The sequence below is a fragment of the Helicoverpa armigera genome, chromosome 23 (genome assembly GCF_030705265.1).
Source record: "Helicoverpa armigera isolate CAAS_96S chromosome 23, ASM3070526v1, whole genome shotgun sequence".
NCBI lineage: Eukaryota > Metazoa > Arthropoda > Insecta > Lepidoptera > Noctuidae > Helicoverpa > Helicoverpa armigera.
In genome coordinates, this window is record NC_087142.1 from 4,027,938 (window position 1) to 4,149,833 (window position 121,896).

Sequence of the window (121,896 nt, forward strand, 5' to 3'; positions counted from 1 at the left end):
TGAAATTAAGCTTCCACTACTTTTGTCACTTGCCTTAAGCAAAAATAAATAAAAAACTGTTGTTAACACAGTTATTTTTTTAAAAGCGCATCTTATAAAAAAGGCTGGTTTTTGATCAATCAAGCTACGGTCATTGACCCGTATTAAAGAAAAGCCCTACCTCAAAAACTTTGGAAGGGAACTTTCGATATTCAAAATGTTATACTTGGATTCATTCATTAATCAAGGCAAAAGAAAACAATAAACAAAGTTGTAAACAAAATATTTATTTACTTCTGTGTAAAATTATTCAACAATATGGCTTGGTATAAAATTAGAATTTCATTAGTATGTACATAACAATTAACTGCTAATAAATGTTGAGGAGGTATAAATCTTTGGTAAAGAGCAGTGCAGGCTCTATGGTTTTACGGATTTACCTTGCAAAGAGGTTTTGTTTGTACAGAACCCAAAGAAATATTTTATTCTTAGCAATCTTTTCAATCTGTGTTAAGGAATGTTTCATGAGAATATTGGCAATTTACTTAACATCAAAAGACATTTTATCGTCCCAAATTATGACGGAAAACTAACAACAAAAACAATGAATAAGAGAGTTTGTTACTTATGACATTAAAGTTTTTAACACACCCATTCATGATGAGATTTCTTCAATATCAAACGTTATTTAATATTTACAAGAAAAATTAGTCTTATCTCTGTGAGATATGTAGTTGTTTGTTCTCTTATTTTAATTGATAACATTTGGCACTAATATTTATTTCTAAGATAACTAGTCTTTAATGATTATATCATTTTTACTCAATTTAATTAAGAATTAGATTCAACAGATCCATTTTTTTTTTTAATTTATAAAATACACCTATAAAAATTGCAAGTTACTATAGACTATTGATATGCATTTTCTTTTCAACTATAAAAGCTGCCTGTTGCTATTAACATAACGCCCACACTACAATTCATATTTCTATACATTTATCTATTTATCACACAAAATCTCACTAAGAGGTAGGTAGCCATAACTACTAAGATCATCGACCATAGCTTTAACAATGCCTTTGTATCTGTCCACAGCCTTTTCCCTCTCCTCTAGAGTATTCCAAACCACTTTACTTCTTACATGACCTTCCTCTTGCAAGCCATTGGACAACCATAACGCAGTATTCGCAGTCACCAGACAGGCTGGTGAAACTATCTTCAAATCATTCTCGAACATTTGCCGAGAATATACCTTCTCGGACTCCGAGTCAAATGCTTTTAAAGTCTCGTCAAAAGTTTTGCGGTATGTATCGAGTAACTGGTGAAAGTGTTGGTTTCTTAGTTCAGTATTTGTACTGCTGATAATGAGGTACATTGTGTCGAATGCTGGACTACATATCCTAGTTGTTTGGTAGTCTATCATGCAAGCCGATGTTGGTTTATTGTCCTGTAAAAATAAAAGTTATTTAGACAAATATCACAAAAAAGTCTTGTTAGCATAGGATTAATCTTCCTCTGCCAAAGTAATATAATACTGTCTGTATATAACCAAATAATACCTCATATTTATAAAGAATATTTTCTTTCCATATATCCCCATGGCAAATGCATGTTTTTTTAATAGAATTTACTGCAGCGTTAAACAGCTCAGCACAATTCTGTCTCAACTTGTGCAAAAGAGGTGTATATGTAGTACCTTCAAACTTTTTTAATGCTTTATCTAATCTATCTCTCATTATATCCATGTATCTTTTGTTTGTTACTTCCATTAATGGAACACAGGTCCTTGATATTTCTTCATATAGCTGTGGATTTTGGTTTTGAAGTATAAATGACAATGCATGTAATTTTGCAAGGGATTTCAAGGAAACCAGAGTATGGTCCAAATCTAGGAACATTTCATGAGTGTACGGCTTGTAACCGTCCCCACACATGTCTTGTAGGGCTATAACCTCCTTGCAATAGTCTTTTTGAAAGTAATAACACTTCGGTATGACATACTGAGCGTCCAAAGACAAGTGTTCTTGCATTTCTTGGTACTTTTTCAGTACAACGGAGTACACGAAGACTTCTCTAGCGAACATAACAGTTACCGCACCACTGACACGATACTGCTCGTTGGTCGGAGCCAATTTCAAAACTAGTTCAAATTTAACTTCCTTTCCATTTCGTGTGCCCGACAAAACAACTGGTATTAAGATTCCGAAGTAGTTTTGCGCGATACTTGTAAACTTTAATTGATTGTAACTCCAATCAGTGATGAGGTTCGCAACCGCGATCTTGCCTAAAACTGCACACAAATATTCTTCGGAAATGCCTGACATATTGGTGTCCTGCTGTTGTAAAACTGATAATTAAATTAAGTTTGAAATAGTAAAGTCAAAGCGTGGTACAAAGAAACAAAGTAAATAGACTGTCGTCGGATCAAAACAAACACTTGTCAATGTCACCTTTCTTTGTCAATGTCACTGTCGAATAGAGGTAGTCAATAAATTAAAACAGAGAAGAGAGAGAAGTTAATTAGTGAATACATATTTATTGCCTTGCCTTGGTAAAACTAAAACCACATGAGTAGATCAATCTATGTACTTTGTAAGGGGGATACATTTTATTTAGGTTCCCGTTAAAAATCTGAGATACTGCTACGACGTAACGGCCACTGCCTAGTGCTATTTAAAAAAATCAGAAATATTTGTACATATCTAACACTAAAGCTAACACTATGTTAGTATGAGCAAAACTATTAGAATTTCAAACAAATTACCATTCTTATGAAAATATGCCAAGCCGTTGAAATATTAATTATTACGTTGGATTAGCTAAGTGAAAAGGGTCAACTGCTGAAAGATTTAAATTAATGCAAAGCGAAAATGAATAAGGGAGACTTAATTTTAACCGATTTTCCGCCTACTTTTGGAATTAAGTAGTTAACTTTAACCATGACAAGAGGGTTTCCACTCCGATTTTCTGCGTACTCTCCCAATGTAGGTATAAATGTTTCGTTGTTAACTATAGTCTGTTTTTTAATCTCGTAGACTAAATTGACACTTGCAAAATGTCAAACTTTCTAATAATTTTGCTAGCTCTGTGGTGCAGTGTTGTACTTACGATACCGGTTCGTTGAATCGTAACTTTTTATCTATAATAGACGAATTTAATATTCATTCAAAGTTTTATATTTAAAATTCACGTACATACACATGGCTGTACGACGTGCTACAAACTGCCAGGGATATCTGACCACGCAAAGCCATGCGTAATCATCAAGGATAAGCCCATTATTTCAGGATGACTTATTGTAAAAAGTTACGATTCAACGAACCGCTATAGTAAGTACAACACTGCACCACAGAGCTAGCAAAATTATTAGAAAGTTTGACATTTTGCAAGTGTCAATTTAGTCTACGAGATTAAAAAACAGACTTATAAGCGACCGCAACCACACCACGACATTAAAATTCGATCATATTTTCGATATGTCCCAACGTTGGCCCCACTGGTGGATTGTGACACATTTTTTTGTATAATTCTTACTGTAATGAATGAGTAACCTATCTAACCACTAACTAAGAACCTCCTTTCTTTTTTAAGTCGGTTAAAAACCGGTCGCAGTAAAATAATGGACTAAACTACAAGCATTATTACACTAATGCAACTAGCAATTATAGATGTGGAGTGGACTAAGATAAGCTTTGCAGAAACACGTGGGACTCCAGTTTTATGGCGAGCGCTAGGTATTACACGCACGAAGACAATTGCTTCTATAATGGAGTTACCTCCGTATAATCTAGCTAATACTTTAGGTATTACAAGCTTTAATTATCTAGATAGCTAGAAGTTCTTAATCATTTATTTAGAATAGAAACTTAGAGAATACTAGCCGTTTTCCCGCGGTTTCACCCACGTCCTCGGGAAAACTTCTGCCCGTATCCCAATAAAATTATAGCCTATGGTACTACTATCTGTTCAGTAGTTTCGGAGCCAAACAAATATTTTCTCCTTATTATATTAGTGTAGATAACTAGATAAATTCCAGTTGGATTTAACTAACGATATAAAACCGTGCATAAATAAAATACAGGAGAATAGATTCGATTTTGATTCACAGCCCAGTTATTGGAACGTTGCCCGGTTAATAACCTTATTTTTGGATAACATTTTAAAATTTGGTGAACTACATGGTAAAACCAATTGTTACAGCCTTTTTATCGTCCCACTGCTGGGCACAGGCCTCCTCTCACACGGAGAAGGATCGAGCGTTAATCACCACGCTTGCTCAATGCGGGTTGGTGATTTCAGACTATATAGTCCAGGTTTCCTCAAGATGTTTTCCTTCACCTTTTTATCAGCCATTGGTGTCCAAGTTATAACTTAACTAAAACTATATAATTTCTACTTGTAATGGTTTATTTTACACAATGTGTTTCTGGAATATAATTAATACCGCTTGTGTAGTCTTACCAACACCTTCAAGCACTTTATGAAAACTACTCTTGATGCTGCACAACACAGGATCCTGAAACAAATTCAAAACAACCGCATTTACAGCCAACTGAGAGCCACAAGATTAATGACCTGATTAAACGCCCCTAAATTACGAGACAGCAAACAATCGCATTATTAGGATGCATTCACAGGATGCATGGCTATTGTTACCGCAACTACAAAATGTTTCAATGTGTTAAACATAATAAGAAATGGTTGAGTTGTCAGGCGATTGGACGGAGGAAGTTTGCTGATTCAAGACTTGATTAACTACAGGAAAAGGGTACAAAGCCTAAAGATAAATAAACTTACGCAAATATAATTTTATTATTAAAATTCCTAATACAAAACCAAAGTCTTAATTACATAAAAATAAGAAATTTACCAACTAAAAATAAAAGACGCTGCTTAATTGTAACCCCCACCGCAGCTTGCTAAAATCGGGGCCTGCTTATGCATCCATTAATGTTATCAAATCTATTAAAAAACGCAAACATAGTAAAAGGGACCACAGACTATTATGGGATCTTCGGTCTTACGACATGAAGGTTTTTATCTGATCAATAAGTATTGATCAGATAAATTGACGCCTATTGTCGAGACTGGTGGGCTCGGTCGAAAGATCGAGAAGTGTGGGCTTGTCGGAGTGAAGCATGACGGGGGATAGGTCTCCCGCCTCTTGGCTTGCCTTCACCGGCCGGTCAGAGTGGAGTCGCTAGAGCAAGGTTAGTCCTGCTCGGAGGGTAGGTGCCTCGTGGTAAGTGGCGAGTGGGCCGGTGATGCTGGACCCACAGGGAGCGCGTGATCTGCGTTTAAAGTCCGCCGAGGTATCCTCACCCTTCTCAGCCGCTCATGTCCCTGTTGCCCTCTTGTTGCTATTCAGTGACTAATTCCCGGGGGCCCAGTAAGTGAGTTGGCGAGTCTCCACCTGCCATTTTTACGTGTGCAAACATTGTTATCGGCAGGTGCCATAGTTCCCATAGTCTTCCCATTCCTAGTCCACTAACATCCCATCACAATAGCCCAAGTAGTTTTCCTCCATAGTTAGCAATAGTTTAGCACAGAACCGGGGATTGTCCTTGGGTACACTTCTTTAGTGTATACAGGGATAATCGTCGGTTTTGTGTCACCATTTCATTAAAGTTGTCTCAAAAGGGCTTCAGCGTGTTGGCTTCGGCCCCACGTTCGCCTCCCAAAAATCCGGGACTCTATAGTCCCGAGGTCTGGTAGAGACATACAAAATAATAATAATAATAAGCCCCGCAGGGCATCTGAGGCGGATGACGGGGAGTAGCGACCCCGCGGGGCTATATATCCGAGTGCTCCAGGGAGAGTATACTGTCCCCCATCTCCGGCTTGCCGGAGTGAAGCATGACGGGGGATAGGTCTCCCGCCTCTTGGCTTGCCTTCATCGGCCGGTCAGAGTGGAGTCGCTAGAGCAAGGTTAGTCCTGCTCGGAGGGTAGGTGCCTCGAGGTAAGTGGCGAGTGGGCCGGTGATGCTGGACCCACAGGGAGCGCGTGATCTGCGTTTAAAGTCCGCCGAGGTATCCTCACCCTTCTCAGCCGCTCATGTCCCTGTTGCCCTCTTGTTGCTTTTCAGTGACTGATTCCCGGGGGCCCGGTAAGTGAGTTGGCGAGTCTCCACCTGCCATTTTAACATGTATTTAATACATTGTCATCGGCAGGTGCCATAGTTCCCGTAGTTTCCCCATTCCTAGTCCATTAGCATCCCATCACAATAGCCCAAGTAGTTTTCATCCATAGTTAGCAATAGTTTAGCACAGAACCGGGGATTGTCCTTGGGTTCATTTCTATAGTGTATACAGGGATAATCGTCGGTTTTGTGTCACCATTTCATTAAAGTTGTCTCAAAAGGGCTTCAGCGTGTTGGCTTCGGCCCCACGTTCGCCTCCCAAAAATCCGGGACTCTGTAGTCCCGAGGTCAGAAAGAGACATATAAATAATAATAATAAGTATTTAATCCGTGGTGTGAGATCGTTGGGTAAGCCCGTTTCCAATACTCAATTTTCTAAAGACTCGAGTATTTTTGGACCTTTTTTAAATGTAATGAAGCTGTTCGTTCCAGAAATGTGTGAATTTATAAAAGAAAAGAGGTGATTTGTTCGAGTAAACTAGAAACATGAATGAACTGAAGACCATACATATCCAACTAGACCAGGAGCCAGAAACTCCATCTACGATCAACAATAAATATATTAGTTCTAAAAACTTGACTCCAACAAACTTTCCGAAACTACTGAACACTAAGAAGCAAAAGATAGTTGAGACGGCAAGCTCTACAACAAACACTGCTCAACGCAACGAGAAGAATATTGTCGCAACCAACACTCCAGTCTGTTCAGACAATAACGACTATCCAAATGGGAAAATTCACGTACTTGGTACTCAACAGATTATAGGGCTAACAAAACGGTTACATGAATTGAGACAGAATAGCTCATATAAAAAATATTCCGTAGAAGGAATGACGAAATATTATGCAACAAGTAAACAATTATTAAACAGCGAATTTCAGTCCAAACCATGTGATAAAATTATTATTTGTGTAGGAGAAAATGATTGTAACCCTACGACTATGCTAAGCGAACTTTACATGTTTATAAATAAATATAATAACTGTCCAATTATCGTCCTAAGTGTAATCGAGAATAAGTACCTGAATGAAAAAATCCTTAACAATAACTTAGAACTAATATGTAATAATAATAAAAATTGTTACTTCTTAAGAACCCATAGCAATACTTGTCACAAACTGAATGTTCTTATTGACTCTATTGATTACAACGATAAATACTTAAATTTTAACAAATTAACACTGTCGAGATACACCGATTTGCCATCATATTATACTAAAAACTTGGGCAATAAGCCAGCTTACAGACCGCTAAAATTACGTAGCCCCAATCAAATAACAAATAATTGTTTTCGCTACTAACAGTCGTAAACCACTGAACGAAGTAGAAATATCTTCCGACGAATCGTTAAATGAAACAAATAATAATAATGAATTGACTCATGAGGCTAGTAGTACCTTAAATATTCTTCATCAAAACATCGCGGGCTTTAGAAGTAAAAAAGAAATTTTAGAAACTACGATCGACACTTTTCTGAATGATAAAAAAACTGTAGACGTATTATGCTTAACGGAAACTTTCATTAAATCTGGTGAAGAGAGTAGTGTACTATTAAATAATTATAAACTAGCGGATTGGTATTCTAGGAAAAATAAAAAAAGGGGCGGAGTCTGCATATTTTGCCTTGAACATATTGAATATAAAATACTTACGAACTTGAAGAAATATGCGTCTGAAAACGAATTTGAATGTTGTGGCATTGAGCTCACACAATATAATACCATAATAATAACTCTTTACCGCACACCAAATTCAAATCCCTTCGTTTTCCTAAGAAATCTTGAAGTAATGTTGTGTAATCTCCGTAACAAATTAAAAAAAAAGATGGTCATATTGGGTGATTTAAACATAAATATCTTAAGCAATAAATCCGATAGAAACAATAAGTGTAAAGAAGAACTATTTAGAACGGTGAACCAATTTGGTTTAGAACTACACATAAAACAACCAACAAGACGAAATTCATGCTTAGACCAAATAATGAGTAATTGTAAAAACTCAACATGTGAGGTCATATCACTAGGACTATCGGACCATGAAACCGCACAGATGATATCCATTCCAATAGAAAATAAAATCCTACCCATACGGCACCGCACCATTTACAAACACGATTTTAGCACAGAGAACAAAGAAAAATTTTATTCCTATTTATCAAGTCTCTCGTGGTCAGAAATATATAACGATCAGGAGGCAAACAGTGCGTTTAATAAGTTTCATGAAACGTTTGTATTGTTCTTCAATCTATGTTTTCCTAAAATTAAAATTAAAGTTAATCTAGTTAAAAAATATACAAAATGGATATCTAAGGGACTCAAAAAGTCAACGAAAACAAAAAGAGATCTACGTTTTAAATACTACTCTAAACCTAATACAGAAAACAAGATAAAATATACAAACTACAATAAACTACTTAGAAAATGTTTACAAAAAGCACAAAAACTACATTACACGAAATACATAAATAAGGCTAAAAATAAATGTAAAGCGTCATGGGAATTAATAAGATATAATACTAACAATAATAATAAACAAATTAATGTATCGAAGATTACAGAAATTGAAACAGAAAATGGACTCCTAAAAAACCCTAATGACATTGCAAACTACATCAATAACTATTTTATAAAAATTACAAATAATGACTTTGACACTATTAAAAATAATTATGACATAAATTCAGTTAATTCCAGTATTTTTTTAATGTCTACCGACTACATTGAGATTCAAAAAGTAGTAAAATTACTGAAAGACACTAATTCCACAGGCTATGACCAAATACCCACAAAAATCATAAAATTTATAAGCCCTGTTATTACCCCAATTCTTATTCATCTAATAAACCTATCATTATTCACGGGAGTTTTTCCTGATAAATTAAAAACATCAGTAATAAAACCAATTTATAAAAAGGGAAACAAAAAACTTATTGACAATTATCGACCAATTGCTTTACTACCTATACTTGCAAAAATTTATGAAAAAATAATGCATTCAAGACTTACCAGTTTCATCGATAAATTTCAAATTCTAAGAAAAGAACAAAACGGCTTTCAAAAAAATAAATCGACAACCATAGCGGCATTTACTTTGATAAACATAGTTTGTAAAAATATTGACCAAAAAATCCCAACAACTGTTATATTTTTTGACATGTCCAAGGCCTTTGATTTTGTTTCCCATGACCTACTTCTGAAGAAATGTGAAAAATATGGAATACGGGGTAAAGCGAATGCATGGATAAAAAGTTATCTTACAAACCGATCACAATTTGTAGAAATTACTGCAGATAAAACTGAACAAAACGAAATGGTATATAAATCTGACTTAGGTCACAGTTGCACAGGCGTTCCCCAGGGCAGTATATTAGGTCCTCTACTATTCCTATTATACATTAATGACCTAATTGAAGTCACGAATTACCCTAGCATACTTTTCGCAGACGATGTGTCAGTCATAATATCAAAAACCAACGATGATTACAATCTAGAAATAAATAACACAGTCAACAAAATCATAAATTGGATGGAGAATAATAACTTAAAACCTAATATAACAAAAACTAAATACATTCAATTTTGTAACAAAAACTGGAATAATATCAATTTAAAAATAATTCACAAAGATAAACAACTAGAACAAACTAATAAAACAACTTTTCTTGGCATAGTAATAGATGAAAAGTGTTCCTGGATTGATCACGTAAATAAGGTATGCGAAAAACTTGCTAAGTTTGCTTATGCTCTCTGGCGATTATCCAACTTAACAAGTAAACAAGCCACATTACAGGCTTATCATGCATATATTGGCTCAGTGCTACGCTATGGTATATTGGTATGGGGCAACTCGGTGCATATCGAAAACGTACTAATTGCTCAGAAACGATGTATACGGGCCATTTGTAATGTAGACCCACTTACATCATGCAGACCATTATTTAAGCAACTTAAGATATTAACAGTAATTTGTATTTACATTGAAGAAATTTGTAAATTTACTAAGACACATGCGGAACTATTTGAAAAAGTGGGTGATAACTGTAATTTTAAAACAAGATTTCCAACTAAATTAAGTCTTCCAAAAATGAGAACTGAGCTATATAAACGAAGTTGTTTTCCCATGTGTATTCAAATATATAATAAACTTCCTGTCCAAATTCGTGAGCTACCAACTACCCGCTTCAAAAGGGCACTACGTAGATGGCTAATTGATAATCCTTTTTACTCAATAAAAGAATTTTTACAATACAAATTTCCAAAATATAAATAGGTACCTAACCTTTATCACTTGCATGTTTATGTGTGTGTATAAACTAATTTGCATGTCATTATATTGTGACTGAATACCGAACACACTGAAATTTTGTAACACCTTATGAACCTACTGTATTCATGTGCAAATAAATACTTTGACTTTGACTTTGACTTTGAGTCGTATATCTTTTGGGGAACCTTTAGCTTTCTTTATTGGACTCATTTGTATCGACTGTTGGGCTCTTACAAATGCGTAGTAACTGCCTACTGTATTGATTAGAATAATTTAGGATTTAGTTAGGAAAGTTTCTTTTGGAAGTAGGTATGTAGCTAGAATGTGAATAAAACATGATGTCTACGTTCTGATTGCCTAGATAAGAATATTTCTGTCTTTCGAAACTGTCGCAGATTACTAAATTTCTATATTTTTAATGAGTTGCAGATACAGGTACATACCTATAAAAACATAGTATAAGGGATTAGTGACATAGTACTTGCAACAATTTAACATTAAAATTATTCTCCTCATTTAAATATCTTAAAGGACTGGGACCGACCGTTTTAAATCCGGAAGCATAGAATCAGTTTTCTCGGAAATCACGAATCCCGTCGCACGATTGCTTCTCTCAGTAGCTAGAGAGGTGTAATAAGGTAAAATAGTTTCTATAAACACACAATTAAGGTGCAAAGTGCGTTTGCAATTTGACGCTGACACCCGACACGTTGGTGTTGACCGGTGTAACAAAATTTGTGTGGACTTTTTCAAGAATCTTTAGCTTAGCCATCGGTAATTTTTAAACAGAACTGTTTTCTTTATCTGATCTTTTCAGTTACAGATAACCTGAGTATGGTTTTACATGCGGTAAGTTTTTAACATGACCTTTTTTGAGGTGGGAATCACCAGATGGTCGGGACCAGAAATCACCAGTCGTCCTTCTTGTCCCCGTTCCCTTTGTGTACACAGGTGACTCTTTCGATCAACCCCGCAGCCCAGGCAGGAGGCTCTAATTACCAACCTCTTAATAATCTATGTACTTAAATAGAGCTATTAAAAGTAAATACGTGAGTAATTTAACAACTTTTCTAACTTATTTCGTAGATATTTAACATATAAACGCTGAAGCGATAGCTACCCAAGAACAACAATTTAAGAGTAGGTACATAGGTAGGTAGTATCATGAGAACGCTTCGTGTCTCAGGTGAAGGATGGAATAAGTATTCCCGCTCAACATTAAGCTTCCATTATGACAAAGTAAATATTTAAGAAATCTTAAACATTCCGTTTAAGAATGATGCGAAAACGTCTGCAAGAGATATTTCCCTCCGCCCGCTTGTGCGAACAACTTTCTATTTATTTTCCTACATTTCAGAACAGGAAATTAGAGTCAAGAATTAATCATTAAAAGATATTACTAACTTAATAGATTTAGGGGAACTGAGATCACTAAATCACTAATTCCTTTCCTTAACTGAACTAAAATCGGCTGGAAAATTATTATGATTTGTAGTCTTCGAAAGTGAGTTTTGCTTCGCTCTGTTGAACTTTCAAGAGTTCCAAGAACAGATGTCAGAAGTTTATGATTGTTTGCGGCTCGGCGGCATCGTGAACCGAACTTGTGTACATCTGACACGCGATCCCGGCACGTGATCAGGTCTTGTAACTGGAATACTGTTTGCTAGGCAATCATGCACGTGGCAATAACCTGAAATGTGAAAAGAACATAGTTGGGTACAGCGACTTATGTAGCACTTACCTTGCCTAAGCTACGATCAGGGCGGTAAAAAAAGCAGTGCATATTAGTTATTTCCCATCTACTGTAATTCCAATCAACTCAACACCTTATATGTACAACTTAAAACTAATACATTGCATCAAAAAATTGCTCCTCATCGCTGTCACCGGGTAATGTACCCAGAAGGCTGGCAGCATTGCCACGTTGGATGGCAATGCTCAACCTCTGTGCGAAATAAAAGCCAGCCCTTGGGTCACGAGAAGTGTCAACAAGGCGTTTAGAAATTTCCTTCGCAAGCGCGTGAGCACTCGGACCCCACGGCCCGAGAGTTTCAACCCCAAACGGCTCAAACATGTAATTCCCGATAAGGCTACTATATTTGCGCCGTTTGAGGTCCTCTGCTTGTGAAGCGGCGGAGCCAACACAACACGCAGTTCTAGGAAGATGGGATGGCGCAAGAGTGTCGACGCAGGTCGCGTCCCACACTAATGTCCTACCCATCTTCCACGGAAATAGCGACATGCCGTCTGGTCTCTTGCCATCGTCGCGTGCCAAACCATTTGGTTCAAGTACGGCTGGCACGCCGACGGCAACAAGAGCCCGACGGATCACGTCGTTGATATTCGCATGTCGTGGTATGCGGCCCGCACTCCGACTGCACGACAGGCCGTGGTGACCGAGGCTGTTGACAGCTTCCCCGCAGTGGCAGCGGTGAGGAGTGCAGCACGAAGCACCCAGACGCAGGCAGACAGCGAGTCTGAAAGTGGTGTCGTCAAACATGGTGCCTATGTTTGCCGACGGAAATGCGTGAAGCCAAAGACCTGACTCCCATTCACCCACAGCCAGTAGGCGTGCTCGCTCCGCAGAAGTAATTGACGTATCAATGAGATTTTTCCGTATTACTCTGCAGAGCGGCTCATCCCACTGTCTCTGGGAGGATGGGTTGGCGGGTAGATCGGTATTCGGGCATGTGACTTTCCAGGCATTAATAGCCTCCGCCAGGCATGGCACCTCAAAATTGATCAGTGTAATAGGTAGAATTTTCCTGATCAATTTGTCAGTGCCATGGACGGAGGAAATAAATGCCGGTAAACTAATACTGGAAATTTTGCGGACACCAAGCCCTCCCATACGGATGGGAAGTGTAGCTTGAGACCAAGCTTTGTCGTCCAAGGCCACATTTAAAATTGATGAAAGTGTATGTCGAATTATTTTATCAATTTGATCCAAGGTTGATGTGCTTCCATAAATGAGAAGCACGCAAGATGTAGGTTAATTTGGGGCCAAAGCAGCAGTATCGTAGGATGGTGATGGCTGAATGTATATTAATTTTGAATAACCTTTCCGAAATATCATTGAAATTTTGAATTTTGTTCTCAATAAAATCCGAAAATGACTCTTCTAGTACTGGTGACCCCAGGAGGCAAAGAGAACTTTGTCTATTATTTTTATGCCATCGGCTACTGCGTTAAATTTTGGAGTGTCGTCTGTCTGTCGGTTGTGTCAGATATAAAGAGTTCGCATTTGGAAATGTTTAGGTCAAGGCCAATGTTATGGAGTTTGTCTCTTAGGAAAATGAAATCATTAAGTACGGTATCTCTGTTGCCTCCCAGGGTCCCATCGTCGAGATACCAGACGTTAAATTCAGAATTTAGTTGCCGAATTATTGGGTTAATTGCCAAACTAAAGATCACAGGCCCGAGGGGATCACCTTGTTGACAGCCAACAGCGGATTCTAATAGGTTGTCCCGATAAAGTAATTTGGTTGGATGTCTATAGCACTGCCAGAGGAAACTAAAAATTTGGGGTATTTCTTTTTTGGCTTCTGCCAGCAAGGTGTCCCTGTTCACCGAGTTGAATGCGTTCTTAATGTCAACCTTCAAGATGACATCTCCGTTCCCATAATTTAGGTAGGTCGACAGGGCGTGTACGGCAGCCTCGCAGCCCCCTTTCGAGCCATAACCTAGCTGCAGGGCTGAAATTTTTCCGAAACGTCCTCACTATAAAATTTACAGCAGATTTTGGCTGCCATACGACGATAAGTGGTCCCCACGGCAATTGGACGAATACCGCCATCCTTCTTGCGCAAAGCACAGAGGTTTGCTCCATACAAAACGTCTATGACGGTTTCGTCCACCTTGCCGGAGAGCATAAGGTTGGTCAGAGCCGTAAGCTCCTTCAAGAGCGACTCACCTGCTTCCCCGGCGCTTGGGCAGGTGAGATCCTTCAGGTGTTGCGGACTCAAGCCATCGAGGCCGCCTGCGGAGCCGCTCCTGAAGGAGCCTATGGCTGTGACCAGGTGTCGACCTGAAATTGTGAGGGTATGTGCGTCTGAATCAGGAGGGTCGGGAAAAGAGAGGCCATCTGCTGGGGCTGGGTGTTTACTCTCCAGAGCGGAGAGCGTGTCTGGAGAACACGGAGCCACCACATCACTGCTAAAGAGAATTCTAGCAGCCCCCCGAATGTCACCCTCGCCTAGCTTTGATTCCACTAGGCGGGGTATATTAGAAATTCTTTGGGTCGGTAATTTGGTATCGAAATCTTCATGGCCTAAACTTACGCAGTTGTCTTTAATTTGTTTTGTCAAGGACTTTTTGTTTGCCAAATTTTTCTGAACGTGTAAAACTCTATATGGGAAGGTGAGCAATTGCTCCCAAGCACGTTGCGAGTTCTCCCGTGCAGCCAGGCGAACACAACCTGCCAAGTGTTGAGCAACCAGGGGCCTGGCTCCACGGGGAACTCGCTTTAATACCGGAGTTGAGTTTTTTAATTTAGATAATTTTTGCCAGAAAGGATCGGTGGTTGGTGTCGGGTTTGTAGCGGTCGCATTAGCAGAGCCTGCACATTGGGATTTGTGGATCTTCCCAATGTGCACGCTCAAGCCTCGCTTACCTCTGAAGAAACGAGCTTGGGGGCACAGGGGGCATCTCTCTAGGGCATCCAGTGATCCAGAAGATTGACATGCACTATAATCCATATCATTCCCGCTGCGCATCCGTGTGCTGCGGCTCGTTTTATTTACACTTATAGACTAAAAACACTAAAAACACTAATATTACAAGAAAAATAAAACCAAAAACAGCCAAAAAACACACAAAAAAGTCAAATTGACGGCGTCGCTTTGGCGCTGTCAGGGGCCGCGCCGCCGCACCGCGTACCGGCAGCGGCATCTCGGCACAGGCCTCGCCGGCCAGTAAACAGCAGCTTGGCTCGCCGTGGAGTTTATAAAATATTTTACATAAATATTGTTAACTTGATGCGAAATTCTTTCCGTTGTGACAAAAACCTGTTATTTGTGATAATTTTATTTTAAATCTGGAGGCGATTTTCCAGCGATTTTCCAGCAGATAGCCAATTATTGTTATGATTTAAACAGGAAAGTGCTGTAGATGCTAGGAAATCTCGGTGCAGGCAAGTTTATTTAATAAATATTAAATAAATAAATTTATTTTGACAAACAGATTCAAATGTCCATCTCTGAGTCAAGTTCTTTTATTAAAATCGTTTTAGTTTATTTTTAATTTTTAAAATTAATGTAAATATTATGTAAATAAAAAAATATATGATTAACATTTTAGTTAACCATAAAAGAATAGATGGTATTATAACATAGAAACTCAACACCTTGTATACTTAATATTAAGTAGGTACCTATCCACTAGGAAACAATCAAAGAGACACTTCATCCATCAATCTCTGAAAGCGTTCAGCTTAAAATTCCAATCGCTGCATTTGCGCCATTGCACTAATCTGAAAGATTTATTACTCGTCAATCTAGTTCTTTTGTGCACACAATAAAGTAGAACGACCAGAGACTACCGAGCCACAGATTAGCAAAACTACTTACGATTGCTTGGCTTAACGTTAAACCGCAAACGGATTTACCCCGCGAATATACCTACATTCTATTCTTAAAAACCACAGCGACGTTCCGAATTGCACAATGCAGCTTTTAACTCTTCCCCAAAATAAATTAAGATCTTATAAACGTAATTTATTTGCGAAACTTTGATAATAAATCAGCAGTTAGCCCGAAAGTGGTCAGGTTAGTTTATATGTTCCTAATTTAAATGTCCATTTATTTCTGGACCCGACTTAATTCTGCTGTTTAATCCACTATTATTTCAACTGGGGATATACTTACCTCTATAACTATTTGTCTAGTTTAGGTTCTAGCCGTGTATCCTAATTTTACCTAGAAATCCTGCTTGAATAATACTTTTATATGCTTCCGCCAGATTTTAAGCTATCTTTTAACCTAATCTTTTCTTCTAACATTTGAAGAAAAATTCTTTACTCGCTCACATAAAACTAGCAAATGCGTTAAATAATACAAGTTTATCTCTAGATTCAGCAGTTCAGCGTCTAAACGTACAAAACTGGTAAGTAAATTCTTTCAAAACAAAACCCCAATTTAGGCTCACCATCCAAGGTCGTTTACAGAAAGTGATAGTTTGGCAACATTCTTGGCAAACACCATGGGATGGCAAATGTTGTCACGTCGCCATCCCCGCTGGGTCGGTGACGAAGGCCGTGTAAGATCGAGCGCAGAACCGCGCACTGAATATTAACGAACCTCCTTGCTAGGTCTGGTCACCCCGGTGGGCTTAATCTAATAGTACCTCAACTGGCTGGATATAAAATCAACAGCGAGTATGACAAAATCTGATTCGAAATTTGATTATGGAATGTGAAGCTTTTGTGTACATAAGGAAGAACTGCAGAAATAACATTTATTATTTGTATTTTATTGGCTCACCAAGAAATGTTTTTATTTTACAAATATAAAACTTAAGAAATAGTTAATATCGTGGAATGGCTAATTAATTTGCAATCCACTTTCAAAAACATATTTAGGTATATTCTAGGTGACTCTCACGGAAAATATGAAAAAGAAAATAAATGATTGAAATTTTCACAATCTGTGGAGCACAAGCCTTAGGGATTTGCCGGTAGTTTTTAGAATGGATTTCACAATAGCCTACATTCCGAACAATACGTAGGACCGAGCCAACGGAAATGAATGAAAACCATCTTTTAATAAAATAGTACATCGCAGAAAAATATTCCATTCGAGGACAGTAAGAAATATTCAAACCGGAGAAGTTTCATATATCATAATTTTCATCTTGCTTTATATTTTTTGAATAATCACTTTCCTCAGCACATTTAAATTACTACAACTTTCCACGCCAATTACGAGAAGCCTTTTATGTAAAAACTTTCATAATAAATAGCTTTTAACTTTTTATAATAATTTTTCGCGACGTTAAAATACTTAATAAGAAAGTGCTTCGGTGAAAACCCTTTTTGTAGCCAAACTCTTTACTGATTTTTTATTTTTAAAGTGAGCATAATGGTTTTATTAAATAGTTTATGGTATGCGTGGCATGAAAGAGGATTTATATCAAAAGTGCATATAAATAAGGTTGAGTGAACATTGTGTGCGCGGCAAGGAAGCAGGAGTGGGCTAATGCGGGCTGCTCTGGAGCCGTCACATTTATGAATATTTATAAATCCTCGACTCCACAAATGAAATTTTCAGAGTATTTTTCTCTTTCTATATAATATCAAGAACTTGGGAGACAGTTCTGCGGATGTGGTCTGACAATGAGAGCTTTGTGTTTCTCTTCTAAATAAAATATTATTTTCACTTCGCACCCGTGCAAGATTTAATTGTCCTGAAAACAATACACCAAAGATCCCCTATTATACTATATGTGCCCTATTATATTACGTATTTTTATGGCTATAATAGAATCGTTCACTTACAATTTGCCTGCTGAAAATCTTAAACAAGTAGTACTTATTATGGAACTGAAGTAAGTACCTACCTAGGTGCCTACTCTATAATACAAGCAACTACGAATTTCCATTATGATTAACTGTGCCACCTCCATCAGATTTAATACTTACTACTTCCTCAAGTATTTAAAATTGCTAGACCTTTTTTCTCTCTTTCCGTTTCCAATGTCTGTTCCTCTGACCCATCAAAGATTTTTAATAAAACACCCCATATTTTCTAAACAAGAAAAACAAAACAAAAATGATACGTAATGTTCCCATCGTTATCCCTAAACGAACAATTCACACTGAGGGTGTAAATTGTTTCCCGGACGCCGCGCCGCCGGCCCCAGATTGAAAAGTAAACCGATTCGGCCCACGTCGCGCGTCGTCCCAGTTTATTTGGCGTAAGTGGCTCAGTACGAAGCACCCGGCCATTTGTTTTTATTACAATACACCGTTTCTGAAATCCCTCTATACGTCCTTGTTAAAGCTGAAAGTTTCCGAGGCTACATTAAAAGCTTTGCCACTTTAATTCAACTGGTTACGTGTTCGGTACCTGTGTTGGCTGTAAGATTATCTTTGTTCCTGAGTTTCATTTGAGCTCGTAATTAGTGGACTTTGTTGGTAATGCTTATTTCATTTAACATTTTGTACGTTATTTGCATGTAAATACTTTTTAGAAGGGTTTAAAGTGAAATGATTTTTATTAAATGATGTCTTACTGTACTTATTCAATTCCATCAGCCAGTCAATAAATTGAAGCTTCAATGCAATACGACCAGTAAGTTATAAATAGCTTTCTTTCAGATTGGACGTTTCCGCGACATTAAGAACTTTTTTTAGGTAACTTATATTTCTTCTCAGTGGCCCGAATACTGTTACTTCAAACCCCTGAATTATCACATTCCGCAGTTAGCGCAATATGCATTGACTAGCAATAGTCACGTGCAACAGTCGATAATAAAGTATAGTGATGTGCTCGGTGCTCGTAACATCGACTCGCAATGATCCGTCGTTAGACACGTCTGCGAACTGTACTGTCGGCACTGCATTACCTAATCGTGTTTGTTTATGTATGTAATATTACATTATACTGGGTATTATTACATAAGCTAGTGATAATTGCGGAATATTTATTGGCCTATCAGCGAAGGCCTATTGCACACTGTTTACTTGCTCAAGACGCAAGGCAATTAAACGCGAAATAACCTTATATACATTTTGTTTTGTTTGAAAATGAAAGTTAAAATATCATGTACATTATTGATGGATTTTTTACTTCTTCTCTTCTGCTCTTGAAAAGGACAGAATAAAATCAGAACTCTTTTTTTTATTACTTATATAAATACTACTATGAGTTTCACAATACGTAGTTGTGCTCTCCGGTGTGAACTTACCTCTACTCTCTCCTTATCCACTCAATAATGCATATTTTCATGCATCCATGCTTCCTAAGTACACACTTGACCTTTTATAGATTGCTGGTTGAACATCATTGATATAGACGGGAATATACACGTCTAAAGGATAAGTACATGCAATGTTATTATAAGACTTGGAACAAAGCCTTACATAATCGAGAGTGTGAGCGCTTTGAGCTCATTGAGCCAATTTTCCGACCGAACGAATATTATCAGTTCAAGACAAACGTCTACTGTATAATGAAAACAGAAGAATAACAATCAACAAGGTAATAAGTATAACAGAATCTTGGCAAGCTCAATCAATGCGTTAACAAAGTCGAAAGTCAACAAAGAACTTGTTTCTCTCAACTTACTCTCAGTTGTAATGTCGTTGGAAACTTTTAACAGGTTTTGACAACCCTAATGAAATGTCGACAATGATGTTGTTGCACAGCCCTATTAATTTTTTTGTACTTTTTTAATAACATGCGGACGTAGGGCCGTCTACGCGCTACGACTTATCTACGCGTAGGCATTGCGTAGCTGCGTAGTACATGCTACGAATGCTACGACGAACATACACAGGTGTGATTATTTCATCGATAAGTTTAGCGTTCACCTCTACTTATTACGTAAAGTAATTGAACCAGAACATTCGAAGACAAGGCTCGCCAATTAGACGACAAAATTTACCTACTAGAAACTTCTTGCTAGCGCTTCGTCGCGACATTTTCAACTTATTCAAAATTATCGAAATTCATCGCTTTGCCACTGAAAAAATATTTTATTTTAGCTAAGTTTCTACCTATATAGTAAGTTATATATAAGTAGTCTTGTACGTATAGGTATTTACACTACCTTATACCTACATAGCATGTTTACAGCTGGTAAAGTCTAGGAATTAATCATACATTTCTTTCCGAGGAGTTTCGTAAAAACTATCAGTAGGTACCTACTAGCTGTTAGTATGCCAATGGAATATGTAACCAAGCAATCATCAAAAGTTTTCAAAAATAACATAAGTGTAGGTACTCTATAATATTAATAATATGTATGTTTGATGTTTATTAATCACGCGAGAGAGGGCCGGCAGCGGATATTGTCAGTTCCGAGTGTGACGACCGGAGACGTCGAGATATATTGTATGTCATATATATGCATAGTCTATACTAATATTATAAAGAGGAAAACTTTGTTTGTTTGTTTGGTTGTAATGAATAGGCTCAAAAACTACTGGACAGTTTTTAAAAATTCTTTCACCATTCGAAAGCTACATTATCCACGAGTAACATAGGCTATATTTTATCCCGGTACGGGCAGTAGTTAGCACGGGACGCGGGTGAAACCGCGGGAAAACGGCTAGTTATTCATAAAATAACTCGTTGTGAATTAATTAAACTACATAGTTATTCAATTATTTTTTTAGTTCTCGTGTTAACAACGATGTTGTATGGTCAGGAATAAAATAGTTTATGTGCACTGGGTATAAAATAACGACACTTACCTACATCTATAGTTTTGATGGCAATATATAATAGCAATATATGTACTTACTTATACCTAAATACACTTTGATGTGTAAAATGTGTGACTTCATTTTATTCATTTTCATACAGATTGTACCTGTTGAAAATAACGGTTATAATTCTGACATAGACATAGTTACACACAAATATTGAAATTCAATAGTGGTGAACTGTCGTGTTCTACATATTTGTGATATAAGCATATTTACTGCTATTTTGAGATAATGCAAAAAATATGGGACAAATATGGCCAATTTGAAAATAATTGGTGGCGATTTAAATAAGATTCGCTCATTTGCATTCTCACCGGTGACATTCAGTATTCAGAGTCTCTGTATAAAAGGATTACCGTGTTCACCACCGCTGAATTAAATGCTTCAAATTTATCTCTATAGTTAATTAATACTTTTATACCAATATAATAAAGAAGAAAAACTTTTTGTTTGTTTGTTTGGATCCGAAACTACTGAACCGATTTGAAAAAAAACCATTTTCATCCCACCATCTCGGAAAGAGTAGTTTTACCCTTTGATATCTGAGCGCAAAAGCCGTTTTTATCATCTAGAGCGGCAAAGTGATTTGAATTTAGAACATCGTGTGCAATACTCCATTTGTGACAATCTTGATAAGACTTTTCAAACAAATACATATTAAACAAATAAAATACTGCTTAAAATAATTATTCAATTAATTAAGTAATTTTTATTATTGTTTTTACATAGATTTTTAACCTCGTTTCATTTTTAAACTGTGTCTTCAAATAATAGTTATTTGTTATACAAGAGTGCAAAGTTGCTTTTTAACCGCGGGATCAATTTTGATGACCGAGCAAGCGAAGGATTCTAAAATTGAAACACGAGCGTAGCGAGTGTTTCAATAATTAGAATCCTGAGCGATAGCGAGGGAATCAAAAGAGCACAAGGTGAAAAATCTTCGCACTCGAGTGCAACACGTAACTTTTCATCCCACCTCATCGAGGAAATTACTAAATGCAAAAAAACAATATGGCGCGCACATATGCGTAGGTATCAAATTAAAAAGAAGTAACTATTAAAGTTAATTTATTTGAAAACTCAGTTTAAAAATGAAACGAGGTTAAAAATCTATGTAAAAACAATAATAAAAATTACTCAATTAATTGAATAATTATTTTAAGCAGTATTTTATTTGTTTTATATGTATTTGTTTGAAAAGTCTTATCAAGATTGTCACAAATGGAGTATTGCACACGATGTTCGAAATTCAAATCACTTTGCCGCTCTAGAGGATAAAAACGGCTTTTGCGCTCAGATATCAAAGGGTAAAACTACTCTTTCCGAGATGGTGGGATGAAAATGAACTTTAATAGGTACTTCTTTTTAATTTGATACTCATATGTGCGCGCCATTTTGTTTTTTTTGCATTTAGTAATTTCCTAGATGAAGTTGGATGAAATTAAAAAAATTTATTGTCTTGCGGTCGATTTTAAATCTCATTACATTTTTTAACCGAGTTTTTGCATAAATAAATTTTAATAGGTACATCTTTTTAATTTGCCATGTGCGACGTGCGTGCCATTTTCTTTTTTTGAGTTTAGAAATTTCCTCGATGAGGTGGGATGAAAAGTTACGTGTTGCACTCGAGTGCAAAGATTTTTCACCTTGTGCTCTTTTGATTCCCTCGCTATCGCTCAGGGTTCTAATTATTGAAACACTCGCTACGCTCGTGTTTCAATTTTAGAATCCTTCGCTTGCTCGGTCATCAAAATTGAGCCCGCGGTTAAAAAGCAACTTTGCACTCTTGTATAACAAATAACTATTATTCATTTTATCCCAGCACGAGAAGAAGTTCCCTCGCGTGAAACTGTGGGAAAATAGCTAGTGTGATAATAATATATTCCGTAACAAATGTACAATTTGATATTGACATTCGTTTTGTTTCAATTTCAATTATTCTCAATGTAAAACCTTGACCATATCAAACATGGTCTATTTGCCTACCTTGACATAGTTAGGGGCCTAATCGTAATTTCAATGACACGACAATTTTAATATTAAACATCAATAGGACCTAAAACTTGACTATTTAGAATTTTCCCGATATTAGTCTCCCTGCTGGGCACAGGCCTCCTCTCACACAGCGAAGAATTGAGCATTAATCACCACGCTTGCTGAAAGTGAGCTGGTGATTTCAGACTTTACAGTCTGGGTTTCCTCGAGATGTTTTCCCTCACCTTCCAATCAGTCATTTGTGTATAAAATATACTTAGAAAGTACATACAAACTATACAAAGTTGCATTTATACTTGCCTCACCTTGTATCGAACACACACTCTCATACTTGGGTGGTGCTTTACTCACTAGGCCACAGCGATTTCACTAGACTCCTTATATCTTTTCAGATATTTTTCCCAACACTTTAGTCCTCATAATAAATGCCAAACGAAGACAAAATACTCTCATTCCCTAGCAACAGCCAACATATTTCAGCAATGATTTATCTCCTCCTATCTTATCTATCCACGTAGATACGTTCAAACACTCGTATATATCAATACCAGTTAATTCATATCGAAGATACGGCGGTCCGGGCCGATAAACCTCGAAGGGCCTGATCCGTCCCTCATCGAGTTACACTGGCGAGCAAAAACTCCGACCTCCTTGCGATGGGAAATTTATCCCATGGGACAGATGCGATAAATACGATTTGTTACATTAAACGTCTTGAAACAAGCCGCCGCGTTATCGATGCCGATATATTTATGGGAATGCCGAATTGGAATCTGTTTGTTGGGTTTTGAGTGCTTCTCTTTTTGAGAGATTTAAAAAATGGAAGTTTCTCAATTCTTTTTTAAAATCCGACTTTTAATAGCTTTCATTGCATTTCTAGTAATGTCTAATTATATCTTAGGTGAGGACTAAAACCAATTTAATAATTTTACAAAATAGCATTTTTCTATTTGAAACTATTGCGACGTGGTCTATTTGCGCTTTATTCATTCTAATACCAACCCCTTTACACAACGTCGAGAAGGAGAAGGGACCTGTTTTAATAATAAGCCAGAAAAAAACAAGCCAGCGAATGATAAAGTTGTATCACAAAAAGCTCCACGTCATTCATAGCGGTTGTTATAAAGTTCGCGATACTACACTTTGTTCGAACTTTCGGGAACAGAGATTGGGAGCTGACGTCTCTTCGTCAAACTTTTAAATAATGTCCTAACTAACACGAATAATTCAGTTGTTATTAACCATTATTTATTTTATGACGTGCCATGAGTTGGCAGTTTGGTAACGTTCCATTTATTTGGGGACAAAACATTACGAAACATTTTACTGAAATGTACAAACAAAATAAATGTATTTATAGACTTACCTACGTAACTCACACCAAAAAAACAATATCTCTTAGGGTTAACCCTAACTTTTCAAAAGAAAAAATAGTTTAACGGAAGCCCAACCCTAAAACAAAACAACTTTATGAATTTGTAACAAAGGATAGGCGAGTCATTGTTTTCATATAACGCCAGCAAATATCTGAAGATATAAATCATACGGCGGGTTATTATCAATGAGCGGGATCAACCTGAGAGCGAGTGTGACTGACGGAGACCACTCGAAGCTTCGAGACTCGCTGAGATTTCAATATGCCAGCCTTCGTCGCCTCCTCTTTTTACGACCAAAGAAATTTGCGCTCCTTTTCCCTACGTGGTGCAAAAAACCCGTGATATAGGTGAAAACTTTCATAATATCCCTCCGTGTGATTGCAGGCTTCCTTTCAATATTTTTTCGTGGGACAAATCTGTGTATAAAAGGTATTGAAGGGATTTGTCTGATGCAAATCGAAAAGTTACGCAAAAAGTTTAATAAGATTAAGCTCTTTTACTTTATTAAAACTTACATATATCAAAATGTTTTGTAAGACAAAATCAAGTGTAATTTACAAAATTACATGGATGATCCCTTACATGGGTACATGAATCCCTTCTGCGGTGACTGTCGTAATTTCTCAATCCCGCCTTATTTCATGTAATCCAAGATAAACCTACCCAATAAACATAGAGGCCCGTTCGTAGGAGGCATTCTCGAGATATAGGTCCGGTCCTTAGAGAGCAATCATGAAGAAAGGTTGGCCGCGGGGGTTTCTTAAGCCGCTCACAATCAAATTTAGCTGCATCGCGGCGGGGTTAATCGCGGATTAGGTAAATTGCCCCGGATACACTGATGGGAAAATCTCCCTTCATTTTCCAAGGTTGATACATAATCTAATAAACATCTTTAGCACATCGCAACAAGGACAGTTAATATTTGCACAGCTACAGTTACAGCTTACAGCTGATATATTTATATACATACATATTAAATACAGAACAGTTATACATACCATTCAGTCGAGAAAGTGTAAGCAACTGAAAACGCTCAAACAATTTAGCAAAGTAAACGTTTGTTCTACGTACCTTCATACATCGCGGATGTTTGACTGCCCGTATTAAGAATTTACTCATATTAGTTCATACTTAATTCATGCAAGGTCGAATGGTCAAGTTCAATTGTTTGAAATTGACGTCTCATAGGAAACTAATGACCCAGTAACGGGCGCGAGCCCCGTGCAGGCTGTGCCTTCGAGACGTAACAGATGATGTGTTGTCAAACTGAGTGTAACCCACTGAAGGTCTCGCTCAAGGTGAACCAAGGAATAAAATTTTAATGTAAGGTCTACTCAATGCTGACGTAGCCACAATCAACTTGTCAACCTTTGAAATATGACAATGTGCCCCCGCCCTTGGCTCGTTAAGCTTCCTCTTCAAGTGAAAGCTCCATTCAGTCAGTGTACCACATCAACATTCTGAGAGCGGTCGTAAACTGAATAGATACGCCGCAATAATGTCGTTTCATACCAGTAACAGTTTATTTCCTATGACTGTGCCCATACCGAATGGGTTTCCTGTTCAGATAAATAGCAAACCGAAAAATAAAATTATTTTTTTGGATGTCACTCCTGTTTCGACGCCTATAAAGCCACATTCGCCAAATGTGGTGGCTCCCATGAGAAACAATCTAGTGGCGCCGCACATTTCTAATGATATTATCTATGAGAACATCAAACCAGTCTTTACGTTGCTCAGGATAATGGGAGTCCTGCCGATAACAAGACCGTCTGCGTGTGTGAACCAGTTCCAAATTGCGTCGTCATCAATGCTGTACGCTATCCTCGTATTCCTTTCCCTGGTCAGTTATGTGCTGTACTTGTCTCTGCACAAAGTCCAGATCCTGCGGACAGCGGAGGGCAAGTTTGAAGAAGCTGTCATTGAGTATCTCTTTACTGTGTACCTGTTCCCGATGATCGCCGTCCCCTTACTGTGGTACGAGACGAGAAAGATTGCCAATGTTCTCAATGGATGGGTGGATTTTGAGGTAAAGCTTAATTTTCTTCATCTCTCACTAATTTAAATTACTTACATTTAAAGCTCAGTACTTTATCTTAATACATTTTGCACATTCATCAACCCTAACCTTATTTCCAATTTCCAACATAGATGGTCTACAAGCAACTATCAGGCCGAACGCTTCCCGTAAAACTATACAAGAAAGCACTAGCCATGGCGGTCATAATACCCATCCTATCAACGACGACGGTGATCGTGACGCACGTGACGATGGTACACTTCAAGCCCATGCAGCTTGTACCATACGTGTTTTTGGAGATTCTGACGTACATGCTTGGAGGATACTGGTACCTACTCTGTGAAACTTTGAGCATCTGCGCTAATATCTTGGCTGAGGATTTCCAAAACGTAAGTTGATGCTAAGAGTCTGATCCCATTTATCGCGAAAATAATTTGATGTACCTAGAACCGATCCTTGTAAGATGATAATGATATATGTAGAGCTTGAGCAGTTTGTTTTCTAAATCGGTGGGTCACGTCCAAAAATGTTCGTGTGTTAACCAGTTCCACTAATTTTAGGTACACAAGTACATAATTAACTTTTTCCTATTTTCCCTCAGGCCCTGCGTCACATCGGCCCAGCAGGCAAGGTGGCTGAATACCGCGCTCTGTGGCTCCGCCTGAGCAAGCTCTCCCGCGACACTGGAATCGCCAATTGCTATACATTTACCTTTGTCAACCTTTACCTCTTCTTGATAATCACCCTCTCTATCTATGGCCTGCTGAGTCAGATTTCTGAAGGTTTCGGTATCAAGGACATTGGTCTTGCATTGACTGCTTTCTGCAGTATTTCTTTGCTGTTCTTCATTTGTGATGAAGCTCATTATGCGTCACATAATGTAAGTAGAAGACGGCCTAGGTTCACCGACAACATAAACGTCTATTTTTCTTTAAACAACTGTTTACTATTTTCACGTTCTAAATTGTTGTTTTAAGACAAACGGACGTTTATTTTGCCGGTGAAATTAGGCCAAACCAAATTATCTACAATCACTCTTGAAATCTTCTAAAATTAATTTATATTACTCCGAAATAACCCAGACAGCGACAGTTGTCCATTAAACACTATTACTTAACAAGGTGCCTCAACATTTTCGTTCACCTACAGGTACGAACGAATTTCCAAAAGAAGCTGCTAATGGTGGAGCTATCTTGGATGAACACTGACGCACAGACTGAAGTCAACATGTTCCTCAGAGCCACTGAAATGAACCCCTCGCAAATCAGCCTCGGCGGGTTCTTTAACGTGAACAGGACGCTTTTTAAATCAGTAAGTGATATTATTTCTTGGGTAAATGTAATATGCAGGTAGGCATGTAGGAATCCGTACTAGATATCTTTGTGTATATGGCTATGATACTTAGATAACCAATCCCTGTTAATGAAGATAAATGAATGGAACTACATTTGCGGTTTTGCTACGTTTTGTATTGACGCAGGTCAAGCCACACTTGAAGGGCTTCCTCAATAGATATGCCTCAATGAGGTAAATATTTTAATCAACCGTTTAACTCTATCATGGGCCTCATTTCGCAGCGGGTATACAATTTCTGGATTAATCAAACAATTTTACAAAATTACATGCCCAGCCCACTAACTTTCAGTTAAGTTAAAGAAATAACACCGTTCCTTTCACCCACAGTTACTGGCAACCATGGTGACCTATCTAGTAGTGCTGCTGCAATTCCAAATCAGTATCCCCGACGAGTCGCAGAACCGTGATGAGGAAGAAGAAGTGCCATACAACATTACCAGTGCCACCACAGAAGCCATGACTACCAGTACGACGACCATTATGACTACCGTGCTGACAACGCTCGCCAAGAAGAAAAAGAAGAATTAAAAGCTTTATAATATGATGAAACAGTTAATTTGCTTTATTATTTATTTGATTCTCCAGTGTGGGGTCAGTTAATTCCATTAGTTGTATTGTAATTTTATGTTTTAGAAATAAAATATTTTTGACATTAAATATTGTGGCGCATATTTTTTGTTTGCCTGACGGGGGAAAATCCTCATGGTCTATCCATTGAGGCCACCTAAATAGAGATTAACCACCCTGCGACGCCCACTTCGTCTGCTATAAGTAAAGGTGTTGAGTTGAGGTGCGAAGTACATTTTATAAACTGTGGAAATTCATAGGTTTATTCATCATTCATATTCTATACCTTAACAGTATAGAATAGGTACCAAACATAATACTTTTGTGATATACACGATTAGTACGTAGTATTTTGAACGCACTGTATTTATGACTTTAGTCTCTGACAACACCAACGAAATGGTGTGACGTTTCTATTTTTAATCTGTCCAAATCGTAAGCATTATGTATTGAAAGAATTTTCCGGACTTTTTTGCTGTTTCTCGAAGTTATTCGTTTTCCTGCCGAGTCAAAAGATATTTAAAACTTATACCTGTGAGTGAAATCTTGGATAATAACTCAAAATGGTTGATTACAGCAAGTGGAAGGACATAGAAGTAAGTACTTTTTCTATTCCATTCGAATTAAGCTTTACCGTTGTTTATACACCTACGTTACGTTACATTGACAATCCATTTTAGATATCCGATGATGAGGATGAGACCCACCCTAACATCGACACTCCGTCACTGTTCCGCTGGCGGCACCAGGCGCGTGTCGAGCGCATGGAGGAGCGCCGCAAAGAGAGAGAGGAACACATTCAAAAGAAGACTGAAAACTTGAGATTGATAAACGAAACTAAGAAAAAGATCTCCGAAGCGAGCCCTAACAGTCCGGACCTTGAATCTTTGAAGAAAGCGCTGGCTGACCTCGAAAAAGAAGAGAAATTATTGAAACAGAAAGATGATGATCTCAAGAAAAAGGAGCGGCAAACGCCTTGGAATGTGGACACTATCAGCGAACCAGGATTCACAAAAACCGTCATTAACACGAAACCCGCGAGACCTAAGGATGAGAACTTGACTGAGGAGGAGAAGGAAGCTAAGATGAAGAAGTTTATCAAGGAAAATGAGAAGCTTTTGAAGCAGTTTGGTATGCTGCGGCGTTACGACGACTCCAGGCAATTTTTACAGGAGCACAGCCAACTTGTGAGCGAGGAAACTGCTAACTATCTCGTCATTTGGTGCATCAACTTGGAAATGGAAGAGGTCAGCAGCAACTCACATCATTTTCAATATTTTCTGTTGTACTTAACATGATGTGGTAGTTATCATATTAACTTTACTTGTTTGATCATTTTCAGAAACATGACTTGATGGCTCATGTGGCGCATCAAACCATTTGCATGCAGTACATACTGGAGTTGTCCAAACAGCTGGATGTCGACCCCAGAGCTTGTGTCGGCTCATTCTTCTCAAAGTAAACAACTTCACTTTCATACATTGTATTTAAAAATACAATAACAACTTTCTAATGTGCTTTGTACATAGAGCAACTATAATTAACTAGCAACTTCTTGAAAGGCCAGTTAAAGTACTAGTAAACTTGACTGAGTGCACAAACAAAGCATAACCAGTTGCCCCATGTGTAAATCGACTAATATTATATTTGCTTCATAGGATCCAGATCGCAGAAAAGACATACAAAGACTCATTTGATGATGAACTGGAGCAGTTCAAGGCTAGGATCAAGAAGCGAGCTGCGGAGAAGATAGCTGAAGCCATCAGAGAGCAGGAGGAAGAGGAACGGAAGGCCAGGCTGGGACCCGGTGGACTGGATCCCGTTGAAGTGTATGAGGAGTTACCTGATGTAAGAAAACTTATTTTACAACATACTTACTGCAAACTTGCTCCCAAAATTCTATATGTCAGTTCTTTTCGAGATTTAATTTATTTTTTTTCATCATGTAATTCCATTTTTTATTTTTTCCTCATAATTGATTATAGAAGTGCTGTGCACGCCTATAAGTGACGAATTCACCGCAACGCCATTCAATATAACTTAATACCTAATGTAATGTGTTAGTGAATAAGTCGTTGGTGTGTCAATAAATAAATAAATAAATAAAATAAACTTTTTTTACTAGAGAATTTTTTTTTGTATGGAGCTAATGTCGAAATTCTACCTCTAGTTAGCGAATCAACACATATATAGAACTTTGAGAAGGACCATTAGTCATGTATAGATACCATGTACAAAGCATTGGAGTAAACAAAATTGATTGATTATTTGCATGACATTACAGGAACTGAAGAAATGCTTTGATGCCCAAGACGTGCCATTGCTGCAAGCAACAATTGCCAAGATGCCAGAACAAGAAGCCATATACTACATGAAGAGGTGTGTGGACGCAGGCCTGTGGGTTCCTGGCAAGAACAGTGATGATGAACCAACCATGAAGGAGAATGCTGCTGGATCCTCTCAGACTGCCAGTGAAACCACTGTCCCTTCAGTCAGCACCGATGATGTTGACTGAGACACAATCAATGCATGCTAGTATTTAGGCATAAGTCTGCATAACATCATTGGAAAGCTAGAACATCAAGTTTGGCATATTTCTTTATGACGTTCAATACACGGACATAAGTTAAATTAAGGTTATGTTTTAATATTAATCTAGTATTAATTTTGTATCCTCAAATTATATGTGAGTTCTAATGAATGAGAATGCACTCAGTTGTGTTAATAACTAAAAGAATGAAATGTTTTGTTACGTATCAGTGTCCACTGAACATAGATTTAACATCTACTTGTCCCGCAATAAACTCATTAAGTGCTGTTAAATTTTCACTTGGAGTACAAAATTTTCTAAATGGAAAATTTTCCCCATATGAGATTTTACAATAAATGTTATATATCGTCAAATTTTGTTTAATTTACTTATTTATTCCCATTAAGTCACGTTTTTGCCACACTCATCATAATTCCCTAGGAGAAAATTCCAATAAATTACAACAGCAGATATAGATAAACAAAAGGTAAACAGAAATTAAAGGGGAAATCAGCCCTTTTTTTATGTGACGCTGAGTGTGTGAAAAACTTATTGATGCTAAGTGATTGTAGATCACCCACTACCTTATCTACAAAGTGCAGTCTAGTGTACTTCACTATAAACGAAAACGTTGACGCTACGGTTACGTGACGATCGGCACGATTTGTCTCCCACGTGCAAAGAATACCCACGTGTGCCGTTGTCAGCTGATGCATCAAGATACAAATATATATTATGGACCCACAGTTTGTTTGATTTGAAGCTTTGATTTTGGACAATTGCACTGATAGCTTGTTAGCTCTCAAAGGGAATTAAAATTCGGGTAACTTGGTCGGCCATAAGATAACAAGGGTAAATTGTTACGAATAAGAACGATTTTTGAGATGGCCCATGGAGTACCTAGGTTAATAATTTCTTTTCGTCAATGGCCCTACTGTCGCAGTATGTAATGTAATATTTCGCAGCAAAAGTTACGTAGTTGTGAAGATTCAAACAATGGTGCTTTCTAAAGAAATGAAAGAGTATATCTTTTTTTAAACTTGTACTTTTTATATAACAAAACTACAATAGGTGTATGAGAGAGGACGCGGCGGGGACGCTACGTGAGCACGTGAGCGGGCAGTTGCGGTCGACCCTCCAGCTTGCTGTAGTCCAAGTGGAATTCCTTCGCCACCTGACATCAAATAACAATAAATTGTACAACATGACTGGATACACGCCATATTTAAGCCTTTTCACACTCGGGGAGTTTTTCCGAACGATACCACTCTGTTTGGAGGGGCGGTGTCGCGGTTTCTGAGGTCATTCCGCTCGGAATATCAACCAGTGTGAAAAGGCTGTTAGGCTCATAAACTTAAGGTAACAATATTTCAACTACACAAATTACGACGCCACGGGAGACAAAATTGTCCTTGGCACATTAAACTATTTAAAACATAACCCTTCTTGGCAGTCGATTTAAAACTGGTATATCATCCTTTTATTATGTAAATTGTAAATTACTGCCAAGAAGAGAGCTCTCAAGGACTTATTTATATCCATGGCTTCTTACATTAAACAACATAAAACATTCCTCATGCATAAATATAGAGTAAATCTATAAAGGACAATAGTACCTTACGCCAGTTGTGCGCATCAAAGAAGTAATAGGTGCCGCGCTCGTACGTAGACGTCTTCTCCACCATCGGCATGCCGGGCGCCTGCGAGATCCACACCTTCTCCTCCATGTGATACCGCCATTCGCGGTTGTAGCTGAAACAAATATCATCATCCCGTCAGCATATCAAAATAAATCATACATGTATGTCGAGGGCAAAATTGCCGCCGAAATTACACTGATTGTTTATAGAAAACCATTTCATTCAGCACATACTGTTAAGACCCTAACCAGCGCGCCTAAAACGTAGCGTTAGTAAATCGTTGTATTAAATTGTCTATGCCCAGGAAGGGGCATATATCGTAATAGGTTAATGTAGTATGTTTGTCACTGGCCAGTATACTGTATAGCAATACTTTGGCACCCATATTCAAACTGAATTTTGGAGATTGTCGATGAGTGGCTACTTCTGTTGCGCCGGCGACGCTGCTACCCGTCACCGGCCAGGAGGTTAAGGCTGGCCAGTCGGATGCTCATCACTCCATCTGTAGATCGTCAAAGCGTTGTTGAACAAACATTCAAAACGTTGACATTTACAGGTGTGTAATGTACGCGCCACTTTTATACTTTATTATATTCTGTTACAGACAATGAATGACAGAATTTCCTAATAACTTGATATTATCATCGATATTTTGTAATAACCCCTAAGATAAATATCATGTCCTATCACAATGGATCAATGTTTTAGATAACCAGCTTACAAGCAGTTGTAAAGTTACTTATAATAAAATATGGTTTGACTCACAGTTCGGCTGCAGCTGCTATTTGCAGCACGTCACCCACGAAACAATAGAACAAATAAAATAAGAGGTCTTCCTTATATCGATTCAGTCGTAGAGGCGCCAACTTTTCTCTAATTGAACCATTGATTAGATATTCGGGAGGCACATGGTAGTCCATATCTTGTGGTCTGAAACAAACATCAGAAAACATTAAATTGGCGTGGTCAGAAATCATTTCTGTAGGCTATGTTTATGTAGCAAATATGATACATCCATCTACATGAGTCATGCAGTTGAGTTACAAAGGGGTGAATTTTAAATGACATGATTGAATATTGAGTTGACGTACCTGCACGGCGTGTCCGCCCAAGGGCCAGCAAAGGTGAGATAAAGGTTGTCTGGTGAATTTAGATTCAATCCGAGCGCAGTGAGATCCTGCCCTAACGCCAGCGACACTAAACTGGGGTCCGATTCCGCTGCGCGAATAAACGTCAACAGTCCCACGATACCAAACTGGTTCGGTATCATCGTCTCTGGTATATTCGTTACTTTACCTAAAACATTACAACTTATTAGACAAATGCTAGTACGAAAATACAATTTCTAATGGCATATTGTCTGGACTACATATTAAAACAGCTTTCAACAACAAAACTATGCATTTTAATATATTTCCAGCTCTTATTTAGTATACACACCATAGAATTCCGTATGTGCTCCTTGACTGATAACTTTAGGGACAAAAAAATTACATGTCAGGTGCAAAATTCATTTTAATTTACTAAGTATCTAACTTAAAACTCCACAGATATAGATTGTTAAATCAGAGCATGCATGAATTGATGCAAATGATAAGCACAGCTTGTTTTGTTTATAAATTAGAAATGCATTAGAATCTTCCTTCATAACATGCCTCAATTATTAGAAAAATGCATTTCTGTGTTATTTTAATCAGGACTAAGTAAGTTTTAAGAATTATGACCAAAACAAATCTTAAATCACATTTTAGTGACCAAAATATCATTGCAAGGCAATACAAACGTCATAAAAATGATAAGAGTTTGATATATACCATCGGGTGAGGTTTGTATGCCCTTCCTAGGCTTGTCGTTGGTGTGGTTGCTGAAGTCGGGCGGCGGCGGCAGCGGGCCGGGCGGCGGCAGCGGCGCCGTGCCGCCCGCGCTCGACGTGCCCGGCAGCGCCGGGAAGTCCTCTGAAGACATCGTGAACTCTGACTGCTCAGATGTAGGCTGCTTCACCATACCCACTGACAGACAACCAACAATATTATATTAAAACTACACTAGATTTGTAATATATTGGAAGTGTTACTAAATAATAAGTATTTCTACATCAGAGTTAAGTAACCATTATTATGACTTGTAAGGAGGAAACACGTTTTAGTCAGTCAGATTTGAAAAATTATTCGTTTGTTGGGAAACAACACTATTCCTGAGTAACATTGGCAAGATTATATGCGAGGACCTGAAGAAGGAAGTTCCTCCAGGACGCGTGTGAACCGCGTGAGACAGATAGTTATCGATATGTATTGTGTAGGATAGTAATTCAGAATAAAAACAATTTGATATAAAAAAATCTAATTGGAATCTTTGCAAAACCTAAATTCAGTAGTCAGTGTTCATCAATTCCCAGTATTTTTAATTTGAAATAGCGTGACACATCACCACTAATTTGTTACATAAATATAGTGAATCATTTGTAGAATGTTGGATAGTTTCTGTACATTCTTATATTACTAGTTGTTTTTCACTGAATCATCAATTTGTCTATATCTTGAGGAAAAAAGCTCCTGCAAAATAGATTTCAATCTATGATTTTATCTTAGACCATATCAAATTCGGTGGACGACTTGTTTACCATTTAATAGAGCAACAGATGGATACTTTTGGAAGAGTTAATTTTGTATTGACTTGACTTACCAGCGATAAATTTTTGACATTGGCCCCATACAACTAATGTCAAATTCCTATCTATGGTAAGCAAATATAGATAGATAGAATATATTTAACGGGGGTTAGTGTAGTTGTAATGCAAGTTACCGTAAGGTTTAGAGCCGGGCGGCGGTGGCGCGGCGGCTGGCGCCTGGTCGCCCGCCCCCCGCGCGGTCAGCGAGGGGAACTCGCTGAGGTCCAGTAGAGGTGGCGTCGACGTGTCTCCGCCCTCTCCGAACACCGAGTGGTAGTTGCTGCTTGTGTTGAATCGGGACAAGTTGCCCATACTCGACTGCACACACAAACATACATTGGTCAATGCAGGAATATGCAATTGGGAATATTGGCATCCTTTTTTGTATACAATGCAGGGCAGAGTTAGCATGGTATTTACTTTAATAGTATGTCTAAATAAATAATTTCAAAATTCAGTTTTCACACAGTAATTTCCCAATTCACACATAACAATAAAGAAGTGAAACTTGAAAGTAAGTAGAATACCTACCAATAACACAAATCCATTACAGATTTATTTGATAACCAAAGTAAGATTCAGTTTAAGAAATAGTTTCCACAATAGAGTGCCAGTGAAAGCCTGTACATAACTTCACCAAACAATTTAAACTCACTGTTTATTTGAACAATAATCAAATGAGAAAAGTCACACAGATGAACACCAGTCTCAGAGAGACAAGACATTTATTCTGGCTGATGTAGGTACAGTTATAGTTACTTATATTTACTTTATGAATACCCTCTCACTAAAAATATCATACCATTGTCATGCAAAGTAGATTCTCACCATGGAATTTGAGTTAGGCTGCGATAACGCGTTTGGTATGGGTACCCTGCGGTCGGCAAAAGCCCGCTGGCCGAATAGTGTTGATCGCGATGCCATAGAGGGCGGAGCGCCCCCGGGCATGGCGGTGGAGTTCCGGCCGGGCGACAGTGCGCCTCCGAACGTGGGCGTCACATGGCCCGACACGCCGCCCACCAGCCCCGAGCTCACGCGACCGCCCACTCCGCCGCTCGCTAGGCTTCTAGGTGCTTGTTGGAAATTCAAGTTTGCCATAACCTGCAAAAGTTTACCAACAGCTTTATTTTAAATCTCACATGCCTACTACAGGAGTTTGTATTCATGAGACCATGTGTCACAACTCTTAAACTAGGGCACTAACTTACGCTACAGAGTGACCAACTTCCAAAATGTCCCGCAATAGATTTGTTTGACAGATATATCAAGAACTCAAAAGCTGACTAGTGACTAGTGTAGTAATTTACTGTGTGATTTGTACATGCTTCCTATTAAACGAAGCATAATCCTAAAGTAGCTATAATGCTATGGAAAACTAACTATTGTTTACTAACTGCCGCTCAAACCAATTACATCCATAGAAGCAATTAATTCCCAGATACTGTTTTTTAATTAGATGGAATGTTATTTTTTACAATAAATAATGTGTTTACAGCATTAATTACTCTTTAATTGGAATACTTTTATTATCAGGCAGTGATTGTGTCAATTGTCTTAAAATTAGAAAGTCTGACTCTGCAAATAAAACAAGCCACAAGTTATAAATATATTCAGTTGAATACTAACATTTCACACAAAGAGCTAAAGAAAGTCTTTTTCAAAAGTCTTCCAACTTGATATTTCAAGACCAACTTTCCAATATCTTGACTGGACATGAGTATTGCATTCAGCTATGAAAGGCATTTACTTGTACTAAGTAAACCCTAAATAAGAAACGTAATTTAATATTTATGGCCAATTGGTCAACAGATTTCACAGGTTGAGGTAGAATATGGTAGGTCAGTAAACTACTCACAAAATACTGTTACAAGCAACATTCCCAACATAAAAGCACATAAATAGAACCTCTAATTGTTCAATAACTTCAGGAACTGCATGAAACTGTAGATTTCAGTGGTTTCAGTAAACGAAACGGTACCTTACGGTAAAACTTTGTTGACTTGAACAACTATCAGTTCAGCTTATGAAGTAGGTATTTATGAAACGAGACCAAATGAATTTCATACATACGCATTGAGGTGTTCAATGCAGAGATAGGAATACGAGATAACGTTGGCTAATAACAACAAATGAAGTAGGTATTATACATATATCAGTATTTTACTATGGTTGGTTATTCGTCCCCTGTCAAACAATGGCGACCCCTGTTTTTGGTACACTCGATTCTTCAAAAATTACAAATTTTTACCTAATGTGTCGACGTCAGTCCTTGTTCCACTATTTCAGTACCAGAATAAATGGTTCATAATCGAGTATTCTCTGCAGGAACAAATAAATCCACTCCAATGAAATAAACAAAAGTTTGTTGACTGTCCAATTTAGACGACGATTTATATGCATTCAAAAATTTTAAGACGAACTAAAGAGATGCTCAAGACCGTCTTTGCATGAAACACTGCTATAAAACGCTGAAAACTTTATACATCTTTACGTCACTTATAAATATTTTAACAATTTCACTCAGTTTTGTCGAACGCCACATTACCCTAAACAACTGGCGGCCATATTGTTGAAAGCGGACGGAAAACTGTAACAATTTTCGCTCTAGTAACTTATTAATCAACTGTATAGGCCGTGTTGAAAAAAGCAAATCAAGATAACTTGTCAATTTTTATTTTTATTTTTCATATTATTTAGAAAAGTCGACATATCTGTAATTTAAAAAATCAAACATATTTTGATTAAATAGTTTTTAGTTTGACTCCTGCAGCCAACACTCAATTTAATTACCACACCTAATAAAAAACGTGATTTCGGGGAAAATAATAGAAAAAGATTTCCATCTTAGTCTATGCCTTTCAAATAATAAATCTTTTGTCCACGTAAGCAAACTTTTGTTTCAATATAAGATGCTACAAAATTAAATCGATATTTCCCCCGAATGAAAATATGTTATATTCTGAAAATTCGTCAACTGAACCAACTCGTCAAAAAAGAATATAGTGTTAACAACAAAATAAATACAGACTCCCACTTTTTTGATTACGCTGTATTTTTTAGAATGTTGTCATTTAAAACAACTGTGATTCTTCTTTCTAACTTTGAATGAAATATTTTATTTTCATTACGTGCTCATATCTGCATTGCTATGCTTACTATATAAATTGGATTTCAAATATATTTTTGAATAAACGGATTGAAATACTAAATATATTTGTTGCGATTTTTTTGCTTTAAAATGGTATAGTTATAAAAATACGTCATTTTTATTTTATTATAATAATACATTAACATAGCACCTATTCATCTTACCCACTCTAGGGAATTTGAATGTAAATAATTGAAATATTCGCAGAAATATATTGATGAGAAAAAACCCCTTGGCCACTATGATTTAATAACATATTTTGCTTCAAGGTTTAATCGTTAAGGTTTTAATCATAATGATTTTCTGAAAGAGGATATGCAAAAGAAGGTAAGGAAAGAAGCGGAAAATATATTGCGCCGATTCCAAATAACTTAAAAACAAGGCAGTAAGAAGAAGTAACATGAAGTTTAAAGTAATTTAAAGTTCTTTGTAAAATTCTGATTGGAATCGAATAAGTATAGTGTAACAATTTCCTAATGCTGAGGTGTCTATGGTTTAGGGGTAAAGTTAACTTTACTTTGCAACACCGGGATCATATGATTGTTCAATGAAGAAGCACGTCTGATAGGCGTCGACTTACTTCTTTGAGCCAGTTTTTAGTTTTCTGGCTCTTTATCGGTTGTTTTTCGTGTTAGTGGTGCATAATATTACCCTACAGCCATGGCGCTCAGCGATGCAGATGTTCAAAAGCAGGTTTGTGAATGAAATTCAACTGCAACGTAAATCTGTCGACATGGATTTGTCCGAATAATTGATCCGAAATGAGGCACTTGCCGAATCTGTTACGGATAGCCTCTGCGGTCAAAATGGATCTTAGATGCATTTTTCTGTTAAATAATAGTTTATTTGAATGTAATATGGTATATTTGTTGTTAGATCAAGCACATGATGGCCTTCATTGAACAAGAGGCCAATGAAAAGGCTGAAGAAATCGATGCTAAGGCTGAGGAGGAGTTCAACATCGAGAAGGGCCGTCTGGTACAGCAGCAGCGGCTGAAGATCATGGAATACTATGAGAAGAAGGAGAAGCAGGTTGAACTCCAGAAAAAGATGTAGGTCCCTTTATGTATTACAGCACAAGTGGCTGACATGGTGCCAGAACACATAAGATGTGCTTTACAGGCAGTATTGATTATGATGTGCATAAGTTTGACCTACTCTAGATATAAATGATTACTCTGACAAAAGTGAGAAAGTCTTCCCATAACTAAAAACATACTTATTCATTTAAGTATCCTCACACCTGTAATTCATTGTAATACTTGTCATACCTACCCTGCACTGTTACTTAGCACCTAATTAGGTTCTATGTAAGAGAATATGGCCTTGAGTTAACTTGCCTTCATTGATCCCATTAACATTACATAAACTGGGACTTCCTTAAACATTTTGACAAGAATTAACTACTGATGGCAGATTTTTTTCTGTACAATGTAACCAAAATCAATTTTATTGCTCATAAAATGAAAATGCAGCACTTCTGTCTTTTCTCATTTGATTTTCAATACCTACTTCAAGTAAATATCATGTGATCAGTTAAGTGTAAGTTTGTGAACCAGTGTTACAAGCTTTGAATAATGCTTCTTCGCATTTGATTTATAAATCAAAGCAAGAATAATCTTAAATCTTTTGATAATGGACATGTTTTCATTCAAATAAAATGTTATAGTAAAACTACTACAGTCTACAGTCACATGACCATACCATAAACAATTATATTGATCATGTTATAGTTTTAAATGTTGAATGAGACCTAACCTGTGATGTGTTCTGTTTACTAATGTTAATTTATGATACATACATCATAGAATTAACTTTTTATTTCAATAATTTAATAAAAATTGAATTAAATTTTTCAACATTTGTCTGACAACAGAATGGACTGATAAAAATGATTGCAGAAGTTATCACAGTCAGATAAGCCTAATATAATGCCAGGGGAAACATATAGCATATAGTTCCTTATAAAGTTATTTTTAGAATGCAATTTTGTTTTCATAAAAAAAATATGACTGAGTATGGTATAATAAGACCAAGATAAAACTTTACACCATAACAATTCAAAGAGAATCACTACTAATTTTTTTTTATTTCTAGGGCTATTTAATCTAAATTAGATCCCTAATTTTGAAGCAAAATACTACACTTTGTGGCAATTTACGATACAAATCTGTTGAAAAGTTAATTTATTTACAACCCCTAACATACACAACAAGCAACATATTTCAGTATATGAATTTGTTGACAGTCAATCATCGAACATGCTGAACCAGGCCCGTCTTAAGGTGCTCAAAGTACGTGAGGACCACGTACGCAACCTGCTGGACGAGGCCCGCAAGCGCCTGGCTGAGGTGCCCAACGACCAGAAGATGTACAGCGAGTTGTTGACCACACTCATTGTACAGGCTCTCTTCCAGGTACGTACTTTTATATCTTTGGTAATGCCCTTCACTCATTTTTTCTTCAACTCAAACAAACAACTCGATGTTGGTAATAAGCAATTTATGTGTTATGCTTACGTTCTACATAACCGGTCAATACTGAAGTAATAATGTCCCAGGTAAGTTTGCAGTGTCCCTGTGAAAATTCTTCTTATTTTTTTCATAAAACCTTATCTTTTTGTAAGAAAAGTACTAAATTGATCTATCGTTAAGTTTTTTAGACCTTTTTTTTATATGACTTTTTCTAAGTTTAACAAACTAAGGTTAACTTGCAACGTCTATGACAAAAACAAAGTCTTTAGTCAGTATTCTTCTTTTTTGCAAGTATAAAACCTCTTTATAATATTCCAGATCATGGAGGCATCAGTGACCCTTCGTGTCCGACAAGCAGACAAGGCCCTAGTAGACTCCGTGCTTGGCAAGTGCCAGGCGGACTACAAAGCCAAGATCATGAAGGATACCGTACTCAAGATTGACACTGACAACTGGCTGTCACCTGACACCTGCGGCGGAATCGAGCTCGTCGCCATGAAGGGTCGCATCAAGGTAATGTGACATTTATTTCTATTGCTTTAAAGTTCAACTTTTATAAATACTTCAAATGAAATTTTATCAAAATCGGTAAAGTTGTACTAGACAAGGTTGAGAGGCATTCAATCTTTGCCCTTATAAAAAAACTGTGTAGTTAAGTAAATAAAGACTGAAGAGGTATAGTTATCGGTACGGATATTGAGCTCTCGGCGGAAGAGTGGGGATCGCTTTGCGCACTGTACTCATAAGGCAATAAACCAATAAATCGCTTCTGCGCAGGTGAAGGTCAGGGCTCAATATCCCTGCCGATGATTATAATCTAAATATGAAAACTACCATACCCTGTGTTGATTCCTGTTTCGTAAGTAACGTGTGGAACCATGGTTCACCATAACTATTTTTCGTGATGCCTCTTGTAGGCGATTCTTCTTATTTGAGCAGTATTATAGTGTAACGGTCACGGCCGATAAGTGACATTGTCGCCACCGTCGAAGTGAGACTGTCGTGTTTCGCAATATGTGTCGTGCCGTGTCGCAGTAACGTGTTGGTCTGTGCAGATCTGCAACACGCTGGAGTCGCGCCTGGAGCTAATAGCCCAGCAGCTGTTGCCGGAGATCCGTACCGCCCTCTTCGGCCGCAACCCTAACCGCAAATTCACCGACTAAACACTTAGCGGTGAACCATATTCACACCTGTTATTACTAACAATTTATTTAAAGTTCATTATTTGTAGAACTAAAATAATATTATAAATAAGTGTTTTCCTTTGCCTAATTAATTATATCGTAATAATGCGTACAATTTTATCGCTGTTTAGAATGTAATCTGATGAATGGTCCCGTTAAGTCGCCAGAAAATGTACAACTGATAAATGTGTGATCATGTAAGTTTCTGATTTCTGGGAATCGTATCACCAGATAGCTTGTAATCTACACTGTGCATTAGTTTCGCCTGCTTCAATAATAACAACATCTTACTGAGCATAAAATATTTTACAAACAACAATTCATTCATATAGCATAATGTTATATGTATTTTAGAGGAAGTAGTTTATAGGATTTGGAGACGGTTTAATTAAGATGTTACCATTTATTAAGTCACGCAAGTAACCACTACATAAAGTTGATACTGAGACGGACTCCACTTCAACTTGTCCCTGCAGTATTACTATAGCACATATACACACGCAACGGTAGATCGGCGTTATTTCTATGTGAGATATATAATGTATTTTAATAATCTTCCCTCTATGTATTATGAACGTTGTTATTGGATGTTGTGGATAAATATTTTCGTGTATACCATTCATGTTATCAGTTAGGAATAATTGAAGGCTGTAAGGTTGCGGCGCGGCGGCAGCATCCCACGCTATGTCCACTCAAATCAAGGCAACGATTTGACTGCGCGCAGGGTGGAGCCGCGCCGGAGCCTTGCAGCCGCGCAATACATTCCTACTTTATGTTTATCCTGGCAATCTAACATTCTGGCTTGCTTTTGACAGTTAACACGGAGCACCATAGCTCTTGTTACGTACTAAGTATATATTATTCCCATATAGCACTGTTAAAATCCTTATGTAAATATATAGATGTGTTGAAAATAGTCTTTCATTTTGAGTAGTTTAAGCACCTCAAGTAGATAATTAATAAACCATCTCGAGTAATCAGTATTTATTTGGTGTCACATGTAGATGATTCCATAAACTACACAACAATATAAAAACTTATAGAAAACAAGATATATTTATATGATTGGACAATAATAACGACAACAATTTGTAATTTAAATATATCAAATTCCAATTACTATATTTTTTTATGAAACACCCTGACTAACGTCAAACACTAGCTAATCTTATACGTAAGTATGAAGTTTTCTTAGACATTCATTTAGTACCAAGAGGACATAAATATATAGTCTGTGACGACATCGACTAGTGTATTATATACAATTACCTAATCACAACTATTATGTATGGAGTTCAGCAGTAAATATAGGCATGTATTCCGTAAGGCCTTACCCTGTTAGAAACAAAATAAGTATTTGGCAAACATAAGCCCAAAATAACTTAGGCCAAAAATGTTCAGTCATTCATTAGGCTGTGTGTGCACTAAGATAGGAAGGGCAATAACTTGCCCTTAAAAATTTAACCGTCTTACCACAAAAACTTTTTAACGTCAGTTTAAGACTTGTCTAAAAAAATGACAAATTATGACGTTGACATATGGTTCATTTTGGAGCCACATTTTTTTTAGACAAGTGTAAAACAGTGTTTAAAGTTTTTGTAGTAAGGCCATAATAGTGTACTACCACGTAAGATTTATATTTATTTCTTAACTAAATACCTAAGTTGAGCTTAGTAAATTCTTCATATATCATAAGCTAAGTTCACAGCAACGATTCAAATTCTAACTACTTTGAGGACGAACAACACCAACTTATGCCTCGTTCACACAGTGCGAGTTCGAAGACTTTAGCAGTCTATTTTCATGGTTGTAGTTACATCAGGCATTCTGCCAGCCAGTGATATTTTCGCCCGCACTTTGTGAACAGGCTTTTAATAACTGTAGTGATTTTAAACGACAAGATGTGAAACATCAGGCGTGTAGGCTGGTAGATATCTAGGCACACGCGGCTCGTCTCGGCGTCGGGCGCCTCTCTCCACGGCCAGGCTGATACTGCCGGCCTCCTTCACGCCGTTTGACTTCGCCCTGCGTTGAGACGGCAGGATCGCAGCCCGAAGTGTCTTCCGTTTCTGAAAATTTCAAACGTTCATAGAACTGTCCTTGTACACCAAGAAGGAGTGAACAAATAGAGTGATAATGCAAAATTGATGGCAAATTAGTCTTCCTATATGTAAAACGCGCCTTATCAAAATAAATTCGACTTTGAACAGAGCAAGTAAAGCGCGTTGCAGTGAACTTCATTCAGGCGTTTATCTTTCCATTTGTTAACTCTTCTGTAGTGTACAGCCACGAATAAAACATGAATAACACAATGACATCTACTTACAACAGCAATAGACTATTACCGTGTCCAGCGAGTTGGTGTAAAGCTCCACAAAGCAGCGGGGACTTATTGTGATCAAAATTAACAATGTACATGAACATGAAAAGTGTTTATTTTAAATAAGTTCAATATTGGTCGCTAACAATATTTTGATGTCTACATCGGGGATGGCGAACCTAAGTAAGCAAACTAGACTAGGTATACCTAATCGTTTTGTTGACGCTAAGCGTGTTTTACAAAAGATATGTTACTAATTTTGGTATAAAATTTCTAATGTGACTCGTTAAAATTGGGATTGACTAAAAATATTTGAGTAGCAATGGTTCGCAATCCCTGAGCTACATACAGTGCATATCAGTCGTCGGTGGGGCACACATATCTATATTTTACTCTCTAACTGGTGTTTGACGTTATTGTAGTGGTCCACATCCATGGCCTTCGCCTTGACTCTGTTTACCTCGACAGCTCCGCGCCACCGGTCGGCGGCGTGGCGCGCGATTTCCATCCTCTTCTGTTTCCTGATCTGGTGACGTTTGTACACCACCTCAATCACTATGAGTACTATGCCCCCTATAATGCCCGCTAACACAAGTATGAACACCCCCGCCATGTTCTTCAAGCCTAAAGTGTTCGGCGTCTTTTCGTTCTCTTCGCAATTTAGCATGTTGTTTCGAAGGATCCATAGGTTGTCCAGAGATTCCATTATTCCGCCTGAAAGTTATAATTGTAGTTATTTCCCAGTCAACTTTGCACATATTTCTAGTTGTTTGTTTATTTATGCGCTACATACTTTCGTGGAAGTCCAATATAGCGAGTGTAACAAGGTCCGCCCAAGGAGACCCTTTCTGCAATCCCACGCCATAGCCTGACCGACCAAAGAGTTCTCCGGCCGTTACTAGCTCACAGTCCTGAGCCGCTTCGAATTCCAAACGAGATGAATCCCAAATAAATGCCATTAGTTTACTGTAACCACGGACCAGGATAAGAACATTGTAAATAAGAAGAAAATAGAAGTCTACTTCAATCTCCTAAACTACTTAAAAAATGATTCTTTTGGTGTTATAATTGAACTACTAAAACAAAGAAAATTCGTGGAAATCCTAAATGTCTATAGCTACGTAAATCTGCAACCTACCCATTCTTTACATCCTCGATAGCTTGCTCAGCGTTATCGTAATTATTCGCTTCCATCGTTCGATACATATTCGACAATTCAACTTGCCGTCTAAAATACATATCAACAGCCGACCCCTTTACCGTGGCACACGTCAGATTCTCCATGGTATTGCGAAGCTAAAGATAATAAAAAATGAAGCATTAGCTACTGTCTAAACTAAGTCTCTATGCTTCTACATTAGCCCGAAAATATTAATCAGTGAAGTTGTACCTCCCCTTCAAACTGCACCATCGAACAGTCCTAGGGAAATATTGCTATTATCAATTAATCTTCGTATTATGGTCTGATTGATGGATAGGTACTTGTTTGAGGAATGATTTATAGATATTGTATTCATCCCCTGGTGACTTTTTTTGTGTCACATTCGATGACTTGGGCAATCAAAACCTCACTGCATCTACATAAACAAATAGCTGATGAAATATTTGCTAATGACAATGATGTTCACCTACCCTTGCGTCGTTGATCCCGGTGAGTTTCGTCTTGGGACGTTCGAGTACGAGGAAGGCAGCCAAGTTAGCAGTGTAGGAAGCTACGATGATCATTGCAAAACCTGCCCAAACCATGCCGAGAACTCTCGCTGAGAAACTACGAGGGGTGCCTGAAACAATAGAAATACGATCGTGAAGCAAGTCCCCATCTGTGGTAATATGCACTTAAATACATATGTATGTACGGGTGTACATATGAATTCAGATTGGACCTTACCTTCGCCAATACCGCTGTTCAGAAGCACCCCCCAAGCGAACCAAATGGCACTCGAAAGATTCAAGGCGTCTTCTTCCGTTCCATCAATATTGGCCAGTTTGAACCTTCCAAATGGTGAGAACCTGTCCAGTAAGTACAGAACAAGCGCCACCACATGGACTGACACCATCACCAGAATCCATAGCGTGTTGGAAAATGGTTGCAAGAAGGATACCAACGTTGATGAACGTGATGGCTGAAACAATCCTTTTATAAGAAGTAACTCTTAGTATTAAGACATTAGTAGACCGAAGCCTCCTATATGTAGATACCTAATCGGAGGGAGGTGACCTTCCAAGATACATCAATCGAGAACCGTTTGGAAATAATGACTTAGGTAAACGATTTTATTGCAACTTACTGCAATGCAATCACATTAATTTAAACAGGTTTATATAGATGGAATGAGAAAATACATAGGTAGTACCTACCTAAGTAATGGTTTCTACATGCAAAGTTACATAGCCATAGTGCTTGAATTTGAGTGCCTGTTACCTACTAGTGTAAGGGGTTTTCTTTACGTACCTTTTTCTCTAAAATTGTAATACCTTGATATTTGAACGGTTTACTGAATTCAATAAACTCTGCCCTTTCCGGGTTGATAGTAAGTGGAGCCACAATCATGTCTGCTCGCTCATAAACCAATTCACCTGAGAATTTATATGCGCATTAAACTATTTCCTTATTGTTGGTTGTACCTATTCAAATTTATTTTCATAGATATGTAGGGAATTCTCACCTATGAGCCCTGTCCATTCCTTCTTGGCTCCAGGTTGGGAGAAGTTGCGTATAATGTAGTTTCCAAATTGACCATCAGGTGAAAGAGCCAGGGAATAAGTAAAGTTTATCGCCTTTGACAAATGTTTTAGGAGGTCCATGCAAAAACCCTTGCAGCAATAAAGTTGATCTAAAACATAATCTTATAGTAGTGGGTGCCCGCTTACGGTTGAGCTAATTAGGTAACCATTGCAGTGGTATGGTTTTGATCGAAATTTTGGATGAATTCCTAAGACTTGGCTAGGAGCTGACTCGTCTTCCGAAATCTGGATATAATTTCATTGCAACATCATTACCTAATCACAGTTAATTTTGTTTTGTATTTTTACCTGTATCTTCACTGGCATTGTAATGGGGGCAAGGAATCTCTTCTGGTGTACACTCACTGCCATCGTCAATACGTCGAGTGTACACAAATGGCTTCTCCTCAATCGTCAATACCTGAAGTTAGAACAAACATCACCTTGTGTCATTTTAGAAATAGCTATTAGTTTTATATATTAGACTTCTAATCACCTTTAGATGGGTTGGTATCATAAAACCTTCCGGTTTCGAAGTACTTCTTCCCATCCATATAATCTCTTGCTCTTTTAGTTCCAAACGCATCTTCTGAGTTTCCTGAAAATTATCATAACTAATTATTCTGCTTCGAACTGATCTACATTTTTTCAATCTTCTACTACAAATACAGAACATTCCTTACCTTCGAATAAAAGTATTTACCAACAGCCACATGCTCTCCTTGAGCCCTAACATTGACCATGTCATATTCTGCATGCACTCGATCTCCATGGTCGTCAAAAGCCACATGGCCAGTAGCACCATTTTCTAACCGTTGCTTCCTCACGTAGTCGAAGAGAAGTCGTCCAGTTGTCCAGATAGACCCTGAGTTATCGCAGTCTGAAGGTGGAGCATGAATTTCTTCTGATGTGTTCATGTCACGAATAGCTGAAGCTAGGACGTAGCTACAAAACAAGAGGCCAATAATTTTCGAACCCTTTGCTTTAGAACATTATCTCTTAAAAAAGATACTCACATAGAGTCCTGGATATGGGCATGTTCATTCGTAGCGTTTACTAGTCGAAGGCCCAGTAAACCCTCAGGTGCATTAGCAGCATCCAAAGCTTGTTCCGTTACCATCCACACGTATCCTACCGTGGTCATATTGAGGAATGTTGCGTCACGGAATATTATCTCTGCATCCGTTTTGCTGCAAAACATTTGATTTTAGGGTGGGATGTTTGAACGTACAACTGAGCTTAAATTAACGCAGCGAATCATAAAAGGATCGTACCTGGCATACATTAGAAATACCCTAGCCTGAGCTCCTTTCACATCCATCAGTCGATCGCTGAATGAATCTAGTCCTGGTTCAAACTCAATCACCTGTTCTACTACTACTTTACGGTCTACATCTTCATCCACACTTTGGGAAGTCGTCTGGAACCTGCAAACATCATAATTGTGTTTTATTCAATTCTTCAGTGACCAAGAACTTTACATTGCTAGCCTGGGCCACTTTACCAAGTCCCTGCAAATGTTTATTAATAGGTAGGTATTCTACTTACCGTCCCAAAATGGCCCTTCCATCAGTATCAGAACTATGAATGAATATGACCTTCATGTAATTAAAGTGCTTCAATACATCAACCCACACATCAGCTTGGTGTGAATATGGCGGGACTGTTCGAAGGAACGACACGTGTATGTTCTTGTCAGAGAACGCTGAGTCTCGGGACGATATGCCAATGACTGGGATGTGGTAGAAACCGCTGGTGTAGGAGACAGCTGCTGGAGAAAGATCTCCAGTTAAAGGATGGGATACCACCACTGCGTAAACCTGGAAGAGTTTTATATTGTTAGTATATTGGGAGCCATTGATAGATATTTGTCCCTATCTATAGAATACTTACCCGATGAGCAATGAGATCCTTACAAACATTCAAAGCCGTTTTAATAGGATTAGGGTCCATTAGCATCGAATAATCATGGTAAGTAACTCCTCTTGGCACATATTGATCTTTGAAGTTTAGATTCTGCAGTACAAAACAAGTCATTAAATATTGCTATCGAAGCTCTGATAGTAAACAGGCTCATGGTGAGTAATTGGTTGACATGAAACGGAAATGCAAATTAACTTTAACTGCGTCAAATTAAAACGTTTACAATGGACAGTAGCTCATGCTAAATAATGCTTTTCGTTGCCTGGTCTTCATTCCTGCTAGTAGGTAGGTACATACCGATATAGTGTCCTTGAAGAATGCAATAGACTCGTTGCTGGAGAGAACTCCTCCAACATTGTAGTAAGTGGGATTGGAAAACCGACGTCGGTCGATGTCGGCGGTCACCAACTGTCCGCCGCAGTAGAGGACCGCGAGGAAGACGTGGTAGGACCACATCTTGGCGCTTTGGTAAAAGAAGGAATATTGACAACTTTTATGGCTATAATTTCAATATTAATGCAAAAGTATGACTTCTTGGGGCAGGTACCTAAGTTTATAAAACATCGTGTATTTTACCGAAACTTTTTGCTTAGAACATCTCTGTTCCCGAATCAATGTCAATAGGTACGGGACACATCGACGAAGTGTGCAACGATAATATCGTAATTATGCAAAATAAGGGGTTGTTGTTAAATTATTATAGGTATAAAAACGTCTAAATTTTGCCATTGTATTCATCATCTAATTAAAGAATTCCGAAGATTTCATAAGGACTAAACAATAAGCGCGCCTGCGCGTTTACGTCCTCAACACCCATGAAAAATTTGGAGTGCTTTACTAAAAGTTAGCGCATGCTCAAAAGCATTTTGGAGCATCTAATCGCCTTGTTGTCTAGGTCACGATTTATATGATCACCTTATTGCTCGTTTCGCGATGCACACTGATGCGCTCTACCAGTTGTACGATAAAAAAATAGCCAATGTTAGATAGCTATTCAGTTAGCATAGCGTGGTTTTGTAGGTGTGTATTTATTTGTTTTGTTATCTTGATATCTACAAACTTTGCATCACATAACGCAACGTTAATTAAAGTCATACAACTCATTACGAGTCACAAGCAAACTCTACCAACTAGCAATGGATTATTAAATGACAGCTCCAGTAATCACGTAAACGCTCAACTTTAGATTGCGTGTGAATATTTCAGTTACATCCCTTTTCAGGCACCCATTTCTAATTTACTGTCCTAAGGACGCACACACAGGTTAGGTATATTATTCTTACCTTTTGTTTAGGCTTCCATTAGATTCATTTTGGATGTTAGAGGTTTATAATCACTAAGTTACAATACATTTGATTTCGACAACAGATGCGGGATGCTGTGAAGGCACGATGTATGGAGTTTCATCTCCAGTGAGCAGCGCGCAGGCGTCCACCAAATCAATACTTACGAACAAAAACTCTGGAACAGGCTAGACGTATCTGAAATATCCTGTTTTACTAACATTCTTTTGTTTTTGGGCAATTAAATGGTCAATTAGACCAGTCATTAGAACGGTAAAACTTATCGCAGATTCCTTCAAAAATCAATGTTCATGATGTAGGTCAGTGATCACATTTTTAACTCTATCAGCGTTCAGTTACATGAATAGCTGTAATGTAGGTATGTCACGTAAAAGATAGATAAGAAGAAATAATTTGGGTTTGTGATAACGAAATATACCTGCTTTCGCAATCAGTTTGAAACAACAATTTCAAAATCAAAAACGTTTATTAATTCGCTTAGGTATACATAGTACAACTCATAAAGGAACTCTCAACTATTGTAAAATTATCTACGAAGCGTTAACGCGTCTGCATTTGCTTAATCTATTAACATAAGTAGTCAAATTGATTGTAAAAAATCTTAACATAAATTTTCCTTTGCTGGTGTCTATATCTGTAGCTTCTATGCCCAGCCCCAAGCAGCAGGGACCCAGGCTGATGGGGCCCAGGGCTTGGCAGGCCATTCAGGAGTCTGGGGGCGAAGGGCCGCTGCTGCGGCTGTGGCGGCGTGTTGAGCAGCCCCCGCGGCACCGGCAGCGCCGGAGCTCTGGATAACTGACAGCTTTAATGCTTCTATGTCTGGAAAAGAAGGAATTGTAACTATGTATTATATAAGCTAACTATTAATTGATATAATGCATGGGTGGGTGAGATTACAGTTCGAATGAGGGAATAGGTAACGGTTAACTTTTTTTTAAATAAAAAGAAACCCTTGCTAAGAAACTTCAATTTCCTGCTGTAAAAGAAGTAAAGGGTTTGTTTGGTCGGTAGAACTTTAAAGCCCAAGGCGTTCTATAATAGCCATCGATTTTACGAAAGAACTCAAGTTCACCAATTTTATGAGTGTGAAGAATGTTCAGCAAATTTTAGGCATACCAGCATTCTGCAGCCTAGTAGCCTGGTTATGCGCAGCGCGTTGTATGGCCTTAGCAGCCGCAGCCTCACGGGCGGCAGCGATCTTCTGCGCGGCGGCGGCGCGGGCCTTCGCTCCAGCTAACTGCGCTTGCGCCAGCACTGCGGCTTGCGCGGCTTCTAGAGCGTGCGCGCGAGCGTTCCTTGCTGCTTCCTCACTGAAACACATACTTACCTAGTTAGACAGTAGGTAGTATTTAACTAATTGAAATGTTACCTAGAGCCTAACTTGATAATCACTTAAGATGTTGTTAGAAAACCTTCATCAGAAAACACTCCAAGAAATTGGAATCTATGCCACATCGAAGTTGAATCGTTAGGTAATGGGTTTACGGTGGAAGTTTTTTACCTTCATTACTCTGAAAGAAGGTGTATTCGTAGTCGAAGGTCGGTAGACTGGTGGGCAGACCTTTTTAGGTGTTTTCCATGAAATATTGCTCTATCGCCTCGCCAAGTAACACCATTACACCAAGTGATTTTGGTTACTTTTCACTGAAAGACTTAGGTATCTTTACCAACCTCTTATGAGCTGCGCGAGCGGCCGCAGCTTCCTTAGCGCTGGCAACACTTTGCTGTTCAAGCGCAGCATGCTTGGCTGCAGCCACTTCATGCTGGGCAGCCATGACTGCTGTTGCAGCGGCCTTCGCGGCAGCTACTGCACCCGCAACATCAGAACTAGTGTCTGATGACCACCCTCCTGGACATTACACAAAGATGTGACGTGACTAAGTCCATCTATAGGTTCTATTCTACACTATATACCACACTATATCATACTATATTACTATATGTATTGCGTGAAAGATTGCTAGTTACCTAAAGCAGGCCTATGAAAGTAACCTACATGGTTCAAGGCCAGAGGACTGAAGCATGACTTATTTTAAAAAAGCTAAGTATCTGGTTTCCATCGCTTCCCCTACTATGACAGGAACCTTGACGCAGCAGCAAAAATGATATCTGAACACACATTCCTAAATCCTTAATTTAAGAAGCTACAAGAAATCTAGCATGTTACCATGTCCGCTCTGGACCCAGGCTGCCACTCCCGGCCACGCAGCTGGCTCAATGCTGATGACACTCCTCTTGTCCTGCTGGCTGCTGGATGCGGCAACCGCGAACAGACATACTGACAGAACCTGAAGGGCGAAAGTTATTATGTTTTATATTAGAGCAGATTGGGGGAGAAAGAAAAGAGTTTTGAGTTTGAATTGAACTATAATTCAGATGGTTATGGTGGCGATTCCTCCCACGTACTGAGGGAACTATATCTCGCACATGGATAAAATATCCTTAGTAAGCTGTACTGCCAAGTTTCGTACTTTTTGAAATTATTAGGGGTTAAAGTATGAAATTGCCGTTTTATTCTAGTAGGTTTTTGAATTGCCATAGAGTCTTCATGGTTTGAGGTTTTCGAATGGAACTTTTTTCACGTGGTTTCTGTGATGTTCTTCTTTTAAAAAATGTGAAACATTTGATTATCGATGTTCAATTGTTTTTGTTATTCAACTTAAACAAGAAAGATGGATACTGCGAAAATTTGAGTAATTTTTGAATATGAGTTCCGACGCGGGATTGAACGGCAGAAACAGCCCGCAATATCAATGCTGCATTTGAAGAGGTGTCTGCTAAAGAACGCGCCGTGCGATTTTGGATTAAACGCTTTCGTGGTGGAAACTTCGACTTGAAGAACGAGCCATGAGAAAGACCGCCTGACAGGTGATTAACGAGAAATTAAGAGAGACGGTGAACGCCGATCCTAGTCAAACTACCCAGATACCCAGCCGAACACCGAATAATGTTGAAAAGTTTAGCAGTAAAACAGCCACGACTCATGAATCGACCTTCACCGCTATTGCTCCATGACAACGCGAGGCCTCATACAGCAAAATAAACCGTTTTAACTCTTCAGGAACTGCAGTTGGAAACTATTCGTCTTCCTCCATATTCGCCAGACCTTGCTCTAACGGACGACCATTTTTTTTGTGATTTGGACAATTATCTACGTCACAAGAAGTTTCTTCCCAGGAGGCAGAACAAAATTCTTTCACACTGTTTGTGCAGTCTAGATCCTCAGAGTTCTATCGTAAAGGCATAAATGACCTTCTTATTAGATGACCGCAATGTATAGATAATAATGGCAACTATTTTGATTAAATAAGTTTGTTAAAAATTAAAAAAAAATACAATTTAGGTTTTCAGTACAAATCGGCAATTTCATACTTTAACCCCTATTAGTAACGAACACACACACACCTACAATGTCCTTACAAACTTTCGCATTTAAAATATTAGTAGGATTAACTAAACTTACCAAAGTAATATAACTCATTGTAGCTGTTGTAGTTTACTTTACGTCCACACAAGATAGTTTGATACAAAACTGATAGACATGGATCATTTTATATTGTTGAATCCGGAAAAGACTGTATAGAAAGGGACCAATAATCGATACCGTCTAAATACGGCGAACCTATCATCTAATCGATATTCTTTCACTTTCTTCAGGATCTAATGACTTAGATATTAGAAGGGATGAATAGGTTGCTACTGATTATTGCTTTAATTATATTTACTTGCCTCAAGTATAGGTTGATACATCTAAATTTTAGAAGTTACTTACCTGAAATTCTACATACCTATCTCTACTTTATAAATATGAGTAATTAGTTGGTACCTTATCCTATGTAGGTGAAAGGTAAATCAAATACCATATTTAATTAATTGAGTGTGAGCCTATCTTACAAAAATCTTCTACATTTGCGGTCGCTGGCAGTTATTTTTTAATGCAGCGACATTTGTACGTTAGCGGGAAGCTATGTTTACCTACTTGCCTATGCTAGGTATCTTACAGAAGCTAAACAGCTGTCTCGAAAATAGTTTGTATATAAATAGATACTTAACTAGGTACCTGCTCAATTTTTATATAACTCTAATCTGTATGGTGCTCTTTTCTCAGTGGTTTGAAAATATGCAAAGTTCTGTAAGAAGATGCAAGTTCGAACCAAGTGTTAGTTAACGCTGCCTATAAAAGTAATTGTTATAAGTTTAGAGGAGATTGTGCCGATAGAAAAAGATTTATAGGAAAAAATAAACTATTTATAATTTATCTTTATTTAACTCTGAAACTAGAGATCGACTAATAAAACTGTTAAATATTTTAGTTTGGCAATACATACGACATAAATGTCAAAGGCCACAAAATCTGAAAATCAATGTATTGGAATAAGTGTTACCATCAAATTACAATTTGCCATGATCTTGGTAATTACCATTGACAATTATAATGGCTGCTAATTTTTCTTATCATTCTTTTCATTGCCTGTGGGCTGCGTTTAATAACATTTTACCTCTTACGAGTTTTGTAAGGAAAATAAACAAATAAAGAGTTTTTAGTAATGAACTATAATAATATAACCTACTACACTTATTCTGTCGTTCGAAAAATATCTTGAATATGTGAAGAAATCGGGGTAATTGTACAATAAAAAATTGCAACATTGAATCAATCAATCAAACGAAAATTTCCAGTTCAAACGTCAAACACATAGTATAAGTCCCCGGCTCCGGACAAACAGTGGCAATTGGCCCTACATTTTATAAAATTTCTAAAAAAAACAGTTTTCGATCTCAAAATGTTTAACTAGTAACTTTACAAACAGTTCAAGGGCTGTCTAAATTATACAAGTTGCAAATTTATCTAAAAGGTGAGTAAAAATTTTGTTTTGATTACGTAAAAATGCCGACGAAGATGTTCAAGTGAGGAGTAGAATATCTCCGAGCGAGGAAAATGTGTTCTATTTGTATTGATCTCGGCAAATTTCACAATACTATGGTATTTACAATATCCATTAAATACAATGTGTGTTAGATGTTGGCTATGTTGTATTGATTTTCTCAGAGACAGACATTTTCCTATAGTTCTAGTAATTTTTACCAGTAGGTACCTAAAAAAGTGGACCTTCTGACCTTAGTGTATTAAAATCGAGCTAGATAATTTATGATATAAACTACACACACTTGATTAACTAAACTCTAGAATGATTTATTTTAGGAACTGATTATGTTTTAATTAGATTAATTAAGTTTATATCAAAATCAAGGTTATCAGTCTCTTGTCCAATATGTAATCTTAGAAGAATATAATTAATGTGAAATCCTTCATCAATTACTTCTTAACATGAAAATTTGTAGTAGTCCACATTGATATCTTGATAAAGACAACTTGAATCATTTCAGAATTTGGTAAATTAAGAGCTTATTTTTAATATTTGTTATTTATGAGAAATTTTATGGTAACTTGTTATATTTCAGCTTCAAAAAAATTTCAAAAAAAATGTCAGGGCCAAAAGACCTCCCCGCACCAAAAGCAGCACCACAATTCAAGTAAGTAGTTTTTCTTTTATACAATATGTATATAAATTAACTCTTTAATTATACACCAGTAAGGCTGACAACCAGTCTCACCTAGGAGCATTGGGTTTCCCGGGTAACTGGGTTGAGGAGGTTAGACAGGCAGTTGCACCTTGTAAAGCACTGGTACACAGCTGCATCCAGTTGGACTGGAAGCTGATCCCAACATAAGCTGATGACATATGATGATGGTTACTATTCATTCAGAGTGACTAACATGAAATGATTTTCTTTTCACTTATCACAGAATCTTCGGTTTAAAAGCAATCAAGTTTATTTTTGCGAGTCTAGAAACATATTTTGTGATTGTAATATTCCCCTGTAATCTGTATTTTTCAGTATTTATGATTTATAAACATAATTTGTACCTACTGCTGTATTAAAATGTTTGTTCTAGAATTTAATAATTTTGTGATGTACAAAACTACATTAATGCACCAACGTGCTAACAATACAGAGAGATTAAAATAATGAATAAAAAAGGCTAGGCATGTTAGATTACATTGTCTATGCCAGGCCAAGTTTCATTGGTCTGGAAGGTTACTCAGAGTATAAAACTAAAAGAGTCCCCCTTCTGTCTATTATTAGATTTTCTAACCTACATATAGGTAGAACATGATATTATGTGAATTTTATAAGTTGTAAAATACGGGAGGTAGGATAGTAGCATATTTTTATTACTTTTATTAACTGCTACAATAAACTGACTATGTAATGTATGCACAACACAAGAGGGCATTTATTAGTGTACACAGCACTAATACATATTATTATTCTCTTATGCTAAGCTGCTCATAATCCAGTCATTAACATTATGTAAATTAAATATCTAATAAATTGTATTAGACCTTAAAGCACTAGGAATAGTGTTCATTTTTCTATGGTCTAAAGTAGTCTAAACATTTTCTAACTCTGCTTGTGACCTTCAATACAATCACTTTTGATTGAGCTACTCTTATGTTTCATGTTGAGATAATTTACCATAACATTGCTATTCTATATTTTACTGTACAGAATATTAACTAAAACAAAATGTCACATACATGAAAATCTCACAGACCTACCTACCTAGACTTACTTCACGTTTATTGTAAAAAAATAATTAGTGATTATATATGGCTTCGCAAGTTATGGTTTTAGTGTAATAGCAAAGATAAGAATAACGACTGTCACATTAGTAGAGCTAGAGCTACTGTTTTCCGAATAATGCACCCTATTTTATAAAATAAAAACCTTATTCTTTATGCCCATTAATGTAGGGGTGTTTGTAAGATTGGCATACATCCAAGTCTCGACTATTAACAGAGCCTACTATAGGGTTGCAATAAGATGATACCAAAATCGCAATGAATAAACGAAACTGGGCGCTTCTACGAAGTCATTATGAATATGCTTTTCCTTATTTACTTGTCCGTGCTCAAACTATATGTATTTTATTAGATTTTTGTATCATATCAAAACATGACAGTTGTATTTTTGAGAACAAGATAATCAAAATCACCTGCAATGTCAAGATAAACTCAGAAATATTTATCTTTTAAGATCTGCTTTCTGAAAGTTATTCATAGCATTTCTTGACGATTGGAGTAGTTGACGAATATTTCCAGTATTCTGGAATACAATTGATGCCAATAAAAGTTTTATTGTTTGCCTTGTATTCCTCGACTTTGTCTGCTTTATGTCCAGTTGTATTGAATACCTACGTAATTTGCTGTCTTGTATGTTGTTTTTATTACCTACAAGAATCGTATCGAGTTTCATTTGAGAATGTACTTGAACATAGTTCAAATCAATAACTTTTTTTTTGAGATTGAACTACATTGTCGTTATAGCTATTTTTAAGGTGGGATGCGTACCTACATATGCTATCTAATGTTAACGTTCGAACAATATCGACTAAATACTTTCAAGCTCCATTTAAATGCCGCAGGATTGTTCGCAAGAGTTACCGCGGCCCTGGTACATAAAAGGCCTACGCCGGAACGACAATTTTTAGTCAGTAAGAGTCTGACACTCCCTCACCGCTGCTAACCCACAGCGGGAGGGGTCATTTGATGATTTTTCACGTCGTTAAAAAAAGTTCCATTTTAAATGCCAATTAAATCTCGAAGATATATGAATAATTTTTTAAATTAATGTAAGTGGCCAGTTTTTCTTTCAATAGTACCAAATTTATGTTTTAATGTGTTTCAGTTTATTACCAAAAGTCGTCAATGGCGGCATCGCCGGCATTGTGGGCGTGTCCGTAGTATTCCCCTTGGATTTAGTCAAGACGCGACTCCAAAACCAGACCATTGGCCCAAATGGCGAAAGGCAATACAAAAATATGTTAGTATGTCAATTTTTATCATACGGTTATGTTATATATCCCAGCGGAGCCCAGCAGGGCCAAGGCCTGCCGGGGCTGCGGGATTGTTCGAAAGAGTTACCGCGGCCCTGGTACATAAAAGGCCTTTAGTTTTTAGTCAGTCAGAGGTATGTCAGACTAAGGTATGTTATAGGTTAAGGTTTGTATGATTATTTTTATATTGTAACGTTGAACACGAGGTATGTAAGAGGTAAAGAGTATTCGTAGTTCATATCGGTAACGTCAGAGAAAAACTTTGCGACCAACATTTTTACTTGTAGTATGTTTGTCTGGCGTCGATAATCACTTGTACAAACGACTCAAATGAGGCCACAGATAATGTGACATTTGAGCAAATTAATTAATAAGACAAGATAAAATAATAATTATTTTTGATGTTTCCAGGATCGATTGCTTCAGACAAACATACAGAGCTGAGGGCTACTTCGGCATGTACCGTGGCTCCGGTGTCAACATATTGCTGATTACGCCAGAAAAGGCCATTAAGTTGGCTGCCAATGACATGTTCCGCTTCTACCTCTCTATGCCAGATGGGTAAGTCACAGCTTAATCAATTCTTAAATTCTCAATATTATTCACATAAAACACCATTTCATTGATCACTGGCTGTTTCTCAGTGGATTCACCCGAGCCCCGGGAGGAATTTCTTCCCTTACCGAGATAAAATATAGCTTATGTTTCTTGGAGATAGCATGAAAGAATTTTTCGAATCGGTTCAGTAGTTTCGAAAACGTTAGGGTACAGAAAAACTTTATTATAGTAGTAAAGATATAGATTAACAGATTCCACTTATTTAAAGAAATTATAAAGTTTATATGTATATATAAAAAAATCTTAAAGCCTGCTTTTGTTGGCTGTACTTTTTCTGTAGGCTATGACCAAAAACCTAATCTAATGGCCGAAGCACCGAGTCATACCAAGACATACATGTGTCTCACCCGCATACGTGTTATAAATCAAAATACCTATATTTGGGTGACACAATGGCGAGCAGCCCCTTTAGCCGGGGTGACCGGTGTGCCCGGAGTCCACCTCCTACACCCGTCGCCGCAGCTCGACCTACACCCGTGCCTGCACATGCACCCCCTCAGACGCCTACGCAAAAAAACGAGGTGGAGGTGATCTCGACGCCAGAAATCCAAAACTGGATGAAGATTATCGACCAGTATCTAGCTGAAGTGTGCACTATTGCTACAGAGGGCAAATTAAACTCGGACCAGAAAATGCGCATAAGTAGTTTATGCATGAAAATAAGCCACGGCACATCTCAAATGGCTGTTCAGTACCAGTCCATCAAGATGAAAGCAGTTATGGCTACCCATACCGTCGAAAGACTGGAAGAACAACTTAATTTGTCGGAGCAACTACAAGAATTGAAGTTGACAATTGGAGCATCTAATAAGACAAACACCGGACCTTCCTTTGCTGACATGGTTAAAAAAAGTACCAATAAATTTATACAGCCCTTAAATTTAAGCTCAGTGGCCATCTATCCTAACGACAAATTAAAATCCAGTGAGGAGACAAAGTCACTTGTACAAAAAATCATATGCCCAGAACAGATGAAACTACAAGTGAGAGGACTACGCAAGACTAGAAACGGCGGTGTAATCATCAGCACTGAAACCAAAGACGACATTGAGAAAGTAAAGAAATCGATGCAGTCAACAAATACAGGCCTAATAATCGGCGAACCCCATAAAAGAAAACCTAGAGTTGTAATTGTCGGAGTGCCCTCATCGATGCAAGATAAGGAAGTTTTTACGTGTTTGTACAACCAAAACCTAGCCGACAAACTACAGGACTGTAGCCTAGAGACGTTTTTGTCCTCTGTTAAGCTGAGCCACAAATCAGGTAACCACTCAAGCGTCCGAGGTGATAACAACTCTGGCAACACCGGCCGGGTGACTTGTCAAAAATCAGCTGTATAATTAAAAATTGTAATAAAATAGAATAATTAGCTAAATCGCCCTAAAAAGTTGATAATTTAATAGTAATAGTCGTAAATATAGTGTACAAATGTTTGTGACGTTATTGCAAAAGGATAACTCGTAAAAATCTACACAACACGGAGGCGGTCAGCTGTCAACCGCTCAGTTCAAATTAATCGGATTTTAACGGGAAGTATCTCTCTATTATAACTGTAACACGCTATATTATACTAATTCTCGTGCAGTAGATTATGTTATTTACTATAAAAGTGAGAATAACGGAAAAAAAATAAAAAATAATATCAATTTTGTAACCTACCTTATCTTAGAAAATTAAAAATTAAAATCAAATAAAACTAAAGAAGTCCCAATACATTCTTGATTCTCATATAAGTTACATGTTCCTTTAACAGTAACTTCTGTTACATTACACATTGAAGGCAAATTATAGATAATATATGTTAACAAAATCTATAGCTACACTTCAATTTTGTACTTAATTTTCTATCAATTAAATCAAACTCATTCTTTTCCATGCTATATAATCTTGAAACTACTAAATTCATATTTTAAATAATCCAACACCTAAGCCTATTACCTAAAACTATTCTTTTCTGTCTTTCTCATCTTGTTTACTCCACGCTTTCAGTAAATACCTGACACCATGTTCGTTATGACAAGGAAGGCCACTGCCAAGGACATGGAGGTGAAACTGAAGTTAGCCCTGGAAAAGCTCAAAACATCCGAAGAGCTCTGTCAACAACTGTTAAGGGAACGTGATGACAGCGAGGAAGAAATTCAGAAAATAATTAGTAAAAACTCTGAATTAAAGTCTCAACTTGCAGAATTACACATCCAATATATGGATGTGCTGGATCAGCGGGATAGGTTACAGGATTTTGTAGGTTCTTTTAGTGAATGTAGTGATGCTCATGAGAGGGCCTTGAGTCGCATTAAGGTACTGGAGACAAGCTTAAATGATGCTCACAAGTCAATAATATGCTTCAAGCAAACCCAACAACAACAGGAAAGTGATGACACTCACCGCCTTTTCAGTGAGCTTGTTACTTCAAATCCACTTCATATTAATAATTTGAGTCACAAAAAGATTAAAAAATACATAAGATTAAACAAATTGATACAAAAGATTAAGAAAGTGTGTCATAAACATAAATCCACACATAAATTAAATAATTTACTTAAAACTAAAGTTGACTTGAAAAATCAGTTAAATTTGTGCACTAACCAACTTTTACAAAGTAGGCTAATGTATGACCAAGACACACTAGTTCTGCAACAGGAAATGCTTGAACTGCAACGCGAATTAACAAAAATTACACACAAATATGAGACAGCCCAATATCAAGTAAAGGCACATATTTTGGCTACCGATGAGCTGCTCCAGTTAGGTAGTGAAAATATGGACCGTCTTGATTCTCTTAAAAATAAATATACCAACTGTACTTGTTCACAACCAGCAGTACAAGCTGACCCAGAGTTAACTTCGCCTAGTACTATGCAGTCAGCAGTGAGCAGTGACATAATACCACCTGTTGTCAATGTTCAGTGCAATATTCCACCATCAAGCATTTCATATAATAATAATTCGGAAAATCAAAACAATATATCACAAATATTTTCTGATAGATTTGGTCTTGGTTTTGGTAAATTAATCTCTCAATATTGTAAAAGTAAAATAATAAACAATTGTTCACCCGGTGCCAGCTACAATGAGATAATAGAAACAATTAAATTGACAAACCTTAATACCACTTCAACTGCCATTATGCTATTTGGAGATAGTCTAGCAGTCAAAAAACAAAATATAATAGAAAGTGTTGAATCAATGATAAAATTAAATAATACAACAAATTGCAAGTTTATAATCTGTGCCTTACCATATTCTAAAAATTTTACTATAGAACAAAATCAGTACATATTTAATTTAAACCTATTAATGTACAATATAACTAGGCAATACAATAATAGAATAATGTACTTTGATACAAATAAATTTATAAATAATTTTGTAGTGACAAATGATACAATGTATCTAAGTTTTTATTATAAACGACAAATTGCTATATTGATAGCAAATAATATACAAATTGACCCGGGTTCTACTACGGTAACCTCTTCTTTTAATAATATTAGTAGTTCTACTAATACAACTATTGATACACCTGATAGTTTAAACTACATGGTGCGACAAAGGGTGGGCCACATCAACTGAATGTTGTACATCAAAACATTCAGGGCCTTTCCGGCAAGGATTTAGAATTAAGTTTATTCACTGAACATTATATGGTACAAGTTATGTGCATAACTGAGCACTGGCACAGAAATAGTGAAATAATATTCCTTAATAACAGTAATTATACAGTACAAAGTTCATTCGTTAGAAAGGAAGCCATCCATGGTGGCTCTCTTATAATTGTAACTAATAATTTAAAGTGTAAGGAACGTTCAGATATAGTAAAATTATCAGTCGAGCGCAATGTAGAATTATCATGTGTTGAACTGGAGCAGTTTGTTATAATTTGTGTATACAGGCCTCCTTCAGGTGATTTTAACACTTTTGAATCAGTAATGGAAAATTCTCTCTCTAAACTTAATTCCACTAGTAAATCACTTTTAGTTTGCGGTGACTTCAATGTTAATATTTTAGAATCATCTTCTTTAACTACAAGGTTGCTAAACTTATTTAAATCATTTAACTTAGTAAATTTATTTCTAGAACCAACTCGAATTACGGCAACCTCGTCAACCTGTTTAGATAATATATTTACTAATTGTAGCGCCACAGAGACTCTGATTACCAGTGGCCTTCCTTCCGATCACCGTGGTCAACTGGCACGGTTTCCTGATAAAAAGAATAAAATCAAGCGGGAAATAACATGTCGGCCCTTAACAACCAGTCGTTTTAATAGTTTTAAAAATAATATTAACGAAAATTAAATTTAATATTTCATTGTCTAGTGAAACTAGACAATGAAATATTAAATAAAAACAATCCCCATTTAATGTACGGAGCACTATTTGATATAATAAAATACGAATTTAATTCTAGTTTTAAAACCAAAACGCTCGTACTAAAAGAAACGGCTAACTTCAATGAGTGGGCTTCCCCCGGCATTTACAAGAGTAGAGCTAAGCTGTATGAGTTGTATGAAATGAAAAATTATAATTTTGATGAAAATTTTATTAGATATGTTAGGAATTATTCTAAATTGTTTAAAAAAGTTTGTCATGCGGCAAAATCAATGTATTTTAGTAATAAAATTAAGAATAGTAAGAGTATAATAAAAGCGACGTGGAATATTATAAATAGCGAGACCGGGAAAATCAAACAGCGTGATAATCAGTATAAAATCATTAATGAGAATCAAGTTTACGAGAAAGATTCTGATGTAGCTCGCGAATTTAACACATTCTTCTCTAATATTCCAATCAAGACCACTAGCGGCTTAGACTCCTCTGCCACCAACGCCGAAAACTTTTACGTAGTAGTGTTAGTCAATGTGAAGCCACATTTACCTTTAGTTATATTTCACCTTATGACATAGTAAGAACCTTCAAGTCATTAAATTCAAAAAAGACAGGTGATTTATGGGGTATCTCTGTTAAAGTCTTAAACTGTATTATTGACGATATTGCGCCCTATTTAGCTCGTATATTTAATGAGTGCATTGACTCAGGTACCTTTCCTGAACTTATGAAATACAGTAAAGTTATACCTCTCTTTAAATCCGGGAGCAAGAACGATCTAGGCAACTTTAGACCGATTTCAATTCTGCCCGCGTTGAGCAAAATTTTGAAAAGCTAATTTTAAATCAACTCCTCCGGCATTTTAATTCATACAATATTTTACATGCGGAACAATACGGTTTTACAAAGGGTCGCTCCACAACGGATGCCGGAGTTGCTCTACTGAAACATATATTCAGTGCGTGGGAGAAGTCACAGAATGCTATCGGGGTGTTCTGTGATCTTTCTAAAGCGTTCGACTGCGTCCAACATGAAACGCTTACCCAGAAGCTAAAGTACTATGGTATTAGAGACAGCGCACTTAGTGTTATTAGCTCATATTTAAGCGGTAGAATGCAATGTGTTGACGTTAATGGTGTCAAATCTTCCAATCTACCCGTTCGTTTGGGCGTACCGCAAGGGTCGATTTTAGGTCCATTTTTGTTTCTTGTATACATTAATGACTTGCCATATTATTTAAAATCATTGTGTGATGTAGTATTGTTTGCCGATGACACGTCTCTAATTTTTAAAGTTGATAGGAATAGAGTAGATTTTGATGACGTGAATTCTTGTCTTTCACTAGTAACGCAATGGTTTACAGCCAATAATTTAGTTTTGAATACGAAGAAAACAAAATGTATTAAATTTGCTTTGCCTAATGTAAAAAATCTCGGTCCCGGTGTAATTTTGAACAATGAGGAACTTGAAACGGTACATGCTACGACTTTTCTAGGGATAACAGTAGACTCCAAAATTCAATGGGGTGAGCATATAACTGGCATCACGGGTAAATTAAGCTCTGCTGCGTACGCTGTCAGGAAAGTAAGAGCTCTCACCGATGTAGCCACGGCGCGTCTAGTGTACTTTAGCTATTTTCACTGCATCATGTCCTACGGAATTCTTATGTGGGGCAATGCTGCCGATATCGAGAATGTTTTCGTACTACAGAAGCGCGCTGTCCGTGCTATATACAAACTTGGTGCTAGAGTCTCCCTTAGGGAAAGGTTTAAGGACATTGGTATTCTGACTGTGGCGTCTCAATACATTTATGCCAATATAATATACGTAAGGCAAAACCTAGATTCATATAGTAAAAACAGCGACGTACATCATTTTAATACTAGAAATAAACATAAGTTAACCGCACCTAATTATCGTCTACATAAGGTGCACGGTTCATTTGTGGGGCTTTGTGTACGCATTTATAACAGGATTCCGGTTCATCTCTTGGAATTAACGGACAGTTCTTTTAAAAACAAAATCAAAGAAATTCTTGTTAAAAAGGCATATTATAATGTTAATGATTATTTCACAGATAAACGCAGATGGCAGCTCTGAAGTGGAACAAAAGTGCTTTATTTTTTGTATTTTTCGGTGTTTTAAATTAATAATTGATAAAATAGAATTGTATAATTGTAAAATAAATTAATAATAATTAAATTGTAATAGACAGCTGTGTTGCTGGGAAGTTTGTTCTTCACCACTTCTTCTTTCCAGCCATAACACTAGGAAGTGGTGAAAGGGGGGCGTTTTGGGGGTGCTGTCATTGTAAAATTTTGACGTTAAAAAGTGCTAATCGTATTAGCCTATTTTAATAAATGATTTTGACTTTGACTTTGAACAGTCACCAAAAAAATTCTTGCCTTAAGCGTTCATGGTGACTACAGTATCCGAACGACATCGTTCAGTTTAAACGTGTACAGCGCTGTAGCCAGGTGGTATTAATATAGTTGATTGATACTAGATGGCGCGTTATTAAATTTGTCATCTGTGAGTTGTGATTTTTTCTGTGCAATGGCAACAATAAATTTATAAAAAAATATATTGAACTGACAGTTCGTCGTTTTTGACAAGTGACTTTTTTGTGTGTGGAGCTCTTGACAAAAATGTGGTAAGTTTCTTGTTTTATACCTTATTTAGATTGTTATTTTATATCAAAATAAACGTGAAAAAATTTCCTTTACGAAATATGTATTTTTACGACAATTTCAAAACGTTTACATAGTATAATTTAGTTGGAAAGCTTATACGATCACTACACAATCATCGTTTGATACTTTTCTATTGTTTACAGTGTATTCTAATTGGTTATTTTTGTTAAATAAATGCAAAATATACGAGAATCGTTCACTATTAGCACGTTAATGGCCATTTACAAACGAAATACATTGAGATGGGGTCTATAATGATTAGAATGTTAAGACGTTATTCATGATTTTAGTGTTGATGAGCCGACTCCCCTTGGACTGATCTACTTACAACGTAAATAATGGTTTGTTCACACGGAGCGTTTTATGATCAATTTGGGAATGTTTTGTGGTTTTTGGCTTTGTTTATGTATCTACTTATAGGTGATGGCATGTTTATTTAGTTTTCGTTTTTCATTATCAAAGAATGAAAAATACCTAAAATTACAGTTTTACAGTGTATTTATTTTACTGTAATAACAATAACCGCTTTCTTTTTTTCTATTTAACATAATAAAAAATTATATGTAATAAAATTATATAAAAGTAAACATGTTTGCTCAATAAACATACCGATCAGTAATATACGTGTTTCATTAAAACAACCTCGTCGTGTGAACACGCTATTAGCCAGGCGGCCATCTTGTCACATTTTTACGTCGCCCGAGGCCCAGTGACCGCTTGAGAAACACTTAACTTTGTTTATTTTTTCATGACAGAAAACTAATTATTTATATTAAGATATTGGTATCATTTTAAAGAGTATATCCTGTACTAATATAATAAAAAAACATTGTTACCAGTAATCACTATATTTTTCTTATAAAACTCGGAATAAAAAAAAATTACGATATTTTTTTGATATCCTCAACTTTATACTTTATTATCATCCTATAATATTAATTAAAGTAATTTACTTTTAATCAAATTAAATTTTACGTTCTTTTAGCTTTCCGTGAGTATTTTTTATTCGAATCTAGCTATTGTAGTTTTTCAGTAGTAATCGATTTTGTTGAGAGAGTCTCGCTTGGTCGTAAAAAAGGAATTGACATTTCATACGCGGACAGGTGGGCCGAGAATCACCGCGCGGCTTGGACGCTTGAGTGGGTAAGAAGGATGCTGATACCTGTAACTTTATAATAGAAGTATCTGCACAAATACGTAAAGCCCTCATGTGCAAAGACCGAGCATTCATTAACTGGTCGTCCTGCCCTGTAAGAGACTTCACTCTAGTGACACGATGTTACAATTGTCAGCAGTACGGACATGCGGCTAAATCATGTCGGGAGACCACCTACATATGTGGGCACTGTGGTGAATTGGGTCATTCCATCAAAGAATGCACCAAGAAAGGAGAGGAACCAAAATGCGCTACTTGCTTGCACTTCAAAAAGCCAAGCAATCATAAGACAGGTGCTGCGGACTGTCCGGCGAAAATTATGGCGGAAAATAGGTACATAAATTCAATAGATTATGGAGGCGCCTAGGAGCGCCGTAAATTACATTAGTGTTTAAAAAAAGCTGTTGTTGTCCCAGTTTATAAATCGGGGAGTAAAGACCAAGTGACAAACTATAGACCTATTTCCTTACTGCCCTCTATGTCCAAAATATTGGAAAAGATTATAAACAATAGGCTTTGTAAATATCTGAAGGATAAATCTATTCTCTCTACGCAGCAGTTTGGATTTGTACCTAAAATGTCCACTGATGATGCCGTACACCATCTAACCGCCTATCTAGCACAAGAACTTGATAAAGGTAACCACACAGTAGGTATATTCCTCGACCTAGCAAAAGCTTTTGACACGGTTTCTATTCCCATCTTGTTGCGCAAGCTTGAAGCCATAGGCATCAGAGATATTCAGCTGAAACTTTTTAAAAGCTACCTAGAAGAACGAACGCAATGTGTCAAGATTGGAAATGTTGTTAGCGATGATGAAAAAAGCACCGATTTCGGTATTCCCCAAGGAAGTATTTTGGGCCCTTCACTCTTCCTAATATACATAAACGATCTCTGCAATCTAAATTTAGATCACGGCCATATCGTTTGTTATGCAGACGATACAGCTCTTTTGTTTTCAGCTGACTCAGTAGAAAATGTCTACAAGTATGCGCAAAACGGATTCAATGTTATTAATAAATGGCTTCAAAATAACTCACTAACTTTAAATGCTGACAAGACAAATTACGTCAAGTTTTCGATGCGCAAGCAAAAACTAATTGGCACTAACACAACATTATATGCTCATTATCATAACTGCACCTCTTGCACAAATAACCAGTGCGCTTGTCCAAGTATTAAAATGTCACGTACTGTAAAGTACCTCGGAATTATTATAGATGACACACTTTCGTTTAAAGATCACATTGAAACTGTAAATAATAGGATTCGTAAATTGATATTTGTTTTCAAAAAATTACGTTACATTGCAGACCCAAAAATAATTAGACAAGTCTACTTTGCTCTATGTCAATCGATATTAACATACTGTATTACCACATGGGGTGGAGCGAGTAAAACATTGTTGTTAATTATTGAGAGAGCCCAGAGAGCAATTCTCAAGGTGTCTACTTTCCGGCCCTTCCTTTTTCCCACTAACCTGCTGTACAAAAAGTGTGAAGTACTAACCGTCCGTCAGTTATTTATAATGGGTATTGTATTAAAACAGCACTCAGAGCTAACATATAGCACGGAAGTTACTAACAAAAGACGTAAAGATATAGTCTGCCCTCAAAATCACACCAAACATGCTTTCACATCAAAATTTTACCTGTTTCTTGGTCCTCTACTTTACAATAGACTGAACGCGAAAGCAAACATTTATGACTTGAATCAAGTAAACTGTAAAAAAGTACTGAAAGAAACTCTTCAAAAAATGTCCTACGATGATACAGAGAATTTATTGACTGTGCTAAAGTGATTTTGTTTATTTTGTTTTTATACCAGTTGTGACTAATATTATACAATGTGTCCCGGGGATAAGTGACCGCCCGAAATTTTTTGAATATTTGTACAAAATTAAGGATAATTTCCTTTATATTTGGGACTTACCGCCTTTGGTTTTTTTTTTAATGATTTTTAGTAAATACTGTGACGTGCTGCAGTTTTTTTTAAGATATTTCCTAAGTTTTTACATCTTTTTAAATTCTTTTTTCTTTATTGACTAGCCGACATCATAGTTTATCAATTAAAATTATCAAACATAACAAAAATGTAATAAACTATTTATTAGAAAAAAAGGAAAATAAAAATTCAAAGAAAATAACGCCTTTTTTTTCAGTTTTTTCAAAATAAGTCCAATAAATGCCCCCTTAATATCACTTTCTTTTAATTTATTAATAAACTACATGATATTTCCTACAATAGCTCACAACAATGTTTGCTGCTATTTCAAACAAATGCAAAAATACAGTCAGTTGAAATTTGAAAAAAAAGAGCAAAGCCTGTTATTAACAGGCCTGACAATAAAATTTTTTTAATGATTTTTTTCAAAAATATAAATGAAATTATCCTTAATTTTGTACAAATATTCAAAAAATTTCGGGCGGTCACTTATCCCCGGGACACATTGTATATTTTTATGTGGTTTATAAAATTGTTTTTATTAATATTTAATTTTTATAAAATTTTTGATAATTATTATTTATTTTAAATGACTTGTTAATTAAGAAACTAGATGTTAAGATATGGTAATACTGTAGTAGTAAATACAACTTGTCCACGAAACAGATAGTTTACACATTTTAATGTACTATAGAATCCTTTTGATTATTTGTTAATTTTAAATTATTTTAGCTCTTCTCGCCTGAAACACAGGATATCCTAGTTCAGGCACGTAAGACTCGGACATAAGCTTATTTTTAAGACTCTATGTAATTCATGCTGTAATGAAATTTAAATAAAAAATATTAAAATAAATATTAACATTTTCAGGCTGCGTTGGACCATAGAAATATACCTTAAAGACCAACATACATATTATATTTTACAAAATTGTTAATACATTATGTATTAGGTTGGGTAAGGAGTATTGGGTTGTCCGGGTAATTGGGTTGAGGAGGTCAGATAGGCAGTCACTTCTCGTAGAGCACTGATACTCAGCTGAATCCAGTTAGATTGGAAGCCGACCCAAACATGGTTGGGAAAAAGGCTTGGAGGATTATGTATATACATACATACATTATGTATATGTTGTTTGAGATAAATTTATAAATGTGTTGTTGGTTGTAGATCAATTCCTATCCCCCGACAAATGCTTGCTGGTGGCTGCGCCGGAGCGTGTCAGATCATCATCACCACGCCGATGGAACTTCTGAAGATTCAGATGCAAGATGCCGGCAGAGTGGCTGCACAGATAAAAGCGGGTTAGTATTCTTTCTGAAATAATTTTTCATCTTGCCACATGTGCCACATGTGGCTTATGTGAAGAAGAAGTTCTTTGCGAGTCGGTGGCAATTTGAAATCAAATTTTGGAGCCCAGTATTTCACCACACAAACGGCATTATCAGTAGTGGCATGCAGATCTTTTGCTATGCAAGTATTCGGGCTTGGGGCACATTGGGCAGCACAGAAGTTGCCGCATTGTTTGCGGCTTATCGGCGCCTGTTCTCATATAAAGAGATTAGCCAATCTCGCAGGACATATTATAGTGCACAAGCATTTGCGCAGACACAGGTGCACTCACTATTCCTTCACTCTTATAGCCCGATGGGATGGGGGGCAGGGGGTAGGGGGTTTGCTTATTACTTTAATCTTAAAAACATGATCCATGATTTGATTCATAATTTGTTTTTTCAGCGGGTGGTAAAGAAACAAAGCGAGTAACAGCGTGGGAGCTAACGTCGAAACTGGTCAAAGAGAGGGGTATATTCGGCTTGTACAAGGGCATCACAGCCACGGCGTGCCGAGACGTTTCCTTCAGCGTCGTCTACTTCCCGCTGTTCGCGATCCTCAGCAAACAGGGACTGCAAAAACCTACAGATTTGACGCCACCCTTCTGGTAAGTGTTGCCATCACGAAAATAGTTCTGTTTTAATAATTAAAAGATTATATAAAAGAGAAACAAGAAGAATATTTTTTTTCTATCTTTACTTATATCTATCTTTCTTTTCCTACTAAAGTTTTCTTTAATTAAAAGTTCGAGGCCCGGTTTCACTGGTTACCGATAATGTGTCAGTTAATTATTTGCTAGCTATTGGTATCTTCCATTCCATATAAAGGTTGTTTAAATTTTCTGCCATATATTGCGAGACCCGCGAAACCAAAAGTTATAGATTACTTTACTGACAGGCTCCAAAGATATAGACTCCATTTTCATTGTCATTGTCGTTGTCACCAGGTGGTCCTTCCTATCGGGCTGCATGGCGGGCTCGACGGCTGCGCTGGCCGTCAACCCGATGGACGTAGTGAAGACTCGCATGCAGACCCTCACCAAAGGCAGTGGAGAGAGGCAGTACAACTCCATCATGGACTGTATCTCGTAAGTCTGACCAATTAGCTGTTATCGTCTGCGTAGCTCTTGCCCAACTATGTTGGGGTCGGCTTCCAGTCCAACGGGATGCAGCTGATTACCAGTGTTTTACAAGGAGCGACTGCCTATCTGACCTGCTACTAATAATAATAATTCGGCGGCTGTTCTCATATAAGTAGATCAGCCAGCGGCATATATTAGTGCACAAGCATTTCCGCAGATACAAGTGCACTCACTATTCCTTCACACTCATATCCCGATGGGACGGTAATCTGACATTACAGGAGAGAGATCAGCCGCAGGACTAACCTTAACGTGCTCTCCGATGCACGGAAAAATCAATCACCAACTTCATGACTACGGGCTGCTTTGTGAAAGTTTATAATTTCCCACAAAGCGATTTCAGACATCAGTCGACTAAAGAGAACCACTAGGCCGACTAGGCCAACGAACTAGTCACATGCTACTACTGCCTGTCTGAACTGCCACAGATGTGCAAATGACACTAAGTTGTATGAACAACATTAAGTAATGTTTGTGTTCCAGGACTACGTTGAGGTACGAAGGCCCCACAGCGTTCTTCAAGGGAGGAGCGTGCCGAATGATCGTTATCGCTCCTCTGTTCGGCATCGCCCAAACAGTGTACTACCTCGGAGTGGCCGAATACCTGCTCGGCTACGAACGGCAGAGAGCAGTCTAAACAAACAATCAACTAAATCAATTATCTACAAACGTGTTTACCTTTTTTAAATTATATTTATTGTACTATGAGCCCTTGTAACTATGAATTATACAAAATTTACATCGTTTCTTTTTACTCTTTTTTTCGCAAATTGTGTTTTATATTTGTTTATTTTTTTGTATGTAGTTGCAATAATTCCAGTATGGGTTTTTATATGCTGGATCCAATATTTTTTGTTTAAAAAGACGTAATTTTTTAAGGATACATTTATCTCCAGAATTATGAAATCAAGCTACTAACAGTAGGAATGAATTTATTTTGTAAATTTAGATGTTTTTTCTTTGTTTTATTGTCTCGAGTTTCTAAATTACGCTATTATAGTTACAGTTAGTAACATGATCAAAAAAATTCAATCAACCTAGTACTTAACCATAATTAAGACCTGTTAGTTGAAACATTAGTTAAAAGGCACAAAATAATAAAATTACCATTTGATTTTGATCTTTACAACTATGCACTGAGAGTAGTTATTTACTAGTGCTTCAATAGTGCAAGATTGTAGGTATGATAAAAATAGCGCAATTTGAATTTGCGGAGTGTTAATTTTTTCGATTTAATTGTTTACTCTCAAGTATTTTTTTGATATATGAAAGAAAATAAAAAAGAACATTGCCATAGAACAATATAATTCATAGGTTTCTAAACCGGGGTGCTCAAGATTACATTTATTTTTATTTCACTCAAAGTGAAACTGCTGAAGTGATATTATTGTTAATTATGTTGCAAAATTAATTAAGTTTTATGTAAAAGTCCTCATTATCTTTTTAACGTTGCGTTGGACGTTGGTACAGTCCTAACTATGGAATATAATCTTCCATGACGATCAACTCTCTAACCAGTACCGCGTTCCACGCAAAACGTTTTTACTCTTATTTCACTTCTAAAGAGGTGTTATATTTTGCTCATTTATTATTCTTTTTTAGTATCTTTTGGCTTTTTTTTCAGCTGTTACTTGTTTTTGTCAATAATGTATGATAAGTTTGTTTATAATTATTATGTACACTAATTAAGAATCGCTAGTCGACCTAAACGCAAGCTGTAGAGGAACTTTTTCATCTCTGTGAAGTTTTGTACGCAAATCATGTGCGTAAACCTATTTATGAAGAAACTGGAGTGGCGTTGGTTTATATTCGGCTGTAAGTAATTGTTTCTGAATATTGCATTTAATATGGCACTGTAGATTTTCGGAATATTTAATTTTATTATTGTAATTATTGTTGCTTTACTTTACAGCTCAGCGTAGGCGCCATTTTATTTTACAAGTCAAAGAATGAAGTTGGTATAACTTTTGTTAGTATTTTTAATGTGAATCAGAGTTTAAATTAAAAAAATGTCTTTGTATGTTTTTGATTAACTTTGCCAATCTATTGTTTGTCTGATATCAATGAACTGATATTGCTACTTATACCTAGCCATTTAATGCATCTAGGTATGGTTTAAAAAGTTGCCAAAAAAATTCGAATGATATCAGGTGGCCAAGAGAATATTTTAAAGACGCTTTTATCGGAATGTTTAATCAATTATCACTTAAATAAGTGTATCTATTTCAATATATCGATTTGATTATTTCTTTAAGAATATTTTCAATCCTGCACCAGAAAATTCTATGTTGTAAATCATAGTAAACCTTCTTCCATATAAATATGTAATACCTATTTTAAAAGACAATAATAATATCAATTAAACGATGAATTATCTTTAGTAATATTAATATGTATAGCATTTAAATGTTATAGTCGTCCAGTGAAACTATTTTGTGTGATGTAAGAAGCAGTCGCCGACATATTTGAGAACTTACTTGTTTTATCATATTTTAGTGTTCTGCCAATTTTATCGCACATACAAACTATATTATGCACATTTACCTGCAGTATCCATCGTATTGAAACAATAATAATCTCTTATTATTTTAATAAACAGAGAATTAGCAATAGTATAACAAATATTGCATACGCAAAAATGTCCATCAAACGTAGTACGATTAGCATTGGCTATTAGATAGGTACGCGAAAATTAATTGTTTGAAAGGCATAGTTAGTTTGCAAATTCCAAGTATGAAATTACTTATTTAATAAAATGCAAAAGGCAATTATTGGCTCGGTGCATAATCATTTAGCTTGTAATAAATTGGGTTGGCTTTGGTATATATGGAGTTCTATGTAGTAGATCTCCTAAGAAGTGGACACAAAAATATTTTGTGGCGATTAAGATTACAGATAAAGTGAATGATATGATACAGCTAATCACCGTAGGTCGATGTTCAAAGACAATAATTTATGTGTGTAGAACCTATGTGCTAAGTTTCATGGTGTTGATGTAGTGTCAATTAAGAATATTAATGGATAAAAGTTGCAGATTCTCGAAATGTATCAGAAAAGGAAAACTATATGAGCTTTAGATCAAATTAATATGATGTGCTTGTGTGTTATTTAACTAAAATTGTCGTTAACATACAAAATCAATTACTCGTGTACTATTTAATGTTATGTAAGTGAAGATAGTAAAGTTATTAGTTAATTAAATGATTTGATTTATTAATTACCTACCCTTTCGTCTATCCATTATCAATGTTATAAAATTACTTTATGGCCTGTTACAGTAGAATAACGTTTAGTATGTTGATACGTTCTAATTACGTTATCTATAGGTCTTCTTCTTTCGTGTCGATGACATGTCTTGTAGTCAGACTACACTTTGTCAGCCCAATATGCCGCCACAGCGAGAGCACGGCCGGATGCGCTCATTAGATCCTGCCGCGGGCAAGTTTCAGGGCACAGTGGACATGCGATGAGGTGGGATATGGTCTGCATAGCATCCCCGCACTCGCACCCAAAGTCCGCTCCACCTACATAGGTACCAATTTAATAAATTGGAAACATTTTTGTTTGTTTGTATCACACATAGGACTGCGCACATATACCCAAAAAACGAGCCGAGTGAGACAGTTAGTACCGAGGCCGTCTGTCCCTTTCTAATAGGGTGACTATGAGATTAAGCTATGTGAGACAAATCCGAATTTGCTAAGATTAATTTGCTACTTTGTGACCTTAAGATACTAATATAGGCTTTTAATAATTAGCGGGAATTAGTCGTTTTTATACGACTAATTCCATGCAGTAAGATTTGAAGTGAAGACTGTTTTTTTTGTATTTTTGCTTCATATAGACTGCTGAACCATTTATGTCGCCTTTCTTCATTTTTTGGGAAGCTATAGCAATAGTACAACAGTTTTAAAATCCATCACCCATATTTTACTAATTACAAGAATTTATGTGCACCCTAGTTGTTTGATTTACGAAAATGTTATTATTGGCTAACCTGTGGAACGAAATACTGCAACCACCATAGGATTCACTTTTACAAGTATAAACGCAACACTTTTTCACCATTTTAATAGTTTAAATTGATTTAATACAAAAAAATATGTAAAAAAATTTAAATGCTGAACGCGCCAAGAAGGTTCAGGGTTACCACTAGAAAATAAAAAAAAAGCGAAATACAAAGAACAATGTCAGACGTCCATAGCTGGAAGCGCGTCGGAGCGCATTTGAAGACAACAATTTAATGTAAACCATAACTACCTTGACATACGGTCTACAAAAGAAATAAATTCGCATGAGCCGCTCGGGCGCGCTCGAGAGCGTCGAAGAGCATACGCTCGCATCTTTTGTAGACAGTTTCAAATGCGCTCCGACGCGCTGCCAGCGGTTTGCGCTGGGCCTAACAGCAAACCTTAGTTTGAGCGATAGATACAATTTACTAGAAATATTTTACTAGAAATAGCTATCCTAGAACTCATATTTTTAAAAATACTTTGGTTCCATCAATACACTGTTTTTTTCCTGTATTGCTATTGTCTGTAGTCTAGTCTATACCACACCACAGAAAAAAAAACAAATGTCAAAAATAATTGATGCAGCGACGCCGTGTCAGCTTGTTATTTTTACAGTGGTTTTCTTTCTAAATAATTGCAGTATAGACGTTAAATCCGTTTATTTTTGTGACAAATAATACACACAACTCATCCAGGATGGCGACCATAGGCCCAAAGAAGGATGGAGGGCCTAATATCGAGTTTTTTCAGTCACCGGAATCATTAGCGCAATTCGATCAAATTCGCGTTTGGCTTCAAAAGAATTGCAAGAAAGTAAGTAAAATATTAGTTGAATTAGTTAAATAGTAGCATATTATCTCTATAGATTTAGGAAAGACCTCAATTTTAAGTGTTCCGCTTATGTAGACGCGATGATTTAAGTCTCGACGACGAACAAGGTGCACCAAGCATCACAAAGCTGATTTCGTACTGTAAGTAAACAGTATTCAAATAGTTATTTGAGACAGTAGTTTAAGAAAATTACTTCAGTTGAACTAGGACTATTCGAGACCGACATTTCAAGGTATTTATTACTAAGATTCTTATATGCATTGAGTGTTGACAGCTATATGTTTGTTTTTCAGCATGTGCAGACAGATCCCCCTACAAAAGAGGGCTTGGCTCAACTGGTTATACAGCTCATTCAGTATCAAGAGAACAAATTAGGGAAGAACTCTTCAGATCCACCTTTTTTGAGGCTTCCGGTAAGTTTTGTTTGGATTGTTTATGGTTATGACATGTTCAGGTCAGGTTTCAGCATAATCTTGAATATTTATATTATATTACTGCCTTGTGCTTATGACTTTAAATACCAAGATATAGTTTATTCAACTAGCCCAATACATGGGTATAGGAGAAGAAACTTATAATATAAATTCATTTTGACCATAGATAGATTAATCTTGATACTATGATATGAACGTGTATGCCTTATTATTATTATGTCACTTTAATCATACATTAACAGTCTTACTGATAAACGTGAATTAAATAATAAGTTATACTTAAGGGGTGTTTAAGAAAAAATCTTACTTATAAACGTGGCTGAAATAAATAATTTTCTTAGCAATGTCTTAAATGAGCTGTCAAATTAAGTAGCCTCACACCCTTGTTTAACCCGCTAATTAGCAAAATGGCTGGATTCTTACCAGCTGATTTGTCATTTCCGGTTTATTGACAGTTCAACTTTTTAATTTTATATTTTACGGATGCCATTGTTGCCATTACACAACGTTTTCATGACAAATATTTTTTTAAGCTACCAACATTCCGGTAGTGTTGAGAAATTAGTATGTTTTTGAGCCCCCGCAGACCACAGACTTTTTATCGGCCGATAGTTTGGTCGGGCTCTTAATCAGTACGCAGATGTAAGCAAGTGCGCACACTATGACGATTTGGTATCGGCCGATAAACAAGTTTGATGGGCTTCCCGATTCCATTCAAACTAAACTGTCGGCAAACTATCGGCCGACCGTATAATCAGTATTGGCTCCCTACCACACGCGCACACATAACGATTTTTTAGTCGGCCGACTAAGCCGATAGTTCAGTTCGCTCCGAGCTTTGACAGCGAATGGTCGGTCGCGCTTGTTTTGTAAATTGGCGTCGCCCAATTCTCAGTCACTTATTTCGGAATCTTCGATCGTAACTTTGATCGAGGAAGTCGAAAAAAGCCCAGCCCTTTAATAATTGAGTAATTTGGAATGCATACTTAGTGTAAAATTTTCCATTTAATAATCTATCACTAAAGATATGATGCACCCAATATTCTCGGGCTTTCTTTTTAATTTTCCTTCTCTGGTGTATGAGAGCAATAATAATTCTATGCAATGTTTTATTAATTTTCATCGTGCGATGCGACCACTCTTTTCACCAGTTGGTTAGAAACTAGCAAACAGTCGGCCGACTGTTGGGATAGTTTGCGCGCTCATCACCGACTAAACTGTTTAGTTGGCTCGGTGTGCGTACTAGCAGGCCAACCCGACTAAACTATCGGCCGATAAAAAGTCTGTGGTCTGCGGGGGCTCTTTATGTCATTATCTGTTCATTACTTAAGACATGCTTAAGCAACGTTTATAGGTCAAAATAATTTAATCACTACTTAAGGCTTTGAGTAGTAATTAGTTAAAACAATGATTAGAAGATGATTAGTTGATTTTTATAAGTAAGGCTGTAAATTTCCTGTCAGAATTAATGCTAAAAATGTGAGGCTGCTTACAAAAGTTCTTTGTGTCACATATTTATTAAAACACTTACATTGAGGACACATTATTACATTTCAATAAATTAAACACATGCAAACAAAGGGAAAATAACCAATTTATTTCAGATAACAAAATATACACAAGTAGTATAACTAATAATCTGCAGCATTAGCAAAAATAAACTGATTTTCGGGCAATCCTTTGGAGGCCGTTCCTTCTATAGCGAATAGCGAGCCCGCATCAGGCTGTGTGTTTAACTCGGCTTGAGAGAGGCCAACCTTACTGGTGGTTACGAACAATGTGGATAGATCATGTCCTCCCCACATGACTGATGTTACTTTAGCTGCCGGTAACCTATGCTGTTCCAATAGTTTGCCAGCTCGCGAATCAATCTTGATGACCTGGAAATATAGACTTTTTTTTTAAAATCCTTGTTATAAAATTTTGAATTTAGAGTGTTATCGAGCGGTGGTATATAAATGCGGCAGACAATTAATTATAAACATTCATAACATTAAATAACATTTGGTGTGGTCTGTCCTTCAATGGATGACCATGTATTTCATAATGAGTCCCTGCAAAGGTAGGTAGGTCCATTAAATTGGTGGCTCCAGGCTGTCATTTAAAAATCTTTGGCAATTGTTATGAGAAGCCCACAAGTCTGACAACCAATGAGTATGGGGTTGTCTGGGTAAATGTGTTAAGGAGGTCAGACAGGCAGTCGCTCCATGTAAAACACCCAACATATTAAAAATGCTAGGCAGATGATGCTAGTTAATGAGTCATTACCTTCCATCCATCAAAGCAAGCTACCCATAGGTTGCCATCAGAATCAATGGTCATTCCATCAGGTGATCCAGTTACATTGTTGGCTTGGAAACTAAATAGTGTCCTCCTGTTGCCTGAAATTTAAATAAAAGTTAATAAGCTTTACTGCCCATTAAAAAGTACTCAGTAGTTGATTTTTCTGGCTGATTGATGTGTGATTCTAATGATTGTGTTATTATTTCTTTAGTGAGTTATATGTGTTGTACAACATCAATATTCTGAGTAATTATACAAAGCAAAAAAATATATGGAATTTGCAAACCACATTAATAAGACATGAAATAAACAATAATACATATACAAAGAAGGTCATTAAGACTTACGAATGCATCCTTCTTCGAGCTCAAAGTCGAACACGTCTATATTTCTAGTCGGCGTGTCTATGTAGAACATGAACTTGTTGTCAGCTGTCCACGCGATCCCGTTGGAGATGGACACCGGCCGGACTTTCTCCATGGGGTCCAAGTAATTGTGCTCGTCCATCATGTAAAGAGTTGCCTGGTCTTTGTCGACGTTATTGTTCACTTCTTTGCCCATTGTACCTGAATTTAAAATAATTATCTATCAAAAAAACTATGCTACCATTTTGAAGCTAAGTAAATGTTTGATTCGTTTTCGAAACAATGAGAAAATTGAAAGACACTATTGAATTGCTAAATTCCAATACGTGTGTATAAACATATGTTCTGTATTCACGCTAACATATCGTTTTCCCATAGTTAAAACTCATTTTGGCCACTACGATTAAACGAAACTTTAGGCAACAACTGGAAAAAATAACTTTAAAACACCACATACCAAACCAAAGTCTTCCTTTCGCGTCAACTTTGCCATCATTGCACCTGTTGTCTGGCAAGCCTAGATCCACGGCACTCAACAATCTGAGGGAACTGTCGCCCTCAGGTGCGTCCCAGGGTAAGAAATATAATTCTGTCCTCACTCCTGTTAGAACCAGCTTCGGATAGTCCTTCACTGTTACCACTAATGAAACTGGTCCGTAACCTGCAACGGAATAAACGATTAATTTTGACATGGTGTCATCAGATATGAATTAGCCTAAAATAAAAATAATCATCGTAATGTTTGTTTCTAATGCATCTCTGTATGTTTTAAATGACACAATTAGTTTTCCTTTTATTCCTGATTTTTATTACGTTGTACAATTAAAAATAATCGTTTTAACTGTCCTTTAAGAATATTAATATATATTCTCTATATTCTCCGTCTCTGCATCGAATCTATATACCAAAAATAATCGTTCTATCAAAATTACCTTTCACCAAAAATAATCTACCTATCCAAATTTCCCATTGTTTTAGAGATGACATTCTCAGCATCGAATCTAAAAATAATCGATCTATAAAAATTATCTTACACCAAAAATAATCTACCTATCCAAATTTCCCATTGTTTTAGAGATGACATTCTCTGCATCGAATTTATACATCAAAAATAATCTACCTATCTAGAATTACCTTACACCAAAAATACTCTACCTATCTAAATTACCTACCTATTGAGATGAGATTGGCTTTCTCTGCATCGAATCTATACACCAAAAATAATCTTACCTATTTAGAATTACCTTAGATCAAAAATAATCTAGCTATCTAAATTACCTATTGATTTAGAGGTGATATTCGCCGTCTCTGCATCGAATCTATACACCTTTTGGTCATGGATGTCGACCCAATATAGTGCATTCTCAGCTGTTGACCAATGGGGACCCTCGAAGTGTGTCCCGCCTCTCTGCACCTGATGTAACAAAATATTTGTTTCAATCAAAGTTAGTAGTAGGCTGAAAAACAGCACTTTTCGAACGTCAGGATTACATAAGCCACTCCACTTCCTATGGGTTATTACTAGGAAAAAGAAGTGGCTAGCTAGACTAGCCTTTCAGCTCTTGGCTTTGTTCCTGTTTATCCTTCCTACAGGTTTATTATTAATGCAAAAGTTTATACAACGTGTTACAATGGGCTACGATTATTTTTCATTGAATTGCTCAGTATGATCATAGAGTATGTATATTGTATAATAAAGTTAAATTACGTTTACGCCTCATTTTTAGCTAATATGAACTGACCGCGGCGAGGAAAATCAGATTAGGAAAATCCAAATGAATAGCATTTCTTAGATATTACTAATTAAGCATTAGATGAGGAAGATCTAATCTATGCCTAGATAGTTTAGGAGGCATAAATACATAAGTTTACTTGCCAAAAAAACAGCAACTTCCCAGAAATTAGCTTTATTGTTTTTATTTTATATGTTATTATTATTGTTATTTTTTTACCTCTGGACAAACACATTTGTCAGATAATTTCAATTACTAATGAATTTAAAATCTGGCAGATAAATACTATAGATGTAATGAAACAGGTCTTTTTAAGATGCATCTGAATCTCGATTATAAACGTAGGGTGTTAAAGAAATATTTTTGGTTTGTAATATCTTCAATATATTTTATATGTAGATCGCTTGTGCTTTGTTCTGCTTTCTGCTTCAACAGTCAGAATCCAGAGGGAACGATATCATGTCGTATCCTAAAAAAAAGCTTTTCCAAGAGACAATAACCCAATAAAAAACACATAAACCCAATTCTCATTAGCATTAATAATATGATAGATCATCATTGTTGTTCTTTTTTTGGTTTCAAAAGTTCACCTTCATAGTTCACAACATACAAACATCTTCAATTAAATTTAAATAGTTAAGAAGATAAAATACAGTTCTTTGCTGTTGTTTTACTTGTTGTTGTGTTTGTTTTATATTTTTTTAATAAGCTATTAGGCATTTAATTTCTTTTTATTCCGAAAAAAATAATGGTATTTTAATTTTTACAAACATGAAATGACAGACAAACTTTTAAAAATAATGTAGTAAATACAGCAAAAACAATATAATTAATAGAAAAAAATCTGTCATTAGACGTTTTGTATAAAAAAAAAAATTAGGCTAATGACCCTTGTTTTTCTACCAACCGACGAGATTATGGTAATTATTTATCTACGCCCCAAAAACTGTTCTTTCCCTTACAAATAAATCCAAAATTACTCACAGTTTTAATAAGCGGTGCAGGGGCTCTATAAGCTAAACAGTTCACTACAAATAAACTTAATACAAATTCTCTGACTGACACGATCATTGTATCTTCAATTCGGTGTAACACTGGCGAACGTTCGGCGTTTGCGCCGTCTCGACACAATCTCCCACTGCTGGCTAAGGTAACCGGTCTGTGGCGTTCTTGAACAGGTGAATGTTAAGCTATAAGTAATAGAACCTCTGTGCACGTATTATGATAATCACGTGTAGTTATTTTTTTTTATTACATTACATTAATAACGTTTTTTTTTTAATTATGTTTTGTATAACACTATAAACATGTGTAAAGGGATCAATAAAATGCATATTAAAAAGACGATGGTCTTGTTTAATTGGAATGAATTTTCCGTAGGAAATAAATTAATTTGAATGCTGAATTTGTTCTCTGTTATTTTATATTACTTTATTGAATTAGCTGTTTGCTGTACATCTTGCCTGGTTTACTCAGGAAATATTTTTACTTTCGTAATTAATATTTTTTGGAATTGCTGCAGCAGTTTTACATCCATACAAACTTTGTATATTTTTATACGCATTTTAATGTTATTTCTACGTCATCTATAGCATCCAAATTGAAAATCCTACATCCACACAAATTCGCATTGTTGTTAATTAGTTAGGAAGGTCGCGCTCTCCGATACCGAGTCACGGCTCAAAAGATACCATTCCGCGGAAGTGCGACCTTAGACGAGGTCTTAAACCATTATGTGACATCTTAGGAAATGTATTTAGCACTGTTTTTACTTCTTTCCAAAAACCTGTGACAGTTTTGTGACCAGTTTTTTTTAGAAATGGTAAAAACTTTGCAACCTTCTGTCTGGAGTTAAAATAAACGCTCTTAATATTGGGAAAGTTATTATTATGACGCTAATTATAGTATGGGAAATATTAGGTATGCACAATTAGCAGTAATGGTTCCTGTAACCTTACCACGCTTAATGTTTACAGCTGATATGCTACATATCCTGTACGCGCGACTGTCACATCTAATCGCTTTACTTCCGACTTTACAATTGTCTTGCCCTTCGGACGCAAGTTCAGCGAGTTTCCCTTTGTCATTGCACTTATTGATACTTTCCAATGTTACCAAACAGATATAGCTGGTAAATATTTCAAGTATATTTCAGATTATACCATTTTTATGTGGGTATCTGTTGTAAATAGCCTGCTGTTCAATAGCAGTTCAATCAAACAGGTAGCCCTATAACCTAACAACACCATTCTAAAACTAGATTAGTTTTATTAGTTGATAAGTGTTGTTAACTATTGCAACCCATATACAATAAGTAAATAAAATTTCGCTGAATTATGGAATTAAATTTTAATTAACTATATATTGTGGATTCATATAAATTAATTCAATTACTATAAGGAAAAAATAAGCGAGCCAGATGAACGGAAGTTATTAACGATACTTACCTTTATAGAGTTTATAATGTGTTAACAATATACTATATCTCAGAGATATATGGGTCTATATGTAACTGTATTATAATTTTGCATTGCCAAATGACCCATTGTCTTAAAATTACCGCTTGTTACCAAATATGGCGTACAATACAATGAAATATTTGAAACATTTTAATTGTTCTTATGGCCCTGAACTTGTATAGAGTTCTATTGTTACTTTTGTAGATTAATGGTTACATTATTTGAAATAATCTTATTCTCATATTTATTAATGAATTTATATGATGATGATAGTAGCATCAGTCTGTCATTTCTTTCACGAGAAAGAAAGAAATTCCCCGAGGCGGGTAAAACGGCTGGCAGAAGCTGTTTAGAAAATACACATTAAGAATAATATGAAACTGATGATAGCATAACTAATATTATCACATTTGTTACTGATTAAAATATATATTCGTTTCTTTTCAGATGAAAGCATTCATGGACATGAAACCAGGCGGTTCCCTGTGCACCGTGCTCGCCACCATGTTCCGCTTCAAGTCGGAGCAGCGGTGGCGCAAGTTCGACTTCCAGGTCGGTAAGGTATGCACTACCCGCACGCCGCCTCGCTCACCGCCGCCCCGCGCCGCCCCGCAGCCCTTGCCCCGCACCACGCGGCTGAATAACAATGCATCACTTGATCTGCGATAACATGCGTATGAACTTTACCGTAACGAGGACCGTCTATCTAGTTGGTTATGGATGATGCTATGTAATTTATGTAGCTTCATTTCTTGGGCAGTAATTATAAATTCAGCAACGTTACGAGGCCCCCTCAAAGATCGAATTATTTTCGAAACAGCAAAGACAACCTGCAAAAATATTTGTCATGTAGACCTATTGTTGTGCTAAAAATGCAAACAATCTGGCACATAATAAAAGCAGTGCTAGTGAAAAGAAATGAATGGAAATTCAAGGTTTTGTGTTTCTGAAAATTTTATCACGAGTCATACGCATGTTGTCGCTAGGTCAAATGCACGAAATGAAAACGAGGGTATTATATTAACAAAAGGTACATTCGATACTATTTTCCAAAAAAACTTATCTTTACTTTTCAATGATAGCCTTATTTTTTTTTTTTTTGTATAATTTAGAACGAATAGTTATCTCTCTAATTATTTCAGAAATGGAGTTTCTTTTAGAATTAAAGACCAACAATTTATGTTGAAGCACAATTAATGATTTAATATAAAATAGTTTCTTTAGTGATGTGTTGTTATTGATCACATTTTTCCTAGATCACACACACGGGATCTATAGAGTAACACGAAATCTTCTCTTGCTTGAAGGTAGCAGTTCCCAATGTTTTTCATACTCTCAACCTATAGTACTGGACATTAAAGTTATATCGAACACAGAGTTATAAAGAGATAGAGATATGATGTCCTCATGTAAGGAGATTAGCCAACTGGGCAGGACATTTTATAATGCACAAGCATTTGAGCAGACCCAGGTGCACTCACTATTTCTTCACTCTCATAGGCCGATAGGACGGTAATCCGACACGACCGGAGAGAGATAAAGGGATATTGTTATATATAGCAAATATAACATCATCTCTTTCTAACGCGGGAATTTGATTTACTTTAAAGTCTAGTTACATGGCTGTACCATTTCATGCAAGGGTCATTATGTTGCCAAATACTTGTCTGGGTTTATATAGATCTGTGGTCGAACTTGTGTGTAAATATGGGCACTTCCAATAACACGTTCTTTGTGTGTGTTTGTGTGATTAATAACCCTAACTCTTTTGTCATGTCACTAATACATTGTGGGTTGATTCACTTTTATACTGTCTGTATTGCATGTGTTATTGTACTTTCATTTATCAACCTTGGGATTATTTTTTTTATGTAAGAATTGTTCTCATGATTTTATTTTTAAGTCCTTGAATTTGCGTTTTGATATCTTTTTCCCAATATCTAGTTATAATTTTGTAATAGTACTTTTTTACAATTGAGTACCTAATAGAAATAAACTGCAAATCTTTATTCAAATAGTCCGTGACAAATTTTATAGTTTTTAATATAAAATTAAGTTTCTAAAATCGAATGCTTTCACGTTGACTCTTATAAGATCATCATCTAACACTAAACATTTTCTGGTCCCCTCCCCCCACTCCCACATTTACAGAACCCCTCCCGCAAGGACCTGAACGTGCAGATGATGATGGAGATCGAGTCCTCGCTGCTTGGAGCTGAGATCATTCGCTCACCAGCAGTCTTCATTCGCCCGGATGTCGATAAGGCTACCGCCAACAAGGTTAAGGACATCGTTGTCAATCACCAGGGAGATATTTGCGGTAATTATTGTTTGAATCATGTTTATTTCCCTTTTGTACATGTTGGTACGAGAAGAAAGTAAGATACCCCTCTATCAAAAACTTACTGAAGTTGTAAGCTTGTTGAAGTTTTTATTTAATCGATACAGGGTTTCACTTCATTTTGTTAGGGCTTAACATAAGCTATTTGATGACTTGATCTTTAAATTTTGATGTACAGTTGTGATAAGTAGCCTGGTTATCATAAAAAATCTGATGACAAATTGATCTTAAGCGCTCGGTCCATGAGTGGTTAGAGCTTTGCGCATGGTATCATACCACCAAAGGAACCCAATAACTTACTTTTGCGGAGTGAAGATCAGCGCTCTAGATTCGTGCCGTTAATTGTTGTAAAAAACATGCCTATATTGGACTTCTTTCCTTAAACAGAAGACGAAGAAGACGCGACACACATCGTGTACCCCACGGTGGACCCGCTGGAGGAGGAGTACGCGCGGCCGGTGTTCCGGCGCGGCAACCACGTGCTCGTGCACTGGTACTATCTGCCCGACAGCCACGATACCTGGGCGCAGGCTGACTTGCCCGTGAGTTTGAGGAATCAACATTTGCCTAGACTTTTCCTAACCGACACACATCGTGTACCCCACGGTGGACCCGCTAGAAGAGGAGTACGCGCGGCCAGTGTTCCGCCGCGGCAACCACGTGCTCGTGCACTGGTACTATCTGCCCGACAGCCACGACACCTGGGCACAGGCTGACCTGCCCGTGAGTCTGAACAATCATTTGTCTAGCTTTTTCCTAACCGACACACATCGTGTACTCCACGGTGGATTCGCTGGAGGAGGAGTACGCGCGGCCGGTGTTCCGTCGTGGTAACCACGTGTTAGTGCACTGGTACTACCTGCCCGACAGCCATGACACCTGGGCGCAGGCTGACCTGCCCGTGAGTCTGACGAATTTGATTCTGTCTAGCATTTTCTCAACTATGTTGGTGTCGGCTTATAGTCTGCTAGGATACTGCTGAATATTTTAAGAAGAAAGAAAATAAATAAACATGTCATTTACATGGAGCGACTATCTATCTGACCTCAACCCAGTCACCCGTGCAACCCGATCGATACTCCTTCGTAAGGTTGGGTTTCAGACTTTCTGTTTTTGATTACCTGTCATGACTACCAAATATGTTCAATGTCATATTCTTGGACTCATCAGTTTATCGTTCCTTTAGAAAAATGGAAGAATTGCTTATTTGGCAAGATGTTCTCTCATTCATGGACTGACCTCGCCAAGCGTTGCTTAAATTTTATGGTCGATCGATCCTCCTGGATTTGAGTTTGCCACAAGCTCTTCACGGGTCCTGGACCCTGCGCTGAAATTAACATTAAAACCACTTTTCACTACACATATGTGATAATATTTTCAGTTTAGAACAGTTAACATTATTTAATAAACTTCTCTTTGTGTATAGGTGGATGTCCCAGAGACGGTAAGCTGGGAGTGCAGCCGCTCGGAGCCGTGGCGCGTGTCGGCGTCCTGGGTGCTGGACCTGCCGCAGTACAACGAGTGGATGAACGAGGAGGACTACGAAGTCGATGCTAATGGCAAGAAGAAGGTAATTAAGTAGCATGTTTGGACTGTCCACCCAATTGAGTCCATATTTAGGTGGAAATTTTGTGTCACACTAATAGGGTTCATCATACAGGTAGCGTTTTCATAGGTATTTCTACAGTATTGTTGACACATAGAGGTGTCGTCCAGTACCTTGGTCTATTATGATTTAAAAATGCTTTAAAAAAAACACACTACTACAATTCTCAGATATTGAGTCCAGTCCTTATATCCATGATTAGAATATGTAGAATATCTTTATTTGCTACAGACACGGTAGTTTACAGTGTGATTAGCCAATAAAGTTGACACTTAATGAGAGACATCGGACTTTTTTGTTATGATAAAAACAATATCCATTATTTACTCTATTTGGTTCTATAGGTGCACAAGCTGCGTCTGTCAGTGGACGACCTGATCCCGGGCGCTGAGCCGTCCAGCAAGGCTAAGAAGGGCAGCAAGAGGAAGCGCTCGCCCTCGCCGCCGCCGCAGAAACATGCCAAGAGGAAGAGGTAACAGTACTGATTCATCATCATCATCATCTCAGCCATAGACGTCCACTGCTGTACATAGGCCCTCCCTTAGATCTCCACAAATACCGGTTGGAAGCGACCTGCATCCAGCGTCTTCCGGCGACCTTTATAAGGTCGTCTGTCCATCTTGTTGGTGGACATACATACTTATACCTATGTATATATTTAATACGATGATATTAGGCTCTATTTACGTGCCGCAAACAGAAAAAAAACTAATAAGAACACTGTTGTCTGTTTGTCACCATCCATTTTTTTACAATCTACATATCATACCATACCATCATACATACATATCATATCATCAGTCTATCTACACCATAAACGAAGGAAACCTATAATTAAAGTAGAGTAGATCTAGCTATATTTTGTAGTTGTGTTACCGTTTGCTCGTCTACTTGCTATATAATATGTCCCCATATTAATGAGAATGAGATTGCACCAGGTAAAGTTCAAACATTTTAATGCTATCGTTGTTCCAACAGCCGTATAACAAAACGGCGGGAGAATGACGTGGATGAAGAAGAAGACAATGCGTCCAGAGATAACACCGACGCCGCGCCTACGCCTGAGAATGAACGCTCTGCTGATAGTGAGTATATGTACATTTTATAGATTTTCAGGTATTTAAAAAATTGCACCTTGAATAAGCTAGTCCTATATGTATATTTCTTTTGAAGTGGTCTATTTGAAAAGGCGCGGTAATGGCGCTCGCAGTGTACCAGAATTCACTTCGGATTGCTCCGCGTTTGCGTTTGTGGTTTATCGCCCACGCACACAAAATGGTACATGAGGTTTCTAAGATGTAGTACCCAAAGGGTGCAAGCGGGACACAACAAATTGATAATAATCAGTCGTATTATTTTAACCGAACGAATCGACGAGGCGCGAATCTGATGACTTTATCATCGAATTTGTATTGTGATTCTTTCGTAGTGCCGTATTTATCTCAACAATGTATTAAACCCCGTGTGTATAATACTTTATTATAATACGTGTGTGTACAGCGGCCGCGGCGGGTTCGGGTGGTGCCAGCGAGGCGCTGGGCGCGAGCGAGGCGCCGGCCACGCCCGCGCCGCCACTCGATGCTCACGACGACTCGCAGGGCAAGCACTCAGACTCCAACACACAGGTACATATTAACAACTAGCTTCTGCCAAAGGTTTCAGCGGCATACCGTGGGAACCTCTGCACCTACCAGGATAAAAAGTGAGCTATATAAAAAATGGGCTATCTAACACTGAAATAATCTTTCAAATCGGACCAGTACTTAATGAGATTAGCGCGTTCAAGCAAACAAACTATGCAGATTTATAATATTAGTATAGATTTATTATTGACTGTACTGATTTATTTCTCCACTAATATAGTTTTGTTCAAACGTTTTCCGGGCTCGAAGCATTGCTATGTAGGATTTTTTAGGTATCAATTGGCGGCTTTAGATGTGCGATTATGGCTACATGATTGTACTTTGCTCGGAAGTTGTACCTACTCATAATATAATTATATCAGCTGAATAGTGCATTTGGATTCGACTTATCATGACGTTGGCTGAAACATACTGGTTTTACAATAGACAAATGATTATTAATTTATAAGCATTTAGTTAAAAGTCACCATTATAACCACAACATCACAACTAACAATATTTTTTCATTGCAAAAAACATCTTTATATCCATATTTTTTCTCCAGGAAATGCTAACTAAAGAAGAGTTAGAAGACAATGTGACAGATCAGACCCACCATATTGTGGTACCATCGTATTCAGCGTGGTTCGACTACAACTCGATACACACTATTGAGAAGCGAGCGCTGCCTGAATTCTTTAACGGCAAGAACAAGTCGAAAACGCCGGAGATTTATCTCGCTTACAGGTAAGATTTAGTACTACATAATAGTTTTCACTGTGTTGATTATGTATTGCCCTTAAAAACGCTTTTATGTAGGTACTTCTCTTATGCTATGATATGTACTCTCCTTATAATCTTCCTTGTGTACTCTCACAATATGCTCCCTTATTATGTACCCACTTCCACACATACTTCTCCATTGCACAGGTTTGGGTATTCCCCCATTGTACTCCCTTATTTAAACCACTCCATTTATGTACACCCTTATGTACCTATTTGAATTTATAGAATGTGAATTTTCCGATGACGTTTTTGAAACTCGAATTCGCGCCTGCTCTCTAACGTCCGTAAACCCACGTGGATTGTGCGTGGGGAGTGTCCCATTTGCGAAGCTTGGCCAAATTTTTCATGCCTATCGCTTTGCACTTCTGTCCTGTTCTAGTTTTAATATGGAGTGGTACTAATAATATTTGTGTGTTTTACAGGAACTTCATGATCGACACGTACCGGCTGAACCCGACGGAGTACCTGACGAGCACGGCGTGTCGGCGCAACCTGGCGGGCGACGTGTGCGCCATCATGCGCGTGCACGGCTTCCTCGAGCAGTGGGGGCTCATCAACTATCAGGTATATACTGTACCGAGCACCTGACGAGCACGGCGTGTCGGCTTCCTCGAGCAGTGGGGGCTCATCAACTATCAGGTATATACTGTACCGAGCACCTGACGAGCACGGCGTGTCGGCTTCCTCGAGCAGTGGGGGCTCATCAACTACCAGGTATATACTGTACCGAGCACCTGACGAGCACGGCGTGTCGGCTTCCTCGAGCAGTGGGGGCTCATCAACTATCAGGTATATACTGTACCGAGCACCTGACGAGCACGGCGTGTCGGCTTCCTCGAGCAGTGGGGGCTCATCAACTACCAGGTATATACTGTACCGAGCACCTGACGAGCACGGCGTGTCGGCTTCCTCGAGCAGTGGGGCTCATCAACTACCAGGTATATACTGTACCGAGCACCTGACGAGCACGGCGTGTCGGCTTCCTCGAGCAGTGGGGCTCATCAACTATCAGGTATGTACTGTACCGAGCACCTGACGAGCACGGCGTGTCGGCTTCCTCGAGCAGTGGGGCTCATCAACTATCAGGTATATACTGTACCGAGCACCTGACGAGCACGGCGTGTCGGCTTCCTCGAGCAGTGGGGGCTCATCAACTATCAGGTATATACTGTACCGAGCACCTGACGAGCACGGCGTGTCGGCTTCCTCGAGCAGTGGGGGCTCATCAACTATCAGGTATATACTGTACCGAGCACCTGACGAGCACGGCGTGTCGGCTTCCTCGAGCAGTGGGGGCTCATCAACTATCAGGTATATACTGTACCTAAATCCAACGCAGCTGCCTGATCTTCTTTGGGAGAATACCCCCAGTGAACGGGCGGACAATCGACCTGGATGCCACTATTATTATTCTTCTCCGGTTAGACTGGAATCCGAACCCAACATAATTGGGAAAAGGCTCGGGTAATGATGACCTCTCGACAAACATAATGATTGATATTTTATATTACCAAGTGGTTGGGGAAATGGGGATCAACGTGAGCAAAATCAACCTTGAAAATCGGGTGCATTTGTATTCTAGAGGCACAAAACCACATCGCAGACAGTTTACTCTCGACTTTTTTATAATTTCCAACATTTGGAACTTGCACATACTACAATTCAACGCTTACATCTTTACTTACTGCGAATAAATCCATCCGTTGTCAATAAAATGTCTATTTGCGATAGAAGATTGAGTTTTACATAAGCTTTACATAAATTATGTCAAATTTCAATCTATAATCGAAAATCAAGTAACGGATGGTTATGTAATACGCAGTATAATTATAAAGTTCTCTATAACAATAAAACAAAACTTTTTTCCTTCTTAGTTGGAAGCGGAGTCCCGTCCGACGGCGATGGGTCCGCCGCCCACGTCGCACTTCCACGTGCTGTCCGACACGCCGTCCGGCCTGCAGCCGCTCGTCACCCGGCCCACGCAACCCAGACCCGGTTAGTATTTAGTGTTTTATTATCTGTGTACCTCTTGTGATATTATTATAAAGAGCAAAATTGAAAATTTACTGAAACTTCTGTGCAAAACAACACTTTTTAAACGGTTAAAATTTGCAAAAGACAGCCCCCAAAACATCTACCCTTCACCATTTTACTAACAGCTACCCAGTAAAGTACACCTTTTGCTAAATATTTTGATGATATTATAGTCATATAGAAAAATTGCTAAAAAATACGCAGTTTTTGACTCTTTTACACAGACAATATAATTCATAGTATATAAGTCCATTTACTTGAAAGTTTATATGAACAGAACAGTGGTTTTAAAAATAACTAATGTTGGTGCAATTTTCGTTTGGTTATTTGCTTTAAAAGTATAGAGCAATAGACACTAATATTGTAATTTTTATTCTTACACATTTTTGTGTCGTTCTATAGCGGAGAATGTGCCAAAAGTGGAGCCAGGCTTACCCAACGGCGCGGAAGCGGGTGCGGGTGCCACACCCCCAGTCCCGCCTATCAAGCCGGAGCCTTCTCTAGACCTCGGATCGGCGCCTGGATTGAAACTAGATCAGGTACATATATTACATACTTATATTACTTATTTATTGACCAATCTGTAACTGAAGCGAAGATACTGAGACAACTGTAAAAAATAAATAAATTTTCATCTTTTAGCTTTCAGCTTTTAGCTGAAAATTCTGCTAGTGCTAGTGCAAAATTTTAATAACAGGACCCACAATTTTCCATATGTCCTGTCTGTCATCCATCCACGGATCTAGAGCAGTTCACTGCTAAATCGAATTGTGTTGTTGTCACATAGCCACAAGCTCATAAACGCTCAAAAAACATCTATCCTTTTTGAGCATAACCTTCGCTGCCTGCACAAAATATTTCTTATATGTCTTGATATTATTTTGTCATTAGTACCGCGGCGGCGCCCGAGGCCGAGCATGGACGGAACAAGAGACTCTCCTACTCTTGGAAGCTTTAGAGCTGCACCGCGACGACTGGAACCGCGTGGCAGCACACGTGGGCACGCGGACACAGGACGAGTGCATCCTGCACTTCCTGCGCCTGCCCATCGAGGAGCCTTATCTACATGATCCGCAGGCTGGTATGTATAAGTGGCCGGTTTAGTATTGATACAGATGGAAAGTAAGAAGAAATTAAAGAAAAACATATTATTCGCGTAGTTCTAACTACGCGAGTAACATGTTTTTCTTTAATTGATTATACCCCGGACCGGATACCTGATTCGGCAGTAACTAAGAAAATCCCTTTTTGACAATGGCCAGAACCAGACAAGTGTTTGCATTGATATTTTATTTGAACAGTAGCCAACATTTTTTAATATAATTTTTTGATCTACATTTTGGGTACACAATTCTGGGGCAGAGGAAATCACGTCAAATGTTCCAAGCTTGATTTTAATACAAAAGCTTTCATGTGGTTTATATGGATAAAATCAATTTGTTTTCCCACATAAGACAGTCTTCATACATAACAGAAATATTAACTAACATGACACACTCTTCATACTTTCATATTACTTACTTTAACCACATTTTATCCCACATAGGAGGCGTTCTCGGCCCACTAGCATATCAGCCGATCCCCTTCAGCAAGACCGGCAACCCCGTCATGAGCACGGTCGCGTTCCTCGCGTCCGTGGTGGACCCGCGCATCGCGTCTAAAGCTACCAGAGCCGCTATGGAAGAATTCGCTGCTATTAAGGTAAGGACTGTGGGAATGTGGGTCGAATTGATGAGGACATGAAGGGCCGATCCACTTTTGAAAAATCATGTAAATTCATTATTGAATATAGAGTTTATAGTAGTAGTAAATCTGTACATAAAGGAATATATTATATATAAAGGGAAGTACAGGATGTAAGGCGTTTTTGGGGAGACTACATAAAAATGTTTAAATGAGAGTATATAAGGGAATAGGGGAGTATATAAGAGAGTACATAGAGGAATGCAAAGGAGAAGTATGTATATGCGATTATGATGTGTTAGGGGATTATATGTACTTCATTATGTAAATGAGGGTCACTCCGTAAAAAAAACAAATCACTAAGCGAAGGCGAGGCTTCCAATGGGACAAATTCGTAGATGCAAAGTTGTTTGACGGGAACTTTATTTCACGGTATGTGTTTTTGATAAGTCCCGTCAAGTCGTTTGTTGGCTTACGAGTGTATTTTGTTTCTCACAGGACGAAGTCCCGGCAGCGATGATGGAGGCGCACGTGAAGGCGGCGGGCGCGCACGGGCCGGCGGCGGCGCTGGCCGCCACCGGCATCGCCGGCACCGCGCCGGAGCTCTCGCCTACACGTAACTATACTATTATATTATTTAAAAGCTTATATATATTAACAAAAGATATCTTTAACCAATTGAGATGAAATTTTGTATATACGTTAGTTTTTAAAAACTTGTCACGCAAAAACTTTATAATTACCATAACCCCAAACATGAATTTTAATTATAGTGACCCCAGTAAACATACTGCATTTCTAACATTTTGGTAACCATTTTTGTTTTAGTCTTTTAATGTCCCGTGTCCTATAAAAATACTATGATGTGTCAAGGGGTTTGTCTAATGACTATCCACGCCATCATATCACATAAAACCCCAATTCACCAAAATAAACTATTGTTACAGCTGAACCCAAGAAAGAGGGTTCTTCAGATATCAAGGCTGAGCCCATGGAGGTAGAGGAAGGTGAGGCCAAGGTAAAGGACGAGCCGGCTGAAACACCCGCAGCGCCTGAAGCTGAGAAGGAGCCGAAAGAGGAACCCGCCGCAACGCCAGGTAATCATAAATATATAATATATCCGCCGTGATATAAAATAATAAACATACATACAGCAGTGTCAACATATTCCCCCTAGTTGGTTAAAGAAATTTTTGAAAAAATGCCCACCGAATTCCGGAAAATGCGCTAGTATGAAAGTGCTGTAATACAATATGTTCATGATCCGTATGGCATTATCAATATAACGTAGGTAAAACCTATTGATGAATTGTGTGAATTGAAGCTCAGTTAAACCTCAATAACTTTGCTGGATATTACAACAACTATAACTTTATTCATAATTGTGACTGCTAAAAATATATTATTATCTTTCCTATTTTTATTTAAGCAGCAGAAAAACCCGAAGGCCCAGCGACCGTAGACGCGAAGCTCCAATCAGCCGCGGCCGCCGCCCTCGCCGCCGCCGCCGTCAAGGCGAAGCATCTCGCCGGCGTCGAGGAACGCAAGATCAAGTCGCTTGTAGCTTTGTTAGTCGAGACGCAGATGAAGAAACTCGAGATCAAGCTCAGGCACTTTGAGGAGTTGGAAGCTACTATGGAGAGGGAGAGAGAAGGTAATAAAATTTTATGTATAGCAATAGAAAGTAAATTGTGTCTCGCGTATATCTGCGCTCCGACATACAATGGGTTAATCCCGCCGAGGTAAGTATGATCAAGTGACTCGTAGCTTTACTCGTGGAGACACAGATGAAGAAACTCGAGATCAAGCTGAGGCACTTCGAGGAGCTAGAAGCCACTATGGAGAGGGAGAGAGAAGGTATTATCTTAATTTTTTTTTAGTGCCCTCGGGTATAATTCGGTCGATGCGTACAGCAAAATCTTCCATGATATATGTGTATGCGCGCATTACGTGTGTACAACTGTTAAGGCGAGGAAGTGGTCAACAATAATTCCATAACCGGCACGCGCATCTAAGGCGCCAAAAGGGGTCGGAGCGTCTGAGCGGGGCGAGGATAACAATACGCGCGCTAGCTTATAACTAAAAGTCGTAAGCGACAAAATGGTTTTGTAATTTTAATATTTAGAAATGATAATTTAATAAAAATTCCTACTACCATTTTAAAGAGTATGTATATACTCAACTACTAAAAAAGTTAAGAGGCTTAAATCGGTCCCGTTTGCCCATAATATGTGAATCTCTTTTTAAAAAGAGGTATGTTTGATATATTTTTCTCTGTTATAAAAGTTACCTAATCATGTTTCTACAACTAACAAAATAAGGCTTATATCATGAACTTTCAGGTAACCAAGTTGTATTTTGATCCGTTTTGTATTTACTGAGAAAAATTGACATCCTTGGCGCCAAAAATTCCAATTCGTCCTCTTAATACAATTGCATGCAAAATATTTGCGTACACTTGGAAGGCATTACATATTGTCGTACATTTAGAAAATTTTGCCTTAGTTAATTTCGCCGTTGATCTCGCATTGCATTGAATTGCTGTGCGAATTTCAGAATTTAGATAAAAGTCTGAATTAATTATCAAAAATACTAGCTGAATAGATAAGCAACGACTTGTTTTTTTTTTAATACTTATTTGCGTATGTTTTAAAAATAGTTTTATTTGAACAAGTTTTCGCTGATATATTTTTGTTTACCCTAGGACTGGAATACCAGCGGCAGCAGCTGATTCAAGAGCGACAGCAGTTCCATCTCGAGCAACTCAAGGCAGCAGAATTCCGCGCCAGGCATCAGGCACATCAAAGGTACAAACCATTTTAAACTCTTACCCTAAACAGGTATTAAAGTTACGCTAAGGAATAAGAACATAATAATCGTACATTTTCAACTGCTTAGACTTACTTAGAATAAGTTAACGTTAAGCAATGTTTTATACCTACCAATTTATGCAAATCGATGAAAAGTGTCTCCTTGTGTGCGTCCAAAAATACGTGGTTACATTTTAAATCTTTCGGAATTTTTGTTTTCATTTTATTTTTGGGCCATGTATGGCTTATTATTTGATATGTGTCCAAAGTTGAGTCACTGCAGAACAAAGCTACGTCCACTGGCCTTGCATTGCAATAACGAGGGCAATACAACCTATTGTGTTCACCAATTTAGGTCGCATTATTTACTAATAAACGCGGTTGTACAAAGCCCTATAAGTAAGCAGATAACAAGCGTGGCATGTAAAGTACAAAATTCTTTAAAGTTTAGTTTAGCCTACTAGAAAAATATATATTTTGATTTGAAGGTTTTGTAGCACTTCAACCTCTTTAGTCTTATCATAATTAAGGAGGTTTGATAGGCAAACATGGTACTTAGCTGAATCTGGGTCACGGAAGAAGGAAAGAAGAACAAAAGATGCCATTAGGCAGGTCTTGCGCCTACTCTAGGTTGGTAGGTCATGTGACGTACTGTAGGCGTGACTAAAACGATCAGTTACTTTACCCTAACTAGGCATTCGGGTTTTTCTGGAGACATCTGTTAAAGATTGGTCTTGATTGATTGGTGATTTGATTCTTAAAAAATGGATGGGAAGTAGACCGTATGAGGGCGAAGCTGGTAGCGTTCCTCGTCCCAAAACACCAGCATTTTGGCGCGCTACTTAGTAGATTTTATCACGATTATGATATGACGGCTGGTCATTTTGTTCCACATGTTTTCAATATACCCCGCCACAAGGTAGATTATGTATGTATATTTATATAATGTTTAATCATGTGCAGGTTACAAGCGGAGAGTGGTCCCGCGGCAGTGGCGGCAGCCGCCGGCGCCGCCGCGCCGCCCGACGCCGCGCCCGAGCCCGCGCCGCCCGCACACGCATAAACACATACACATACCCCATACGATGTTACACATAAGCTATATATAAGATTAGACATAACTATCGAATTATGAAGTAGGGATGCTGACAAAAAATGTATTGGTCTGTTGAAAAATATTGGACACGTATTTTTTTATAAAATAAATCATCATAATCAATGGAATTTACTCACGGTGAGTTGCACCATTTATAAAAATGGTTCGGTTATACCGAACTATTTTCAGTGGTCAAATCGCATTTTGACCAATGGGCGGCAATTTCACAGCTAGTTATGGTGTGGTTATCGTTATAGTTAAATGATACAACTCACCCTAAGATTAGATTTCGAGGGTTTGGCGCATTATTTAGATCATGGAAGTTTAAAAAAACATGTCTAATATTTTTTGCTTATATAGAAGACGGACTACTTAACTGTTTTTTGTTAACATCCCTTTTATGTTTGTGATCTGTGCGAACTAAGCGTGAAAGTGTATATCAATAAGTATTCTCAAATTATTTGTAAGCGTACATTACGACTTTATCAAATAAAAGCTGTCGACGGCAGCGGTATTGTTTCAGTCTGCGCTGTCATTTTGTCCCGCGTTATCGACTTGTAACTGTTTACGTTCACTTTTATTTGTCAAAGAAGCATTTTATCGTTTTATTGCGTTTGACATGTTTTGGAAACATTTGATTCACAGTTGTACAGAAAACAATCTCAGGTGCGGTACTGCACGGAGTACCGTTAGTAAATTTATTTTAATTTAAATAAGTATTAAGATTAAAATAAATAATGTTTTTAATAATATCAATGGTTTCTATGTTATATTATTCTATCGTCGCTGATAACCAAGAGACGCAGGAATCGCAACATTATTATAGAATTTCTATGGTAAGTAATTGACAGACATTCCTATATTCTGTACATTATTCTTCACAAAATATGAATACCCGGAAGTTATAGTTAGTATATTAAAAATTAATACAAAACTATTCCTCCAGAGCTCATGTCGCTAACTTGTCTGAACATTTTTTTTGTTTCGAAGATCCTTCACGGGTCAATCGTTACGTTATACTGTAATAAATTAAAATTACTGAATTTATAATATTGTATTTATTGTGCCCGTTAGTTATTATGTCTTAAACACTGGACGAATTCTGAAAATAAATTCAAATTAGCTACATTAATTACAACTTTAGTAAATTGGTGGGGAGGTTAGCTTAAAACTGTCTCCTGGATCTAAGGTACCGGATGTAAGCTATGAATCCTACCTCGTACTCTAAACCGAGGGTGGAAGCTGGCTACTTCTAAATTCGTGTCGTACATACATACAAGTGACACCTTTTTTTTTTACGACGTCAAAAATCATCAAATGACCCCTCCCGCTGTGGGTTAGCAGCGGTGAGGGAGTGTCAGACTCTTACTGACTAAAAACCGTCGTGTTCCGTCATAGGCCTTTTATGTACCAGGGCCGCGGTATCTCTTTCGAACAACCCGCAGCCTATACAAGTGACACCTTGAAAACACTAACTAATAATCAGAACCACTATTCCGAACAACTCCTAGGTATCGTCTCATGAAAACCCCGGCAGTCCCGCGTTGTTCATACACGGCGAGAGTCCCGTGTGGGACCCGGAATTACAGAGCTTGTACTTCGTCGACGTACGTGAGAACAACGTGCATCGGCTAGACTACGTGTCCGGGAAGATTTATACTAAGCATATAAGTAAGTACATAATATATTCACGACGACAAGATAATTTTTCAGTGATAAAGGCAGCGTTAAATTCTGAAAGGTTAGACTTTGTCTGCTGAAATAGTTATCTACTATTGCTTATACCAGTATTAGGGCAACAAAGAAACAAGGCAGAAGTAGGTACTGTTTGGTTCCGACGATAAATATGTTTTTATAAAAGCACCATCAAATTGACTGCAAGTCTGAGAATGTCTATCTTCAAAAGTTTACTGACGTGTTAGAACACTTCAAAAATCATGTATTCTATCCGAAAATGTTACGTACATGAAGATTGATGACCCCAAACTGGGCCTGTTTAACAGTCGCAGGGTCACATTTAAAACAGGCCCGTTAGATAAAAATCAAATTGACTTATCTCATTTACAATTTTTAGGTTACGGCGAAGTGAACGTAGTCTCCCTAGTGACTGGATCCCACCGGCTGCTAGTCGCCGTGCGTTCTTCCCTATACCTGATGGACTGGGCCATCGCTGGAGACGCGGCCTTGAGACTCCTTACTACCATGGACATAGGGCTACCTGATAACGTTATCAATGAAGGGAAGCCTGATGCTGAAGGGAGATTTTGGGCAGGTATGAATAACGTGCTATTACTTTCAAACTTCTGGAATTTATCAGAAGTCATAAAAAATAACTTAAAGTGTTAATTATATATGCCCAAAATGAAATAAATAAGAGCAAAACTTTGATGACTATAAATAGTTCTAAGCACTAAGGAAAGGGTACGCGAGATTTAAAAGGAAATATTAGGTATTATCTCGCGTACCCTTTCTGATATTTGTTTACTAGTTTCCCTATTCAGTCCCGTTTTATTCCCTTCTTTAGGGAATACATACTCAAAAATGTTATGCGCCGTGTTTAAAATTAATGATCTCAAATGCTTAAATTATAGTTGTGACCACAGACTACGTGACTGCATCATGCATGTTAGTTAGACATTTAATTTTATAATAGTAGATAAGCATTTCTTTATGTGCATCTAGCTTCAAAATTTAACTCTCACTAGGTACGAAAGGCCCTCAAACTGGCGACGACGTGATCCCCGACAAGGCGACATTCTACAGCTTAGAACAAGAGAGTTTCACCCGGCCGCGCATACAGCTGCGTCCCGTGTCCATCTCCAACGGCATCGTGTGGTCGCTCAACAATACCGTGCTGTATTACATCGACTCGCCCACGCAGAAGATTGAGGCCTTCGACTTTGATCTGCAGAGAGGGGACTTGTGTAAGTATTCTTTGGTTTGTAAGAAATTAAAATTAGATATGGAAGTAAAGAACCAAAGCATCCACATGGCATCCATAGACACAAAGTCCACACCTTAATGAAATCCTCGCTTAGATGAGGTTCTATTGTTCTAGATCCATATTTTAGTCTAGCCATAAGCAATGGACTATTTCAAATCAATATGCTCCTAACTGTAGTTGATCTAGTTGATTATCCTTTTAGCATAAGATTATATTATAGTATATTTCTTAGTCAAATTCTAAACAAAAATATTTGTATACGGACCGTCAGATGATGATTATTCATGGTAATGAAATACTACCTACCTACATATTATGTAAATACCGTGTCTCTAGAAATAAAAATTCCTATTATACTTATGTATGAGTGGCTGGAATTTTGACTAAAACATAATAATATAACCTTTATCAGCTGGTCGCCGGACGGTGATAGACATATCAGCGCACGGCTACGAGGACGCCATACCTGACGGCATGACGATAGACAGCCATGGAAACCTGTGGATCGCGCTCATGTTCGGGGGCACTGTGAGTACAAACCTATGGGGTATATTATCTCTTTGGGACGGTAATGAAATTTTAAGGTTAAGATGCTAAAACGGGAGATGCAATTACCCAAGGAATATTATATAAGGGATATATAATTGCCCTACATTAAAATTCTCATCGTGATTGCATGAAATCTTTTTCGTTCGTGGTATTGTCACACTTTGTTTACAAGCAGTGATGATTTTAAATTAAGGTACATACATTTCATTAACCAACTGCAATCACTCATTAAAATGGGGTTGACGTAAATAACAGCAATTAAAGGAAAAATTAATATGTGATTGATTGATTGATACACTATATAGGTTTAATGACTGCCCCTCACATTGGTTCGCAGTAATTTTTCAAGGCTAAGGTATCTACCTAAGTGATTAAACAAGCTTAAGTATATACTTTTATCTACAGGTATTACACGTAGACCCAGACACGAGACAAATAGTGTTCGGCTACAAGCTTCCCGTGTCCCGAGTGACCTCTCTCTGCTGGGGAGGGCCCAACCTAGACGAACTCTTTGTAACGACGGCCAGAGACAATGTAGACGCCGTTCACGAGCCGCTGGGAGGCGCCATCTTTACGATACGCGGGACCGGCAGCCGCGGCGTCGAACCTCACATGTTTAGATTCGATAACGCTGATTTTTATTGATCAAATTGTATTTAAGATTAAATTAAATTTATATAAAGCAATGTTTTGTTTAGTCTTCGTTTTTTAGACACCTTTACGTGGCTGTACAACAGTCGCATGGGTCAACCGAATTAATAATAAGAAGCGCTTAGTAGATTTGATGCCCGAACGTCTTAATTAAAACCAAAATAGTTAAATATTTGATCATTGACTTTACAAATCAACTAGCAATTCACCTTGCTACAAGCTGAAACAATTTTTCTTTTATAATTCCTGTAAAACACACAGGGACATACAAGAATAAAGACTTAGGTATTACGAAACGCTAGATATTATAGTTAATTTGATTCAAATTCATCGAATACAGTGGCCAGGTAGTATAAAAGTCTAAAACAGGTGTACAAATAAAGGCATTGCCCCCCAAATAATTCCGCAGAATATGTTGTAGAACATGAGTGTTAATGCTTTATTAATGCGCAATGCAAAAAAAAACCTACATCCGACTGATTAGATTATATTTTTACAAATTAAATTAACAAAAAATTCAATGTCTTAATTGGAGCAATACATTTTCTGATAGCATAGGTACCCACTGTAAGAAATTCTGAACTTAAATTTAACGACTTAGCAACAATTTACACCGAAGCATACCTAATGTAGATATCTAATAGTGAGTAGACTTGATCCAAAAAGACTTCTCAAAAACGAATAGATATAGGATACCGACGTCCATGAATGGAAGTAAAAGGTTTTGCAAGGTTGATATGTATCTACCCGAATTGTTTCATTTACTTACTATAAGTACTGGCCTGGCTAGCGACTAGCGCGTGTATTTATTACATAATCAATCATATTATTTTCACACCTCTGCATTTGAACACGCTAATTAAAAATAATGTTCTACATACCTTAATTATGTTGGAAAAATTTGTGGTATTGCTAATATAGATGTAGTAACACATTACAAGAGCTGTAAGCACACAGGACGCATCAACATGTATCTGTCTCTTTACTACATTATAACTATTATTTATTTATATCGTATAAAACCAACTGCTGCTTATGATGTAAGTTAATCATTCTTTTTTTCCTCTGATTTTTTTTCTACCAGACTACAGTCATATCTCATTTTAGAAAAAAAATGTAGGTACATACTTATCTTTTTTTATTTACTTGTTGAAGTTATTTAAGATTGTCATTATACCCTCACGCAGGTGAAATACTTAAAATCGGACAATTATAAAACATTCGAGTACACGAACATAACGTTTACTCACGCCGAGAGCCCCGTGTGGGACCCAGATAGCAGCATGCTGTACTGGGTCGACGTGATCAACCAAGACGTGCACGCCTTGCACTATTACACGAAGAAGCATAAAGTTAAACATATTAGTAAGTGTATAAAATGTTAGGAATGTCTGAACACTCATTCGTTACATCCCACCCATCGACGATCCAAGGTTCGTTTTAGCCAAACGTTATTTCCTAATGGATTCATTATACAGTGTGTCTAAAATTATTCTTGAATTAATGGGATCTCGGTATGTATGACCTACCTACTTACAAGAACAAATGTCTTGAAATTATTTTTTCCAGATTATGGTGAAGTTAACATAGTAATTCCTATACAAAACAGCAGTCGGCTCCTATTAGGTGTCAGAAACGAGTTGTTCCTAATGGACTGGAATAAGCCAGGGGACACCGCCCTGAGGTTCCTGGCAGCTTTCGACTTGGGCTCGCCCGATAACATTCTCAATGAAGGAAAGGCGGACGCCTTGGGACGATTTTGGGGAGGTAACTAGTTGAATTTTTAACTTTTTCCATGATATAATTAGGTTACTACGTTTGTCGGACTTCTAACAGCATGAAGGGCAAATACCGTTACGCTGAATACGTGTACTGATTGCAATTAATTAAGTCTTAATTAGCACAATGTGCAGTCAGTCGTTTTTATGCGCCATGGAAACAGCCTTATCATTTTCCCTACCCATAAATAATGGAGTATACTTTAATAATAATGAATACTTACTGAGGTAAAATTGATTGCTTCCGAAGGTACGAAAGGTCGTCAGAAAGGCAATGTGGTGATGCACGATGAAGGAGCACTATACAGCATCATAGCACCGGACTTCACTCCTAGAGTCCAGTTGAAGCCGGTTTCCATCTCCAACGGGCTCGTGTGGTCACTCAATAACACCATTATGTACTACATAGACTCGCTGTCCAGGAAGATTGAAGCCTTCGACTTTGATTTAGTTAAAGGACGAATAAGTATGAATTTTATTTTTAAAATATATTTTTTTATCCCTGCCTTTAAAAAAAGGATTTAGAGTACCTAGGCTCAGAAACAAGTACCTAAATGGAAATGCTTTTGACTTTTTTCTTTGGAAAGTTTTTTCAAGTTTTTTAATAAATTTTAAGGTAAACGTCGCACTATCTTGGAAATAGACGATTATTGGGATGAACAAGTTATAGCGGACGGAATGACCATAGACAAAGACGGATTTTTATGGATAGCTTTGATGTTCCACGGCTGTGTAAGTACCTACTTACTAGAATACATAATTTTTTGTCGTACTGACTGAAACCCACCATGTTTCTTTAGGAGCACTTTGCAAACCGCGGTAACTCTTGCGAAAAATCCCGCTGCCGCTGCTATTCAACTTTTGCAAGATATGTTTGGATGTGTTTAATTACTTTCACAGATAGCCCGTATCGATCCAGACAAGAAAGAAATAGTGGAACGATACAAGTTACCCGTGACCCTCACCACTTCCCTGACTTGGGGTGGTCCCAATTTTGGCGATCTCATTGTAACCACATCTCGAAGGAATTTGGAGCCAGATAAGCTGAAGGATCAACCGCTGGCTGGCGCAGTCTTTGTGTTACATCATATGGGGACCTCGGGGGTACCAAATCATAAATTCGTTTTTGATAATGCTGATGAATATTAAAAACTGTGGTGCATGAAGATTGGTTGCTATGGGCGATGAAGTATTTAGAAAGTGTGAAGTTTTTTTATTTACAATGCATTTTTAAATGAATTAATATATTATTAGGGTATACGGCCCAAGTGTTATTGTTTAGTATTTGTATTATTCAAATAAAACATAGTTATGTAATTATTAATGAAATAATTTATTAGAGCACATGAATACAACCAGAGTAATGTAACAAGAGACTGTATAACACTTTAGACTCTATCAATAAATAACATCTAAACAACTTAACATCACAAGACAACAGCGAGGAGTGACTAGATCCGAGACGCGTCGCCATGGCAACTGCATCATCATTTAACAAGATTCCATTTTCAAAATAGACGAATTTACGAATTTTAAATGTATTTTTTAAATTTAGCGAAAAAGTTTCAATTCGATTTCAAAGACAATTATTTAAATAGTAATTTTATTAAACCATCGAAATATTTTTTGGAATTCCCACCGAAATTATTAAATTGTAAAGATGCGATAGTTTTGTACAACGCTACTTAGTATCTAACAAATAGATCAATTGCATGAGTTACAATAACTTTGTTTAGGCACATTTTTCTCATAATATATTACAAAGAATATTGTAATATAATAATAAATGAACGATAAAAAGCTCTATAAACTGCCTTATACTTAACGTTAACTTATGTTAAACTCATACGCTCTTATACATATCAATGTATGTAATATTTCAAGTTGCTTAAATCCCTCCTTCTCGAGGTATCAAAGTTTAAGTATGAAGCTAGTTAACAGATGTAGAAGAACAAAAACTACTTGTTTGCAACTATTCTCGTTAAAAAAATAAACCTGTTGGTTTTCACTCCTTTGCATTAAACATCCTTTATATCAATATACACATAATATGCATCTAGAAAACTACATTGGTGGAATATAATTATTATAACTTGGACTCACGCTAAAATATTTAATGAAAGTTCTATAAGTTATAGGTACTTATACTTCTTCTTAAAAGGAGCTAACGACAGATAAACAGGTCCATACCATTTCCCGCAAGTATAACACCCCTTAAAGTAATTGACACGAAAGCAATCACCCTCTATACGAGATATATAACTGTATGTACTATGAACGGATTACGCACACATGCTCACGTGAATACATACATAATATGTATATAGAAACTATCAACTATTCGATATAAGAGCACTGGCAGTGGTGTGGCTGTCCCATTACTAACTGTACATAACTTATACATTCCTTTATCATTTTCAAATATATAGGTAGGTAGTTTTAACTTCGCTTTCTCTATAGAATATTTTTATGCAATTTCAGCACACATTTTATAAATATCTTAGTATAGAATGTGTGCCAAGATTGTTTTATTTTCTACACATTTTATAAAGCGAACTGTTTTTATACCACAGATTTATAGAATACTTTACTGTCCAATAAAAGGTAAGTATGGTTTAAAATATTTTTTAAAACTAATTTACTTCAATGCGTGCGATAATTTTTAATATCCGTCGATTAAAAACATTCAGCAACCCAATGGACACGCCGAAACCTTACGCGATAAGTTATAATAAAAACTACATTATATCGATATTGATGTTTTCGTATTTGTGCCTACGATGCCTACATCGCGTACATAATGCTATAGGATACCTACACCGGTATCAAGTTAATAATATTTTATCATTCACTAACTAACATTAAACATAATAGTGTCTAACGTTTAAAGTCTAATATTTGATAATATTCCATCGCGTAAATTCCTCATTATCATTTTTATATCGAGTATTCAACGTTATCGATCATTAGAATAAGCAAATCGATATTTAAAAAAATCAAAGTTTTATGAGCAAACTTTAGGACGTTTTATTCTTTAAGTAATTAAAATAAGAAATAACATATTATAATCTAAATTAAGAGTAAGTAACAACAATATTAATAATTAATTATTCGAAATGTCTTTTAAATATAAATTATGAAAACAAGCTTTAACATATTCCCCATTCAATATTATATTTTTTATCATTCTGATTACATCAATGCTATAAACACTATATGACACTGAATAACAATTTGAAAAAAATATCACAATAAATATCTAATACTAACGAAATTATTCCCCATAAATATCCCACATACTATATATAGAGAGCTGTCACGTTATGTACTAAATATCACCATATACTTTACCATGGCACGAAACTGATCTTATTTGAATATGTAGTACATCAAGGTATAATGTGTAAATTTTCTCCAATCAACATTGAACCTTAAAGTTTAGAGATAAAGTTGAAATTCTTTTAAAGAAACTTTAGTTTGTACCTTATGTACATTTCCGAACACTGTTTGTAACAAATATGACCAGTTTCATATCAACATAGGTACATCACTAAATAAATCAACATTCTTCTTGTATGTCTGTCTCAGATAGCTTGTATAACCCATCATATTACAAAGCGGCTAGCGTTATAGAAATCTAGGCGTTTTGAAATGCGGTGGGTTCAACGATGAAATGGACGACTTTTCATTCAATCTGGCTAATCGTAGAACCACCACGCTTTAAAACGGTCCAGCTTTTTATAACTGCTACCCGTAATATAATATGGCAGATTACACCGACTCAATTACATTACAACTATACCTTCGGTGCAACGAGGCCGCTCATCATATCGAAGGTGTTGCCGTCTGGTGCTACCCTAACGTCTCCGGCCGCAGTGCTGACGACCAGCCACCCGGCCTCGTCTAAACCCTTTATAGTGCCGTCCACAGGACTCGATGTAGCCTCGCTTTTAACGCGGATTGATTCACCACTGAAAAGGAAATGGCTTAATTAAGTATTTAGTTTTTTTTTTTTATTTGGAAATATAATAGTCTATCGGACTACATTTGAATTGTAATAACTTTCGGAGGTAAACGAAGACTTAAAGAATATTTTGAGGTATAGGTATTGTAACATTGAACGATAAGATCACGCCTCATAGCAAATGTAACAAACATAAGTAAAATATATTTAAAAAAAACATTTTATATTTTAAGTTTGCGCTACCAATCGAAGCATTCAACATATTTTAAATACCTCATATAACGTTCATAATGCACAAAAGGTAAAAAAAAATTGAGCTCGGTTGCAATTATGCTCAAAAATTTTCAGACATTTTTGATACCATTAACGCTCGAAAATTATCGAATCGAATTCGATTCATAACATTAGTAACAAGATTAACATGTTATCGATATATATATATATATATATATATATATATATATATATATATATATATATATATAACAACTAAATAATACTCACGTATGCAACCAATACTGGTAGTACTGTTCTAGGAAAGCATCGATACCGCCCTCCGTGTTCATATAATCGAGTATCCTCTCGAGTTGGGAGCAGTATCGAGCGAGGAAGCGCTCTATCGACATCTGCGCTAGAGTTGTGCCGTGCTGTTTGTTGTGTTCCGATATGATGTCGTTGAGGCACGTCGTCGGAACACTGTTCGATATGTTTACACCGGTACCTGGATAAGAAAATTGTATCATCATCATCATCTCAGCCATAGGACGTCTGCTGAACATAGGCCTCCCCCTTAGATCACCACAGATACCTGTTGGAGGCGACCTGCATCCAACGTCATTTAATTGAACGGTGAAACATATTATTATAGTCTAGCTTCTACCACCGGTTTGACTTGCACCCCGAAGGAGTTAGGTACGGCGAAAGAATTTTGGAGGCATGAGGGTAGAAACAAAAAACAAGGACTTTACTATATTAGTATAGATTAGTATAGATGACTTTTTATAGTAAACTATAAAGCGGCCCGTCCCGGCTTCGCACAGATCATCATCATCATCATCATCATCATCATCATCATCTCAGCCATAGGACGTCCACTGCTGAACATAGGCCTCCCCCTTAGATCTTCACAGATACCTGTTGGAGGCGACCTGTATCCAGCGTCTTCCGGCGTCTTCGCACAGATGCAATGCCAAAATTAAAAAAAAAAACACTCTTTTTCCACTATTTAATAGACGTTATTATAAATACAAACCTTCCTATTTAATCACTCTCAGCCTTACTTATAAAATAATAAGTTATACTTAAGAGATGTTTAAGAAAAAATCTTACTTATAAACGTGGCTGAAATAAATCATTTTCTTAGCAATGTCTTAAATGAGCTGTCAAATTAAGTAGCCTCACACCCTTGTTTAACCCGCTAATTATCAAAATGGCTGGATTCTTACCAGCTGATTTTTCATTTCCGGTTTATTGACAGCTCAACTTTTTAATTTTATATTTTACGGATGCCATTTTTTTGATGACAAATATTTTTTTAAGCTACCAACATTCCGGTAGTGTTGAGAAATTAGTATGTTTTTATGTCATTATCTGTTCATTACTTAAGACATGCTTAAGCAACGTTTATAGGTCAAAATAATTTAATCACTACTTAAGGCTTTAAGTAGTAATTACTTAAAACAATGCTTAGAAGATGATTTGTTGATTTTTATAAGTAAGGCTGTCTATCTATAAAACAACCGCATCAAAATCAGTTGCATAGTTTTAAAGATTTAAGCATACATAGGGTTATAGGGACAGAGAGAGTATACTATGTAGAGATAAGAGATAGATGAGAGTAGACTATAGAATATAGACTATACTATATTGTGATATGCAAGTTTACCTATATTAACGTAGACCTCATCGCCGATGCAGTTGGCAGTGGTGATGGTGCCTCCAATCTTCACGTCGCGACCGTAGTAGATGTCGTTAGGCCACTTTATCCTGACAAATAAAGCACACTTTTATAAGAAATCTGCACTAACATTGTATAACTGAAGAGTTTGTTTGTACGCGCTAATCTTAGGAATTGCAGGTCCAATCTGAAAAATTCTTTCAGTGTTAGATAGCCCATTTATCGAGAAAGGCTATAGGAACGGAGCAGTAATGAATAATGTTTCAAAAACGGGGATTTTTTACAAAATTTTTAAAAGATAAAAAATGTCCGTGACAGTCTAGGACTACTGAACCGATTTGGAAAATTCTCTCACGCTTCGGTAGCTACTCTATCCCCGTGTAACATCGGCTATATTTTACCCGGGTACGAGAAGTCGTTGCCTCGGGACGCGAGTAAAACCGGGTAAAACAGGTAAAAGCGAAATATTACGCATTATGATGTAATTATGTATGAGACAGGCCACACCGCTTGCGTAACGTAGACACGCGCGTCGTTACGCAAGCGGTGTGGCCTGTCTCATACATTTCCATACATTACAACTCATGGTTACGCATACGCATCCGGTCTGCTCGAGCCTTAATTACGAAATCTCAGAAACTATAAACTCCTACAAACTTGAAGGGAGATAGATTCTTTATAGAGGGAAGACATACATTAAGGAGGGCTTTTATCAAAATCTATTCCTTACTTCAGACATTGCAAAAGTTTGTTTATCATATTCACCTAATATCCAAATGTTCATATGCGGGTTGTGACCGGATGGCCCTCACTGCGGCCAGTGCGGCCGCGTGCTGCACCAGCGGGAGTGTCGGTGATACTTTCAGCCACACCTGAAGATATAACGTTTTAACAACACGCATAATATGTATCGCTATGTGAAAAATATGTGGTACGAGTAGTGGTTAGCAAATGACATAAAGAGTAATGACCAATGTCAATATTTTTAGATATCGATGCTTGTGTCATGTGTCACACGTGTTGCTGTGCTGTGTACCTGCAGCGACATGGCAGCCTGTCCGGGCGGCGTGATCCACACGTTGCCGCCCCGGCCGCGCCCGGCCGCCTGCCGCCGCTGTCATGTGTCACACGTGTTGCTGTGCTGTGTACCTGCAGCGACATGGCAGCCTGTCCGGGCGGCGTGATCCACACGTTGCCGCCCCGGCCGCGCCCGGCCGCCTGCCGCCGCTGTCATGTGTCACACGTGTTGCTGTGCTGTGTACCTGCAGCGACATGGCAGCCTGTCCGGGCGGCGTGATCCACACGTTGCCGCCCGGCCGCGCCCGGCCGCCTGCCGCCGCTGTCATGTGTCACACGTGTTGCTGTGCTGTGTACCTGCAGCGACATGGCAGCCTGTCCGGGCGGCGTGATCCACACGTTGCCGCCCGGCCGCGCCCGGCCGCCTGCCGCCGCTGTCATGTGTCACACGTGTTGCTGTGCTGTGTACCTGCAGCGACATGGCAGCCTGTCCGGGCGGCGTGATCCACACGTTGCCGCCCCGGCCCGGCCGCCTGCCGCCGCTGTCATGTGTCACACGTGTTGCTGTGCTGTGTACCTGCAGCGACATGGCAGCCTGTCCGGGCGGCGTGATCCACACGTTGCCCCCGGCCGCGCCCGGCCGCCTGCCGCCGCTGTCATGTGTCACACGTGTTGCTGTGCTGTGTACCTGCAGCGACATGGCAGCCTGTCCGGGCGGCGTGATCCACACGTTGCCGCCCCGGCCGCGCCCGGCCGCCTGCCGCCGCTGTCATGTGTCACACGTGTTGCTGTGCTGTGTACCTGCAGCGACATGGCAGCCTGTCCGGGCGGCGTGATCCACACGTTGCCCCGGCCGCGCCCGGCCGCCTGCCGCCGCTGTCATGTGTCACACGTGTTGCTGTGCTGTGTACCTGCAGCGACATGGCAGCCTGTCCGGGCGGCGTGATCCACACGTTGCCGCCCCGGCCGCGCCCGGCCGCCTGCCGCCGCTGTCATGTGTCACACGTGTTGCTGTGCTGTGTACCTGCAGCGACATGGCAGCCTGTCCGGGCGGCGTGATCCACACGTTGCCGCCCCGGCCGCGCCCGGCCGCCTGCCGCCGCTGTCATGTGTCACACGTGTTGCTGTGCTGTGTACCTGCAGCGACATGGCAGCCTGTCCGGGCGGCGTGATCCACACGTTGCCGCCCGGCCGCGCCCGGCCGCCTGCCGCCGCTGTCATGTGTCACACGTGTTGCTGTGCTGTGTACCTGCAGCGACATGGCAGCCTGTCCGGGCGGCGTGATCCACACGTTGCCGCCCCGGCCGCGCCCGGCCGCCTGCCGCCGCTGTCATGTGTCACACGTGTTGCTGTGCTGTGTACCTGCAGCGACATGGCAGCCTGTCCGGGCGGCGTGATCCACACGTTGCCGCCCCGGCCGCGCCCGGCCGCTTGTCGCCGCGCCACAGCGCCGACGCCGTGCGCGAGTGGCGCCGCTGTTATGTGCATCGTTGACGTCATCACGTCCGCGTACACCACTAGTCGGCCGAGACGGGATGAGGTCAAGTTCTGTGGAATAGGAGGAAACATTTTAAATTTGAAATTGGAATCACAATTGGGTTGAGGAGGTCAGGCAGGGCAGTCGCTCCTTCTAAAACACTGGTACTCAGCTACATCCGGTCAGACTGGAGGCCGATCCCGACATAGTTGGGAAAAAGGCTTTGAAGATGATGATAATGAATCACTGTTCTAAAATTGCACCAACAAATACTCACATCAAAGTATTCAACAGTGGAGAAGTGGTCTGGGCACTCATACACGTGCACGGGCAGGAAGGCGGCGGAGGGGGCGTGGAGGGGCTCCTCGCCGCGCAGACACCACTGCAGGCGCAGCTCCCCGAGCGCCTGCACGCGAGCACCGCCCTCCGGAGCACACGCCTCCACTAACCGCAGTTTGTGCTACGAACGCAGTTTTATTACACGAACGAATTTTATGTTTGGTGAGAGGTGGAATTTTCTGTCGCTATGTTGATGATATTTTGGTTACTGTATTGTTATGTTACTGGTAAAGATCTTAAGATGGCATAAGGCCTCTATTTAACTGTAACGATATCCAAACCAAAATCAGCCGTGTACTTGCCCATTGGTCACGGCGATTTGACAACTGAAAATGGTTCGGTTATCGTTACAGTTAAATGACACCGTAAGTATTTGTATCGATATTTTTTAGCTAAATGTTTTTTGGGCGAGTTTGCTGGTAGCTTCGATAATATTTGTTCTAATTGTGTTATGCGACAGAAAATTCCGTACAACACAACATGCAACATCGATAGAAAAAATCAAAGATCAAATCCATGTACGAGATGACGTTTAGCTTAAATGACATATTGCATTATTTAAATAAGCATGGTTTGATCTCGGTGACCGAAGCGATGTTATACTTGAAATTCATGATTTTTTATTCTATCGAATGTTGAAATATGAGTACATAGCTGTGAAAAAGAGATGATTAATAATTATAAATAACTAATTATTAACTATTAATAAACTATTTTAAATTTAAAAAAAAACGGTGGAAGCCATTAGCGTGCATAATATAATAATTATTTTTAAAAAGTGTGACAATTATTTAACGCACAAATTAAAGCATTATTAAAATTATACAAGAGTTTTAAGAGTGAGTTTTTAGAATTAAAGGACAAAAGTTGAGGTGCTTAAAATGCGCATTTTTAGCTTATTTGTTTGTGCTGCATGTTACAGCTCACTCTTAAAATATAGCCACAGTGTAATAAATACTATCAGTGAGACAACTTGGATTGTCAACGGAGGAACAATTGGATAGGAACGCGGTTTCTTTAGAATAATCAATTCTCAGAGGACCCTTCTGGTTTACCAGAATTATCTTATATTCGAATTCATGAATGTTCCTTCTACATATTTTTTTATTATATAACTCTTTCGACAGTTTAGGCTCCCCAGAAAGCGATGGTTGAAACATCGGGTTTGGCTTGCGTTTTTTTTTTGTTGCTTATGCTTATTGATATAACAGGCTTTCTTGCTAAATATGACATTGCTGATTTCTATTCTAATAATTCCTGCGGCGGCTGTTCTCATGTTAGCAGATCAGCCAACTGCGCAGGACATATTATAGTGCACAAGCCTTTGCGCAGACACAGGTGCACTCACTATTTCTTCACTCTCATAGCCCGATGGGACGGCAATCCCACACGACCGGCGAGAGATCAGGCGCAGGACCGACATTTACGTGCTCTCCGATACACGGGTTATCATACATATTATCCCTACTAATATGAAAATAACTCTTTCTGTCTGTCTGTCTGTCTGTTACGCTTTCACGTCAAAAAAATTTGGTACAGAGATAGAGTTGACCTAGAGAAAGGACATAGGATAGTTTTTATCCCGGACTTTTGAAGAATTCTCTTGGAAACGCGATATAACCGAACTCTACGCGGGCGAAGCCGCTGGCGGAAGCTAGTTTTAATATATATTTGAGCCACTGCAAGTATTGATGACACTGCGGCCTAGCTATGCATTACACACTGTGAAGCGGTGCGTCTCACCGGGCATCACACGGTCACATGGCCCGGGCCGGCCGCTCGCCTCGGCCACGCCGCCTAGCGGGGAACACGCGTCACTATCGTATACACAGCTCAACACTTAACATGGCCACTGAGCCATTCTGTATATTTCGAATATGTTCGAAGTTTTTTTCAAATGAAACCTATTACATAAATACGATAGTGCTGCCCTCTACTAACAGGTGTATTTTTTTGAATTGATAGTTTCAGTCAGCTGGTATTGACATCTTTAATACGAAACTGTGTAATGTGTAATATCATATGATTTGAGTTATGTGACCTTTACAAGAAGTTATATATTCTGAGTATGCACCTTCTTTTCTCTACTTGATCCAGGTTCTTACTTGCAACGTGGTTAGAATACACAATGCAAAATTATAATTATTCAATGATCTACCATACCCTTGTAATGCGACCAAATGAGGGTGTGTCTACTAAGCTTAACGACGTGAGACAGAGTTCCAAAGATTGTTCAAAATACCTAATCAGTACCGTACATCTAATGTATGCAAATATGCACATCACAAATTATGTTTAACTACTCTTACTCATAAGTTGCTTATTTACGACATTTATATTTTGATAAGCAACGTCTGTAAATAAAAAAATATTTTGTAAGGATAAACCACGGAGGAATGAAAGATAGCGGAGATGCCATAGGGAAGGTGGGCCTACTTGTAGGTCAAAGTAACATACGGTAGGCGTGATCAGTTACTAATGAGAGATGAGGAGATCTGTCAAAGATTAGTTTTGATTGATTGGGGATTTAGATTTCAAAAAATTGGCCGGTTATGAAGAAGAAATTCGAGGGCGAAGGCAGTAACGTTTCTCGTCCCCCGAACACCCGCATTTTGGTGGGCTACTTTCTTAGCAGATTTTGCGTTATGACATCTCCGCTAGTCATTTTGGTTTCCGTGGGATAAACCCTAAAGTTTGTTGTTGTCATGTGAATTCCGAGTATAAATATTTGTTCCAGCCAATCAGTCTTTTTTGTGTGTATTTAAACATTTGTTCCCCTAAAAGTGTATCAAAATATAAATATCAACATCAGCAATTGCTACATTGATGGTGATGCGAAATAAACATATACAAGTGATATAGTAAGTTATATTGTAATTCTTACCACATGGTTTCCTAAGAAGAATCCCCGCGTATAGTCTATCTGAGTAAGTTCCTGGGGGTCTTTGACGTGAAGGCCCAGGATATCTCCTAGGATTTTGTGAATGATGCCCAAACGGGCTTCATTGCTTTTCATGCCTTCTTCCCCTAAGTAGTCGCTGGGATCCGCTTCTAAGTGGATCTAGAAAATAATATAAACAGTTGTGAACTTTTCTTTTACCGTAATTTACTAAATTTTGGACTTTATAATTTCGGAAATAATGATAAATTATATTTTGTAGGATATACGCGTATTTCGCACTATTGCTGCGCGAAAAATTCTGGATTTCAACAGAGCAAAAGTGATATATTGTAATTTATTCAGGGGAAAGACAACTTGACACCTTGACGTTTCCCTTCAAGAAATACGTACTTAAGACCTTAGGTACAAACCTGTGAGAATATAGCAATGCCTCTATTGGTAAGGTCAGTGGCTTGCAGCAGCGAGGGAGTCCGCCACGTCTCTTCGGAAGCCAACACCTGGATGTCCAGCTCATGGCCCGGGTGACCCGTGTATTTGGACGGTCTATGCACAACCAGAATTGGTTAATTAACTGTCCCACTAAGGGAATAGTTTATGTAAAAAATTGCGATGAAACGAGTTTTTTAATATATTACGTTTTAGACACAGATTAAATACTGTTCAGAGACTTCAGTTTTATCTTAAAATGTATATGTATTTTTATATATGTATTTTTTTGCACACTTACTTATGTATCAAAAATGAAGTATCCAAATATGCATTTTTTTATGAAGCATATCCCCTATTATGTTTATATAATGAGTATTGCGTGAACCACTAAAAAGCCAAGTGGATAGGCTTTTTTAATATTCGTAGCGTATTTTCACTGAGTTATAATTTGTGTGAAATATGATGGGGTTAGTTGTCAATTGTTTATATTACTGTCCTTGAACGGTCATATTTTATATTCTACAATATAACAAATGGAGACAGACCTGATACATTTTAGTGTAATATAACATATTATGATACCAAAAAGTTGGGATAATTATAGGCAGATTATAAATTATTATGACCATATAAAGTGAGTAGACAGTGAGTAGATTACAAAAAAAATGTTCCAGGTCAGTCACTAATTTTATAACAATAGTATGTAAATGTATGTATTAGCCATATTCCTTATTCAGCCACTCTAGAGTTAATTAGCTTGTATTACGCAGTCAATGTAAAATTGTACAAAAGTGTATGGGATATTATCATAGGTCATTAACACACAACACATCTACACACATACATGCATGTTTTTATAAAGGTACGCGTCCACACAAGGTTTAGTCTGCGTCAAACTTCATAGCGGTTCAGAACATAAAGCGAGGGGTATGACAGGCCACATGCTCGGTGTTGTATGCTCGGAAATTATCTGCGAGCCGCCATCAAGTTTGGCGGAAATTGTATTAGGTTGCTTATCTTCACATTAAATTAATTTTATTCGCGAGTGACGTATGTTGGGGGTCAGTCGACGCATGCCTTTATTTCGTAACTAAAGTAAGCATTTGAACCTACATAAAATGTGTATTAATTAAATAATGTACCTACTGTAAAAATGATTAACTTTATTATACAAAATAATAATGTTTTGTTGCATCGTCATTATCATTCGTGAATAAACAGCAATTTTTTAAAACTCAAAATCTATTTAAATGCGTATAAATGTGTCGTAACATGAGGCTGGTATTAAAGGACCTCTAAGTCAATAATATATTTTGCGTACCGATACATATTATTTTCCTGACTTGCTCTGTAAATTAATTAAAGTTTTATTTAAACCACAAATTAGACAACACAGAGTAATGAATACACATAGAGAGTATAGTAGTATTGCCATCTTTTTAGAGAAGAATTGAAAAAGGAACGTGTGAATGAACACTCCATTTACTCTATAATGCGTGGTCACAATTAACACATTTAACACACAATTATATCATAGTAATAAATAAAATATACTTACTGTCTATCGCTTTCAGTGGAGAACTGTTTCTTGGCAGGCGAAGCTTGGTAGCAGAAAATGTGATGTTTCATCTTGACAGACTTCCATTTATCGTAATTGAATTGCACAACTTCATTCTCACGAACCTGGAGAAAAAAATTATAAAGTATTTGTAAAGGCCGTAAATGCTAGTGTTGACAAGGAAAGTTGAAAAATATACGGTTGCTCAGATTTTGTGTGACGAGCGAGCGACCGGAGTGGGATGTTAACCACCGCAGTACAGCATTCTCTCCAAGATTAATGGGAGGGCATTTATCTCATGCGGGATACACTTACTGAGTGTAACATGACTGAGTATAAATATATTACACTAGAGTTTATACCGCGTTTTCCCCCGCATCCCGGGAGAACTACTTCCCGTACTAGGATAAAATATAGCCCATGTTAATCACAGATGATGTAGCTTTGGAATGGTGAACAAATTTTTAAAATCGGTCCAGTAGTTTTTGAGTTTACAAACAAACAAAAATACAAATCTCTCCTCTTTCTAATTTAATCAGCCACCAAAGAAAATGCTTGCGACACTAATAACCGCATAGACAAGCACTGCCACTATAATCTGACGTAGATGCTCTGTGGCCAATGATGATGATGATGAGACTAGGGCGTAGCGTACCTCAGCAGTCTTATAATACGGCAGCACAGTATGCAGCAGGTCGGAACACAGCGCCAGGAGTCGGCCTCCTGCCAGCAGGTGAGCCAGCAACAACGGCGCCGCGCGGCCGACGCACCCCGCCACGGCCACCAGCGCCGCCCGCCCCCGCCACGCCCCACCCTCTAGGGCTGCGCGGGACACCACGTACAGGGTGTACCTGGTTACACAAATATTTCAATTACAGCTTTACTCTTTCTAAGTCAAATGTTTTTATTTCAAATAGGCCTTCGCAGGCTCCTATGAAACGTCACACTAGTTGCACGGTTACATAAAGTTGGTACAGAAGAGTCGGCAAGAAACTCCATAGACACTCTTTTTAAAAAGCAACACTTTTACTTATTAGGTAGGTTAGCTTATAACATCGTAAGACCGTCATTTACGCCTGAAAATCTATACTAATATTATAAAGCTGAAGAGTTTGTTTGTTTGTTTGAACGGGCTAATCTCAGGAACTACTAGTCTGATTTGAAAATTTCTTTCAGTGTTAGATAGCCCATTTATCGAGGAAGGCTATAGGCTACTTTTTATCCCGGTACGGGAAGTAGTTCCCACGGGATGCGGGTGAAACCGCTGGCAGAAGCTAGTCTGTTATAAATGACAGGGTGTTGCGTACCCAAAAGGGAAATAAATTGTGGGCTGATAGCAAAAGATTATTGTCATTCGGTGTCCCATTTCGAGTCAAAGAATCTTTGTCGGCCAATTAACATAGGGATCTTAGTACCCTTGTGCAAGCGACCAATTAGCAAAGGCATCTTAGTATTGCCAAGTGAAGCAATTATCATCAAATCAAAGTCAGCACATGCACATTCATATTATTGAATATTACTGCTAGACTTAATTATTTCATTAACTACATACTCTGTAGATTAAATATTTGAAATAATGTATGTAGTAATATTTGCATAGTGCTTTAGAACATGCTAAAAGTGCTTCATAGTAAAAAAAAAACAATGTGAAAGTAACTTTGTCTATCTGTTACATTATCACAGTTGAATTTCTAAAATAATTTTATAAATATATACTGCATAGAACTTACACATGACCTGAAGAACATTTTACCTGAATACATAGCATGAAATGTTAAACGTTAGATATTAAATACCCAAATAGCCAATAAATGAACAACGCATTTGATATAAGCCAAGCTGAAGTGAAATTTGCCTAAGCTCAGCGTATATCATAGAAAACACAAGACACTCACACTCACCTATCACAATCCAGTACTTTCCTAAGGGACGCCTCCAAATTATCTCTAGCTACTACACTATCAGAATATATCAACACATTCGGTGACTTTGTATTCACTAATGGACGGGAACTTTTCACAGATTTCGGAGTGCTCTGCTGTGATGTCGAACTCCTTGGTTCCTCTTGAACAACCGGGTAACATTCTATCTGAGATTGCGGCCGCTTTGGACCGGTAGTACTAACTATCCTTTTATGAGTAGTTACAGACTTTATTTGACTAGATATGTTTAGTAAAGAAGTTGACAGCTGGCTGGTGCCTTTCTTCAAGTCAAGTTTTAAACTAGATTTTTTTGGTGTGATATTGTGTTGTATTTCTACTGTGACATTTTCCACTATAACTTCTTTGTCTTCTGGCTGTGTGGGCTCAGGTGCCTTTGCTACAGCTTCTGCAGTTTTATTGCTTTCTTGAGGGACGTCTACATCTTCCCCTGATAAGGACTTGCCAGTATTACAACTGACATCAGCTAAAGTGACAGTTTTCCTAGGAGGTGGCACTTCTAGGACTATGTCTCCACTGCTGCCATTCATCTGTATAGTGTTCTTAGTGTCAGACTTGATATCTACAACTTTGGACAGTTTTCTCAGAAGGGCTGCATGTACTGGCCATTGGAATTCAGCTGGCGATTGTTTGAGGCTGAACTGGATGTCACTGCGGAGACTCCTCATGGAAGGATCTGAAGCCTTATTTGGTTCACCGGAAAGTTGCACAGCTGCAAAAAATAAAGACCATGTTGTAATGATTGCTTGATTTAGGTATTGTTTAATAAAAGAAACTATAATATATCAGTGACTTACTCTGTATCCTGACAACTGGCAAATTGTGGTCTATAACAAACTCCCCTCCAATAAAATTGAAACCAATAACACTAAGATGTTCTATATTAGTCTTCACTATTATTGCTAAGTGTGAGCCTGCCTTCCAGGCTACAGGCTGACCCATGGACTCTAACTGAAACAGTAAAATAAAATTATAATAAGCTATTTCTTATAAAGAGGTGTAGATGAAAGGGGTGTGGCTATTTTTTCAGAGAACTCTAGGCTATAAAAAAACAAATTCCATTCCATTTTTGACTGATCTTTATGAGTGGCCAGGCATAAAGCACATGGTCACATAAGAAAAAGGTTGTATAACTTACAGTAATGATATCTTGTCCAGTTTCATGAGGTTCCATCTCGCATTCAAAAAGCACATCTACATCTAAGTCAGTGATCGGAGACTGTTCACTGGACCCTAAAGGCAGGCCACTGGCGCATGACACCCAGTCACTGATCTCGATGAGCTGGGTTGGCTTCATGCTGCATATCCTAGTGGTGTTAGTGTAGTCCAGTAAGTCACATAGATATGCATTTTTTGGGTTTGTGCACAGCTTTGAACTGAGCGTTGGTGTTTCTGTAAATTTTAATACACATTTAAATTAAGAATACTGAAGGATAATTAAATGCTTGTGGGTTTGGTAAGAAAAAAAAATAGGTAATTAAGCCGGTTCGGTTATTAATTAAATTTGATTAGTAGGTAGTGTGTAATTTATCTTATCTTTTTTATTTACTACAAAGGTGACCTGAGTATTGTAGGAACATTTTGATGTTTTTAGTTAATGAAACATGTACTCACCGGCAGCATTTTCAGGAACTTTGCAGAATGCGACACTCGTATTACCGCTCAGGAACTCGAGGAGTCGAGCTCTGAACGAGCGAATCCTCCAGGTCTTTATAAAGGTCATAGCGATGTAAATCGGTGTGAAAAGCATGGTCACGACGAGCACAACACCGACACACAACCCTAATACAGCAGCATTTTACAGCGACGCACTAACGTTTAATTGCAGTCATTTAAAACTTGAATGAAATTGGGTTATCGATTCTAAAGTCCATCGACGAAGCAAAAAGTTTTCGTAAATAAAACCGTATAAAATACAACTAATACGGCCTAAAGCATTGAATGTTTATACAACTACGCATTACGACTACCGCTACACTTTATTATAATTCTAATAAATTATTTCAGAAATTCGATAATTCATTTTCAGTCGCTAGGAGTTAACTGCGTTCCGTTTTCCAGTAATATTTCAGGAGTCAAGGACTAAACTGGGACATGATTTATTTATCAAAAATTATTAGTATTCCTGAGCATCTAAACTTCCAGAAAAAATACTGTATGATTTAACAATTCATGTAAATACTTTTATTCAAAAAAATATTACTTCATCGTATTCATTTAAAAAAAAAAATGTAACCGCGCAAGCTTTGAATATTTAATGAATAGGAACGGAAATATCTGCTGTCAAAACATTGCTGTGCGTTCAGAAATAGAACTAAGTATTTCTTATCTTTGAATAATACGGCTTTGAATTCGATGTTGAATCCTTCGATCGTCTTTAAACTTTGAAAGATTAAATCCTTCTTGCTTTGATAAGTCATCATTTCAAGTCTAGTCTAGTAATAATGAAAACAGCAATATAATTTTTGTGACCCACTGCTCCTGTTGCCAAATAATGTTTTGAGTTGCGGCATGCATCATGTTTTGACTTAATTAGTACCTACCTAAGTGTAAATAAGGGACAGTATGACTTGGCTAGATAAATAAATAAGTACATAAGCACCTACTAAGACAGCCATTAACAAATATTTACCACATATTTATTATCTAATATTAGAAAACTAATTAGACATCCCTCATTTGCGCTGATTAATCGCATTATCGTCATCTCACGTCATTACAAGTCTAAAAACATTAGTCTTGGAATTAAAGATGGGACTACCTAATTTATCTAATTATATCTGCCTACTGAGTTACTGACTCACATTCCGTAGGTGGTATTTAAAAAAATCATTCGGTAGGAACGGAACCTATCATGTCTTTGAAGTAATTATAATTTAGGATTTTCTACGTTCCAATAGTTCCCAATCGATATACAATTAATGGTGGAACGGTACTAGATTTACATAAAAACTAACGATGTGGTAATAACGTGACAGGTGAAGATAATTCTCACGTTAGTAGTGTAGTATCGAAACGCTTTCTCCACGTTATGATCACACGCTTCGATCACGCTAATAACAATCTATCTTATTAGAAGATGTTATGTTACCTGGACGCTACATTGTTGTTAGGTCAAGGTTTGTCAGTACTAGGATCCTTAGCTGGTTCATTTGTGCTAAGTATATGACATTGGTCGATATGGTATTTTGTCGTCGCG

General features: G+C 37.7%; 13 protein-coding genes across 22 annotated transcripts; 7 read left to right on the forward strand and 6 right to left on the reverse strand.

Annotated features, from left to right (window-relative positions):
* Window positions 1–246: 246 nt before the first annotated feature.
* On the reverse strand, window positions 247–2,402 carry LOC110377227 (uncharacterized). The gene is made up of 2 exons (XM_064040899.1): window positions 1,539–2,402; window positions 247–1,426 (listed from the first exon to the last, which is right to left on the reverse strand). Exons 1-2 carry the CDS (start codon window positions 2,301–2,303, stop codon window positions 980–982), a joined length of 1,212 nt encoding a protein of 403 aa, XP_063896969.1. The 5' UTR covers window positions 2,304–2,402; the 3' UTR covers window positions 247–979.
* Window positions 2,403–25,271: 22,869 nt separating this feature from the next.
* On the forward strand, window positions 25,272–28,109 carry LOC110377211 (gustatory and odorant receptor 24). The gene is made up of 5 exons (XM_049837615.2): window positions 25,272–26,215; window positions 26,338–26,595; window positions 26,808–27,086; window positions 27,356–27,517; window positions 27,890–28,109. Exons 1-5 carry the CDS (start codon window positions 25,685–25,687, stop codon window positions 28,088–28,090), a joined length of 1,431 nt encoding a protein of 476 aa, XP_049693572.1. The 5' UTR covers window positions 25,272–25,684; the 3' UTR covers window positions 28,091–28,109.
* Window positions 28,110–28,533: 424 nt separating this feature from the next.
* Window positions 28,534–31,033, forward strand: LOC110377207 (hsp90 co-chaperone Cdc37). The gene is made up of 5 exons (XM_021335998.3): window positions 28,534–28,725; window positions 28,810–29,376; window positions 29,472–29,587; window positions 29,788–29,977; window positions 30,414–31,033. The coding sequence occupies exons 1-5, from the start codon at window positions 28,693–28,695 to the stop codon at window positions 30,642–30,644; spliced, it is 1,137 nt and encodes a 378-aa protein (XP_021191673.3). The 5' UTR covers window positions 28,534–28,692; the 3' UTR covers window positions 30,645–31,033.
* Window positions 31,034–31,686: 653 nt separating this feature from the next.
* LOC110377205 (regulator of gene activity) lies at window positions 31,687–37,430 on the reverse strand. 6 transcript variants are annotated; one of them, XM_021335994.3, is made up of 10 exons: window positions 37,216–37,430; window positions 36,594–36,730; window positions 35,796–36,068; window positions 35,102–35,285; window positions 34,114–34,308; window positions 33,740–33,772; window positions 33,391–33,595; window positions 33,065–33,229; window positions 32,276–32,411; window positions 31,687–31,833 (listed from the first exon to the last, which is right to left on the reverse strand). In XM_021335994.3, exons 3-10 carry the CDS (start codon window positions 36,063–36,065, stop codon window positions 31,759–31,761), a joined length of 1,263 nt encoding a protein of 420 aa, XP_021191669.1. In that variant the 5' UTR covers window positions 36,066–36,068; window positions 36,594–36,730; window positions 37,216–37,430; the 3' UTR covers window positions 31,687–31,758. The 6 variants fall into 6 exon arrangements, 5 of the variants coding, with proteins under 5 accessions (XP_021191669.1, XP_021191667.1, XP_049693491.1 ...); XM_021335992.3 differs by lacking the exon at window positions 36,594–36,730; XM_049837534.2 differs by lacking the exons at window positions 36,594–36,730; window positions 37,216–37,430 and adding an exon at window positions 36,946–36,965.
* A 1,210-nt stretch (window positions 37,431–38,640) lies between these two features.
* Window positions 38,641–42,687, forward strand: Vha26 (Vacuolar H[+]-ATPase 26kD subunit). Its single transcript, XM_021335983.3, has 5 exons — window positions 38,641–38,808; window positions 38,992–39,167; window positions 40,364–40,532; window positions 40,908–41,102; window positions 41,645–42,687. Exons 1-5 carry the CDS (start codon window positions 38,776–38,778, stop codon window positions 41,750–41,752), a joined length of 681 nt encoding a protein of 226 aa, XP_021191658.1. The 5' UTR covers window positions 38,641–38,775; the 3' UTR covers window positions 41,753–42,687.
* Window positions 42,385–50,179, reverse strand: LOC110377196 (glutamate [NMDA] receptor subunit 1). Of its 2 annotated transcripts, XM_064040959.1 has the most exons (18): window positions 50,024–50,179; window positions 49,038–49,203; window positions 48,711–48,833; window positions 48,366–48,637; window positions 48,092–48,244; window positions 47,834–48,007; window positions 47,501–47,762; window positions 47,314–47,415; window positions 47,127–47,238; window positions 46,760–46,927; window positions 46,546–46,670; window positions 45,982–46,216; window positions 45,726–45,874; window positions 45,484–45,513; window positions 45,232–45,389; window positions 44,887–45,059; window positions 44,554–44,807; window positions 42,385–43,842 (listed from the first exon to the last, which is right to left on the reverse strand). In XM_064040959.1, exons 2-18 carry the CDS (start codon window positions 49,194–49,196, stop codon window positions 43,663–43,665), a joined length of 2,829 nt encoding a protein of 942 aa, XP_063897029.1. In that variant the 5' UTR covers window positions 49,197–49,203; window positions 50,024–50,179; the 3' UTR covers window positions 42,385–43,662. The 2 variants fall into 2 exon arrangements, with proteins under 2 accessions (XP_063897029.1, XP_063897030.1); XM_064040960.1 differs by lacking the exon at window positions 45,484–45,513.
* A 346-nt stretch (window positions 50,180–50,525) lies between these two features.
* On the reverse strand, window positions 50,526–53,703 carry LOC110377228 (tol-Pal system protein TolA-like). The gene is made up of 5 exons (XM_064040720.1): window positions 53,508–53,703; window positions 52,212–52,332; window positions 51,716–51,893; window positions 51,161–51,354; window positions 50,526–50,863 (listed from the first exon to the last, which is right to left on the reverse strand). The coding sequence occupies exons 1-5, from the start codon at window positions 53,523–53,525 to the stop codon at window positions 50,688–50,690; spliced, it is 687 nt and encodes a 228-aa protein (XP_063896790.1). The 5' UTR covers window positions 53,526–53,703; the 3' UTR covers window positions 50,526–50,687.
* A 1,003-nt stretch (window positions 53,704–54,706) lies between these two features.
* LOC110377200 (mitochondrial glutamate carrier 1) lies at window positions 54,707–71,902 on the forward strand. Its single transcript, XM_064040703.1, has 8 exons — window positions 54,707–54,900; window positions 55,508–55,579; window positions 57,800–57,934; window positions 58,359–58,508; window positions 69,854–69,987; window positions 70,421–70,622; window positions 70,962–71,102; window positions 71,640–71,902. Exons 2-8 carry the CDS (start codon window positions 55,530–55,532, stop codon window positions 71,791–71,793), a joined length of 966 nt encoding a protein of 321 aa, XP_063896773.1. The 5' UTR covers window positions 54,707–54,900; window positions 55,508–55,529; the 3' UTR covers window positions 71,794–71,902.
* Window positions 71,903–75,711: 3,809 nt separating this feature from the next.
* LOC110377193 (SWI/SNF complex subunit SMARCC2) lies at window positions 75,712–98,004 on the forward strand. Of its 3 annotated transcripts, none has more exons than XM_064040713.1 (20): window positions 75,712–75,982; window positions 76,294–76,413; window positions 83,722–83,835; window positions 85,426–85,594; window positions 86,003–86,157; window positions 87,042–87,185; window positions 87,566–87,693; window positions 88,200–88,306; window positions 88,722–88,846; window positions 89,409–89,590; window positions 90,052–90,193; window positions 91,504–91,624; window positions 92,066–92,202; window positions 92,555–92,744; window positions 93,210–93,364; window positions 93,845–93,962; window positions 94,294–94,443; window positions 94,776–95,000; window positions 96,051–96,153; window positions 97,120–98,004. In XM_064040713.1, the coding sequence occupies exons 1-20, from the start codon at window positions 75,866–75,868 to the stop codon at window positions 97,217–97,219; spliced, it is 2,802 nt and encodes a 933-aa protein (XP_063896783.1). In that variant the 5' UTR covers window positions 75,712–75,865; the 3' UTR covers window positions 97,220–98,004. The 3 variants fall into 3 exon arrangements, with proteins under 3 accessions (XP_063896783.1, XP_063896784.1, XP_063896785.1); XM_064040714.1 differs by having other exon boundaries at window positions 94,779–95,000; XM_064040715.1 differs by having other exon boundaries at window positions 83,722–83,826.
* LOC110377194 (regucalcin) lies at window positions 78,011–81,990 on the reverse strand. The gene is made up of 6 exons (XM_049837429.2): window positions 81,800–81,990; window positions 80,361–80,496; window positions 79,540–79,743; window positions 79,065–79,283; window positions 78,703–78,815; window positions 78,011–78,314 (listed from the first exon to the last, which is right to left on the reverse strand). The coding sequence occupies exons 1-6, from the start codon at window positions 81,884–81,886 to the stop codon at window positions 78,066–78,068; spliced, it is 1,008 nt and encodes a 335-aa protein (XP_049693386.2). The 5' UTR covers window positions 81,887–81,990; the 3' UTR covers window positions 78,011–78,065.
* On the forward strand, window positions 97,950–101,421 carry LOC110377219 (regucalcin). Its single transcript, XM_049837428.2, has 6 exons — window positions 97,950–98,088; window positions 98,764–98,923; window positions 99,327–99,524; window positions 99,958–100,176; window positions 100,609–100,724; window positions 101,151–101,421. Exons 1-6 carry the CDS (start codon window positions 97,990–97,992, stop codon window positions 101,388–101,390), a joined length of 1,032 nt encoding a protein of 343 aa, XP_049693385.1. The 5' UTR covers window positions 97,950–97,989; the 3' UTR covers window positions 101,391–101,421.
* A 753-nt stretch (window positions 101,422–102,174) lies between these two features.
* Window positions 102,175–104,450, forward strand: LOC126054015 (regucalcin). The gene is made up of 6 exons (XM_049837530.2): window positions 102,175–102,436; window positions 102,584–102,761; window positions 102,966–103,163; window positions 103,425–103,640; window positions 103,791–103,906; window positions 104,075–104,450. The coding sequence occupies exons 1-6, from the start codon at window positions 102,365–102,367 to the stop codon at window positions 104,321–104,323; spliced, it is 1,029 nt and encodes a 342-aa protein (XP_049693487.2). The 5' UTR covers window positions 102,175–102,364; the 3' UTR covers window positions 104,324–104,450.
* A 41-nt stretch (window positions 104,451–104,491) lies between these two features.
* LOC110377217 (biotin--protein ligase) lies at window positions 104,492–121,032 on the reverse strand. 2 transcript variants are annotated; one of them, XM_064040716.1, is made up of 15 exons: window positions 120,312–121,032; window positions 119,836–120,089; window positions 119,495–119,648; window positions 118,659–119,409; window positions 117,413–117,608; window positions 116,758–116,882; window positions 116,521–116,547; window positions 115,181–115,313; window positions 114,753–114,929; window positions 111,807–111,989; window positions 111,415–111,600; window positions 109,801–109,907; window positions 109,024–109,124; window positions 107,643–107,859; window positions 104,492–107,145 (listed from the first exon to the last, which is right to left on the reverse strand). In XM_064040716.1, exons 1-15 carry the CDS (start codon window positions 120,445–120,447, stop codon window positions 106,971–106,973), a joined length of 2,922 nt encoding a protein of 973 aa, XP_063896786.1. In that variant the 5' UTR covers window positions 120,448–121,032; the 3' UTR covers window positions 104,492–106,970. The 2 variants fall into 2 exon arrangements, with proteins under 2 accessions (XP_063896786.1, XP_063896787.1); XM_064040717.1 differs by lacking the exon at window positions 116,521–116,547.
* Window positions 121,033–121,896: the final 864 nt, after the last annotated feature.

What these genes read in the sequence shown, in the direction of transcription:
- LOC110377219 (XM_049837428.2), top strand. Translation starts at nt 97,990, where the DNA reads ATGTTTTTAATAATATCAATGGTTTCTATGTTATATTATTCTATCGTC. An exon ending in ATTATTATAGAATTTCTATG is followed by an intron (nt 98,089 to 98,763) that starts GTAAGTAATTGA and finishes AACAACTCCTAG; the next exon opens with GTATCGTCTCATGAAAACCC. An exon ending in GATTTATACTAAGCATATAA is followed by an intron (nt 98,924 to 99,326) that starts GTAAGTACATAA and finishes TACAATTTTTAG; the next exon opens with GTTACGGCGAAGTGAACGTA.
- LOC110377211 (XM_049837615.2), top strand. Translation starts at nt 25,685, where the DNA reads ATGTCGTTTCATACCAGTAACAGTTTATTTCCTATGACTGTGCCCATA. An exon ending in TGGCTGAGGATTTCCAAAAC is followed by an intron (nt 26,596 to 26,807) that starts GTAAGTTGATGC and finishes ATTTTCCCTCAG; the next exon opens with GCCCTGCGTCACATCGGCCC. An exon ending in ACAGGACGCTTTTTAAATCA is followed by an intron (nt 27,518 to 27,889) that starts GTAAGTGATATT and finishes TTTCACCCACAG; the next exon opens with TTACTGGCAACCATGGTGAC.
- LOC110377200 (XM_064040703.1), top strand. Translation starts at nt 55,530, where the DNA reads ATGTCAGGGCCAAAAGACCTCCCCGCACCAAAAGCAGCACCACAATTC. An exon ending in TACCTCTCTATGCCAGATGG is followed by an intron (nt 58,509 to 69,853) that starts GTAAGTCACAGC and finishes TGTTGGTTGTAG; the next exon opens with ATCAATTCCTATCCCCCGAC. An exon ending in GATTTGACGCCACCCTTCTG is followed by an intron (nt 70,623 to 70,961) that starts GTAAGTGTTGCC and finishes CGTTGTCACCAG; the next exon opens with GTGGTCCTTCCTATCGGGCT.
- LOC110377205 (XM_021335992.3), bottom strand. Translation starts at nt 36,065, where the DNA reads ATGGCAAACTTGAATTTCCAACAAGCACCTAGAAGCCTAGCGAGCGGC. An exon ending in AGCACATACGGAATTCTATG is followed by an intron (nt 33,596 to 33,739) that starts GTGTGTATACTA and finishes GTAATGTTTTAG; the next exon opens with GTAAAGTAACGAATATACCA. An exon ending in ATAGCAGCTGCAGCCGAACT is followed by an intron (nt 32,412 to 33,064) that starts GTGAGTCAAACC and finishes TATTTGTTTCAG; the next exon opens with CTACAACCGCGAATGGCGGT.
- LOC110377228 (XM_064040720.1), bottom strand. An exon ending in CTGGGTCCAGAGCGGACATG is followed by an intron (nt 51,894 to 52,211) that starts GTAACATGCTAG and finishes TGTAATGTCCAG; the next exon opens with GAGGGTGGTCATCAGACACT. An exon ending in GCTCGCGCAGCTCATAAGAG is followed by an intron (nt 51,355 to 51,715) that starts GTTGGTAAAGAT and finishes TATGTGTTTCAG; the next exon opens with TGAGGAAGCAGCAAGGAACG.
- LOC110377194 (XM_049837429.2), bottom strand. Translation starts at nt 81,886, where the DNA reads ATGATCGTGTCAGTCAGAGAATTTGTATTAAGTTTATTTGTAGTGAAC. An exon ending in GAAAGGAAGACTTTGGTTTG is followed by an intron (nt 79,284 to 79,539) that starts GTATGTGGTGTT and finishes TTTTAAATTCAG; the next exon opens with GTACAATGGGCAAAGAAGTG. An exon ending in GCTCGAAGAAGGATGCATTC is followed by an intron (nt 78,816 to 79,064) that starts GTAAGTCTTAAT and finishes TTTAAATTTCAG; the next exon opens with GCAACAGGAGGACACTATTT.
- LOC110377217 (XM_064040716.1), bottom strand. Translation starts at nt 120,447, where the DNA reads ATGCTTTTCACACCGATTTACATCGCTATGACCTTTATAAAGACCTGG. An exon ending in CGTATTATAAGACTGCTGAG is followed by an intron (nt 116,883 to 117,412) that starts GTACGCTACGCC and finishes TTTTTTCTCCAG; the next exon opens with GTTCGTGAGAATGAAGTTGT. An exon ending in GCATTGCTATATTCTCACAG is followed by an intron (nt 114,930 to 115,180) that starts GTTTGTACCTAA and finishes ATTATTTTCTAG; the next exon opens with ATCCACTTAGAAGCGGATCC.
- LOC126054015 (XM_049837530.2), top strand. Translation starts at nt 102,365, where the DNA reads ATGTATCTGTCTCTTTACTACATTATAACTATTATTTATTTATATCGT. An exon ending in GCATAAAGTTAAACATATTA is followed by an intron (nt 102,762 to 102,965) that starts GTAAGTGTATAA and finishes TATTTTTTCCAG; the next exon opens with ATTATGGTGAAGTTAACATA. An exon ending in TTTAGTTAAAGGACGAATAA is followed by an intron (nt 103,641 to 103,790) that starts GTATGAATTTTA and finishes ATAAATTTTAAG; the next exon opens with GTAAACGTCGCACTATCTTG.
- LOC110377227 (XM_064040899.1), bottom strand. Translation starts at nt 2,303, where the DNA reads ATGTCAGGCATTTCCGAAGAATATTTGTGTGCAGTTTTAGGCAAGATC. An exon ending in ATATTCTTTATAAATATGAG is followed by an intron (nt 1,427 to 1,538) that starts GTATTATTTGGT and finishes TTATTTTTACAG; the next exon opens with GACAATAAACCAACATCGGC.
- LOC110377193 (XM_064040713.1), top strand. Translation starts at nt 75,866, where the DNA reads ATGGCGACCATAGGCCCAAAGAAGGATGGAGGGCCTAATATCGAGTTT. An exon ending in CACCTTTTTTGAGGCTTCCG is followed by an intron (nt 76,414 to 83,721) that starts GTAAGTTTTGTT and finishes GTTTCTTTTCAG; the next exon opens with ATGAAAGCATTCATGGACAT. An exon ending in AAGAATTCGCTGCTATTAAG is followed by an intron (nt 93,365 to 93,844) that starts GTAAGGACTGTG and finishes TGTTTCTCACAG; the next exon opens with GACGAAGTCCCGGCAGCGAT.
- LOC110377207 (XM_021335998.3), top strand. Translation starts at nt 28,693, where the DNA reads ATGGTTGATTACAGCAAGTGGAAGGACATAGAA. An exon ending in TCAACTTGGAAATGGAAGAG is followed by an intron (nt 29,377 to 29,471) that starts GTCAGCAGCAAC and finishes GATCATTTTCAG; the next exon opens with AAACATGACTTGATGGCTCA. An exon ending in GTCGGCTCATTCTTCTCAAA is followed by an intron (nt 29,588 to 29,787) that starts GTAAACAACTTC and finishes TTTGCTTCATAG; the next exon opens with GATCCAGATCGCAGAAAAGA.
- LOC110377196 (XM_064040959.1), bottom strand. Translation starts at nt 49,196, where the DNA reads ATGTGGTCCTACCACGTCTTCCTCGCGGTCCTCTACTGCGGCGGACAG. An exon ending in TTACAATTTTAGAGAAAAAG is followed by an intron (nt 46,217 to 46,545) that starts GTACGTAAAGAA and finishes GGATTGTTTCAG; the next exon opens with CCATCACGTTCATCAACGTT. An exon ending in GGTGGCGCGGAGCTGTCGAG is followed by an intron (nt 43,843 to 44,553) that starts GTAAACAGAGTC and finishes TGAAATTTTCAG; the next exon opens with AAACGGAAGACACTTCGGGC.
- Vha26 (XM_021335983.3), top strand. Translation starts at nt 38,776, where the DNA reads ATGGCGCTCAGCGATGCAGATGTTCAAAAGCAG. An exon ending in ATGCAGATGTTCAAAAGCAG is followed by an intron (nt 38,809 to 38,991) that starts GTTTGTGAATGA and finishes ATTTGTTGTTAG; the next exon opens with ATCAAGCACATGATGGCCTT. An exon ending in CCATGAAGGGTCGCATCAAG is followed by an intron (nt 41,103 to 41,644) that starts GTAATGTGACAT and finishes TGGTCTGTGCAG; the next exon opens with ATCTGCAACACGCTGGAGTC.